Consider the following 144,179-nt stretch of genomic DNA (forward strand, 5'->3'; position numbering starts at 1 on the left):
CGCATCAACTGTCTGACTGCTCTGAGTCACCCTGCTTAGGAGCATCCTGTGTGCCTGTGTGTTCAGGGCCCTCATGTGTGGGGCCATGCCAGTCACAACTGCAGCCTCCACAGGCACCTTGTTGCACCCGGGGCACCCAAACTGCTGCAGTGAGGAAGTTCAACCAAGTCCACAATCAGGCTTGATAAATGAAAAGAGAGAGAGACACAAGAAGCTCATGAGACAAAAGATTTCTCATCCTTTACTCCACCCTTGACCCTTGGGCGAATATGGTTACTCTACCTGAGGCTGAATTCTCCTTCCTTGAAGGCATTGCTATGTTCATTTACCCACTCTTCATAGGATAAAAAAAATGCCTGGATGGCTAGGCCTAAAGAGTGGCGGTGAATGGAGTTAAATCCAGTTGGTGGCTTGTCACTAGTGATGTTTCCCAGGGCTCAGTACTGGGGCCAGTTCTGTTTAATATCTCTATCAACCATCTGGATGAGGAAATCAAGTGCACCCTCAGTAAGTTTACACATGACACCAAGTTGTGGGGGGAGTGTTGATATGCTTGAGGGTAGGAAGGGTCTGCAGCGGGATGTGGACAGGCTGGACTGATGGGCCAAGGCCAATTGTATGAAGTTGTCATGGTTTAACCCCATTTGGCAGCTTGGCCCCACATAGGTGCTCACTCACTATCCCTCTGGTGGGATGAGGAACACAACTGAAAAGGTAAAAGTGAGAAAACTCATGGGCTGAGATAAAGACAGTTGAATAGGTAAGGCAAAATCTGTGTGCACAAGCAAGGCAAAACAAGGAATTTATTCACCACTTTCCATCAGCAAGCAGTTCAGCCATCTCCAGGAAAGCCAGGCTCCATCACACGTAATTGTTACTTGGGAAGCCAAAGGCCATCACTCTGAACAGCCCCCTTCTTCTTCCACCACCTGTCTATGCTGAGCACAAGGTCATATGGTATGGAATATCCCTTTGGTCAGTTGGGGTCAGCTGTCCTGCCTGTGTCCCCTCCCAACTCCTTGTGCACCCCCAGCCTCTCTGTTGGCAGGTGTTGTGAGAAGCAGAACAGGCCTTGACGCTGTGTAAGCACTGCTCAGCAATAACGAAAACATCAACACTGCTTTCAGCATAAATCCAAAACATAGCCCCATACTAACTACTGTGGAGAAAATTAACCCTGTTCCAGCCAAAACCGGCATAGACATTCAAAAAGGCTAAGTACTGGGTCCTGCACTTGGGTTATAACAACCTTATTCAGCTGTACAGGCTTGGGGATGAGTGGCTGGAAAGCTGCCTGGAGGGAAAGGACCTGGGAGCGTTGGTTGACAGCCAGCAGTGTGCCCAGATGACCAAGAAGGCCAACAGCATCCTGGCTTGTATTAGAAATAGTGTGGCCAGCAGCGAAGAGATTGTGCCTCTGTACTTGGCACTGTTGAGGCCGCACCTCAAATACCGTGTTCAGTTTTGGACCCCTCACTACAAGAACAACATTGAGGTGCTGAGGTGTGTCCAAAGAAGGACAGAAAAGCTGGTGAAGGGTCTAGAGCACAAGTCTTGAGTTCCTTGATTCAATACCTTCTATGATTCATTTGGGCCATAGTTTCAGGGTGGTGAACTTTTGACCATGGCTCACAGCCAGGTAAGAGAGATTTCTGACAAGGGATATAGGTGGACAATGGATCACATTCAAGATGACTGACAATACTTGTAAAACACCAGGTTGAAAGGGATTACCCACAGCAACCTGACTGACTCCCTTCCTCTTTCTTCTTACAACTTTCTCCACAAGATGCGAGTTAATCGCAATCCAGAGAACTGACCTCTCAAATCTTGGGAAAAGAAACACTTAGTGAAATGCTTCTACTGGTCCTCTGGGTTAGGTATCTCTTTGATGAAATATACTCCAAAGCTTTCCTTATGCCATTTAGTGATTTTCCTTGTGATGTCTACACTTCCTTTCTACTGCAAAGCCTGAAGAAATCCTCTCTCTCTAGAAACACAGTTGGGCACAACAATTGACCAGGAGCAACTGAAACGTCAAGGACCTCTGAAAATTAATGGGGAAAAAAGAGAGAAGAAGAAAACTCAGTGGCCCAGAAGTGCTAAGCAAACCTATTACCTTTATCAGGTTTGTTTCAAAGCATGGCTTAACTAGGCTAAAATAAAAGATTAATGGAAACTGTATTTTGCAAAACAAGTTCCAAAAGTATTGTTTGGAAACAGATGGCACATCAGCTATTTCTGGTTGTTCAGGAGTCTGAGAGAAATGGCATTGCCTTGAAATGTACCCAGGTGACCAGCTCACAGATCACACTAATGGAGAAGAGAAGAAACATTTTGTCAGTTCCATGAAGTAAGGAGAAAGCTGGTCTTTTCTGCTGTGTGAGAGGCAACATGTTACATGTGGGGCTGGGAAGGGACCTGGCCATTAAGAAGAGCAGTCTGCAGTTTTTCAGATGTGCACTACACAACAGAGTCTTCATCTTACATATATTCCCTTAACTCTTCTCTAGACATATGATGTAGTGAGTAATTTATGAAATGAAAGGGCACTTTGCAGCCTGTCAGATATGGCTCATTGTTATGGGATGTCAAGGATGGCACAGAGCTGAATGTTCTGGTTAGAGGCTAGGTATGAAGGTTATGGATAGCTTAGCGACCTGCTCAGGTACCTTGGAGCAGCTAGCAAGATGGACACTGGCACAGTGTAGTTGCATCCATATTCCAATTACAGCGGGATGCCAATACCCATGTTCTGTTTCTCTGTATTCAGGCTTTATCAAGCAGAGAACCAAGTAACATGCCAAAGCGGAGCCAGAGAACACAGTGGTGTGGCTGATCGGGAATGAAGACCTAGACCTGAAGCTGAGAGTTCTCTACTGTAATAGTCCAGCTAGTCTCCAGTACCTCAGTCTCTGCAGTAACTGGAGGGACATTGGCACCTCTGAGTAATTGATAACAGAAACTCATGCACAGAGAATGGGGCAGATGCTTCAAAACAACTCAGTTGGAATGCCTGCCTTTAAGTGCCAACAGCATCATATGCTGTTCCAGCACCTCCAGTTCTAAACAGCTTTACAAGTGTTGAGTTAATTTCTGCTTTCCCTAGTGCAGAAGCCTATGGATATCCTTTCCTCAGGAGTGCAAGCCTCATTTCACAATCTCCTCCACACCAAAGAGAAACTCTAAGAGCCTGCAGGGGCAGCAAATGAGCCTTATCTTTCAAGTCTGTTGACATCTAGATTTGTGCGAACTCTGCTCACCGGGTTCTAGGATTTCCAGCTACTCTGCAGCCTAAGTAACTTCACCTGTGGTGGTGGTGCTTCTCTTAGTGTCTGCCCCTAACTCTGCAGCTACACATGGAAATAATCTAGTGAGTGCTAAGGTTCTGGGTATCCACAAAGTCCAGGAGATTATCCACAGAAAAGACCCACTCCTGCACACTCCTTCTCGAAAATGTTTCTAAAATATGTATGAAGGTCTGAAGACAGATTCAAAGCATGTTGTCATGAAGATCTGGTATGCACCTGGAAAGTTGTTTGGAAACTACTTTTATGGATGTAATTGGTATGTGGTGTCAGATGTCAGAAAATACCTGGCCTGAAACCGACAGGGAGCTGTTTTCTAGAGCAACATTCTGCCACCAGTTCGGAGTGATTTCTGAAACACACAAGTACAGAATATGGTGTAAGAGTGTAGTTTCAAGCAATTTTTTCTCTGGGAAAGCTGCACTAGGAGGGTCTCCTTGTTTTCACTGCTGGTCACACATTGCAACCCTTGCACCCCAGGTTACCCTTTGTTTTGGTGTGCCAATGCTTCTATGTATCAGGTGGCATTTTAGAATTAATTGCTGAAATTGTACATATTTTTTTTTAAGTCAGGATTATAAAGAGCCTTAGAAAAGTCCCACAGAGAGGCAGTCTATATGATAGGGATATGCAGTTCAGAGTAAGGAGATCTGAAGAAAATTAACATAGGGGCTAACCTAAAGAGGTTTCATTTACATTTCGTGTGGGACTATTGGATTTTTTTAAAAGAAGTTATGAATTTGGATGAACTACTCTTGCTGTGGCAAAACACCGGATAAACCCAACTATATCTGGAGAGCCTGGGTTGGGCCGTTACTTAATCAAATGCTTGCTAACATCTCATGAAGATGAAAAAGAAGGAAAGTTTACATGGCAAGGCATCTATGGATTGCTGTGCTTGCCTTGAAAAGCTGGTATCATGCAGCAGCAAAGCAGCAAGTGGGTAACAGTAACAGGTAGAGGAAAGAAGCAGTCAGCAGAAATAACTAGTGGAAAGAGCCTAACAAGAGGAACTAGCGACAGCAGTTGGGATGAGGACAGCTAGAAAGGCAAGGGAGCAATCAGAAAGAGTAAGCAGAGAAGATAGTTTCAGCTTAAGTATGGTCAAGTCCAGTTTAAGTCCAGTGAGACCTCCCTGCCCAGAAGCCCAAGCTGGTGTTAGCAGGTAGGCAGTACAGCTTCAGGATGAAATGTTTGGCCTAATGCACAGCAAATACACTTTCCTGTAACCAGAAAAGGAGATTAATTCCTATCTGTTCAGTTGAGAGGAGGACACTGGTTTTCCTGTTGGGGATTTTTCTCTCATTAAGTAGCAAAGCTCTGCTTCTGCCTGGTTAAGCCTATGTTACTCATTAGCTGGAAGGGATGCAGTGTAACTCATTGCCCACCTACACAGTCAGGCACTTCTAAAGACAAGACATTATTTTGCATTTTCCTGGAAAGATATTTTAGCATTACAGGGAAGACACACTGAAGCTGGACTCAATTCAGCCTAGACCTGGCAAAGGCTGCAGTTATTATTTAAGATGGAGCAACATGCTCATTAATGAGGCAGGCAGAGAAGCAAAGCTCTTTCATTTCAGTGTTTATGTGTCTGCATAATCTTAAGTAGCACTCCAAACTATACTGTAAACCTTCATCATACCAGTTAGACTTTCTACTCTGATTAGAGATATTTGTATTCTTCAAGACAGTGAATTCATGATGATCTTTACTGACTTTTCTTCATAAGTGGATTTTGTACGTTAACAGATCTATGCTTTTGCAAATTTGCCAAAGTACACTGAGTTTCTTACAGTTCTTTATCATGAAATGTAGTTCACCTTGCCTGTGGTGGCTGAGGCCCAGCCTAATTCCTCTCCCAGCTTCTGAAGAGGGCAGTGTTCTCATCCTACATAGTAGGATGTACACTATACAGCAAACCAAATATATTTCAGTTTCATCAAATTTGTAGTAAATCTTCCCTATGTGAAGGATTGCTACATAGACCCTTGAAGTGTTTACTCATTGTGCCAAAACTGATTAAATATATTAGTCATGGGATTTTGATTCTGATGATAAAAGAAGAAATAGGATCACATTCAGCAGTGGCAACAAACTGTCCCGACTGGGGTTAACTGTTATTTGAAGCAATTGTCTTTTTTTCTTTTGTGCTTTTATAGTGATTGCTGTTTACATGCTTGTGCTTCCAGGGTTTGTTTACATCTTGTAATGAAACTTTTTTATGAGTCCCTGTTCTCCTATTAATTTTCTGCAAATCATTTTATTTGGACTTTCTCAATCATAAAGATAAATAAATGAGGATTACAGTCCTCATAGGTGTATCCCCTAAACACCTGTGAGTCTGTTGTTGCACTTTATCACTTTGTCTTTTTCTTCCTCTGTTTTGCTATAACAAGACTGCTGATGGTAAGTGACCCACATTTCAAAAATCTATTTTAAACCAACTACAGATACACATTATTGACACAATACTGACTTTTTTTCAGTGTGTTGATGCAGCATTCAGTTTAATAACAAAAGTTGACTTCAGGTTATTTTTAACAGTGTTCAGAAGAAGATAATTAGCTAACACAGATTCTTTTTTATTTTTATATACTGTTAATTTCTCTAGCATTCTAAATAGAAGCGTTCTATATTTATTTGTTGTCATAGTAAATCCTGTTTTCAAAGGGATTTGGCAACTACAGAGTCTGTATGGTGTAGAAAGCTGTGTGGTTTTATACCAGGTTTAAATAGGTCTTCAGCCATTACTCTATAATTTCCATTATAACAAAGGTGTCCTGTATCAGGAACATATTTACATTTCATTCCTATTCATGTTGAAAATTAATTTATTGTCTTGTCATTTATTGTGAACTGGAGTAAAACTGAGAGTTTGCCTCAATAGGATTTCCTTACAAAATACTGGGAATAAATGTGAAAGAAAAATGGAATTGCTTGCACTTTTTCAGCAGTTTAACCTCAAGTAGTTATAATGTGATCTTTTATTTAGTTCAGTTATAAAATATTTATGCAGAAATACTCATGAAGAAGCAACATTTCATTCAAAGAATGGCTGGCAGTAAGGGGTAAGTAGCACATTAAAAATAAATTAGAACACAGTACTCATTATACAAACACTGGCAAAAATAGGAGTGCTTAGGACATAATTTTCTAAAAATGCGCATCTGCAACAATCTCCAGTGGTGCATATAGTAAGTGAAGTTTGTTATTTTTGTACAGCTGCTTATCTTTTATATGCCTTTTCTTGCTGTAAGGGGAGACAAGCTGCTAATTCATTTGAATCATCAGCAACAAATGCAGTCTTCTATGCATTTTTTCTTTGTTTAGGTTTGTTTTTTCAATTAGAAGCTATCTCTTCTGCTGTGACTCATACCACTGTTATTTATTTACCTTTTAGTATTACCAGGGAACAGTAGGCTAGTATGATATCCCTGTGCTAGCTACCTTTCCTACAAAAGGACAGCTTCTGATTCAAATGCGCTACAAAAAACTCTGATCGTGGAAAAGCTTAAAGCTGTATAATGAGACCACCCCACTCAGGTTAATGTGAGGCAAGTAAATATCTTCAATGGTTCAGGGCTTGCTGGGTAGATGAAGTAAACCAAAGGGAAGAGGAAAAAGTAATAACAAGTGAAAAATAAATACTAACAAGATTTAATCACGCTCCAACACCATCAGAAACCCAGAATGTCCCAGGGCTCAGCTGGAGATACAGGATTTCTTTATGAGGGTAAATTTTTTGTTATGACATACCGCCTAAGTGATCAGAGTGAATTTTATCCAGACTATTTTTTCCAAAAAAAAAAAAAAAACAATTTAAAACCACCCTTCATCTGACTGCATAACCTTTTTTTTCATAAATCATTTGGTGAACAAAGTAAATAAAATACACAAGTGTGCAAAGAAGAAAAGAAAGTGGAAAATAAGAAAGGAGCAGTTTCAGTCTGTAGTTCCCAAACATAGCACTGGCAGTTATCTGCATCCATTAGAAAAGAGCCAAGTGCATCTGCTAAACAAAGGGGGTGGGAGGCCTTTACCTTGGTAGTACCAAAAATAGATGCAGAACACAAGATTTTAGCAAGTCATGTTCAAAGCTGCATATCCTTCCATTACACTTGCTACAGAGGAGATTATCTGGGGATGGTTATAATTTACATAATTATGTATATAATTTAAATAGTCATTAATAACTATCTGTGTAGACTCAAGCAGATTGGACAAGGTGTTCTTTACACCTGAATTATAAGACTGGTCATTGTTTCCCATTTATTATTAATTTTCATTTGTAAAAACCTTCCAGTAGGTGGATACTGGGGAGGTAGACTATGTTACCTTTTGAGGTTGCTGCATGTGAGACTATATGCAATAGCAACAGTATCAGTTGGAGGAGAGGTGCTTCTCTGTCCCAGGCTACCAATTAAGTTGCCATAGTCCAGTATTTTGCATCTTTCCACACCAGAGGAGTGTAATCCATTCAGTTCTACCTGGTGATGACCCCTGCACTAAAGCACGCTGTCTTTTGCAACTCAGTTGCATGTACTGGTAGTATTGTATGATGCATTCATAATTCCTCCCACTCTTATTTTCTTAGAGTCTTCATTCTACACTTTTTAGATGTCATTGATTTTGTGTCACAGGATGTACTATATCAATTCAAGGGAAAAGAAAGGAGGCAAACAATAATCTTATTCTAATCTTGACAGACCTTATCTATCTGAAATTAAGCATAAGGTCATTCACCCTTTGTTGAAACTGCATCAAGAATTCTTTCTTGTGCAAAATGCAAAATATTCCAGGCATGGGACTTAGGCTATCCCTAGACCAATAATGATTTTCTTTTTCATATCTCTTATATTAAAATGCTCAGAATATCTTTTTTCCTGTAAGCTTATTGCTTAAGGGGAATTGGGAGCAGACAACAGCCTGTGATCATCTGCATTGCTGTTCAATTGGTGGTTATTTATTCACAAGGCAAATGGAGGAAAAGGTCACATGAGGTATTGTCAACTTGGCATTTCTAAATCTATATTCTTATTTAGTTGCAACACCTTATATGATCTTCTCTGTGGAAAGTGAACAATTTACTGTCACAATCACTTTGGAAGGTATATGGAGTGGTTAAATTAGGTACTGGAAAAGGTTTTAGCTGACCAGAGAGTTCTTTTGTTTAGAATAGTCAGTCTTCGCTCACGCTGCTAAGCTTACTACTTGAGTTACTGGAAATATTGGCAATTTTGTTCCTGTTTGAACAGAGTGCTTCTGACATGCATGTGCTGTTGACTTTCAGTTCTTGCCTGATCATTTTTTGATTTCACATAAGCCAGTTACTAACATTCACCCAACAAAATGATTCAAAAACTATTGCTGTCAAATCTTTGCACAATCCCCTTCCCCTCATAATGCCAACTAAAAAGGGTGAGGTACCAATAGTCCAGTGTGCAGTGCTTGCTCATGGTAGTCTGGAGGGTCTACTGTAGTACAGTTAGGATTTTGTAAGTCACTAACTGTTGTGGTAACTCAGCTTAGCCTACTTGCTCAGTTAGTTTGTAGGACTAGCAAATAGAATCTAGTTAGTTTATTAGCAATTAGGCTGGTACGGAGACTAGGAACCAGACAAGTCCATGTTGAGTCAATAGAAAACTAAGGACTAGTGTTTGGATGAGGTTTGGAGGGGAGGGGGGTATTCATAGGGAGGCCTCTATAAGACGGGGCAAATCAGCAGGCAGTGGGCAGCCCTGCAGCTGCCTATACAGACCAGCTACTCCAGCTTCATTAAGAAAGTCTCTGTACAGCAGTGGGAGTCCCTAGGGGGATCGCTCTAGGGCAGGTGCATCTCAAAGCCACCCTCAGCCACCATAGCACCTGGCCTTGCCAGACCATGGGTCATGCTGTGTCTTGCAGTGTAGATGATGGGCACTAGAACTAAAGGTACAACATAGGTGTCTTGCAGTTCTGTTGATACCTGTAAGGACTAGATATCCTAGATAGCTGAGGCACAAGTATAGATTTCCAGGCTCTTGAAGGAATGATTAAGATACATGGAGTAGTTGAAAGAATCAGTGGTAATATCAGGAAGCTATGAGGAAAAGTTCTTGGTCAGTGAAAACCAGAGGTGATGAGTAAAGGTTGTGGTTTGGTGGTTAATAGAGATGGTGGTAGCTGGTTCTTGTGTCTGGAACAATCAGTGGCAGCTGAAAGAGGTGGAGGCAGAGCACAAATACAGCTGAAGGTCACAGCTGAAAGTGATGGAGGTGACTGGAGCTACCAGAGGCACTGAACTGGATTGGAAGTGGCATTATCTGGTAGTTTTGGTTGTAACAGTGACAGGATGATTGTGTGTCAGTGTAATTTGTGAAAGTAGAGTTTGTTGTGGTGCAAGTAACGTGTTTATGTGGTTGAGAATTGGGTATTGTAAGAGTTGATGAATTTACTTACATTAGTGTACATTTCCTCCCTCTCTTGTAGACTGATACTTTGGCATCTAAGGAGAAAACAGATTCAGTCTTCATTTTTTTAATGGGGTTTTCTCTTGCACAACATCCAGAAGAGTTACTGAATTCTGTGCTCTCATACTGCTTTGTGCTTAAAGTTAGAGACAGCAAAGGCAATCAATTTTCTTGTTCTTTTGCTAGGCATGATTCAAATTCCCAGTCTCACTCTTCCTTGCTCACAGTCCAGCACAGATCCATTTCCCATGAATGCTATCGCTCAGAAACAAAACTGATAGATTTTGGCTAGTAATCATTTGTGCAGCAGCATATATCCCAGAAGTCCTCACAAACAGCTTGCAGGCAGCACTTTTTGTGCATCTGAGAAGAGAATCACATTTTAGATAGCTGCATCCCTGGAAAAAGCATGGGGAATATTGACTTGGCATGAGACCTGTAAGGCCACAGAGGAAGCTCTTTGCCAATTTTGCTGATGATGCCAGTCTAATGCAAAGATCTGACAGGCATGAGAGACTTGCAAGCAATATGGGCACAGAGAGAGACAGAATCTTCCTTGGTGAACTGATTACACGTGGATTTATGACACTGCATAGCCTGATAACTTTAGGAATCCAATACTGGTGCTTTGGCTTCAGGTCAGTGAAGGGGAGTGAAGGGGAGTCTCTTGTTTGACGATACAGTGATTCATGGCCAGTAAGATTCATGGCAGGAGGCTCTCTGTGAAGAGAGGCAGCCCTATTGGCACTCCAATTAGCTGTGTTTATAATTGATGGCATGGCTGAAAATCACTGTGATTCATGAGCAATAATATTCATGACAAGAGTGACTCTTTCATTTCAGGAAAAAAAGAGCAGGAACTGCTCTAAATTGCACATGATTGTGATTAATGGCTTGAGAAGATAAATGGTGAGTGGGTGCCTGAGACCAGTGCTGTGCTAAGAAATCTATTTAAGACACTTTCAGAGGAACAGGAAAGAAAGGAAGAAATAACTGTCTGAGCACCCTTGCTTATCAAATACCTCCCACAGACTCTAATGGGGCATTAAGGTCTGTGTGGGTAGTACAAAATTGCAGCAGTGAGTGTTGTTGGCCAAAATTTTGTTATATTGACTCTCCAACCTTTTGACTGATGTAAGTGCATTCCAGTATTTTCTGGTATATCCAAATTTTCCTTTGTGATCAAAGAATCCCAGATGAAAATTACAGGAGTGAGAGGAGGGAGGGAAAAAAGAATGCTTGTTAGGAAGGTGATAGAAAACATAGGATAAGAAATATGTCTAAGTAAGTTTCTACACCTTATTTCCTAGCAGAATTGGAAAAAGGAGAGGCTCTCCAGCTAAATGGATGGAGTGACAACCAGAACTGTGTAGTACAGAGCAGGACAGGGTCAGGGCTTCAGTGTACTCAAAGCAAAGAGCCACAGTCTACAGAGTTAGAAAACAGATCTGAGGAAAATGGGATGGATTTATTTGGGAAAGGGAAAAGCTGCATGAGAAAAATAACCTACTGGTTAACTCTACTGAGTTGAGAACAGTTTCATCAGCCCAAGAATTTGTGGGCTCCTTCCAGTCCTTTTCAAAAGATATCATCAAAGATATCATAATCTTCAGCTAGTTCTAGGCATTGTAGTAAAAATCCTTTTACCCTTCCTTCTTGTTATGTCCTCATAGCACAACTTATATCTAGTGAATAAACGATCTGTGCCGGTTTTGGCTGGAACAGGGTTAATTTTCTCCACAGTAGTTAGTATGGGGCTATGTTTTGGATTTATGCTGAAAGCAGTGTTGATGTTTTCGTTATTGCTGAGCAGTGCTTACACAGCGTCAAGGCCTGTTCTGCTTCTCACAACACCTGCCAACAGAGAGGCTGGGGGTGCACAAGGAGTTGGGAGGGGACACAGGCAGGACAGCTGACCCCAACTGACCAAAGGGATATTCCATACCATATGACCTTGTGCTCAGCATAGACAGGTGGTGGAAGAAGAAGGGGGCTGTTCAGAGTGATGGCCTTTGGCTTCCCAAGTAACAATTAGGTGTGATGGAGCCCGGCTTTCCTGGAGATGGCTGAACACCTGCCTGTCGATGTGAACTAACAAATTAATTCCTCGGTTTACTTTGCTTCTGAGTGGTAGCTTTTGTTTTAACTGTTAATTTTTTTTTTTTTTTTTTATCACAAGCAATGAGTTTTCTCACTTCTACTCCTCTGATTCTCCCCCCCATCCCACTGGGGAGCAGGGTGAGTGAGCAAGCAGCTGTGTGGGGCTGAGCTTCCAGCTGGGGTTAAACCACAACACAATCTACTGAAGATCCATTTTCAGTAACAAATACTTACATGCAACTTTTCTTCTCTTCATCCTCACAATAATCCTGTTCAGAAAAGTTTTCAAACTGTATTGGCTTTCTTACCAACAATATTTAAACTGAAACATTTTGTTGACTAAAATACTCTGCTGTACAGAAATAGCAGCTTAACGGATAATATATCATCAGCACCCAGTACCCAGGAGCCCAGGTCATGGGCTAAAACTCCATTAGGCTCAGAGTTGTCCAGACAGTGAGAGGAAAAAAAGCCTCTAATTCATTGAACAAATAGGATATATGAACAGTGAATGTAAGTGAGGCTATAGTAATGCTTAATTACTTCTGCTTCTCATGGAAAGAAATATCTTTGAAAGTTGTATTTAAGGTAAAACTAGTGGCCTGCATCCTTATTTTCCATTAAAGATAGAGAAAGTATTTCTGTGGCTTCAAAATCTGTTCCTCCTCAGCAGCTCTATTTTCCTTTGTAGAGCCAAATATAAAAACATCGCCTGCGTGTCTTGCTAAGAGATGTCTTGGAGATTCTCCCCGTGCTTAGCAAAATCACTGGTTGAACCTGAAGCTGTGAATATGGTTCTAGTTGAATCTGTAGTCTGGGGCAAGGGACTGTTATTTGAAAGCCATTCATGTTCCACTGGCTTTTAACATGAATACTGCCAGTAAAATCATTTGATGCAATTTTCTTTTCAAAAGAGATTCCTCTCTGAAGTACCCAGGCTGACCCCTATCACCTATGGGCTTCTGAGGAGCCAGTCGTGCTTTACATGGAGCAGCTGAGCTGTGAATAAGCTCTGCTGCTGAGGGAGGTGTGAGGAGAAAAGATGATTTGAAAGAAATAAGGGAATCGCCCTCACAAAATGCCAGCGGCTTTAATGAGTTGAAGGCACTGCACCTGCTAAGCTCAAGTCTCCCATTCTAAAATGGGATTTCTCTGATCTTAAGAGAAACTGAAACTGTTGTGTGTTACTTTCCATGAATAAAATTCCATTTGCTGTCTGGTGCCATCTTTCTCTCCTGTCTCTTCCAAGGGAGAACAGTAACGTAGCAGAAAGAAAGAAAGGTAAAGCTAGAAATAGCATTGTGTACACAGATGTCACTCAAGGTATATCTATAAGCATTTTGTAGACAGATAGGAGTTTTCTTTACTCATATTTTCAGCTGGACAGTGACAAGCCAGTTCCCAACCATGTAGCATGGCAATGTGTTTAAATTAATAAGCCTATAAAGAGCATGTCTATTTACAATCGTATCCTCCATCTCATATTTACACTCTCCTCTTTTTTAAAGTTAAATCTGTGGTACTGAAATGGAGTCTTTGGGAAAAGTCTCTGCTGAAGGCATATAAATGTTGGAAATCTTGTGAAAATATCTGCTCTACTGAGTTTTCAGAGAGGCAAGAAAAAATTGTTTCTGCAGCTGAGTAAAAATTCTAGGTCTTGTTTGATGAGGAGTTAAGACAAACACAAATGCTATTTGTCAAATTCAGAACAGTTTTCATCAGGGCAAACAGTAAATGCCCTAGTGTGGTGACCTTCATTAGTGGAAGTATCAGCAAAAGATGGATTTCAAAAAGAAAAATTTTGGAGAGTCCCACAATCCTGGTTACTGGACCTGCCAGCAAAGCCAGTCACTCCTCCCTCCAACCCTGTTCACTCTGTGTTTGCAATAGGTAGCCCTGCCCTCCTCATCTCACCATAGCTTTGACTTTCCTCCTTCAGTTGATTGTTACTCACCTGCCAAAATTAAAGACTCTTGCAGTGATAAATTGATGTTGAAATGGTTGTTCCTTTCCCCCGACTCATTGTCATTCAGTCACTCCTTTTTTCAAACCCCTCCTTTTATCCCCTCCATTTCTCCCCCAGTCACTGCTGTCAAATTCACATAGTCCCCAAGGTCTGATTAGTCCCCTCATTCTCTAGCTCAGTGTAAGAGCCATAAAACCAAAGCCATGTGCTGATGTTTATCAGATTTTGGTTTTATTTCATCAGATCTTCTGATAAGAGAAAAATCTCTTTACATAAATCAAGCAAGCCTTAACACGTTTAGTCTTGCGCCCAGCAAAACTAAGTGTACCTCGGATGATGTAGTTAATAAGGTATATTATTGTGGAGATGAGGACAAATGTTATCTGATAAATTTTCCATGCATGCATGTAGGTAATTTCTTTAAGTTTCTTTAATTTCTGGTACTTATGTATTTTAGTCAATTTGAATTAATCATTTGATCATGTATATTGTTTGGCTAATGCTTATGGGCATTAGTCGCTGTGAACTGAGCTTTTGCCTCAGTGATATATTTGCGTGGCTCCCTGTAATGCCATTACAGATATACTAAGACATGCTCAAAGTCTAACTAACCTTCTCAAAGTTTTGCATTCTGTCCCTTAAGTAAAAAAACAAAAAAACAAAAAAAAAACAAAAAAAACCCAAAAAAAGATTTCTAAGGCTTTAGAGATTGGTATGTTTGCTTCCTACTTCAAACTGTTTTAGAAAGAGGCTTTGTTTCCAAAAGATTCTCCCACATGGTAACAGGAGAGAAAAACTGTTTTGGACAAACTCAGAATCTGTCTGAACTAAAAGAGGAACCTCTGCACTTAGTGTGAATTTTTAATAATTTAGGGATAAGAGTTACGTTTCTTATGCTTCTTCAAAGGCAATAGGTTGATAGTTGTTAAAATCAACTCTTCTGTTTGTCTCCAATTAGAAGTATAGTACAGTAAGTTGTTTCAGATCTATGATAGCTGTTACACTCACAAGCTTGATAGCTCAGAATTTTTCAAACACAGTAATAAGCAATGCCTTCCCTACAGTGCTTACAATCAAAATAAAGACTATGTCCTCAAGATTATCAAGACTGGCAAGCCAGGTGCCAATTAATCCTCAGTTAAACTGAATGTTTCTTATCTTGTGAACAGGATCTGGACTGAAACCAGCTCATTATATATTGGCCACTATGCACCCTTAATTGGATGGCAAGATTTTTCTGTCATTATGTATTTGACCAGATCAAGTTAATGATGACATAGTGGTGAAAAGCTCTTTATATATTACTCACGTGCTTCATTTGCTAAGCTTGCAGAAGAACGTAATTGCTATTATCAATGCAACTGCTTTAAGAAGTGCTAACATAACTTAAAAATATCTCTGATAATTACATAATGTCGACATAATAGGTTGGAGAGGAAAGAGAGGTAGCTCAAGGTCAATATGATATTTTCAAGCAAGTCTATACAAATTCTCATTATGCAAGTAATTTATTTTCACCCATAAGTTTTCTTTTGCTCTAAACAAGTGCTTTCTGCTTCCATGTCTTCTGATTCCTGTAGGCATTCTTAGTTATAAGGCAAACTATCTGTTGTAGCTATAAGGTCCAAAAATAACACAATTTGGACTCTGGCAAAGCAATTAAAAAAAATGGACCGTCATGAAATTGACTTTCCATATGTTGCTTTTCTTAGAGGCAATCTCTTCATGCTAACCTTTCACTTTCATTTTCAGTCTTTCCAGGTCCATGAATATTCATGAGATGCTATTCAGCTCAACCTGGAATTTAATTTACTGGACTAACTTTATTGTACCTAATTTCCAACTTAACACAGGTTTGCTTCAATTTTCGCAGCTCTGAATAACCAACTAAGATTTCTTTGTCTTCCTTCTTGTCCTGGGGGATTCATGGCAAGGATAGACCTCTCGCATGAACAGGTAGGGCAAACTACAGAATGTGTCCTCAAAACTAGAAAGCAGTCATAGAGCTAAGTATTCTGTGGATTCTCTGAGCAGAGCTTAAGCAGTCTGAAAGGGAAGGATGCCACCACTACTGGTGAGAAGAAAAAATGGCAGGTGACTGTTTGAGAGGTCAGACAAGATCAGAACTGCCCTTTGGCCATAAAGTTGACTGTGAAATTTCAGCTAAACAAAAATCATTGTTTAAACTGCATGTCATGGACCACTGCTTCTCTGCAAGAGACATGGAGCAGATGCATTATGGCATATTTGAAAACAGTACAGAGCCTTGGAGAGTTAGACTCTAACAATGCTGAAAAAAGCATTGTCTGTTTCTATATCTGAGTAAACTAAATGCTATGGACAGTTTTAGAAAACTAGCAGTGATTGCAATGACTTCCATAAATGCTCTTTTAAAGAACCTATGTATTGTTGATAGATGTTCATTCAGTAGCTGTACAGACACAGTGCTTTAAGTTGTATTTTCACTCCCTTTTTTTGATCTCACCCATTTCATGGGGTTTTGATCACCCTGTAGCAGAGACGCATACCTACATACCTGTTCTTTTCACATCTACGTCAACCTTTATTCTGAACCTACTGACAATGATCGTGCTTGAATAAATAGGATCAACAATAATCTTGCAAACTCTATGGAAATCTCAGATTCATTTTTCTTTTTTTACAGTTCCTCTAAAGAAGAAAAAGAACCAGGAAAAAATGAAAACATTAAAAATTTACTTTCCAACAGGGAATTTTCCTTTCAAAACCAAAGGGCAGAAGGAGTCATGGTTGTAAACTATAAGTTGTGTGTAAACAATAAGTTTAGTGAAAATGTGCAATGTTGCTCAGTGTCATGAAACAAGGAAAAGACAGTTATCCTTTCAGATGGATTGAAATCACTCCAAAGAAAGCTGTTATCAGAGAACTGATCAATCCTATCCCTGTAAGTAGTGTTTCTTGAAAAGTAAAATGGCAAGGGAAAATTGGAAAATTATTTCAATGTTTCCGTTTTAGAAATTAAAAAAAAAAAAACACAATTAAAGACAAATGGAGATTAGTGAAACTGATAACACACAGAAGGGAATTTAGTATATAGTTTAGCAAACTCCATCGTTAATCTCAAATTGACTTCTTATTATTCAATTAGATGCCTTCACAATCCCAACAGAAATGGGCTGGGCCCTTAAGAAAGAATTTGTCTGTTAGGCAGTTTGGGGGTGTATATTGAAGGTGTTGAATATTCAATTTATTTGCATCCAGCTAAAAGAGAAGATATTAAAGAATATACTTTTTTCTGTCCAAAAAGTCATGTGATTTTAGAAGTACTAAACTTTTAAAAAAAACCCAACCTACAACAGTGGAGAAAAACCTCTACTTTGACCCCATCTTCACAATCTGCTAAGCTAAAAGAACACAGAAACCTAATTAATGCAAACGGGATGGCTCAAATAATACTATTCAGGAAGGAAAAAAGGTTAAGCTGGTACATAACAGATTTATATGAATTTCTGCTGATGTAAGGAGCAAGTGGAGCAAGCTAGAGGTGGGAAATACCATTTAACAATATCAGTGAAATACTTCTGAACATTGTGCTAGATGGAACTGTGTTGTAATTACTCTCACAGGCACTTGGATGCCATAGCAATGAGCACAAAATTGCAGTAAAATGGGAAAAACAGGTCTCTAAAAAGTGCAGTGACAATGCAGTTCAAACCATTGTTTCTAAGGCTATGCACCTTTATATTTTTACCAACATGAATACTGAAAAATATCCCACAACCCCATGGTGTGTCTACCACTTTTGTGCTACTCAGGTGAATTGGTTGTCTTGTAGGCACTATTTCCGAAAGAGTAAGTTTTAGGACTGAGAAAATATTACGGAGCTGGCAATATATTTAGTCAGTCAGGTTTATTTTTCTTTTTGTGAATGTTCTGCAAAACCATGCAACACCCCACAAATTCCTGATTCTGCTGCTGGTCTGACCTTCAGCATGGGCCTTTCCTGGCTTTTGGTGCATATTTCACTTGTGTCAGGTTCCCTCCTTCTGTGAAGCCAGGCACAGGGGAATGAGCACTCCTTCCAAAAGGGGTACTTGGGCTGGCAGCTGTCTTTCAAAGCAGCAGAGAGGATAGATTTGATTCTGGTCTCAGCTGAAAATATTTTTCTTTCCACCACCTAATGTCACTGCGTATCAGACTCCAGGTAGATTGGCCCACAGATGCCTTCTGAAAACAGTCCTGACAAAATGTGCTGTTAAACAAAGGGCATCCACAGCCAGTTTTCTGCTCTTCCTAGGCTGAGCTGTCAGTGAAGCATTTATGCAGCAGACCAGCCTGACCAGCCCCCACCACAGCAGGGACCCACTGCTCTCTCCTAGTCTGTTGTTATCCCTTTCTATCATTTCAGAGAAGTATTGAATCTTTCTTGTAGAGGGAATATCATTTATTCTGATCTCATTTCCCTTGCCATAAATTCCCATATTTCCTTTAGTTCGCCATTCATGTCTCAGAAATGGATACTTCTAGAGAAGGAAAACTGGGAAAACATGTGAATTATAAGCTTGGCCACAGGAGGTTACAGGTTCTGCAAGCACAAGGCTCTGCTGTACCTCCAGTGCAGTCCTCAGCAGAGGACCTGGCCTAAGAGATTCAGCTGGTGTGAAAGAGAAGCCGACAGAGAGAAGTAGCAGCTGTACTAAAGGCTCTTGGTCAGTAAGGGGGTCACAACTGATGTGGGAATATTCACTTTCTCTGGATAGCTTGCTTAAGGCTGTTTTAGGTACCAGGGTTTTTTAGTTACCAGATGCAACATGCAAACAATTATTTTGTAGGACTTTGATTTGTTTAGAGACAAGTGTATTGCTCTGAAGATGCTGTTAATTTGGAGGACTTGTCAGTTGCAAAACCTCTCGAATGTTGCCTGCCTCTCAGGAAGCCTTTGGCTCAGGGCCTGGCCAGCCAAATGATGAAGATTTCCCTGCTCTGGCCCATGTTCCTTTCTTCTTACTCATTATCCTTAAAAATGCTTGCTAAGTGAGGGAAAAAGGCACACTTTCTCTACGAGTTGGTGGGAGACTGGGTGTATTGGACACAGAGGTGGGTTCCTGTGAAGCCTTCCCAGGCCAACACCACTGGTGGGGTGAATGTCAAGGCTGGCTGTGTCCCATGCATCAACCTAAGCCAGTCTCAAGGAGAATTAAGTATTAGCAGTGTAGACGCACACAAGGATTTCCAGTCTGGTGTATCATCATATTAAAAAAGAAATGTTGATGTAGTTGGTTGGAGGTGACTTGTAGCGGGAGGAAGAGCAACCTTAAAAGGCAGTGACTTCTGTAAAAAGATGGTGACGAACTGCCTCTTGACTTTTTGATTCCTTTTTGTTGATAGAAGCAGAAGATTATTTGTATTATACATAGTATTCAATGGAAGAAATATCTGTCATCACTTCTCTCTATGGCAAAAACTGTGGAAATCCTAAGAACTTGTTAGTCACTCAGGTCAAAGGGGAAACACTATGGAAGACAGTAATAGTAATCTTTAATGAGGAGTCAATCATCAATGCAGTTAATAACCAGCTTTCTGAAGGGTTAACATCACTGGATTTTTCTCCTAACAAGCTTGTCATTGACTGCTAGCACACATTAATCTCTTTAATCCTGTTCAGTAGAAATGATCTATGGCCTGCAGCACATTAGAATGTTAAAGCCTAGCTCGGTGGATTTGGCTCTTGCATTTACTTCTTTCAATCAGCACCACACCCACCAAGGGGAAAAAAAAATTGTGCAGGTGTATGTATGCGTTTAAAATACTGAGTGCATAGAAGGCCATACAGGGCTTGGAAGGTTCAATAATATTCATTTTTAATCTTCGTGAGCCAGCAGAGCTCTTGACCAGCTTTAGTGCTAATTAAGTTAGGCAATGGCATGTTTATTTCTGGTATACTATGCTGTTGCTCACCTGCGTGTGGAACAGCAGCTTGCAGTGAGAACATGAGCTCTCAGATAGCTACATTGTTTAAAAAATATTAGTTGTGCACTGGTAGATTAAATCATGAACTCTGATACATTACAAACATATTGCAAGACTGTAATGCTTCAGTTACATCTGTATTGCAAAGGTTAAAGGATATACATCACATTACACCAGCTGGGCTTTTGGCATTGAGGATTTATGTCTATTGAGATTAGCATCAGAAAAGAATGCATGTATTGCAAGATCAGTAATTTAGTTGAACTCGGGTGGAACCAAGTGCCTGGTTTAGCTTTTCCATGAATTGGACATTATGAGCTTTAAAGTTTTCAAAGCAGAAAATTGATTATGAAAACAATCCTTAGTTCATAGATCTTGACCATCAGAATTAACATTTTGAATGCAATGGCTATTTTTGCTTAACACTCTTTACTTTGTTAAAATGCAAATGCAAGTATTGTTGGAAAATGATTAGTATGCTAAATTACATCTAATCTTTCACTGTATAACTAAGTCATAGGAGTAACTGGAAACAAACAGCCATTACAGTGCACTAAAAACCAAATGTTTCTTCTAACAGCAACATCCAGGGACAACTACTATAATATTTGATCTGTTGAAGATAGATAGTACTCTCAGATTGCCTATGGAAAACGAGGTCCTGAAATGCAAAAGGAAGAGGATGCATATAGGTCACATAGTATACCGATGTCTTAATCAAAAGGCAATAGACACACTAGTACAGCAAATCAGAATAAATCATTCAAGGATTTGGGAAGTGGACTGAACATTGTCAAATCAGATTAAATGCTCCTAAACCATGGCAAGGATAAAATTTCTTGTGGGAATTGGCCAGAGTGATGGTAAATGGGGCCAGGATTAACCACATGTGCTTGCATCATGCAAGCAGCAATAGGCAACTTTAGAATTTTCATTTCTGTTTGCATTGGATAAACAGCTGAAAGCTTAGATGACTGTGTGAAGACTATCCAAGTCATTTGAATCTGGAGGAATGAGCTGGAAAGCTTTCAGAAACAGATTTTTCACATGAGATTTCAAGCACTAGTAGCTCCATTCTTAGGAAAAATGTTTTTGAGAACACTGTTTCATAGTATTCTTGGTCCTAGTTGGAAAGTATATGGAGAGAAAGAAATGTGTATATCAAAATCCCAGTTTGGGTTCTACAGATCTGAAATACTTATGGAATATGATACCATTTGTTTCATTCTTACTAGGAAGGGTGCATTTGAGCTTCTGAGAAGAGACTTGGCTTGGTTTATGACTTCTGGTCAACCATTTCATTGCATAATCCACAGAAACATTTCCTACACTGCCTTATAGTATTAGTTGCAAAATGTGGGTGGCTAATCTTTGGTTTCCCTGTTTTAATTCTGTCTGTAGAAATTCTGTGGAAATGACGACTGACTTCCAGGTGGCTCAATGGTACTGTTGGGCCACAATAAATAGCTTGATTCTCAGCTTAGAAAAATGCGACTGCTGTAAAGGCCATTCTTATTTCACTTTCACAATTTTTCTTGTCCAGTACTTGTACTCACCCTTTACTAGTTCAATAGCATAAAGACTGTCAGGGAGACAGTGCTGCCAAGTAGCCGGTTCGGTTCCTGGGAGCCAAGTGCCTGGAGTTGTGCAGCTGGCTGGTCTGAAGGCTCAGCATCTCAGCCCAACAGCTCTTTGCTCTGTAACACTTTCTCTGTCTACACTATATCCATCTGTATAAATTGTAATTCCTAAAGCCAGGACATTACAGTCTTTAGTTAAATAGGGATGTTTGACCTTAGTCACTATCTGTAGGGAATCTATGGGACTCAAAATGGATGATTAGACAGCTGAACAAAGTTTGTTGGCTAGCTGAAAGACAAAAGAAAATGGGCGCTACCCTAATAAGAAAAAAGATTATTTTGTTAACATTGCAATTCCATAGAAAACCCTATTGCTCTTGCAGTACAATCAGATGCTGGTTTTGTACAAAATTACCTTCTCAGATCTATCTACACAATATACCTCTGCTCATACTAAATGTAGAGAGCTTCTCTTGACAATAATAGTTGTCCTTTGAACATAGGAAGACCATAGTATCAGAACAGTTTCCTTGGAGAGCTGCGGAAGTGAATCAGACTTTTGAATTCAAAAGCTATGTAGTCTCACCCTTTCAAAAATGTCCAGAAAGGTTAAAACCACTTCTTTTAATTTTAAATTTCACAAATGTCTTTGTATATATTTCCCTCCCCCTTTCACACTTCTCTCTCTGACTGTCTTTTCCTCTCTCTCTCTCTCCCCACCACCATCCCCCCATCTCCCACCCCCCACCCCTTTTTTAAGATTTCAGGGGCAATTCCTCTTCCAATTTTCCTTCATTAAAATGTCAGGATGAAGATTCCATGCTGTAAATTTTTACAATTCGTAATTTATTTCTGAATTTCCATAAATAGACCACACTTTTTTAAAAGATTACACCTATAATTTTTGGTAAATTCTTAAGCTTTTATCACCCCTATAGAAATTGCTGGCTATTTTTTGGACTACTGTTGCTTCTTTCTATCACTAATTTCAACATGAGGATGTCTCTATCAACAGCACACAAACTAATTGCATGGGGTTTCCTTTATTTTGTTTTCCTACTATACATTCTGGAACAGAACTTTCATTCCCTATACCTTCATGAAAATTATATATGTTTTGAAAACATGTGTTATACTTTTTGTTCTCCAACCCAAGTCCAACAGCATTTCATTTCTGTTGGCCTAAACGGATTGTTACAGAGACATGGCATTACCCTTAACATTATTTTTTTTCCCTAAGGGGAGCTTAAGGTCAGCAGTAATAATATTAACCTTCTTGCAAAATCTGTGCTTTGTATTATATTTTTGTCAAGCATCAGTATGTTTTCTCCATTTCATTTAGGCTCCTTAAATCCTGAACCAATGCCATGTCCAGAACCTATGCTCTATCCACTTCTCACATAGACCTTCACTAAAAACCTACATAAAGACAGACAAAATAGGCTTTTGCCCACCTGAGGGAGAAACAATGATTAGCAAAAACAAATCATTAAACATGAAACATGGGTAAGGACTTATCTTCTGCTAATGTGGGCAGTAATGATACAATTGAACTACATCAGGGAGACAGGAAATTCATAGAGGAGAGCATCAAAAGTACTCGTGCTGACACACTTCTAGCCAATTGCTTCTATTGACTGAAAAAGGAGGATTGATTTGGATTTTGCTTCTATAGGAAAAATATTTCACTGTAAATGTGACACTTTTTTGATTTGGAAGTGAATCTCAGAGTTTATAAAATCATAAAGAAACATATAGGGGAGGAGAAGCAGCACTTGGACTGGATGAGGAGGAAAAGTGAGAAGAAAAGTGAGGAAAAGTGTACGGTTCTTTGACACATGCTACCACTTACTTTTAGCATTTTAATCATATGCTTGCAGGAATATTTGCCAGATTCCTTCAAAGGGAGAAAAACTCTAATTTATTTGCTACATCCATCTTTTGCAAGACTTAGGAAACCTGAGGGTTTTTTTGTTTTGTTTTGTTCTTTTTTTAATAGATGCTGCAAACAAATGGTGTGACTTACATTATGATTTTATGATGCTCTAAAATTTCAGTGAAACAAGTAAAATCTTTAGGTTGCCACTATAACCACAAATAAATAGCAAGGTAAGTAAAAAAATACTAATTATGTTAGGTAGTACACATTTCTATTAATACAGAAGGCCTGATCAAAGTATTTAAAATTACACCTCTCATGTAGGAGTCAATTTTGAAAAGAATAGCTAACAACAACCTCTTCCATCAGAACAAACTGTTAAGATTTTGAGGTTTTTTAATGGTTATCTCTGCATACTCATGTAACTGTACTATGTAACTCTACTACCTGATTTTGTGGTAGTATTGCTGCATACTGTTTTCAGAATCTGCTTTTTAAGTTTAATATCTATGTCAATGGAACCAATGCTCTAGAAATAAAGCACAAATGTATCCCACATTTATCAAATATGTCTGGTTTTAATATTGATATGTGATGTTTCTTTTCCTAAGTGATTTTTTTTTTTTTTTTCAAGCATGTAGATTTCTTCCTTCATGATTCAGCCAGTCTGATCTTCTCCGGGATTTAAAACACAGAACAGGTACACCCCCCTCAACATCTCCAGGGAAGTGGAATTAGGAGCGGGGAAAGGTGCAGATGCAGAGTTATTGCTGGACCAGACAACACAGAAGGGATGGACAGAGACATGAAAGGTAGCACAGAGCAGGACAAAGATACAGTGCTAGCTTTTGTGCCCAATAATATTTTTTGTTACTTTGTCAATATAGTTTGTAAACACTTAAATGGTATCTATATATCTTTCACCATTAGCCAAATACCAAACATTACTTCTTCTAAATTTATTTTGTTACAGGGTAATTCTGTTGTTCTCAGTTTATCTACTTCATGCTGACACAGGGAGGGATCAGAGAACCATGACCCAAAGCTATCAAATATGTGCCTTGAAACAAAAATGTTACCAGGAATCACATTAGAAGGGGATTTAAAATTGGGCTTTTACACTACAATCTATTACCATTTTCATGGAAAATGCAAGTGATTGCAAATGCAGTACACAAGTACTGCATTTTTTTTTACAATTAAAAAAGGCAAGTGTGAGATGAAGAAAATAATTGAAAATATTGGTATGTCAATAAATTTTGCATAAGTAAGTGGTAAGTTGTTGCAATTTGAATTCAACAAGGATTCCGACAGAAGTGGCAAGTGCTGCCTTTGGCTAAAGAAGGAAGCACCAGGCTCAAAGGACCTCTGGCATGAATAGAAAAACATGGGATTAAATTTCCATTTCCTTGATAAGGCAAAAGGTTAAAAATAATAGGTGGATTTTGCTGATTCTTATAGGCAAAAGAAAGTTGAAAACTTATGTAGAACCAGTGTGATGGGCTGAAGAACAAAGAAGGAATGCCAGAAACAGACAAGACTTAAGAAAGACCATGAACTAATTTTTAAGTTCTTTTTTTTTTTTTTTTTTCTTAGTAAAAAAACCCTCTATGGGCTATGTAACGTGGATGGTATTTGTGGGTCAGGCTGATTAATGCATCTGTTCAGATATGTTACATATGTATAAAGTTTAACTAATGTAGAAATTATAATTATTTAGGATTCACAGAGGAAAACAGGTTATAGATCAACCTTCTGAAAAGAAATTCTGGGGAGGAGGGAGAGGAAAAGGTATAAAGCTACTGTAATATTGACATCCCAGCTTTGAAAAGGAACTAGGAAGTAGACCATCTGCCAACATGAACATCAGTAGAAACAGCAGATAGGGACCCAAGAGATGCTTTTTAAAACCCCTAAGAATTCTGTTCAAACTTGTATTTATCTCAATAAAGTGATTGAAAACATTACTACAAAGTTGCATGACACTTAACATTCCCCAAATACGTCATGAGTGAGGCCAAGTCCCTAGACAAATTGCTCGTATATACTGAAATAGAAAAGACTGTTCAGAGCTCAAGAGCTGGTCCAATGCCAGATGGCTTTATGATGATGCCTTCAGATTCTAAAAGAGGAGATCACTCTTGTTCTGAAAAGAGGACTCACAGATATGGATAAACGGGCAGTATTGGTCCCTAGTTGAAAAATGAGCTACCATAACTGTTGTAGTGCCTGAACCATGACTTATTTTGTCCATGGAGAGACTGTGGCTGGAGCAAGAGAGGTTTACTGTGTGATGCTAAAGAACTTCACACAAATGCAGTGTTTCTCAGTAACTTTGATGTTTATTGAGCATGATTTAGAACATATTAGAGGCTTTTGTCATACGATGCTGGAGGCAAGCTGACAGGCAAGCATGCAGAAGACAGTTTAAAACTAACACTGAAATGTACCTGCTTTATCTGGCCAACAGAACCACTGAAGTTTCTTCTGTCTCTTTTGATATTAATTTTTCTGAACAGACTATTTTATTTGATCAGCTGTGTAATTCTGATGCTATGTAAAAGGCAGAAGACACATTAGTTGTGATTTCCCTGTGTTTTTATGGTGGCCCTACAAAATTTACCACAGGAGTTTAGCTAAGATACTGTGTTTCTGTGCTGGTTAATATAACATCAATTCCATAATTAATAAATGGAAAAATTACTAAATTTGAAGCAGAGAGAACTTCTGTGGACAAGAAAAGGGAAAATATCAAGTAAACAAATAATTGAAAACTTGATATTAAGGTTTTTAATTATTGAATTCCTTTATTGGTTTTAAAGGATAAAGCAATGTTAGTTTTTGCAGTCATGCAGACAAGATATTGCTGGGAGACAGGAGGTCATATGCATGAACTAATCCTTTCATCCTCTCATTCAGGTCCCTCCTCAGTGCTGTTCAATACAGCCACAGCTGAGATGAATAGAGTTTCATTATAAATCTTATATTTGCTTTCCTTTTGAACTAGCTACAAAACCACAAAAAAATATTTTTCTCACAAGTATAGAAATATAAGTTTGAGAGTTTCTTGTCAAACATGAGACTGTTGATGCCTGAAAGTGGAAATTTTGAAGAATGTAGTTGTTTGGGGTCTTAGCAACAAGGACATATTCTCACTGTAACGCTGCAAAATGTACCAAGACAATGAACACTATTATTAAAAGAGGTACCTTAGTGTGTTTACTTCAGCTTTCCTCAAATCTGTTCTCTCAGGCAAGACTGCAACTGTTTCTTGTATGGATTACAAAGTTCCTCCCCACGCAGTACAATACGCACATGTGTGTGCTGTGCTGTCATGGGATTTACTGCGTTAGTCCATACACAACAGTCTTGGGTTCAAGCTGGCTTCCCTCTGGACAGCTGGGAGTAAAGCATATTCCAGCAGGCCCCTGCAAAGGTCTGTGCAGACAGACCCAGAGCCTCTTATTATAAATGCATAAATCCAACTATAAACTTCACAGAGATGCTTTAATATTCTGTGGTCTGTATTTGAAATGAAACAGTAGTTGAAAAATACTCCTGATTTACAATACAGAGAAAGCAACATGGGCCAAAGAGGATTTTGTAAAACATAGACAAGACCAAATAAATATTCCTTCATAATAGCTCTTTCTGCTCAAGTCCTTAAAATGGAAAAATTCAGAGAGAACCTTTCTTACACAGCATGGTCCTTAATTTGGGGAAAGATGAACTATTTCTTGAGAAAGTTTGAAATATATTACAATTTACAATAGCAAATCACATTTTAAAGTTTATGTCCAGCAGAATTAAGGGACTGGAAATGAAGGATTTTTTTTTTTTTACCTGAACTACTAAAACCATCTCGTGTTTCTTACATGTCTTGGCAGCATGTTTTGTAGAAGATAGGATATGTTGACACACAAAGTCACAAGACATTTTGGAGCCCAGATCTCAAGGGATTCAGTGAGGCTTAAGCTCCTAAAAGCCTTTTTGAATCTCAATCCTACACCAGATCTAACATAATACATTTATAATGTTTAATTCTTTTTTTTTTCCACTTTTAATCTTTGGATTATAGAATTGAGTGCTTACAGTAGTGGCAATTAAATTGGAAATATTTCTGCTTTTTTGACAATAAGAGAAAATTGCAAGTCGGAGATTTACATGGTTAAACAGGCTTAAAATTAAGACTTTTCAACCTTTGTTAACCTCACATATTATATAAGTATCTTAAGTGTACTTAGGACCTTAACTTCCAACATTTGAGTTTGGCAGTTTTCATCACTTTTGTCAAGAATTCCCCATATTTTGCAGGTGATGGATGAGAAACTTCAGCTCACAGATGCTGAGCATCTCTGGCTGTTCCCTTCTTTGATCTTTGGTTCTAATTTGTTCCTATATTACTTTTTTTAACCAGAGGTTTCTTTGGGTTTTTTAACAGATTTGTCTGGGATTATTCATCCTTTTTTGTTCATTTTTAGAAGAAAGAATCAGCTATTTGAGAGTCACATAGTGCTTGTAAAACACCTGTTGTCTACAGACATTTAGTTGATTATCCTGCAAATTATCCAGTCTTTTTTCCAGTTTTGTTTCAGTTTCAGAAAAAAATGTTGTCTTTGAAATAAGATACTGCTAAATCCCCAGGTAGCTTGCCGTATTGTTTTCTCATTGTCAGACTCAAAACCAAGCTTTGGTATATTTTTTCTTTTATGTGTGGCCATGCCTGAAGTCCCTGGGACTGTATCTCAACTGTTTGGGTAACACTGGATTATAGTCTTCAGTCCCCTCGGGTGCAGACTGCTAGCAGGCATTTGTTCAAATTTTTAGTTAAAGCACTTAAATTCAGAAACCCTCAATACTTGTATCATTAACTTCAGCCACTGGAAGCCAGAACGATGAAACATCTATGAGGAGGATCGCACAGCTCCTTCTGGGAGCCTGAAGCCAGTCGCTGTGGTACAGCTAAAACACAGGGGGAATTAGCTGAGCCAAGGTATGTATTTCAGCAGGGTCTCAAAATTTTACTACAGATTTAGCTCTCATTAGTTCATAGTTCTTTTTAATACAGTTTTTTGTTAACCTTCTTAATGTTTAAGGGCTCCTTTTATAATTCCAGACTTTATCTGATCTTCTAACCACTCAAATTTTCAGAAATAGCAGAGATCCAATCCCAATACTATTTCTCTGAGAAAGTAACGTGTCCTGTCCCAAAAGAGCTGTATTATTGTTATTCTCATCTAAAATTGGCTTAGGAGCATTGGAGTAGACTGTCCCAACTCTGTTACCAGTGAACCCAATGCTCTCCAGCACGCTGACACTGCTGAAGACAAGCCACCACCAGTGTCAGGAACAGCCTGTCCTTCCTGACCCTCACTGTGAATTCTCCCATGCTGTGGCTGAGCAAGATGCTACTCTCTCTTGTCGCTGCATCTGCTTGGATCATTCAGGCCCTACATTTTCACCTCCGTCTCTTACCTCATTTAGCACTGCCTGGGGTAATATAGCATTAAAACAAAAGAAAGCAATAACAACAACAGAGGATAATTTCTTGATCATATTAGATTTTTAGATATTTAAATCTACATATTTAGAACAATATTTAGATATTTAGCTGAAACATTTTCCTATTTTTTAGAAATAAAAACCCTCAGCCTTTTGACAAGAAGCAGGCCTTGATGGTTTTGGCACAACAGATGGAAGTTTGATGGGTGTAAACCCTTGGAAATACAAGCCTAGAATGAATATTTTGTATCATTATCACTGTATTTGCTAATGTGTAACCACATACAAACCTGTGCCAGTCACAAGGGAGATGCAGGATCTCAGTGCTTCAGATGTATTAGCTAGTATTAGAACACTACTCATACAGACTTTAAAAGCATTCTTCAAGTAAAGTCAAGATGTAAGACTGTCTACAACTTTCCACAGAAGGTGTAGAAAGTCCTCCCCAAATTCTTGGGGGAATCTATTAGTAAGGCACCCACAGAGCCCAAGGTGTAGACTTGGTACTGTTATCTAGTAAGTCATGTACATCTAGTCTTCCTCTCTGCTGTACTCCACACATACATCAGTGAAGTCACATTTCCAACTGAAAAATAAGGGGGTTGTCCCTATACAAGCCAAATCTTCTGTGTGACCACTGGCCATTAGTATAGCCTATGGATATCGCTCATGGTATTTTCTATTGCCTTTGTTCATGCTCAGGACAGTATTCTATTCTGAAAAATAAAACAGAAGTATATGTTTATAGCCTCTTTTGCCTTCATCTTCTCTAACAAAATTTTCAAATTGTGTAATAAACAAAAGTAGGAGTCCAAAAATTTTCCAGACAGTTTTCAGAAAATCAGTAGGTGATACTAATGACATTTGACAGTCTCTAACACTGTGTTAACATATCTTTCTAATTTAATTCAAGAACATAGTTTAACTGAGGGACTAGGATCTAAACAAACTCCTTTACATTCCTTTCTTCTGTATGGTGTTTCTGTATCACTGTTACCTCTCCAACGTAAGGAAAAAAAAAGCTTCCTCTTGTTATTCAAATTTTCTTATGTGTAGAACGTGGGTCTTATTATTCATCTAATCCCTTTCATAATAGAAGAATAGTGTAATGACCCTTGATGGTAAATTAAATTTCTTTTTTGGTGAGAATGATATATGTAGTCTTCTTTTAAAAATAGCAATTTTTGTTTCATTGGAGAACTTAATCCTGACTCTACAAAGCCCCAGAGTTGTTCAGGATCTCGAAGGCCACATTAACTCTAACAATATTTATGAATGCTCAAAAACACATGTAATAAGCCATTAAAAATTACTGATGTTTCCCTGTCACAAATTGCTTACTATCATTACTTCTCCACAATTACCTCCCATTTGCTTGCTGTGACTTACAGAAAATCTTTTCCTTTCTGTATATGTAGTTATGTGTAAAAGGGGAATTCTGATTATTACCATAATTTACATTCTAAAAAAAATCAGTTTAAATGTGTATATAGGCTGACTTTCTTGTGTTCTTAAGGTAGACATTTACCCCTGTGATCAAACACCAAATGAAAACTTCAAATAGCTATTCTGGGTGAAAAGTAATAGAAAATTAGACCCATACTTGCTTGTATTTTCAGGAACCAATGGTCTTGTAATACACTATTTTAAAGGTATAGGAACAGATTAGTTTTAGTATCAATAATTACTATAAATACCATAAATAACACTGGGAGCAACCGCTCAGACTAAGGTAGCATGACACAGTTCCAGAAGTTGCTTTTATATACACACTTAAGTCATTCCAACCTAAACATATGCCTGAAGCTGAACATGTAGATATGCTTTGTATAATTTATTTTAAAATGGGGATATTTGTGTGTATAGATATGCACACATATACAACAATATGCATGTGTATGTGCATATCTATATCCATGTATAGATAAAAACGTGGAGTTTCAGGGAAGTAAATCAGAGTACAAACTGGGTGCACATCATGTCATTGGTATTGAAAAACTATTTCAGTTTCTTGACAGGGCTTAATATATCACCTGGAGGGCTGCACCACATCCTCAGCTCTACCAGAACCTGAAAACCATTGACAAGAGGGTTTACCTGTACTAGGGCACTGTTTTTGCAAGGCTTGTTCTTCTGAGCCTAATGTCATACTCTGTGATTACTCAGTTATTTAGGGAGGACCCCAGAGCTCAAGGGCACTGCAAAGGGCAGGACTTATAATTTTCTGTCTGTTTAATCTTTATCAAGTCAGACTTTCAAAGTGAAGGAAGCACACGTAAGCCCCATTACCCTTAGTGTCCTCTTTGTCTCCTTTTGCCTCTGCACATATTGACCCAGTGCAATGACAGATTAATGGTGACATTAAATGAGGTATTAAATTTAATCTTCTTTACTTGATGTAGCAAAAGTTCCCTTTCCAAATTGCCTTTCTTTAATTTTTACTTCATGATTGCCATTTTTCATTTGCTGATTTTATTCATGCTAGACTAGTCCAGTGACCTAAAACTGCCAATTGAGTGAAATGCTAATCACATTTCTTCAACTGAAAGCATCAGTGTGAATACTTCCCATGCATTATTTACATTAATTATTTTGTGTCTCAGGGATTCTCCTGCTTCCTTCTAAATCAGTTCAAACAAAACAAACAAAATAGCTTATTTCAACCCTAAATGTTTATTACAGTCCTTCCAATTGACAAAATCCACCTATAATTGCATATTTCTGGTTGTCTTACCAAAATTCTGGCTTTAGGAGGCCACTTCGCTATCCAGTAGACTTATTATCCATTTATGAGCTCTTTCAAGAATTTTTTTTTTGCAGTCTTTTATTTCCTTAAAATGTACTAATAGGGTGTGGTGTTTCGGCTTTAGGTAAGAAAAGAGTATTAACAGTTTCACTATGGCTTACACAGGGGTAGAGTTGGTAAATGACTTCTAGCATGAAAAATGAGTCACCAGCAAAGAGTCATTAATACTATGCATAGTGCCACAGGCTACATTACTTGATTCCCCATTAGTTACTTTATACAAGACTTTACAACCTAGTTTTTAGTAAAATCAGTAGCTTTTGCTAAACTGTCATGGGTTTAGTGCAAGACTTCACTTTCTTTTTGTTTCAGAATAAAAAATAGCAAAAGGAATCAGGCATTGGTTGATGACTCTTTAAGAAAGCATTTTAAAATAACCCATATTGCTTAATTTAAATTATTTTCTCTTTTTGGGGAGAAATTACATCAGTTCCAATAAAAATTTTCCTAGAATAATTTCTCAGCTCTATTATTCTTGATGAATTACCCTTGTGATGGCATGATTCTAATTCTGTTGGATATTTTACCTCCTCAGTTCCTACCAATGGAAAAGTTCACTGAAAATATTGAATTTATCATAGCACATGTCAAAATCTCAAAGGCTCAAGTCTAGAGTATATACACTGTCCTTATCATGTGAGCTTTCTAACTCTGTACCCTCTGCTTTCAAACATGTTTCAATCCCAACACCACCTTGCAAATTTTAAGTGCTTCACTAGAGCATGAAACTTTATCTACAGGAACTCATTATGTCTAAGTAGACAGAGGTATTGGAATATTTTTATTTAACATATCACAGGTTGAATGCTGCTTGCTTCTTACTGTGATGCTAGCTTTTAGTCATCTCATCTCATTTTATGTAAAAGCATAGTGTCAAACCATTCTTTATGGAAGCACTCAGTGTATTTTAAATGAACCATATTTTAATAGATCTACATTTATTTTATTAAATACTAGTAAAAAAATTTAAATACTAGTAAAAAGCAGCAGATTATGTGCACCTAGCTGCTGAAAGAAATTAAAGGATTAAATAAAGGAAAGACGTTTCAAGGAGGATATTAAAACAGATTTCAGGAGCATCAATCATTCAGTGCTGTAAACATGAAAGGGCTTATTCTTTGATTGTGTATATCCAGAAATTATTATGATTCATTTGCTCTGTTTATTTTTACAGGGATCATTCACATATGCAGGAGTTTCCATATAGCATCACTGAACCCAGGGAGTAAACTCCAGGGAACGTTTCAATTAGAGAGAAGCAAACGTATCAGGGTTACCCCAGTTGTGCCCTGGCACAAGAAGCCACTGCCAGCTCTCTGGCCACATCGTCACTTTGCCAGCTTCCATCCTGCCAAAGGAGAGCAGGAAGTCTGCCACAGTGGCTCTCAGGATGTTAGGAAAAAACAGTGCATCCCAATCTCTCCTCAGGAAACAACAGTGACTACAAGAGGATTGCAGTATGTTAGAAGCTGGTTTCTGCTCCTCCCCTCCAAAGATAAATACAGATCCTGAGGCGAGGTGGAAAATGAAGGAATGGTGTTGGGCAGAAGGAGTTCCGTGGCTCTCTTAGGGACACTTAAGATCAGATGAGATATAAAAGCTTCAGTTTAAGAAGGAGACCTTTTTAAGTACTTGATGAGCTAAACAATGTAGCCTGTGGCACTAGAATATTTACTGCCATCCACAGCTCTCTTTGTGGAAGGAAGCTTTCCTGTCCCCTTCTCATTCCTCATTGCCATAGGATCTGAATCAGAAGTCTTTCATGACAGGTTTATCCTCATGGTACTGGGCTAAAATCCCTTTTTTTTCTGTCATAAACTGATATATGGGAGGCTGGATTAATGTTTTGAACATAAAAACTCATGTGTTGACAATGGTAACGGTTCTAGCATTCTCTCCTTGGTTGAACACAGTACCATACTAAATTTTATTGCTGCTCCTTTACAGCACCAATGTTAGCTTCTGTTTTTCAAACTTGACTATATGTAGAAGTCAGCAAGAGATGACAATATTCTATGTAATTAAATATTCTATTTTGAGTAGTTTGACTACATAAGGTTACTGACAGGTCACTTTGCAAGCACTCCCCTCCTCAGCCACATGATTGTCAGCTTACATATTCACTTTTCAGGCAATTTTCCAATACATGAGATCCATTCATGAACTGGATAAACTGTATGAAAACAATAAACCACAATTAATTAAGAACATGTACCAAGTGCAAAATGCCTAAATAAAAATAAGAGTTAGAATGAATAAGGTGGATCACAGACTGAGTAGTAATCAACAATGTCATGTTGCTTCCAAAAAAAAAATCTTAGGCTCGCTAAAGGTGTGTGAAGATCAGAGTATTTCCATTTTAATAAGGCTACAGCCAAATTATTGTGTTTGGGTTACCTGTGACCTTTTAAAGAATCCTGAGCAAACAACAAGAGTGGATCAAGAGTCTAAAATAAAAGGAGTATGAGGGAAGACAGAAAGACCTGCAGCTGCTTAATTTAGAGGACAATGCACAAACAAAAGTTGTAATAATAATATTCAATTATATAAAACCCTGTTGCTACAAGTTCAAGGGCAATAAACTTTTTCCAAAGTATAAGACAGGAAGTAACAAACTGAATTTGCAGCAAAAAAAAGATCTAGATTAGATGGTAAAGAAAAAAAAAAAAAAAGCGCTGACTAGAAGGACGAGGATAAATGGAATTAATTGCCTGGAAGATGACAGAGTCTACATCACTGGGTATATTACAGAAAAGATTAAAGAATTATCCATCAGAAATATCTGACATTTAGTTGGCTAAATTTTTTCTGAAGATCTTTCTGGGTTTACTCAGAGGTTCTGATTTGGAAATGTTGGATTCAGGGAGACAGTCTAGAAAAACATACACCACAGAAAAAGCAATGTGCTCTTCAACCTCAAATTTTGCCCTCTGTGATAACTGGAAAAAGAACAATCAATGGGCAACAGATTTTTCATCTGAACAGTACAGCAATAACGACTGCTCTATGAAGGGCAGTGACTGGGTTTCTTAGTGCAGCTGGTCTTAAGAATTTATTTCGTCAAAGCAGATGCAAAATATTAAGATAATCCCAATGTTCTGACAGAGAAAAAAACAGATCTTTAGGATTAATCCTTAAGATTAATTAAAACCAGGTTTACTCATGCATGAAAATTTTACACTGTGAGAAGAATGCTAATAGATGAGAAGAGATCCATCACGCTACTAGCTCCTCTTTGATAACATTTTTCTTTTAGCTGTTAAGTGTTAAAGAGCTCTTAAACAAAAGCTCTCACTACTTGGTCTCTCAAGCAGACCTTTAAAATTCCACCTACCCTCACTTTCAGGTGACTCTAACTAGAGACCCTCCTTTAGGTGCAGGGTGTAAGCTGCTAAGGTAAATTCTCCTCTTAGGAAATAAAAAGGTATGATTATGAAAATTTTAAAAAATAATAATAGTAAAAAAGCTCAACACAATCTTCACAATGTTTTTTTTCTCCCTGCATTGTGACATTGTGAGAATATTTTGCTGGTTTTGTGATTGTTTAGAATTGCTTTAAGGTATTCAGATAGAAATTGAAAAGAAAAGCTGCTACATACTCTATACACCTTTATCTGTTGTGTTCTAAAGCTCATTCTGATACTTTTTCACCCTCAGGATATTCTGCTACCTAAGTCTAATGCAATATTTATTATAGAAATAAAAGCTACATATTTTAGAATGTAAATTATGTAGTTTAATAAAATGAATTGTAACTCTAAAATGTCTGGAAACCAGGAATATTCCTAAAAAGGTTTGGGGGTAGAAGGAGATTCCCCTTTGTAGGTCCTGAACTAAAGTTTAACTGAAGAAAATAATCCTATCTTATTCTATGCAGAGTGAGAATAATTTCATTTTTATCTGTAAATTTAAAAAATATGGTATGCAAGGTACATGCCACAACACTGCATATTGTGTAGCTTAGACATGCTATTGTGAATGTGCAAAGATCACAGAGAACTTTAGGAGAATTTTCCCTCCATCAGGTGTATGTTGTATCCTTCTCTGAATGAAATAACATTTTTTTTTTGTTAGAAGTGTTGTTTGGTATGATGACACATCACCACAGGGGTCTGTCACAGAACTGGCCTCTATTATATAGGGTGTTGTTGTTTTTTTTTTAATAGAGGGGCAAGAAAACATTTTTCAGTCTTTTCCAGGTTTTTAAAGGTATAGTATTGACATGTGGTGTAGAAGAAGGTTTATCAGACAAAGCAGTGCATATTCACCCAGGATATTCCCTTTGGTTTCAAAAGCACACGGTTGTGCCAACACTCTGCCCGTTGCATGTTGTTCTGGTGGCTCTGATGAGCCTGGCTGCCTGGAGATGCTTGATGTGTATGGAAATTTCTGGTCTGGGACTTGCAGGGGCTCCCTCGTAAGAGGGTGTGGGCAGGGACATACCACTGTTTTCTGAGCTGTAAGCTTATCCCAAGGTAAAAACACTGCGGTGAAACTGAGAGGGGCTGCTTGCCTAGGCAGTGAATTGCTGAAATCCTTTAGAGGAGGCTCACTTACCCTTCGGACAGACTATGTGCTGTTGAAAAAGACATTGCTGGACAATCAACAGCTGATGTTTCTGCTCTAGGTCTTCACAGCCATTTATCAGCTCAGGGCCACCCAGAGCAAGTGCATTGTTCCTGCTAATGTGACAGATTTAGCGCCTTACTGACTCAGCTGAGGTGGGGAAGTGGCGGCACAGCATCAGGCCTTGGGGTGCTGTGGAAAGCAGCTACTCAAGGTGTCCTGGAAAACTCCATGAGACAGCCAGCTCCCATGCCTCAGGGAGTGCAGCCCAGGGCAGGGGAAGGGTCCTGCTCATGCAGCCCTCAGATAAGTGGTGGGGGTGGTAGGTCTGCTCTTCCTTCAAAGAGAAGAGCCTCTCCAAAGGGTCTGAAGAGCCCGCTTGCTTCTGACATCAAGAAATGTTCTTTCCTTATCTAAACTGCCTTATTTTCCTTTAATGTTATTCAAAATAAAAACCCATTTAAAAGAGGAAACTGCCAGTGCTGGAACAGTTCATTTACTTACCCAGGGGAATGAAGAGCCTGTAATATGTAATTCAATGTATTCTAGAGTCCCTTTTGCTGATAGAAAAAGTAAGATACTTATACCAATGGCTGCTTTTTCCCTATAGGTATGAGTGAATGAAATGAGAGGTTTAATGATACCATCTTGTTACTGTTGCCTATAGACTGTAAGCCTTGGACTCATAACTGCATTAAGAACCATAGCATACGCTGATCATTAACAAAGAAAACTTCACACTGGAGATTCATTGTACTAAAGATTAACTGAATTATAGTATGTGTATGCACTTTACAGATATGATGATTCATTTCTAGAAGGCTTTAAAATGCTGGAGTCAGAACAAATTATCTTGCATATTTCCGTGTAAAACTAAAGTCTGGAAAAGATTACTTAGTATTTGTAGTATTTGACTTCTTTCACTGTAAAAATCTATCTTTTTCCTGTCACTCCCAGCTCCAATTACTCTGCCAGTTTTCCAGTGACCAACAGTAAAAACATTATGGAGGTAGACTTATTAAATACATTTTTGCTCAGTGGAGCAGTATTCCTCCTTGGCTATTGGAGCAAAATAACAAGAACCAATGTCAAAAGTGGATACAGTGTCACTGAAGGTGCCTGGAAAAGAAAAAAAAAATTGGAAACAGGAAGGCACAATATTTTACTCTGGCCTGCTAAGCTGAACTGCTTTATTTAGCATTTCTATTCTAGAAAGCTTACAAAAGAAATACGAAGAAGAATAGAGGATAACAGTATGTGTGTAACTACATATACACCTCTGCCTTTTGGATATGAAATAGATTGAACCGTCGATAAGATGTAATTAGGAGCCCATCTTGCAATTATGTATTCATATGAGAGAGGACTGCAGATCAAAGGTCTACCAAATAATTAGTTTTTCTTAAACATGCCCCTAATTAAATTGCAAGATACAGCAACTCCAATTCTCTCCCTAATGCACTACTTAAAGGGTCAAGGAATAGGGCTTCAGATAGATCCTCCTTCTGGGAAATAAACGCATTCCTCTTTTCCTGAGCATTACACAACAAATTTACTTATTAGTCAGGACAGATAATTGCTCTTGTTCATTTTGAGGAGCCTGTTACTGCTGGTATTTTGGGTGTGGTATTGTTTTTCTTCTCTTTTGATTTCTAATACTTTATTATCCCCAATAATAAAGTCTTTGCCTGGGCAGTTGTTACCCTGGGCAGGAGCACTGCAGCAAAGCAACTGTAAACATAATCCATGGAGAATAAAGATGGTGTGGAATCCCAGCTTTCTGATAAAAAACTCTAAGTAATGTATAAAAAAAAAAATAATAATCGGTGGATGTTTCTGCAGAGTCAGAAAAATAGGTTTTGACAGAGAGAGAACCAGGAGAAAGCCCCAGCTTTGCCCCCTGGAATTTAGTCTCAAAACTAAAGGCAGGCTGAGATGAAGGCAGGGACAGAGCACTGGGCACTGTCTTAAGATGTAGGTATGGATTAAGGAAATCTTACAACCAAACAGACCTGAATTTCCTTATCGCAGAACTGGGTCAGCTTCAAATTGCCTTTAGGGGAACATATACCCTTACATCTTAAGAGTGTTTTAACACTCTATAACAATTTGCAGCAGTTCAGACAAGCATATAAAGCAGAATTAACATTGCTACCCAACTCCTATATTGATTTATGCTCATCAAATGAACAATCCTATTCAGCTGATCATGTGAATATAGTTTATCTTACTTTTCTTTTGTTTCACTAATGAAAATGTATATAAATTAGAGAAAAATAAAATCATCTTTACCTGTCCTTTATTACAAGAGGAAATCATGTGTCTCAAAGCTTCAGCAAACAGCAAAACGTTGGAAGCTGCTGATTCATAATCTTAGTACTGAATTTGTCTCCATCTAGGTATGTGGATAAAAAACTGATTGCTTCTGATGGTATATTTTGTGGGAGCCACCAGACTGAGGATAGAATTTGAAGTTCAGGTTTACAGTTCACACTCTGTTACTTTAGGTTTATGGTAATAAATGCAGATGTTTTGCTAGAATTTCCAATGCCCGTCTGAGTCAGTTCTTGTTTCAAAGGCAGTTTTAATAATTCGCCAAAATTCTGGGACATATCTTCAATTGCATTGGAAGGACAGATTCATTTTTATTATTTTTAATGGATGTCCCTCAGTAAGTATTATTGTTTTGACTGTGTTTTGGGGGATCCTGCAGGTCTTTCATTTGGTTACACTTTAGGATAAAATCCTGCCAGTAAGAATCTGTCTTGGATCACACAAACACACAACTGCATACCATGAGTGCGCCTCCACTCATTTTCTCTAGGTGGAGAGGATAGCATGGATCACAGCTATGTTTTAAGGACCAGTTTATAGTTTCATTTTGGACTTATTCTGGCTATTTCTGTGTCTTTCTGCAGGCTGATCAGCTCTTACTGGTGTCTTATGTCATCCCACTCATGACTACTGCAGCAGTTTAGTATCACCCTGTCACCTTGAGTCTAGTCAGCTGCATGGTCCATTTCTCTTTCCTCAAGAAATTTGGTGGTGTATAACATTGATTTATTTTTTTTTTAAACACATTTTTTCCACTTCTCCATGCTGAACTAACTCCTAAAGAACAAATAGACAAACTGCATGAAGACTCAGACTACTTTGCTGTTTTCTCTCTAGTAATTATTTATGAGCATATAGCTGCTATACTAGGTAAAATTCATAGCAAAACACAAAAGTTTAAGGTAGGCAAATGTGGGAAAAAATATATGCAAAATGTTATGAGATACTACCAATGCAAATAAGTTTTTCTGAGTTCCCCCTTCAATCTGTTCGTATTCAGACTGCTTGTACTTTTAAAGTCATCTAACTTTTCACAGTAATTTCATTACAATTTTCATTAAAATATATTTTCATTTAAATCTAAGTGGAGATTAGGGCTTGCTGTCATTTATTCTCTGAGTAAGAAACTGATTCTCTCAACATTTGCATATTTTTTCATCACTCAATTTAAATTACTAAAAATACTAGATCTTTTGAAGAAATTCAATATCTGGATTACTCATTTCTCTGACCTAACTGAGTAATTCTGACACTTCACACTTTTTGTGTAAAGAGAGTTAATTTAATCCTTTGGTAAAGGTTATTTGGATAAAAGTAGGATCCAATTAACCTACATTATTAACAATTGCATCTTGCTTTTTATATAGGATATGAATAGATCATTAACAAAACCTGATAAAACAGACATAGGATCACTGTGACTGACTATGCTCTACGCAACTCAAGTTACTGCTATTGGTTTTATACTCATTTACAGTTCTATTATGATAATAATTTGGTGGCTTGATGAAAAGTATGATATATACAGATACATACACACTAAGGTTCCCTGTTGGTGGCTTATCTGCTCAGCTCTCATTGCTGTGTGAAGGCTCTGCAAAAGCATTGCCTTCTGAAAGATTCCCACAGCTTTAATCTCTTGGTTCTCCCTTAAATGCAAAGGGAATGAGGGATAGTTGAGAAAGAGTGCAAGACGGAGACCCAAAGGCATACGGGCTCTGGCATTGCATCTTCTTTGAGGCAACTACTATATGTGATGCTGATCCTGTTAATACAGCACTCTAAATACGTGAGCTCATGCAGAACAGTGCAAATAACATTGCACTGTAACTCTCTAAATTTACACAAGCAAATCAAAGGATTTCCAAACTGTATTATTTCCTGGATTTCTCCAGCAACAGCTGCAGCTATAGTGTTCCACTGAATTTACCCTTAAAGCATATATGTTTATTGTATGCATGTGAGACTACTGCCAAATTGTTTCTAGCTGCCTGAAACTGTTGTGCAGTTGCACTTTATGAAAATCCCTTCTTCAGCATGGAACTTGCCATATGAAATGTATTTAAAAAGAACCCAAAAACAGCCTATGTGCATATTCATAGGACAAGGATGTTTTAATTATCTTCAAGTATTGTGGTTGTAAGAAATTTGAGTCAAAGTACAAAGTATGTCTGCGTTACCCAACTGGTATTCTGACCTATGGTAACGTTTTTTGGGAAGGAGGATGAGAGTGTCAGGATTTATCAGGATCGTACAATCAGATCATACTTACCCGATTACTGCACTAGTGCAAGCTCAAGCTCCTAATGAAAATGTATTCTGCCTTTGCAAAGCTTTAACCCCTCGCCCCCGAACAACAATAAAAAAATCTGTCTTTTATATGAACATATTTTCACAGTCCTGAAAAATGTATATTTCATGCTTCAGTGGAAGACTCACCAGAAGAGGGACAGCTGGACATGCTTTCAGGGATATTTACTAGAACCAGCTTTGCTGAACTCTGAACTAAACTTTAACAGGAGCTAACCATGTAGTACAACTACAAAAGAAATGGAATTGGGGTAATCAAGTACTATGTAAATAGTAGAACAGAGGAATAGAGTGTATTGAGAATATTTGTATCTGTACTGCATATTGTGTGGTTCTCTTTGGTGTATTAAATAGGTAGGATCTTCTATGATCTTCTGTGCTCTTCTAGAGAATCCAATGCAAAATTTCTGGAAGCAGGCTGGCAATTAATACAACCAAACTAGCAGAATCTGGACAAGTTATGAGATTAATTCTTCTGTCAGTCTTCTTCAGCTATAGGAGCAAAGTGAATTTCATACCAAATTTGGCTGTATGGATGTGGCACCACAGTCTACAGCTGTCTCCGAGTGCTTCATAAAATGAAGTCAGAAGGTAAATTCCTATCTTCTAGATCCCACTTACAGGCTTCTCCCCTTTCACACGCAACTAACCTCAGCAGTGAGACTTTTTTTCTAATATGAGATAGATTAATGCATTAATGCAGACTTTCTTTTCAATGGAATCAAAATTCCTTGAGACAACTTTACCAAAATTATGCCATCTTCACATTAAAAGAGAGATTGGTCTATTGAGGTCATTGTCAATGTGAACTAATACAGTAATGAAGCAGGAGGCTGATACATGCCTGACCTTTCCACAATATATTTTAGAGCTAAACCAGTCTTTTCTTTTTCCACCTCCTCCAATATTCTTGATTCATTCACTTTTTAAATGCAATATATCTGACTTTCCAATTCCATGAAAAAAACAAAGAAGCAGATTTATGCTTGGGCAAGCTACCAAAGCCGTGTTGCTCATCTTGTTTTTCATAGGACTTAAAGGTGACCTCTGAAACCACAACAGTTTAAGAAAACAAAACAAAGCAAAAATACATCATGCACATATGGGTGAGGTCTCTCTTTTTCTTTCCTTCTGTAACTCACAAGGAACCCTTGGCAGCATATTTGGGTGCCATCTCATGACTGCTCCTGTCAACACCAGCTGCTGGGCTCTGTGTCATGTTCTTTTGTTTAATTGTTGGAAAACTTGTAAGTCTAAGAGTAAAATTATGACCTTATAAAACAGTAGCGTTTTGTTTATTCAATAGCAAAGCGCTTTATCATTCTACCTAAATGGAAATGCTGTAGCATGCAAAAACTGGTCCACAGGGGGTTTGGGGAGGGATTTTTAGACTTGGATGGGGTATGTTTGGTTTTTAAGTTAGTGATCTTTTATTACATGAAAACTGAAAAAGCAATAAGAAGAACATAGACAAGGAACAGCTTGCACAGGATTTTGTACCTTTAAAATAGTTCTTCTTTGAAAGGATAAGTAGCCTTGCACAGTCTTCTATGGAACATGTAGAATTTAACAAGATTTATATATTTGGAAAGTAATGTATACAGCTTACTTTATGGCCAGTTAATACTTCTTCCTTTTGTAAGATGGGGAAAACAGATTTTTACACAATTCACTTCTGTTTTCAGTGCTAGAAAAAATGGAAATAAACTTGGATCGCAACAGCCAATTATGCTACCAGTGTTTCTTTACAAACACAATTTTCACCTGTTTTGAAGTCTGTCCAATTTAAATTGCTTTTTTCATCCTGAAAAGGCAATTTCACTACAGGAATCCCACATATGGCAGGCAAAGTCGTAGTAAAGAGAGTTAGTATTAGCCTTCGGTTTCTAAATACTGCACTCAATATTTAATATCCATCAAATGAAAATAAGCTGGAGGCTCTCATTCAAGCCCTGTTTCTGCATATTACAGAATCATTATATAGTTCAGCATTTTGGCAAAAGCAGAAGTGTCTGCTTAAAAGAAGCCCAGAGAATGAAATCAAATAGGTCCCCTTGCTTCAGGCAGAAATGTCTTGTAAGACCGTATAAAGGCATGTTTACTGGGGCTCGCCTGCCCTGCTGCTGCATGTGGCTGGGGGTCTGTGCAGCAGCGAGAAGGGTACCAGAGGTGGCTTAGCCCAGACAGAGCTTTCTGAAGGCCAGTTATATTCAGCTCCCCTTTCTTTCCCTCCAAAGTCGTGTTTAGTTGTTCCTATAGTGTTTATGATTCTTACTGTTGTGGCTCATATTACATCAAGGTGATTTTTGTAGTTACTTGAGTGGTAGAGAGTGGACATGTGAACGTTTGGTTCTGTTCGCCTTGTTTAGCAGTCTGCAAAACGAGACTGAGAAGGGATTTCTAATTTGCTTCTGAGTTGAGAGGAGGCTTGTTTAAGCCTAAATCTGTTTTGAATTGGTTTGCAGAATAGAAGCATACTGATGCGTTGCAAGCACATATGCTACAACTTTACTTCACAAGAGGTTTGTTATTTCACAGATGCATTTTGCGTATGAAGTTTGCATAGGGGAAAACAAAGACAAAGAAAAGGGCAAATAATTAACTCTGTTCTCTGCTCCTTCAAAAGGCCTGTTCTGAGGTAACTTGGGAAGTTCATTATAATCCTACCTTTTCCATCATTGTTATAGTAGCACTTTTCATGTAAGCAGACTGAGCTTGTAATTTGTGACAGTAGAACCATCTGCAACCTTTTCTGTGCCCTCTATTTTTCCCCTCAGCTTCACTAGCTCAAGTGGCGTCTACTTTCATTTCCATCACTACAGCACAACTATGATACAAAGTTTTTTCCCTAAGCCTGAGACTCTAAATTGAAAACATTTTGTTTATAACTCCTGACAGAGTATTCTTCTCAGGGAAGCAGATTATTATAGAGCAAAGTGTGATGGAGTGCATCACAGTTGATCCAAGCTATTGCTTCAGGCTGTCTGCAAACTCTGGAAGACAACAGTGAGTTGTCTCTTGTCAAGCTTTTCTTGATGTTCCTGAAGAATGGAAGACTACAGACTGATTAAAGCACAGACCATGGTGTTTTATTTATTTTAAAAGCACTTTTACAGCATGCAAACTTGCATGATACCCTGTGATACCTTCAGGTTGTCTCAATTTTTTTGGCATGGTACCAGCTGTTGGCTAGGAATCTATGAAGACCTGCAGTCAGCTAGTAATAAACACTGGAAATGCTGTCTCCCAGGGAGACTTAGGGAGAATTTAGACCTTTTGAATATGGCTACTAGTACTGGTACCATAATCCAGATTTTGCAGGCATGTACTATTTTTCAGGCTCTCCTTTTATTATTCTGTGTACTTCTAGAATATCTCAGAAAATCTCTTTCATCTCTTCTCTTTAAACCTCTTAAAAAGTAAAATGCTTTCCCTGTCAGCCCTCAGCCTTCTATTAGGAAATAAATCCTCTTAAATATGTGTCTGAGTTCAAGATTTGTTTTGTGCAAATTTTGAACTTTTAGTGCCAAGTTCAAAGGTGTCACTTGTGGACCCATTTTCATGTTTCTTCAGGCATGGAAATGGTCCTCTGCTATGTATGCAATAACAAAACATTTCAAGTGTAGAAAAGAAAGTATAGTGGAAAAGTGGTGACTGTTGATTCCTTTTCTGAATTAACACAATATATTAATTCTGATAGCCTTTCTGTGATATGTATACCAAATACATTTCACATTAAAAAATATTGTACAATTGCCTTCATCTATATTAATTATTTTTTTCTTTCCCTCTTTTTCCTGGAATTGTGACTTGTACCTAATAGTTAAATTTTGCCATTAGGTAGGCCATAACAACCTGCCATAAATATTTAGTGAGGTGCTTTAGATGTAACCATTCAATTAGAGCATATAGTGTGGCCAGTAGCACTAGGGAAGTGATTGTGCCCCTGTACTCAGCACGCATGAGACCGCACCTCAGATACTGTGCTCAGTTTTCAGTCCCTCACTGCAAGAGGGACATGGAGGTGCTGGAGTGTGCCCAGAGAAGGGCAGTGAAGCTGGTGAAGGGTCTGGAGCACAAGTCTTATGAGGAGCAGCTGAGGGAACTGGGGTTGTTTAGCCTGGAGAAAAGGAGGCTCAGGGGACACGTTCCCACCCTCTACAACTACCTGTAAGGAGGTTGTAGAGTGGTGGGTATTGGTCTCTTCTCCCAAGTAACAAGCAATAGCACAGGAAGAAATGGCCTAAAGCTGTGCCAGGGGAGGTTTAGATTGGCTATCAGGAAAATTTTCTTTGCTGAAAGAGTTGTCAAGCACTGGAACAGGCTGTCCAGGGAAGTGGTTGAGTCACCATTCCTGGAGGTATGTAAAAGACATGTAGATGTGGCATTTAAGGACATGGTTTAGTTGTGGACTTGGCAGCGCTAGGTTAATGGTTGGGCTTGGTGAACTTAAAGGTCTTTTCCAACCTAAATGATTCTATAGCAGTACTTACAGAACTGGCCTTGCAGCTTTTCTTTTTATTGTAATGGTGCCACAGATTAAAATTCAGATTACACTGATTCACTGTTAGGCACGTGAAAACTTCTGGATGGTCAGCATAGCACTGTGAACTTAACTTGGATGGGTTTGGGTTAGTACTGATATTAAGTTTTGCTCCTGCATTAAGGTAATTTAAGATACATAAAATTCTTCTGGGTTGTATAAGAAATATAATACTACACAAAGACTTCATTTAAACCAAGACCTCCAAAATCTGACCCCCAAGATTTCTGTTTATTATATGGATCTATTTTATTTTCAGTGTAATACTTGATAGGTTATTAACATTCTCTGGAAAGCTGAGTTGGAGACTGTCTTGTATTCTTTGACTTCAGTTACTTCTTTTGGTTGCCAAAGCATACAAACGAGAGAATTTTTAAAGGAGTTTTTCCTTTAGATATCTCTTAAAAAGAAAAGCTAATAAACAGCCAGAAAATACAGAAGGAAAAATGCTGCATTACATCAGGATTATGAGCATGGAAGAACTCACCTATTATGGATGCTTGCTGTACTATATTTTAGATCACGTGTTTTCTTAGTTGTGGGGTTTTTTTGGTTTTGTTTTACTGGTTTATTTAAGTGTTAACTAAAATGTCTGGAAAACAGGAAGAAATAGAAATTCCCAGTTCATTTTCCTTTTCTTTCAAGATACTAATACATGTCAGGGTGTTGTGGTTTAACCCTGGCCAGCAACCAAGCCCCATGCAGCTGCTCGCTCACTGCCCACCACCTGGAGGGGTGCAGAGGAGAATGGGAAAGGAATGTAAAACTCAAGGGTTGAGATAAGAACAATTTAATAGGTAAAGCAAAAGCCACACATGCAAGCAAAGCAAAAAAGGGAATTTACTAGCTACTTCCCATTGACAGGCTGGTGTTAGGCTGTCTCCAGGAAAGCTGGGCTCCATCATATGTAGCAGTTACTCGTGAATACAAATGCCAAAATGCCAAATATTCCCACCTTCCTTCTTCTTCCCCCAGTTTATATATTCAACATGACTTCATATGGTATGGAATATCCCTTTGGCTGATTTGGGTCACCTGTCCTGGCTATGTCCCCTCCCAGTTTCCCATGCCCCTCCAGTCCTCTCACTGGCAGGGCCCAAGGAACTGAAAAGTCCTTGACTCAGTATAAACATCACCCAGCAACAACCAAAAACATCCATGTGCTATCAACATTGTTCTCACATGAAATCCAAAACGGCACTGCACCAGCTACTAAGAAGAAAATTAACTCTATCCCAGCTGAAATGAGAACACAGGGTAAGAAAACCCAGAAAGTCTTCTTGTGCAGTTGGTGTACAGCCTTGCTTAAAGTAGATTCAGTGTGGATGAGGATCTTTCAGCCCAGTCAAAGAATCAATCCTTTTACCAATATTAAGCACTATTGGATAAATTGCTTCATCTTTAACTACCTCTGTTTTTAACTTCTCATACTTTTAGTCCATTTTCTGAAGGAAAGCAGAGTTAGACATTTACATTATTGGTCTCTGTCCTCCTCTTTCCTTGTTTTTCCCCAGTTTGCAACCACTGACAAATTTGCCTTTTGTTTGACCTGATGGTATAGGTTCCAAAGGTGCTACATTTTTATAGATGCTATGAGGGTCTAGTTAAAAAGGAGAGTGAGTACAAGACAGACATGATTAGCATCTTCTTTAAGGAAGTGGCTCCAGTGGGAGCTCACCTCCCTAAGACAGGGAAGTAGCCAGGCTCAGATGACTTTTATTTTTATTCAGTGAATCACATAAGGCAATGTTCTCTAATGATGATGAAATAGATGTGGAATTAGAAGATGGTTATGTAGTGTATGTGCCTACAACTCACTCAAGTTACTCAACTCTTCTGCTCATACCTTCCTTAACTCTCTGCCTTGCCTTTAGTACTACTGAGCTTTAGAAACCTGCCATATCAAATTCTACTAAGATGTGTTGGAACTGTGATTTTACTGAAATTGGCACATAATCAAATAATTTTTTTAGAGCTCAAACCTTACAGGTTGACATTTTTGTAGGCAGCACTTTTTGAAGTTGGTTAAAATGACAGGAGTTGATCACCAAACATTTACGAGTTGGAAGGTGGGTTGCTGGAAATCTGATACTTCACCTTTTTTAGTAGGCTGCAGCCTGGGTTTAGTCCATCAAGTTTATTGAGGAGATAGCTAAATTTTAAATATACAAATAGTGCTGTTAAATTTACCCTAGCTTTTCCAGTTGTTTAACATAGCAATCTTTCAGTGAGACCTATAAGCTCTGAAGCAAGAATCTTAGAGACAAGTGGTAGATAATTGTTTCCTTGAATCATAACTGTATATGATCAATCTTATCCAACACTGTTAGAAATCAGTTTTCATGATAAAAGATATGAACTGATTTCTTGGGCTACACAAGCTCATAAACTGCAATAATGTCTTGTTTACGTTTCACTTGTGTCTACTGGTACTCTTTCATTTAGTGATTAATTCCGATGTTGTGATGTACTACTCCATTACCTACTGTCATGCAGTGTATACCCAGATGTTAAGAAATATAATGGTGAATACTGAGAAAATAATTTCAGCAATTATTTAACTTTAAAAAAAAAAAAAGGCATGGTTTATTTTTTAAATTTCTGTGAATGCTTCAGTTGGATCAATCCTTAACTGGTCAGGCTTATCCCTACTAACTGAAATTGTATCACAGATTTTGGGACCACTTTAAAGGAGCTTGTTTGACTATCACAGCTTTAGATGTAGGTGAAACAAGCATTTTACTCAGTTGGGAACTTACAATAATAGTTCCATACTATTACTTGAACTGTTAAAGAAACTCAGCCACTCCAGACTTCAGGTAATGCTTGCAAGTTCTTCAGCTTAGATTGCTCTTTGAGAAAAATAGTTCATGTTTAATTCCCCATGAAATAAAATTTTACTATTATGGTTGGCTGTGATGAGATTACAAGGAGAAATAAGGGGTGAAAGGAATGAAATTCAATTTATTCCCCCTGGTGTTGCAATATATCATACCTTCTATCTGTTTTGCATGATCTAGAGGAAAATAATTTCATGTCAGTCAACCAGTTCAGGAGGACTCTGAAAAAGTTTTCACACCAAACAACTGGGGAAAACCAACTTAAGTGGGTAAGTAACAAATAGCTCAGAGTAGCTAATTCCCTTCACTGTGTCTGACAACAGACCCCTAAAAATTACAGTGCCCGTTGGGAAAGGGGGCTGGAGAAAATGCTGTGTCACAAAGTGCATCATGTATTGTCATGTGTAGCTATTGCAGAAAACTGGTAATATACTGAACATGCTGAGCTCTACAAAGTATACATGTAGCTGGAGTCATGTTTCATGTTCTGAAGGACATGCTGGTAACAAATACAGAGTATAGGCAGGGAGGGAGAAGTTTGGACTTAAACTCTAGAGAAACCCAAGTCATTAAAAATGTTTGCAATAGCCTGCATATTATATTCATCCAGCAGATTGAGTGCAATAAGAAGGACAGAAATTGCAGATTGGGCTGTAAAACAGTTGGAGAACTGCAGGGGCATTTACATTTGTAATTTAGTTTTTAATCACAAAGATATTTAAATAGTTCAGGGTGAATTAAAGTGCTGTAAAACTGAGGACATCATCCAGAAAGAGGTCAAACTGTGTAACCTGAATATTTCTCTGATGACTTTTCGTAGGTTGAGAGTACACAAAATATACTGTTAAATTGAGTTGAAAGTGCTTTTATATGTATCTTTGCTGGTAAACTTTTCTTCTCTAATCCTTAGCTAAATGTTTGACCTTAAGTTTTGTTGAACACACATTATTCTTCCCTTACCGGTAAGGCTTGGTGGGCTTTTGAAAAAGGTAGACTGTGATGTAGGAACACTTCTCTCGTCTGTCACCTGAGATGGACAGATTAAACAAAGCATTGTGTGCATTTTGGGAGGGTTCTTTATTGGAATATGTTAAGGTGTAGCAGGGGGTTAAAAATGTTTTCCAAAAAGGGCCCTTCTTGTGAAGGCTGGTGTCGGTGCTGGAGTTCCCTTTTCCTGTCTCAGATCAGGGCCACCACAAAAAGGCAAAATATATCACAACTTCCCATTGTCTTCTGCCTTTCCTATATTTTATTGCCTGTTTATACTGTTATCACGCGTAATGTAAAACATTTTGTGGTTGAGAGCTTAAACTGTTGCTTTTATTAGCCTTTTAAACAAAGAATGTCCTTGTTCTTTCCTGAAATTTATACATTCTACAGTCTTGATATTGTGGATTAGCTGAGTTTGCTTAAGTGGGTCTGTCCATAATCCTGTGCTACATTCTAGGAACCAGTTGAAGCTCTGGCATTGACTTCATCTTACAATTAGAGCAAATCTGTTCAGTAGCATTCACTTAAGAGGAACCACACTTGTATGTAAGCAGGTAAAACAAGAGCTTGGACTGACGATCTAAGAGAATTTCTGTTTTGGAGGAAATTTGGACTAGAAATTGTTACTTAAAAAAATGTGAAGCCTCATGAAGAAAGATGAATTTTGAATGCAGAGGGATGGTAAGAAATTTGAATCACTTAACTAATGCATTTAATAGCAATATGCTGCCCTAATGTAGTGTTATTAAAATTTCTAATCCAGCCTTTATTCATGGATATTTATTTAGATACATGATATTATCTTGTTTAAGAAAGAAAAAAGTTTTAAGAATATCTCATTTTGTAGACACATTGATATTTTTTATGGTTTATGTATAGATTGGTTCCATGCTGCGGACTACATCAGGGCAAGAATAAGAATTTTAGAAATATGGAATGTATTGTATGGAAATAAAGAATCAAGAATGAATTCTTCCCCCATCATCTTTATAACATCTTTATGACATAATATGAGCTGCATTTTAATATTAACTTCATTCTCAAACTACCTATTTTATGTGGTCATAGCTGCTGGACTGTAGAAACTGGAATTAGCAGTGGACAAATTGGCTACTGCTATAGAAGGAGATAATAACCTACTATAGCACCTCTTGGGAAACATAAAAATAAAATAAACATTGCTTGACACATCTCAGTAAGTAGAAAGCATTTTATGGTCCTGTAGTTCTTATAGATCATGATTAAAGGTCTGAGTACTACTGAAAATAATTTGAGGGGAGAAGTGTAATTAGTGTCTTACATTCCCAATTTGACTTTAAAAAAAAAGATTTGACTGCTGAGACTGGGGCTACTCATTGTAAGTGTACACTCAAACAAGCCATGTAGCAGAAGTAGTAGTGAACCCTGGCCATAACCCAGGCTTTCAACTCATCAGTTGATGACTGTTCACCTTATGCTGCTGCTTTTCTATCTGTGGGAAATTCAGCTTGGGTGCGCCTCCTCTGTTGAGCCCCCAGATTTCACAAAAGTGTAAGAAATTAAGTGGGATTAGTCTTCACTAACTTTAGACATCTATGGTGTTTTGTGTGCGTCTGAACACAGGTCATTCTTAGCTCCTTTAGTCAGCAATCCCCACGTTTAGGATGACATAAATCATGCCCAGAAAAGGTCCTCTTTCTCTCTATTGTCATGCTAGACAGCTTTTTGTGGTTAAAATCAGTTGCAGATGTCTGTATTTTGTCATCCTCGAACTCTTTCAAGAGCTGTGTCAGTCTGTAAAGACCAGACTCCAAACTCTGGAGAAGACAGTGAAAAGCTGCCAGGATTCATACATTGCCCTAAGAGGCTCCTGACATGCCTGGGATTTTTTATTATTTTTTTTTAAACTGACAGCTACAAGCTGCCATTTCTGTTCCCATGTCTGGGGGTATAGGACTTGAGACATTTCTGTTTCACAGGCACATGACCTTGTCCTTATGGCTTGGGGGTACCATCACAGCTTCACAAACTGCTAGAAAAAGGAGTAGGAGCCAAGCTGAGGACCAGTTCCTGTGACTAGATCAGCTCATCCCTCTGAGATATATCATGATGTAAAGAAAATGAATGTAGCAATGAAGTAGTTAAAGCAGTTTGCTTGTTGATGTAGCAGATGACCTATCTCCATGCAGAATCTGCTCACCTTTGTTTTCAGTAAAACAAACACATCTCCAGTTTGCACACCAATTCCATTTAACCAGAATTAGAGAGGAACTTGGAGAGAGCTGGAACAGATTTCCCTGTTCTTTTTAATACTTCCATCCAAGAAAGGAAGCCAATGGCCCTCCTCTGTGACACACAGCTGAGAAAAAACACAAATGTGAGAGGGAAAAGGTTATTTAAAGGATGTGGATGATCCCATGTGGGATATGGAGGAACTTACTCTCATTTCTGTTCAGCTTTCAGAATGGGTTTTTCTCCCCTGCAGTCAGATCAGGCTTGTCCCATGCTTGTGTAGGAATTTACTGCATCCAGTCTGACTGACTGCATTTAAGAAGTTGGAGCATGTTTATGTGAGTCAGGTGGATGCTTATATCAAAGTTTCCTATAGCTCTGTCTGTGTTACAGAGAGGGGAGGGATACATAAGCCCACTTCTCTCAATTCTGCTCTTTGCCAGACTCCCAAATAAAAAGAAATAATGAAATTAAATACCTAAACATCTTCAACATGTAATGCAATAACAAATGAAAATATGAGGTAATCCATTATAAAAGCATAGTTAAAGAAGACTTTAAATAATTGCACTTTTTTGTGAAGTACCTAGTAGACTCCTGCAAAAGCAACACTTTTAAAATCTGATTGGTAGAAATATTCTGTCAAAATTGCTCTTTTTAGAAAACTGAAATAAAGCTTAGTTGGTAATTTGAGAATTCGTATTTGCAGAATCCAGCAAATCAAGAACTGCATTCATTGTTTTGTGGCAAAGCAAACCATAGTCACAGCTGTTTCAGTGTCTCCCTTACAATGAACAGCTTAGGGGGGATGTAGATTGCTCATCACAATTATTTTCCTGCGGTATTTCGTAATGCTCAAGTTCATAAGCATTTCTTTTAAAACTGCTCTAACCTGGATGCCATCCTTATGAGAGACCTGTTCTGCCTTTGGAGTACTTGAAGTTCCCAGGAGGGCTCTAAAACATATTGCCAGACTGATGATCTAGAAAGGTTCTGTAATGTGCAGACTGTCTAGATGATTCTGTGCTGCTTTGTGGTTGCACTTTCACAATCTGCTTAATCATAGGGATACTGTCTGAAAGAAGTCAAAATAAAAGGCTAGTGTTCAAAAGCGTACTCGTTTTTTCTTGTGAAGACCTGTTCAGCTACTTCTATAGACTGTGCAGAAGTCTGCAGAAAAAAGGTCTACTACAGCACCTGCAGGGATTTAATCAGTGGCTTAGTTTTAAAGTATTTGTCTTAGTTTGTAGGCACACAAAACATCCTAATGATTATTAGAATGACAAGTCCCTAAGAGTTTGTCGTGCTCATATTCTTTGTTCTTTAACTAAGCAGAGGTCTGGACTCCTAAGTAAAAAAGTCACAGATCTTAAAACTGAGGGAATGCTTGTGCTCAAAGACCATAGCCTAATGTAAAAGTGTGAAATGCTGGAATGTGGCTCTATTTCTCAATTGCATAATATATAATGGTTTGAGTGCATAGTAACAGATGGAAATGTATCTTGTAGTACCACAGAAAGATTTTCCTTCACTTAAATGTGAGCAGACATGATGCACAAGTGCAAATAGACCTCTTTCAAAATGTGTTACGGAATCCTTAGAAAGCCCAAAATAATCTGCAGAGAGTTTATTACCATACGGCTGATTCCACAGACTCTATTTAAAAAGGACGTTTGGGCTTATTTAGAAACAGCATTCTCTTACAATAATATATTCACAGTAAATATATATATATATATATCTAGGTAGGGCTGTATAGTAAACCAGGTACAAAATTGATATGCCAGTTGATATACCAATAGACTTTGGTATAGTAATACCCATACATGAGAAATAATTTGCTACCCTTTCTAAAACCCACAATCAGGCCCATTGGATATATAAAGCTCTAAAGTTTCTAACACCAAGGAAGGACTTTAAAAACACCTGCAGGTGGTAAATGCAATCAGATGCTCTGTGTGGATTCATCACATAATTCCCCCAAGGAAACAGATGAAATCATTACACTGAGCGGCTGTATCCTTGGAAAGTACTGTTCGTAATTGAGCTATTCCAAACACTCTGCCACTAAAAATGCATCCTTCAGATGTCAAATTCTGCTCTGCTGAGCAGTGTACGTGAGCCACTGACACAAGTCACAGCAGAGTTTTGGTGTGGCTGAATAAGCTGTTTGATCTCACTGTTTTTCATTGAATAGTGTGTGAGCATTTATTTATTTATATTTATAGCTAGGCAACACTACTCAAAACCTTCAGAAATTCAATATTCCCTTTTACAAGGAACTTTTCATCTTTCTATTTCCAATGAGAAGAAAAGAAGTCAAAACGGCCCTGGAACCCTGTAACTTTTTAAGAGTGAAGGGGGCGGAAATGTTGTATGTAGTAAGAACAGTCCCTAACGTGAGCCCAATGCTTGTTTCCTATAAACGAGCAAAAATATTGGCTTGGTTTTTAGTAAGAGGATGTTTTGATAAGGCAGGACAGCTAGCTAAGAGGAGGGCATGGAAATGGAAATGATCAGCCTGAGGAAGAGGCAAAAGTCAGAGGTTCACATACTGCATTTAGTAGGGATGTATTGGGTAATGTCTACCACAGAAACCTGAAGGAGCTGGCACGCAAAGCTGGCAGGAGGGCTTTCAACAATCTGAGTCAGAGTGGTACTGTGCTGCTGTGTACAGCATGTACTACATAGCAAATGCAGTAGCTACCTTTAAGAAACGGTAAATAAGTCTGGCCAAATACCAAACTGTTATTCTGGCACCAATAATATACAGCACTTCTGGAGGAAAAAAGAGCTAACAAAAGAATTCCTTGGAAATGGGTTAATTAGAATGTTGGATTAACCAGAAGTAGGTTTTGTGCAACTAATTTCGATTGCCTATGATCCAGCAGTGACTGTTTCAAACAGTCCTTGCACTGTGTCAAAGACTACGGTAACGTGGAAAATTGTAACCAACTTGGAACTACTGGAGATTAGCAGAGAAATTGAGTAATGAACTTGTGCTAGGCAAAAAAGTAATGAGATTAGGCTAAAGGGAAGCTGTTTATCTAATGGCAAGTTATTAGCAGGTGTCCATGCTGGGGCAAGTTTGGTACGGGACACTGACTATACCGTGGCCATTCATAAGTTCAGTTTGAACATCAGAAAGATCTTTCCAGCCACAGCAAGCTTCTTTATGGGGTTTTGAAGAAGAATGTAAGCAGACCAGAAGAATGTAAGCAGACCAGAAGAATCTAGGTTTCTTCAGGAAGGAGCCAAGAAAGTTTGTGGAAGGGACTATATTTTAAGTGAATATATTAACCGCTGCCAAAAGCAATGGGTCTATGACCACAAAAGTAATTTGTGCAACACTCAGGAACTGAGGGGGGGTGTGTGTATCTAAATGTGGTTGATGACTGCCCATTATTTTGAGGGTTCACTTAGTAAAGAGATGCTGCTTATCAGCGCTGTTGGCTAACTGCAGTTCAGCTACCAAGCATTTTCCTTGGCTGAGAAGACCCAGTCCCTGTGTTTGCCCCTGAACAACACGGTGTGCTGGCAGCTCTGCTGTGGTGTGCCTGTGGATGCCCAGGCTGCCTTTGGGTCTTGAGCAGTCCATTTCCACAAACTGAAATGATGGCATTTTCCCAAAGCAAATATGTTTTGGTTGTTGAAGCTGAATTACGGAAAGGTGTAAGCAAACCTAAAACAAGTTTGGAAGCTGAAGTTTTTTCTAGCTTCTTTTCTTTCCTTGTAAAGGAAATACTGGCTATCTTCTCCAGTCTGGCAGTGGCTCTCTTGGCTCTCCCACAACAGTCATCACCCTTGACTCTCAGATTTTTCTCTCAGAAAATATTTCTGTCCTGACAGGTTATCCTCAGCCTCCTAATTGCTATGAATATGTAATTTGTGGGGTTTTGCTTTTCCAGCCCCAAAGTATACTGACTTCCTATAGTATATAGGTCTGTCACAGGAAGTTTCTTTATGGTAGGACAGATTAGAAGGGAAGACAACACTGGTGGTGAGGGGATAGTGCATTTTAAGGATGCAGAATGGGAAAACAGAGGTCTACTGAGTAGTCACAAGGTGAAATTGACTCCATGGAGAGAGCTTCGAAAAAGCTTTTTACCCAGCTGTATTCCATTTGACTCCAGTTTTTAATTAGACAAGTGTTCATGAATGAATTTTAATTTCTAGGTTTAGTGAAATCAGATTTTTTTTGCCTCCCCTCCCCCTCCCCCGCCGCCCCTTTCCCCAGCAGCAGCAGCCATTCAAGGCCGAGGCTTGAGAAAGACAGAAGATTCAGAAATGACAACAGAGATAGAAGTGAAACTTTAGCAAAATAACAAAGAATGAGCATGTGGCATCCTAACTAGTATTGTTAAACCTGCTGTATCACAAAATGGGCAAGGTTATATGAGGAAAAGTAAGTGGAGAATGAGGTTGAAGAATGACCGCATGAAAAAAATCCAACATTGATTGAGGTGGTGGGGATGAAGAACCAGATCCCTAACCCTCATCAGAAAATAACTAAAATAAGCTCCTCAATATTATTCCACAGCAAAAGTGGGAGAAATAGAAGTTCCACAGGTAAAATCTACATCAGAGTAAAATTATTTCTGCTGCCTTTGTGTTTGCTCCCATTAAAGTTACAAGCCAGCACAGGCCATACAGCTCCCTCGTGTGTTTATTCCGCTCTCACAAGCATCAGCCTGCACAGTATATTGAACAGCACATTTGCAGAATTTGCAGCTTTGAGTTATTCCACGTACAGTATTGCATAGTCAAACTGGGATTGCAACTTACTTATTTTTAATAAACAGTGAACACGAGTGGTGTTCAACAGTAGGGGCAAAGAGGACTTCTCTTAATGCAGGAGATTAATACTCAGGACCATTAAGACTGAGGATGTTTCAATGATACAAACATGAGACCGGTGACTGGCAGGCCCATACTGTCTGCTTTTCCATAATGAACTTTCTCTGTATCCTTTACCAAAAAACTCCCTCTATGTGTCTGTTCAGCAACTGTAATATGGGAATAAGTGTAACTCTGTACTTGTAGAGACAAAAGCTATATGGGTCTCAGGTATTATGGTTTTATGAACTGTACAAGTACCTAAAATGAAATACATATTCAAAAAGTAAAAGAAAAGTGAAGGAACAGAATTAATTCTGAGCTACTTGTTTTTATGCTTGTTGAGAGCTCTTCCTAAATACTAGAAGTATGAGCTATTGCTTTGGGCCACGTATACATGTAATAAGACATACTTTCAGTGTTATCACTCCATTCTTTTTTGTGTGGCTAATACAAACAGTGATGAACGAGCCATATTTTGAAGGAGTAAAGGTAAGCAGCTTTCTTCCTGGGCTGTTTTTACGTGCTTGCAGAACTGGATTCTGATACCACCTCTCCCTGCTGTACCAGATGCACATCACCCAGCGCTGCGCAGCCTGTACGTAGGGAAGCGCTGGCGTGAACAAGAAGGGTTTGGGGGACGGTCAATTGTGTGTTGAGAGCCCCATCCAGTGGCAAAGTAGAGCTTTTGCACGGAAGACCGGTATTTCATGCAAAAAGCAGCAGATCATTTTTACTGATAAACCTCAAGGCTGAGAAACAGCTGCAAGGGTGCACCAGGCAGCGCGGGGTTACAGCTCTCGCGGCAGGGGAGCCCACCAAAGGCAGCCAGTAATCAGTGAGGAAAGACTTAGGCCTACTCTTGGTTACTTTAAAAAAATTTTCAAACGGGAACCACATATCAAGCTTGACCTACGTGGCAGCCTGACCTGTATATAAATTGGAAAACATATAAAAATATTTCTAGTGGATAAGCATGATGAAAATAGGTATCACTTTATGAAAACACTTATTCGTTATACAGGAACAACTACTTCAGTATTTAATGATTCAGTTCCTATCCAAGTCTATTTCAGGTCTTACCACCTGAAGAACTGTATAATAAATGTTTAAGCAACCTAACATATAGCTGAATTCCAAATTTAAAATAATTACCAAGTAAATTCTGCTTTTGACATTAAGTCAATAGTACATCCAATTAAGAGTGGGTGTGCAGCCTTTTCTTAAGGAATCCTTGTTTCTACGATGTTTGTCAAATTAAATGTTGACACTTTCCAGCAAATTATACCAATATGACTATTGTCACCGTTGCAGTCAGCCATACCCCATTGCCTGCCACCGCCTTGCTCTCCCCATTCACAGACCTCTTTGCCTGCTTATGCTGCAGTAGCCATGCAAAGGGTGACTCCTTCTATCTTTCATCTTGGTGAGAACTGAACATTTGAATCTCATAGTTTTGACTATATTAGCCTAACTCTTTATAGTCATTACATTATCAAATAATACAGCATCAAATAAGCGTCGCAAATTGACAAGGAATGCAAAACACCTTCCCCTGTTTCTAGCAAGCAGGCTTTGGAGTGTCCTTGTCCAGATTCTTTTTGTCTCCTGTATTTGTTTGCCTGTAGAAATAACTTCTTAACAGAGTTATTGGTCAACTTTGCTTATTTTCTCTTATTCGTGCTACATAAAACTAATTATCACTGTACATGTTGCCTAATGCACAGTGAGGTTTAACTTAGAGTGCAGAAATCTGTCCCTTTTAACAGCTAGTTGGAAGAAGAATAATTATTGGGGGTAATTTGTTTACATAGCACCAGACCAAATACTGCAGCTGGCACTGTGCTTTTCACAGTTATGTTAAGAGTGTAGCTCAGTGCATTCTTCCCAGCAGTAAAATGCTGTTCTACAATCACAGAAGAGAGAAACAGTTGTGGATAGGCAGAAATGAGCAGCTACAGCAGAGGGACATGGAGGGGGCAGGAACATGGAAGCTGACTTTGCTGCTGGATAAAGGAGTGCTGCTGGAGCATCCACTGGTTCACTGTCAGGAAGGTGGAGAAGGATGAGCCCAATAATGAGCAAAGAGTATTCCCAAAGTATCTCTGGCACCATGTTTGACTTGGTTGCTTTGAGAGAACTCTGAGCCTGGAAACCAGGATCTGAGATGTGAACTGGTCCTCTGCTTGAAACTGTTTGGAGTATTGATATCCCTCTAGATAAATTAACACTCAACAGAAGACTTATTAAAGTGAATATAAGAGCAGATTTCACCCAAGTTATAATTCTAGTCAAGGAAGGCAAATTCCAAAGCTGTGACTTGTGAGACAATTGTATAGGCAGTATGAAAATGCTCCTCATTCAATTTGCCATGAAAAATCTCACTTTTGAATAGAATTAAGAACTTACATGAAGTCAAAAAATAGAGATCTCCAAGTTGGCTTGGTCTTACCCATTTATTTCAGTCTGACTAGTGTCCCAAAAGCTCTGCAATTTACCCTAAAACCACTCAGGTATCTTATTCCTATGTAAATATGTTGGTATGCTTTCACTGTGCTAAACATCCTACCACAAACTTGGACCCCAAAGATCTCAAGGATGAAGCTCTACTTAGTGGTGAGGAGTGGTTCAGACATTTATTATAAGAGAGAAGGGAGAAAAGTTTCTTTACTAGCAAGTGATAGACATCAGGACAGGGAAGGAAGAAGTGGAGGGGATTTTTGGAAGGGTGAAAATACTGTTCTGTTCCTATGAAAGGGAACAGGAAACCTTGTTTATATCACAGAAAAAAATACATCAAAAACATGTTTTGTTTTTCTTACATCCCATGCTAAAAATTATCCTGAGCAATTTGACAGTCACAGAACCTGGACTTACACAAGGTGGTCCTTAGATCTTAGTATGGAGCTCCAGGTTAATTTGAAGAGAGTAATTGCCCCTTAACTATGTTTTTACAGTGTTAGCATTCATATTATCCAAATATAGGTACCTAACAAGCCAGATAATGTAATCTGTCTTGTTTCCCTTGATTTCCACTGCAGTGAGTGGAAAGCAAGAGAGGGCAAGTGTTTGCATTAGGGTCTGACTCTGAGCCACCCTCTGGAAGGTCCCCTACTCTGTCACTGATGACCGGGGTACCCAGGTACAGTCTGCACCTAAAGTGCTGTGAAGTGCCTCCTGAAAAGAGTGCAGTTATGTCTTCCTACAGTGACTACCTGTCCTACATGGATACTACAGCTTTTTTCAAAAAAAGTAAAACCCCACTCCAAAATAGGAATGGTGTGAATTATGCTAAAGGGAGCACTACCAAGTCCTTCAACTTCCCTTGCACAGACTGTAGTATTAATAAGGGGGAACATTCAGCAACGGCTTCGCAGGAAAGAGAATTAACAATGGCTCAGCACTGCATGCCTTGCTTTTTAAGCCAACATGTACAGGGTCTGACAGAGCTATTTAAAAGCACCAACTGAAAACTCTGAAAGAATGGTATTTCACTAGAAAATGTCAGTTCAACAAAATCTAAATGGTGTATGAGAACACAAGGTTACTTTTAGACTATTGTCACAAAAGTTAATTATTAAACCTACTCAGGGAACAAGGATTTCTTAATATTGTTGTTCTAATAGGTAATTTAAATTGTCCAAAACCCCACTTGTTTTAATGGTTCTGTTCTTGGAAAACTATGACTTATTTTATTTATTTATTTACTTTTGATTTGAAGATGGAAGGATATTTCATCAAAGCTCCCCTTCAAGAAAAAACTTTTATGTTTTAATAAGCTCTGCTACCTGTAACATTGCCTCTAATATACTGTTCAAATCTACTAGAGATTTTTATCTGGAAAGTTTACTAGGTAAGGGTTTCTTTTCCTTGCATGGCCAGGGACTTAGCATAATAGCACTTTCACAATGCAACAAACGTGTTTTGAATATCTTGAAATAAAACTGGTGCACTTCACATTAAGACTATTTGCAGCTATTGCTTGTGGCAATATGGTTTGTTTCGATACTGAACTGATTTCTTTCAAAGTGAGAAGTACACTTAATATTTAAAAGGAGTCTTCATCTCAGGCCTGCTTCAGCGTTCCTTGCTGGGAAGTCTCTGGAGGATCTAGTCCGCTGCTGGTTTGGGTGCTGTGCTGATGCTGGTCTTAAAAACCAGCCACCTTCCCTTTATGTGCTGCCTATGGTAAAGGCTGATACAAGTGGTATTCTCACAGAGGAGAGAAATTTTTGCCAGTGTTATAACCTCTTTTGCACTCCTAGATGGTTAAACTCCTTATAGAAGTATTTTTGAGAGTCTTAAATAACCGGTAGCATTTTTGTCTTACCATGGAAGCACATGGGCCATATAGCACCCCTCCTTGGTGGGCAAGGTATGGTAGACAAAAGAGGGAAACCTGCACCCAGGATGACCTCATGAGATGCAGGAAACTCAGGTTCAGTGTATGCTGTGCCTGTTCAGACCACTTCACGTCCTTGAGCGTGTGCCTACATCTTTCACATTTATATCACCTAAGCCTTTGAAAAGTATAGCTTTTATCTGAAATTTACCCTAAAAAGCACACGAGCCAAAAACAGTTGTTCCAAGAAACCTGCTTGGAGTGGTGGATACATATGATGTGTTGGAAATTAGCAGCTGACATATTTTTGAGCTCCAAGGAGGGAAAACGTCCTGTAAGTTACATAAATCTAAAGGGGGTACTGCATTTGTGACAGTGTGGGCTTTTAATATAGATACAGTGCAGTTATGCCATAGCAAAATAAGGAGCCCAAATCAATAAGACAAAGTGTTAACCTTGTGGGACAAGAAAGCCATATAATAAAATGAGCTCCTGACAACCATGGCTGTACCTTCCTGGTGTCTGGTCTGTTCTGTTCAGAAAGATGTGCTTTGGCTCTGTTATTGTTTCTGCTGGCATCATCAGTGATGATGTGCTGGGACAAAAGGGAACTCAGGTGAGGACCTGTTAGGGCATACAGGCACAGTCCGACACATGCCTAGTCCAGGCAGGCAAAGGACTAAAACTCAGCAGCACACCACAGGGTGCTCTAGCGTACAAGTATAAATAAAGACTCAAGAAACTTCAATGGAGGCTATGATGTGGGTCAATGTCTCTCCAAATTCCTTCACAGTGTACATACAGATAAAATTGCATCCAGCTCCAAAGTCAGTGAGTGATAGATTAATTCCACAACATGCATCAAGAGAAGTCTTGCATCTTTAGTATTCCTCGCAGTACTTTTCAGCACCTTAGCTACAGCAAAAGAGGTACTTGGGACCGCTTGGTATTTCTGAATGCTGGTAAAGCTTTCCCTTATTTCTCCTAAGCTGTACAAAATGCATGGCCGGTTGCACTTTGTCACTTCTGAAGGCTAGATTTAAAAAAGTTTAATGCCATGCACTTCCAGCTTGATAATCTAGTTTGATTAAGTCTGTTTTTTATTTTTGATAATGGCGAAAATCAGAGAATAAAACTATTTTTACTGCTGCACTTCATAGACTTAAATTAATTCTGGTTTATGTGTACCTTTTTAATTTTTTTTATATCATAATAAAACCAAACTATCAGCTTTTTTTGAACTGCCATTGGAAATCATTTGGAACTTAATATTTTCCTTTTCACAGCAAAAGGTTACTTTGATTGTGTGTCCCCCAACTTTCTCATCAAAAAGGATTACACACCAAAAATTGAATTAGTAGAGAAAAATCTCTAATTTCATAAGCAGTATTGTCACGACCAGCTGGCATTATTTGGCAATAACAACAACAACAAAGTAAATTTTTTTCCATTCATCTTTGCTAATGAATTATTTGCCCTTCAGCTGCCAAACGTTGCTGCATGTGTTAGTTCAGCTGTTGTCAAATGTTCTATGCTGGCATGTAAATATATTCTCTTGAGCAAATAAAGCTAATCTGATTGTTGGTCTGAGAAGATACGAGGCTGTCTTTCACTACAGTGTGGCTGTTTCATAAAGGTTAAAAAAAAAAAAAAAAAAAAAAGTGCAAGAATTCACAGTTTTTCTGTCGGCTCTGTGAAGGCATTTAATCACCCAAACACTGCAGGTTGCATCTATTCTGCTTTTCCAACTTCTGTTTCTGTCAGTCAGTGGCTGTGATCTGAAGTCAGCATCGCTCTGTTTTAGCTGCCATCTGCTAATAAGACCACAAGGCTCCTCTTAGATTTACCAGTATATATACTGCAGGTATAAAGAGTAGCTCAGTTTACAGTCCTAGTCTTGCAGCAGTGAGAAGTGATAACAATTTTCACTGGTAAAATCAAGCAGAATTTTTTGCTTTTGTTTCTTCGTTACACTTCTTCCCATCCTCTCTGCCACAAGAATAACACAAATTCTTTGGTGCTGCACACACACAATTTCCCATGTTTTGGCAGCCAGTATTTGTGTTGTTTTTCCTAAGTTCTCATCAAATGACATCACACTGTCCTTTTCACTTTGTTTGCTGTTCTTGGCATGGTGATGAAGAGCAAAGACTAGAAAGATGTTTTGGCCATGCTCCCTGGAGCAGGTTGTTTCCAGCATGCTCCCCAGCACCTCACTGCATGCTGGAGGGCCTTCTTGGTTACCACCTGCAACTGGAAGTCCTCCCTCTTCCTTCTCCTCCTCCTGAGCCTTGTAAAATGATGTTCTGTGCAGGTTCTAAAGGAATCAGTTATGTGACTTTTGAGCACCCTGGAGAATGTGCTGAGGAACCAGAATACTTAAGGCATACCAGTGGTTGGTTTATGATGTCTTGGATGTGGGTATCTTGTTGCTATTCAGTTACATTGAGATTTCTCTTCTCTCAAGCCAGGCTAAGGTAAAATGCAAGCAGCATAATTTTACAGCATCCAAAACAGACACTAGTTCCAAATTTTTATAAAAGGTGATGTTGCATAATATAATTTCATTGAGAATTAAAATAATTGGAAATGTCCCTCTCTTTTAAGGCAACTTGTTAGTTACACAGGGACTGTATCTTTTAGCACCTATTAAAGAATGCCTCTCCATAGTGGAGCTTTTATAGATTTTTCACCTTGAAATGCATTTATTTTTCTCATGGAAGAGATAAAGTTATCATGCTTCTTAAATAAAAGAAAAAGTGCCATTTTGCCTTGGTAAGTTAGACTACATCTTGCGTTTGACTCCTTGTTACAGTAAGAGAGAAAAATTATTTCTTCTTCCCTCTTTGGTGAACATTCTTCAATGTGAAGTCTCAGGGTTCGGTATTGAGGGTGAAACCCTGAATCTTGTAGTTCATAAAAACCAATAGAAACATATAAATGGGAGAGCTCATTACTGGCTTTTGACTGAGGTGAGACACATTGGTAATTAGACTCTTCAAGAAGCTTGAAACTGCAGGAATCTGGCTAGCAATTTTCCTTCAGGTCCACTGGAAATACCTCTTCAAATATTTATGTAGATAGATTTTCAGTGACTAATTGGACACGAAGTTATCACAGAGTCATAGAATAATAGAACAGTTTGGATTGGAAGGGACCTTAAAGACCATCTAGTTCCACCCCCCTGCCTGGGGCAGGGACACCTTCCACCAGACCAGGTTGCTCAAAGCCCCATCCAACCTGCCTTGAACACTTCCAGATTATACTGAAACCATAATTATTAAGACAGTCTATAAAGCTTCACACTCAAATAAAAGAGGGGATTCAGTAAGTCAAATAACCAAATAACAGTTCATGGGGTTGACTGAGGTAAAAGTGAATTGATTACAAGGAAAATGGTCCAGGACTGTCCTCTTTTGTTTAAAAAGACTAGGAGCAGTGATTAAACAGTACAAGCTTCTGCTTTGAAAACAGAGGTGTCAATATTCTCTGTTCCTTGGGATGTGTGATAGATACCCACTACATGCCTCATGTAAAACACATCAAATACATATGTCGAGGTGGCAGAGAATGAATCAGGTGAACACGTAGGTGTTTCCCTACGTGTGTGCTAGACTTAGCACAGCTGCGCTATGGAAGAAATCATGGTGTGCTGTGTGAAACAGGGCTGCAAAAGACCTGACTAGCACAGTCAGCAAGGCCAAATGTACACATTTATACTTTACAGGGGGTTTTGTTGTTGCAAATGTGGACAGCACTACAATTATCTTACTAGTTTCTATTCAATTAATTTAGATTTTTCACTTACTCACAAAAGAGAGATTGTCCTCTGTGCTGCAACTGTTATGAGAGTGCTTGCAGTTCTCAGGCAATCTATTTTTCTGCCCATCCTAGTGGCAATAGTTTGCCCAGGAAATTAATGCATCCTTACTCATTGGAAAGCATTTGTTGGTATGGTCTAGTGAACACAAAATAAAAAAGCACAGCAGCTTATTCAGATTGGGTTTGGTCTCTTTCTTCCTCCCCTGCAAGGCCTCTAATACTTGTTTGTTGCCTTTATTTCATACTGGTCAACTCCAGATTTGTTCCACAGATAATTTTTTTTTCCTCTTCTCAACCCTTTTTTTGAATAAAACACTTCTTGTGAAGAGCAAGAGAGTGATAAACTGTTGTCACAGCCAACCATTAGGAAGGAATATGCAATATATTTAGGTTCTGTGTATGGAAGTAACTGAATGGTTTTAAGGGGTGCTAGTCCCCCCACTAAAAGCTCTTAAAAATCAAGAGAGGCAAGCATTACATAACTTTTATCAGAGGGGAATGGGAGGTTATCGGGCAGGGAATGCAGAGTTGTGAAGACTGAGTCTTGGAGAGGAAAGCTTCAGGTATGGGAGCTATAAGACCAGGTGAGGTGATACTGATAAGGGGAGTAAGGAAATAAAATGAAAAGATGGCCACTATTCAGACGTTGGTGGCTTGATGTGAGAAATAGGTGATGAATAAAATTACTTATTTGTCAGACATGTTCTGATTCACAGCCATGAAGGTAACAGAGGCAGTGCTGTCGGTCCCCTGAGAGGGTGCAGAGCATGTATGTGCACTCTGCCTGCCTGCAGCCTCCAGCACACACAGGCAGGTTCCCTGCAGCATTGTGAAGGAGGAAACTCACACCATCGTTGAAGGCCAGGACAACGACCGTGAATCACTTGTATCCCACTGCAACCTTGTATAGTTTTCTGCTGAGGTTTTTAAGGACTTCATTGCCACTTTAAAGCGTTTCGTGTCCCAGGTACATGATTTATTTGAAAGTGCTATAAAGAACAGGATCATCATTGAAAAGAGAATGATATTCTTGCCAAAGAGGAAAATGTGGTGGGGATTTTTTTCCACCGTAATCAAGACTGCTATATTAAATCACATGGAGGATAAAAGGAAAAGAAAAAAAATAAAAAAGACTCTGAAACTGCAGGTAAATATTATAGTCTTAAACATAAACCTAAAATTCAAGTAATAAACACTTTAACACACTATATTCCATATTATTGTTTGATGCCTGCTTTGGGAAAATAGCCCAAAAGAAAACATGTTTCAAGCTTGCAGTTTATGCGCTGTGTTCCCAGCGATTATTTTTCAGGCCATGACACTCATGTTTATTATGCACCCTCAAGCTTAAGCATACATATCAAGTGTTGCCTCTGCTGGTTCAGCAGCCCTCAGAGATGTTCTATGAACACCATTGCGTTGTCAGGCTGAAATTAAATGGCAACTTTTAAAAATAAGCCTTGATGCAATACCACTAGAAATTGTGATAAAGACATCAGGCCAAAAGAAAGTTGTCACATTCCTGTCATTAAATGTACATAGGAACTTGTTTAAAACCTTCAGTTACATGTAATTTGTCACCTAATATCAACAAAGATTTATCATTAACTGTATTGATTCAAGGCAGATGTTTTACACATGCAAGCAGATATCCAGGGTCTCAGAAGTATTCCATAATGCATGTTACTGTCTCTGAGGTGCAAATATAAATTCACCAGTGAAGAAGGTATTTTAAAGCTGTAAGAAAGATTGATTTTGCAGTAGTGCTCTTGTATGGTCACAAGTGAGCAGGTCTTTACAGCAAATGAAAGACAAATGAAGTGAAGACCTAGGCTGGAGCTCACCGTCTCTAAGCTCTCCCTCTCAAAACAGGCACTGAACTGTGTCTATGCCTCAGTTACAGACTTGTTATGATCTAAAGGGTAATTCAGAGTAGGATCTTCCCAGCATAAATATAAAATTATACACTAAGGGAATAACGACTTTTAACCAAAAACCATATCAAACTTTACTTCTTAATAATGTTTTGTACTTCAGCTGACAAAAATACCAATGAAGTACAGTGAATCCATTCTTCCATGACTACTATACTTTTCCCCTTGCTCTTGAAACATTGTGTTTTGGTTTGCTCTTAAAGAAATTAATAATAAAAGTATTTCAGTCAAAATGGACTTTGTTTTTAGCTTGGTTTACTGAGTATCAGTTAAAACTCAGTGTATATTTTGGTTTCTTGGAAGCGAAATGGTTCAGTTAACACAAAAATGGGGGAGGGGGGGTGTTCTTGCTACTAGAGCTAAACCAAATGTGTAAAACTGAAAATCATTTGCATACTACAACTTATGTTACCCTCCTAATTCTGCTTTTCATATAAGGCAGGTCCCTGTGATCTTTAAAAGGCTAAACCCCATTTGCCAGTTTTTATGTTCCTACCCCCTAAAAAAGCAAAAGCTCAATTCCCTATAAATTACAAATACCCTAAATATCAGAGCAGAAGGTTGCTTAGCTCTGCAGGCTGCAGGAGCATGCAAGCTGGTATACTGAAGACACCAGAGAAGAATGGAAAGAGCAGCCGTAGTGACCTGTGCCTTTGAAACACCTGGAAAGGCTTTAAATGAAAACAATGTTCTTGATCATCTCATGTCTTCTAAGTAGAAATATATGCATTTTTGAAATGCAGGGATAGGGTATTTGTCAGTAAAATACACTTTTTAATGGAATGACCATCAGGCAGATCCAGTGAAACATTCCCTCCCCGACACTCTTTGCTGCCATGGGGAGACAAATGCAATTTTCATTTAGTTTCCTTTATACCCCTGTAGGCGGCATTCATGTGAAACAACTTTTTCTTGTGATTAACTGAGGAGTAGATTAGCATGTTTCAGGGACTGGTTTTCTACTGCATGCTGAGAGCACCACCCAATGGTAACGCAGAATTTAAACAGAATATTAATGCAAAAGAACAGATTTTTTTTTCTACAAAAAATTACAGATTAAATAAAACTGTATGAAACTATTGGCTACATTATTCAACAAAGATTTAGTTGGCAATCAATCATCTGATTTTCAAGCCAAAACAGACCTATCAAAAGAGGAGTACAGAAACTGGTTTGCCTTCCAAAATAGTTTACAAGCAGACCTGCACATTGCCTTACTTGAAGAGTTCTGTACATATGTGTATATGTAACCTGGGCTGCCTGATAAGCCTTAGTGTTCTGGTAATATAGTCACCTCACTCAGTGTATTTTGCAAAAGGTATGTTACTATTTTTAAGAAAAAAGACACCTAACCTGTTCGCAGAAAACAGTGTAACTTATTTTAAAAAAATTAAAATAAAAGAAAAATTAAAAATATGGAGTGTTTCCAGCCAGGAGGGTGATGCAGGTAGAGTGTGAAGAGAATATGTAAAAGAGCTAAAGAATTGGTGCTCCAACACATACTGACCAAGAAACAAGTACATCAGCTACACCTAACAGTTGTATTTGTTGGTGCTGGTTTTGCATCCACTAGTTTCCCATCAAATAAATGTGTCTTTAGGAAAGGAATAGAAAGGAAACAAAGAAGTTTCAAATGCTGCTGTTTCATAAATAAACAAACAAAGGCAATGAAAGGAAATGCATTTTCATGTATTGGCAATTACTCAGGGCTAGAAGATTAAATCAGTGTGTGGGTACTGTGTGTAAGAGCCAAGAATGAAATGTAAGTTAGGGAATCCGTATGTGTTTGTTCAGTACTAAAAATCACTTGATCTAGGGACAAATTGTACGTTGCTTTGAAATAGCTCAGTGAGCATTTGGTGGCCAAATGTTAGCAGATACCCCGGGCAGACTTTACTCAACATCTTAATGTTAGATAGACTTTATGTTCATTTGGCCTTTGGACTCCAAATAGAATTCTGAGCAGAACTGGGATAAAGGACAGCAACCACCCACTAAATCAAGCATGAGACTCTCCTCTGCCTTAACATGGTTTCCTGCAGGCAATTTTCATTGGCTGACCCTTCTTAAATGGAGCAAGTACCCTCCAGTGCAGCCCAGTCTCACCCACAACCACAGTCTGAGAGGCCGTCATGGTGCTCAAATATCCCCCACGTTCAGTTGTCACTAAGGAGCTCTGAATTTCTGCAGTGATGCTTGTAGAACTCCTTCCTTTTCACCCTGGCCAAGGTCTGAAACTCAGAAGCTCCCAAATTAGTTATTTCTCAGGCTCCCCGCTCTGTACCCATTCATTATACTTAAGAGAGCTGGAGACATGAAAGCCCTAGAAACTGTGGCACCTGTAACTATTGGCTCAGTGTTGCTGAAAAATACATTTAATATTTGTTAAATACAGGTCTTTGGAATTTCCCTTTCAGAGGAGCTGCAAACTTTCTATAGGTTGTCCCAAAACAAACCAAAAAAAAAAAAAAAAAAGGTGATGAGGAAGGGATGTGATGCTGAATGCACACCTTTCACCTCAATTAATTAGGAGGGAAACAGCATGTCATTACCCTCGCAAGTACCTTGTGGTCATCTGTCTCTAAGCTGTAGCAAGCATGCAGGCTGTGAATATATCTAGCTCTACCTCTTCTGACTCAAACCACTAGCCAAATTTCAGTTCTTGTGCAGTTTCCATAAGGCAGATAAATTGATGTTGTAGAAGTTAGAAAGAAAGGAGGAAGAAGCAGCAAAACCAGAAGTTTATTTTTCCCCAATACAAGCTATTTTTCTTTTTAATAAAAATATTTTTTTACAGTCTTCTTTCTCAGGCTGAGTATGCTTTTCTGGACATCTTCATGTCTTTCTCACTGCTAGTTCTCCTTCTGTCCCCAGCTGGCTGATGCCTAGACACAATGGACTCAAAAGCCTGCCCTGGTGGTTTTTAACAGGCTCTTGGAAAGTCCCTTAAACTGCATGGACAAAAAATAGCTTCAAGAAATCCAATTAAATGGTGGCTTTCTATTGACTTAGCTATCATTGAAGTAACAACAAAGAGGGCTTTTAGCTGTTTCTTTATTTAGGTAGAATTAACTGAAAACAGTGACCAAAATATTCAGCCAGGTAATAGGGTTTGTGGTTTTGCCCACTAGCCTGTCAACTGCAGGACATTGTCATGGTAGATGGTAAAAAAAAATACATTTCTTTCCTGATAGAAAGCATGTAATATCAATGCTATGCTTTAAGTGTAGCTCTGTAGACGGGGCTTTCTCTTGATAAAAGGCTAGCTTAGCTTGCCATGAAATCTTTGCATAGATCAGGATTTTAGGTGTCATTAAATATTAAACTTCCTAAATTTATTCAGGTAGTAAATTAACTTTCATTTTTGCCTCCAAAGATGAAAGACTGAATTCCCATTTAAAATGAAGAAGGCTAGATAAAAAGGTAAATCACTACTGATTATAGTTTCTGACTTGAGCGTGGTTTGTTGTTTTTTTCTAAAATTAATGTCTGTCTTTAAAAAGCAAAGATCTAATTTTTAGTATTTAATGTCAGAGATCAGCACAAGCCCTGAAGAAACCAGAGCAAGTCCAAAACCTGCTTTGCTGTCAATGAAGCTCCAGTGACTAATCTCATATTTGCAGAATCCTGTTATCAAACCACAGCTTGATTGCCTCCACCATTATTTTGTACTGAGTTATCAGGTCTGTCTGCATGACAAATGATTGCCATGACAGACCTGTGAATAACCCTTCTTTATCCAAAGCATGCAAAGAAAATCGAGGAAAGAGGTAACATTTCTGTAAACTGTTACCTATAAACAAGTTTGCCACTTTATCAAGTGGCAGTTGTCCCTCTAAGTCAGGCCATTTCAGTAGAAAACATTAGAAAGCTGTCAAGTAGTGCAGCAGCAAGAATCTGAAAATTAATTACTTTGCATCAGAGGCTATTCTCAACCAAATTGTAATGAGACAGGGCCAAGTCCCTGCATCTTAGAACTGTGCTGCCTGTTCAGGTACTGTAATTGACTCATTAAGTATGACCACACAGGTCTTGTCATCAATTCCAGAAAGACATTAGCGAGTGCACCTGAATGATACTCCTCTCCCAAAACATGATGAAGGGCAATGCACTCGCCACCGTTGTTCACTACTTGGTGCTGCATCAGGCTGCAGACAGAATGGCAAAGTGTTCACCAGCTGAAGAAACCCAGTTCAAAAAAGACATTCCCTGTCCTCCCCAAGAAAAGACAGATGCTTAGATTAAAGCATTGCATAGGATATGTATTTGACTGTACCAAGGTACAGCTAGATGGAACACCTTACTAGGAAATTTGTTTATGATAGACATAGCTTAAAATATAACTCATTGGTGATACAACACTGATACCCTACAGGCTGTTGAAGCAAGAGAAAGCTTCCATGTCTGTACAGTGACACCAAAGACTGGTTACCATTGCAAACACTAAAAAGACCATGCAAACATTTACAAGAAAACAACAGTGGAGAATGAATTTTTATCAGGACTATATTATTACTTTTATTTGTAAGATACAGGGAGTAGGAACGTGAGTGTAGTCACACCATACCATTAGGGAATTTAAAGAGGCATGCTGCTGTAGCAGACTTTTACTTCCCTGTACAGAGAAAGGTGGGTAATGCTGTGCTGTGCTTCCCCAAGTTGAGCAGAGTCACTGATAAGCTAGCTCTGATTGCTACTGCAGAGAGAGACACAGCACTTTTCTCCATCCTTATTTCTCAGCTATGTTTGGTGCAGTTATTTTCATGCTAGATTTTCTACTGAACAATCCTACTATTCTTTCCTGGGTGTTTGGAAAGTGACTTCTTGTTAGCCTTGTTTGGAGGCTTGCATTTTCCCTCTTTCCTTTTTTTTCCAAAATAATCCCTGTTGGGAGTTCCAATTTGGTGAGGATGTACCTATCTAAATTAAAATAATTAATTTATACCTTCTGATCTGCCAGATCTCAAAATCCCTTCCACAGCACAGAAGATACTTTAAGGCATTGCATTCAAATTTGTTACTAGTTTAGTTTTCCATCCATTATGACCTTGCTGCAGTACAAAACATCAGGGAAGACACAGTCCTTTGTCTAAGGTATCTAACATGGACAGGTATGTGACAGACTGGGCATGTAACATCAGTCTTCCAGAAAGTGGTACAAGCATTCTCCATGGATTTTGTAATGCTAAGCAGATACAGTCCTCTTTCTGGAAGCAAAGGTGAAGGATGTTGCTATTGATAAAACCCAGGTTGTTATGGATTGTCTGCTACATTGGTGTTGACCAAATAGAAACTTCAGAGATTGCAACAGCCACTGTTCCTGTAATTTACCTCTCCCATGCTGCCCTCACATGTGGATCTTTGTTCCCCAGTGTGTCACAGTTTGGATACTTAGGTTTCTGAATCCATTTTGGTATATATAAAGTAGAATCAAACTGAAAGTTCCTTTAACTATGTATTAAACACATGACATGATTTGTGGTGTTATAGATATACCCAGATACATAGTACTGGCATAGCATATAAGGAATCGTGGCATTTTTTCCTTTGTTGCATGTAAAGGAATCTTGCATGCAAAACTTGTAAACCATCTCCTCTAATTTACTTCATTTTCCTCTATCTACAGCATAGCTGCTTACGTGCCACATGATGGGTGCAGGGTACCTACTTCTGCTCAGTCAGGCTTTGATGCAGTATCTTTCATTTTTCTGAACAAATGAGATAACTTTGATGCAAATGAGAGAATCAACTATCCAGCTGGGCCTTTGAGCACCATTAAAGCATTCTATGGTTTTGATAGTTCTGTACTGATATGTATTTTACACATGCTGATACAAAGTTGTGGTCTGATAAACTTGAAAAAAAATGAGATTTTTCTTTTTCTTTTGGGGTTCCCAGGCTGCTAGAAGCATATTACTCTGCTTGTATTCTGCTGGCACTTTAGAATATTTTTTTATTTATTTATTTTCATTGGTATAGATTTTATCATATGGCTTTCAGGCAGTTAGCAATAGCTAGGCATTGATGTTTGTACTCAAATGGCCAGAGAAAAGTTCTTTCTAATATTGCTTATCTTAATAAGGATGATGTTGTATTACCTGGTGGCTTTAAAGGGAGTGATGAAGAACATGGCATGGTACAGGAAAATCAAAGGATTCTTTTAAGAAAATGCTCATAAAAAAAAAAAGCAGGAAAGCAGTATTCTGGAAGAGAGAAGCAAGTTTTTGCAGCAGGTGAAAGAAGCATACTAATGTCCCTTGAAAGAGGTTGGCCATTTTATTTTTTATGAGAAAAGGAGAAAATATATATCTGCATGTCCTGATATGCATTTATTTTATTAAACAAAGAAACAAGATATTTTTTTTTCTAAATTGCTGAGCAATTGGATATGAAAAAGTTTCGAGCTTCCTGTTACGCAGTTACGCAAGCCCAGCAAGCTGACCGACTACAGGATATCTTACGGCACCCTCATCTGGTATCCTGAGCATGCAATAGATTATCAAACACCGGGAGTGATATTTTTCATCTCTTTGAATTACAGTGTTTTGTACTTACCTCTATGCCCAGTTACAAGGGATACAATTCTGCAACAGTCCTGCATATGCAACTTTACACTAGTAAAAGTTGTAGTAATTGTTGCTTTTAGCCTGCGTGTACCCTGGCTCTGTTCCCAGTATCTGGCAATACAGCAGATGTCACATCTGCACTTATCTCAGTTTCATGACCTCTTTAGATATGGAAATGCTTTGTCAGATATCGCTTTTCTTTGGAAAGAGTTTCTAGGAAGAATTAGATGCAAACAAATACAAAATCAGCTTCCTGAGAAGGGGCAAACAAAAAACTAAGAACATGCATTACTTCAGAAATACATTGTCAAATACACTATCCTGGTAAGTCTAGTATGTTGACAGATGGAAAATCCCTCTCAGTTATCAGACAATTGAACAGTTATTTTTAAAGAGCTGACAAACTAGTGAACTGTGTGTTATTCTGCAAGAAAAAGCAGCACTTAACCTGTGGATAATGTGTGAAAAAGTGGCTTTAAGTGAAAGAATCTGACAGACTATGGGAAAGTAAATACCAAGGTATGAAAGAAAATTTATGGATCACAAGTCCTTTAAGATACAAGAGGTAGGCATGATGCTGAAGCAATACATCAATCATTCAGGACACCCAACTCAACTCAGAATACTGAATATTTGGGTTCTGACTGGAAACTAGATTTTGTTGAGTCTTCTGAAAGATTTTTTTTTTTTATGGCAATAATTATCTTAAAACTGAAAGCATGATTTTTGCATCTGAATTTATTGACATCTGAGACTGAATGTTGAAACCCACAGCACCATACTGCAGAGGAGCTGGCCAGTAGGACAAAAAGCTTTTGGCTTCTGGCATGACAGACTATATCTATAGAAACAGTTATTAGCTAATGACTTATATTGCAAAACAATATTTTATTATACAGTTTTCCATATCTGTCCTAGCTGCAGGACCAGTTCAATTTCTAGCCTTTGTCAAAGTGTTTAGGAGCACTTTCTCTATCATCCAAGTCAAAATGAAAAGTCTTGCATTCTTGCCTGAGGCATTGCCACTCTTTCATGGGCCATGCTAGAATATGAGTCAGAGAAAAGGTCCAGGTTTAAAACAGCAATAAACAAATAAACAGCTACTGATTTTTTAAATGTGCTTTGCATGAAAGTCCAGCAGAGAATATTGCAGGGCCAATACAGATTTTTTTATGCCAAGAGCTAAGGGAAAGATATAACCAGTAAAACTAAGGTAAAAGTACCCTCTGGTAACTCCTTTAACATCAGTCTCTTGAAGTACATTTGAATCCAGAGAGCGTCTCTTGCATCCAGAGATGATGGGGTTAATGCCCAAAAAACCTAGAATACCATGTAGTATCAACAGGAAGGCTCATTATGTGGCAGCACACATTTCCATGTGAGGTCACCTTAATTCTCCCATTAGATACATGTGACATCTGGTTGGGAGTTAGATGTGCTGGCACTTTGGAAATTGAGAAGGATAAAAAAGATGGGCAAGTGAAGGAAAGGAAATATGTAAAAAGAAACTCAACCCAAAACACAGCTGATAAACAATAATCTTTGCAACTGAAATCTTATGTTTGAGGTATTGAAAAGGAAAAGCAGTAGCTCAAAACATTACTCTTTTACGGCTGTTTCTCCTAGTTTGTGTTTTAAAATGTCCTCAATCACATTTTTATTAATATCTTTCTACTCAAAGACTCTTAGTAGCTGTCAGTGCAGTGCTAGCTCGGGAGTTTGACATCTTTGGTGATAAGGATGAATATGAAAGCAGGGTCCTCACTACAGGCTACTTCTGCCTCTTAGCCAGATTTGTGAGGTTGAGAAGGGCTCCTAAAAGCATTAGGCATATGTGAGAGAAGAAAGACAGGGGATTAGCCAGAGAGAATTCAAGGCTAAGGTTTGTCAAGAAATGAAGCAGATGACTTGAGAAGACTGTGAAGCTAGGTATAATTCTGACAGAGAAGGGCAGAAGCAGGAGTTTAAGAAGTGAGTCACTGTTTTCCCCTTCCCAACCCAGCTGAAAAACCAAAAAATGAGCAGCTGTAAAATTAAAGTATGCTGCCAAAGACCTGAACTGGGAACAACTTGTAGGCTTTATATAAACCATCTTACGACCATAGGAGAGAGAACTTAAAAGGTTGGAAATATTATATGTGAGATTCTTTTTCCCCTGCTTGGATCCTGAGCTGCCTCAGGACTGAAAGATTTGACTGTTTAAGGAGACTATTGGGCAGGTAGAAAGGTATGAAAAGGATCATAATATCCAGTAACCTTTAAAAAAGAAGTAACTGAATTGCTCAGCATGCTTGGAGTAATGAATATACCTTCAGTTTTAGTGAGTTAGGGTATTTATTAGTTCATATGTCAGACATTTGTGCACTATACCTTGTTCCTGCCTTTTGTAATTCTGCTACATCAATTCTATGATGTCACAACCAAAGGCAGCAAGGTGTGAGAAAGAAGAGTTCCTTTTTGGTATAAAACCAGTAAACCAAGTGTGAAAGCCAAAGTAATTTCTAGAATAATTACCTTCAAATAATTCTTGCTCTTTGACATTAGGAAGGTAAGCCATGCTGTGATAGACCCACGTACTGTAAAGCTGAGACTGGCACCTCTTTGGATGCTTCTGGCTGAGAATTGCCTTCAGTAACCCCCTTCACACTCATCTGTGGCTGACCTGTGAGCCATTCCTCTGACTTCCTCTGACTAGTCTTTTTCTACTTATAGATCTGTTTTCCAGATACAGTAAGTTGTTATTAGTGTAAAACAGATAGTCTCTGCTATGATACTGCTGGTGCAGTAATACAAACATAATTCAATGGATTTTTTTGAAATTAATATTTAATGAATAATAATTGCGTTGTGTGTACACAGTGCAAGCAATATGCTGACATAAACTATACTAAAAGATTGGGGGAAGACACAGGTTCTTCTGTTAAAAAGAAATTAGAAAATATGTGTAACAAAACTGTGCTTGTACCATATTTGTTTTAGTTCTTCTGTCCTTTCTGTTTTGTATTTGATTCAACTACCACAAATCAACCATACTCATAATTCAGTATAACTCACATGCATCATCTGTTTGCAAGAAATGTAGACAATAAAACATATATTCAAACAAGTTTTATATCAAAATAAAAAGGAAGAATGGAAACGGAAATGCTGTTTTGCAGTAACAATGGGAAGGTAAGGAAAGGGCATGAAAATGAATTTACTGTCTGAGACTTCAAGTCATAATTCTTCCTAAACGCCTGAAAACCCACCCCAGACCTAACAGTGCACTTACTGGAAGTGGCCTAATACTTTCTAGGTCTGTTTTCCTAAAGTTAATTCCATAGGAGTATTAGGGCAATTAAGTACTGGTAACGACTGAAAGCTCAGAGTGAATTCAGACAAATGAGGAAAGAGATAGGTGAAGGAAAAACCGGCCTTCTAAAAATTCTCTTGAAGCACTACTTCTGTATGGCATTATTTTTACCTTTGATTCTCTGGAGCTTCAAGAAGCAAACACCATCTGCTAAGAGTATAAACAGAACAGGGAAATGAAACTATCTGGAAAACAAAGCCCTCTTCTGTAGTTGTGGATGCCTTCAAAGAGTTTCTTTGATGCTTTCAGCTTCCCCTTAACATAATTTCCATATTAATTCTACTCGACAAGTGACGGCTCAGTAGAGCTCACATTTATTTTTCTGCTACTTCTTACTTATCACTTAAAAAAAATGAACTGCTGTTTGGGTTGTTGTTTTTTTTTTTTCCAAGGAGTTATAAATCATCAAAGCGCTAGATAGCCTGTACTTGCCAGTTTTTGGATGCGTGCTTACCCTCTCTTCTGGAGAAAGGTCCTTGCTCAGGTAAAGCAGAAGTATATGGCTTACTGCTTGTATTTATTGACCTTGATGATGTGTATACTTACAGAAGTAAAATTTAACAGATGACAATTACAAGACATGTTTCTTACACCTACGGCAAATACTGGAGAAGTAGTCAGAGGATTAAATGTTTCCTCTATATTAAGAATAGAAAACTGGTAGTCAGTTATCTGTTGCTCACTGACCTGTGATAATTTAACTGGCGTATAGTGATACCTTTGCCTCAAAGGGTTTTTCTTGAATGCCATGTTAAATTGCTGTGGCGAACTATTGATAGCCTAGAAATGCCACAAAGCCTGCTGCATGCACCACTCCAAACACACACACACACTGTTATTCGCTCAAAGCTACATCAAACTCGAAAGGCCAATCCAATCCACTCTTTTCCTTCCCTTGCCCTTTATAGGAGTCTCTGTTGCTTTCTTAGCCTAATGTTTTCTTGACAGGCTTTATTTCTTGCCCTAGCCTGTTATTACTCTCCAATACTGTTTTCTTACTAGTAATACTTGAAGTTACACCGAGCAGTAGTGCTTAGGTAGTATGTGTTGTTTTTTCCTTAGTAGAGATTTTGAGATATTTTTTGCTTTTGTTTCATTCCTCTCCTCTCCCCCTTCACTGACCCTGTTTATCTACCTGTCACTGACTGCAGTTTGAGAAGGAAAACCATAAACTAGCATGATCTTCCATATTCTCTTCCTGAAACCTGCCTGAAACAGCAAGTCGTAGTGTAACACTGGCAAAACAACATTATAACCCCTTTTTTCTTGGTTTCTTTTTCTTTTGACTTTGCTATTTACAGAAGCCTGAGATATGCTCTAAACTAATCCTGCCATGGCATTGTCTCAGATTGGGTCTGGCGTCCTCCCAAGGAAGTGTGTGGGTACCTCTTTTTCCCAAAATTTAAAGAGGCACCACTGACATTTTTCTCCCTCACGGCCATTTCAGTTGAGTAGAAAAGAACAACCAAACCATCAAACAGATTTCATTGAGCAGGGGTCATTTCAACATCTGCCTCGTGTACATTGTGCCTGAATAAACACTGATATATTCTGATGCTGCCATTATCATTTCATATATTTTACAAAGAGCTCATAGATGAGAATCCAGGGATTAGCTGGGCATATGAATTTGTGGGGGTTTTTTTTCTTTTTGACGCAGGTGGTTAATCCTCCTGAAGATGGTTCCAAATTTTTTCTTTAGCTGATCTTTTTCACCTCTACTTAACTAACACACATTTTCACAAAAATATTGTTCACTATACCTACCCTGGGATTTTAGAATTTCTGCATATTTTTAGACATAATTATTTATCAAAATATTATATTAATGAAAATACTTTAACAGTTTATAGCATTCTTACAAAGTGCTTATTTTTTTGTAATATATTAAGTTCCCAAAAGCTGTTGTAAGCATTTTAATTTCATGACAAAACCCAAGATTTTCAGTCCTATTTTCTGAAAACAAGAGTTCTTCACTGCTATTTTTGATAAAACCGTGTTTTAATAGAAAAATCTCTAGGTTGTAGTGCTTGTTAATAATATATGTCAATAACAAAAACCTAGAAAAGACAAGATAATAACCAAACCTTTCCTGTACAATATTATCCATTCCCTTGTGGCGTGTGCATTAAAATATCTGCCTATTTTTGTTATTCAATCTAATTATGCAATAGCTTCCTAGGAAAGGTTTTTCACTGAGTAAATTGTTAGGGAAAACAATTGTTTGCTACCACCAGCATTTCTGTCTTCAGTGCTGTTTTATATTCTTGTCTACAAACAGAATTTATAACTGAAATAATGGAAGCATATCTTGCCATGAAAAAACATGTACTAATCCAAGAACTGATACTTCAATTTCAATTGCACGTGAAAAAAACAGCAGACCTCTGGTATTATATTTGACTTCTGCTGTTCTAACTTTTGACCCTTGTGTTTAAACATTAACTGTTTTACCTGACTATTGTGATCTCAGGCTTAGCAAAAAGAGTTAATAGTTTTAATAGGATATGAATGTTTTAACTTCTCTTTTAAATCTAGGTGTGTCTGCAAGAAAGGGAAAATGCGCTTATCATGTTAACAAAAGTAAAGATATAAAAGTTCTGAGGGCTGTAAACATGACTTTGAAAGCTTCTGGTAGGGAAGATGATGCAGTCACAAATCTCCCTGCATTTTTATTGATAAGAAGATAGATGAGAGTGAAACACGACAAATCTTACAGGCTTTTGATTATTTTCACTCATGCCAGAAGTTATGTTAATTTTACATTAGCTCACTTCTAATTTTTGTGCACTTCAGTATTATCACTGAACACTATTACTAGAGGTGACTGGCAGCAGACATGCTCTTACCTGTCTTCTTTCTCTGCCATAGTCCATCTCCTGTATAAGTTTTTTGTAATCATTTTGGCAAGTTAGCTAATTGAGGAGTACTCAGCAAGCCAAGTATTGTGCTAGGTATGAGCACTCAGAACTTAATTAAAGAGTTCCCAAATCATGCACCTTTAAAGGCAGGAGTTAATCCCAGAGAAGAGGGACTCATTTTGATTTTGCTGCAGTCCCCACTGGGTTAAACAGCCAGGTTCAACAGGAACTGCATTTCCCCAGGGAGAGAGGAATGCAACCCTCTGTGCAGCTCCTCTCAGAGTTTTTTTTGGCCATTCAAGATCCTGCATAAAGATAAAACAGAAATTGTGGCTGTTGTCTCTACACAGGGTAGAGAATTTCGGTGAGTTTTATAATGTTCAGATTCAGGGAGGAACAGTGATCGACAAAATGAGACAGAAACTTTGCAGAATGACTATTGAAAGAAAACAAAAGAAAATTTGCTCAATAGCTTATGGTGAAATGAAATCTAAAACCTGTTCATATGAACAAATGGCCTTGAAAACGGTTGGCTACTGATGGACATCTCTTCTTGCTTGGGGAATTCAGCATAAAAGTTTCAACTGCTTTATACATTCAATTTTTCAGGTGGCAAGTTTACAGAAATGAAACAAAACCAAAGGAATAATATAACCATGGAAAAGATTACATGACATTATTGAATTACTGATTGCTAGTTTTCCATCATCTTTTAATCACCCCTACAGCTTGCATTGCCTGATCACATAATGTTGTGATGCAAGAGCTGAAAATGTCTTCAGTAATTTTTAAAAGACATTGCTGTTTTACAAAGCAAAAATGCAGGAGTGTACTAGGTGTAGGTAGCCAGGTGCAGGCAGTGGGTGGGCTTCAGGTGTGACCTCTGTGAGAAGAGACCAGGGGCTGCTCTGTGCTGGACACAGCCAGCTCCAGTCGGCTCCAAAATGGAAGGAAACACATTTTACTTCTCATGGCATTATAATTAGAATTTGTTTAGAATCATAGTTTGCTAATGAGTCTATGACTTTAAAGGAAGTCACAACAAGAAGGCATCTGTGAGAGGTATTCAGGTTGTGATACAGGTTTTAAGGGGTCCTCAAGTGAAAGTGCATAGCATGTTGGTGTGGCTGTAGCTCTGTAACTTGTTCTTGCAACCTTTCATTTGGCAACAGAAAGAAAAAGTTTATTCTTAATTCTAATAATATAATTTACTTCCTTTGTGGTTTTTCAAAATTCAAATCTGATCAACTGAAAAGTATTGAAAAAGTGTGCATCTCATCATTCAGTTCAAATCACTGCTTTCTTCCTACCTCACTGGGTGATCTTCTGCAAAATTAATGATGCACATTAACATCTAAATAAAGAAACTTCTATCCACCTAGAAAAGACTCAAGAACTCCATTAGTCCCCAGAAATTATTACAAAAGCCAAGTCAAAGAATCAGATGTTCAATTCAAAGTGTTAGTACTTACCCTACTTCCAGTTGCTTAAGTCTACCCAAGACAATTCTAGCCCAATTTTGCAATCATTTGATTAATTCTGGTTCCAGGAATGATTATCTACAGTAATTAGTATTGTAACCTTAAACGCAGCTTTTCAAAACCCAAAGCATTTTTCCTGATTGCATTTTTATATTCAAAGCTCACAGATGCATTTTCATTTCTGTATGTCCAGTTTTAATTGCCTACATTGAGGTTTAATATTCAGTTCAGCAGACAAAACACCCACACTTAAAAATGAAAGCTGTTTCAAATTCTACCAAAAGAATAATTACAAACAAGCTTCAGAGCCCAACTCTATATTTTTTCACTCACACAAGCAGATTTGACTCATTTTAGTGATACTGCTCATAGAATTAAGAATCTCATGATTTGGATATTACTGGTCACAAAGATGTCAACTCATTTAAAATACAGGTTAGGAATCTGAAACATTTTCCAAAATACATTTCAGAAAGAAATATTTTCTAAAATGCATTTTAAGCTGTGTTATCTTTGTTACTTCTTGGAGTTAAAATGGTGTTAAAAATGTGACATCCCAAAAATACAAGTCCTTGTCACTTTCTATTATCCAGTAGTTTTAAGTATTTTTAATTAAAATATAATAATATTCATTACATCAGGAATAATTATGCTGAAGTTATAAATAGAAACCTGTTCTATAGTCCATAATGAAAAAAAAATTTGAAACTGTGTGAAATATGAGCATTGCACACTGCAGAACAAGGTGGCCTCAACTGCAGTGTTTAATCGTTTGGTCTTTCCAAAAGAAGAGTAAATGGACTATTTTGTTATACAGTTCTCTTTTTTCTTTCTTTTTTTTTCTGTTTCTTTCATAATGATGTATCTGCATCAGCAGTTGAGTTAAAGCTGGCATGGAATTATGTCTTTCATGTTGGGCTACAATTTTTGTGATGTTCCTTACTTTATGGGGGAGTTATTTCTGTGGTCTTTAGCTCTGTAATAAGATGTCTATCAGAAGCAATTCCAGTCCTATGCCTGCATATAGTTACACTCCTTGCCTTCTATCTCATCTGAAGCAACTACTTTCTGCTCCTCCACACACAAAAGCTTCTTTCCTATGGAAATATAGAGTGGTATGTGGGGCTTTCCACATGCCCTGGTCTTATCCCAGTATAGAGGCAGGATCTTATCAGGAACAGAAGCTCCCATGTGCTTTGTGCTCACCACTCTGGATATAGCTTTGGATATCTAAGCACTGCAGATAACAGTGCTGAGACCTTGAATATGATTTGATATTCTGTAGGAAGCAATTGTAAAGAGCAAAGGATGAACTTAATGTGCTCCTGGTAGCGGTGCTGCCAAGGAGACGTAAAGATGCATTCTCTATTAGCTGGAGTTTCCCAAGTGTTCTGCTCTTTGGGAGAAAAAAATTCAGGCCTCAAAGAAATAACATCCTTTTAGGAAATGTGTACACAGGCACAGAGCAGCTATACAGCCAGGAGACTTCGTCAGGGGGAAAATTCTCAGATTTTTCCACTAAGCACAATTTTTTTCTGCTGAAGCTTAATCTTTGTAATTTCATCCTGTATTATTTGACTTTTAAAAAAATGCAGTGAGTTCTCAGAGAGCTGGAAATGGAAATACACACACTGCCCAGCAGGATCACAAGGAATAAGGAATGAATCTTAGAGAGGCTGAATGAGGGCCCTTCACTGAGTCCATGATATATTAGGCAATTTCTCATTTTCAGTATTGTTTTCACAAATTCTTGACATAAAAACAAACAAATCCATAGAAGCAGCTACAAGACAGTTCTACCAAAGCCACTACAGTACCCAGTTTTTCCATTTGTGTTTTATTTCTCCTGACAGTAAATGAAAAAATAATCCCTAAACCCATTATGTCATAAGAATGCACTCAACCCTGTTACCAGTGTGGTGGTCAGACAAATGAAGGGAGTGCAGCAGAAAGTAAAGAAAATCGTAGGTGATTTGAAATAAAAAACTCTAGCATATTTAGCATGTATATGCAGAACAAATGACTTTTCTACATCTGAAAGCACAGAACACATTCTTTTTAAGTTACAGAAATATAAGCATTGAGTTATGGTACTTTTAAGTCTCCAACCAAGATGAGAAATGTGTTAGAGATAGAAGACAAGGTTTGATTAACAGTCGGGGGAAAAAAATATACCCTATTAACCAGTGTTACAGTTCTTACAGGCTAAAAATATCTGCATTTAGATTGATAATGTTTGCCTTTGGGTTAGAGAAATACAAACCAGCAATCCTTAGATAATATAATGTTGCTGTTCAGCCTGTTAAATTTCACTACATTGATCAAAAGACTATTTGGTATTAAGCCTGCAGCCTATCAAGCTCAGAAATCAAGAGTTTTGTCTACCAGGTGATAAATGGTAATAGAAAGGATTAGAGACAACCCTTGGAAGAAAAGTAGCTGACACGAAGAGCTGAGGCAGCACTGACATGTTGGCAAACATATGCTTGCAGCAAAAGCAAATTCAAGAACTTCACTGTAAAATTCTTCATTCATTCCTTCAAACATGTCATAGAAATATAATTCAGCTTAATAATGTGTAGATTTTTTCTGTTGCAGTTTCATCAGTCTATAGAGAACATATTTTAGAGAACCATCCTTTGTCTTATATTTTCTAATTTTGCTTTGTTTCTACCACCCACACTCTTTTGAAACATTGTGTACATCCATTAATCCTGATATCATGGTCACGTCTTAGTTTGTGTTTAGAAGGAAGCTATTAATACATTCACATTCCTCAAAAAAGCATATGTAGCTTACCTCCATTCTTCCTTTACACTTACCTATGCATTTTCTTTAAGTTCCTTCAAGTCTTACTAGCTTTTCACTGAGATCATCTAAAACAGAGATAGGGAGAGATAAAATATACCTTGTTATTAAATAATTCTTCATAATAAAATAATCTAGGATAGTGGTACAGAGGTTGACTTTTCCTGTCAGTCAGAAGATCATGAGGTGATTGAGAAATGAGAGGATACATGGTAAGAAGAAGGAAAAAAAAAAAAAGAAAAAAAGAAAAGAAAAAAAAAAAAGCCCAGAACTCTGAGGTAATGAAAACTTCCACACTGCTGGATTTTGGACCATGCTCATGCTGTTTGGTATTCACTGACTTCTCTCACACTTCTGCTCCATGCTGTCAGCCAGTAGCTTCTTTGCTCAAAGGTTTCTTTTTTTTTCCCCAGCTGTGCATCTGTGAAAAGTCCTCCACATTGTAGCATTCTCCTTATTCTCAGCACTAATTTCATAGCACTAAGAAGTTCATCATATGAAAAGGGAAGAATCTAGTAATGATGTTTTTCTAAAAATAAATTGAATATGGACAACGCTTAAACTACTCAATGACTAAAGTACTTTCTAAGAGAGTTATGTGAATACTTATCCATTTTTGCTGCAGATGTTGGGGAACATCTGCAGTTAGCACAATTCCTACATATTAAAAAAGAACCAAAATAAGTAAAAAGGTGTTGGTTTTGTATGGCTTTGATTGTGTCGTGTCATTGGTAGCTTCAAGAAATGACTGAGAGCATGTGATCCTGTCATGGTATGGGCATAATGATGATGTCATTACTTAGTAGTAGTTGGCCAAGTGAAAACTGAGTAAGATGTCATTCACTATTTGTAGAAATGTATACACAAAGACAGGTTAGGAAAAAATGTTTCCCACATTGTTTAAAAAACATAGCATTCTATAATTAAAAGCATAAGGCAATGTTTTGCGAACTCGCCTATGGTGCATGCATGTGAAGAAAAGTAAAACAAGAAGTAGCTTATCAGCAAAATAAAATGTGATTGCTGTTGATGACAAAAATTTTGGTTAAAATTATTGCAACCTGCCATGTTTCCACTTTAATGTTATAATTTAAGATATGACACTGAGGACAAAGAAACATGTTGACCTTAAACTGTTCCTTTGATTCACTTTCATTGCAATTCAATTTTCTCTGTGATAACCAATCAGACTTTAGAAGATATATTTTCTCCACTGTCATCTTTGCACAGAGTCTTAGGGAAAAATTTCTTTTTAAAAACAGGATGGAGAGACAGGCTGCAATTTTTGAGGTTTTTTTTCACTATGAAAACTATTAAATTTGTGATCCCTGTCCAGGAAATAATCTGTGTTATTTTAGAAAACACATTTAATGACAACACTGAAAAAAAAAAAAATGCACTCTTTCTCATTCAGCAAAACAAACACAAAATGGATTATTTTGTTGGAAGATGACATGGCATTTTTGCCCTTTTGTTTCTCTGTAAATATCGTGCTGAACTATTCAGGATTGTAAGGCAGCTGAGGTGATTGTAAGTGGATCTGATTGCATTATGAGAGGGGAAAGAAACCCACATAAATTCTAATCATCTCTGTGTTCAAGGATTTCAGAATTTCTCTTGGGGGGCTTTTTGTTTGTTTTTTGTTTTGTTGTGGTTTTTTTTAAGGTGTTTCTCTTCCTTGTCCCCATCCTTGTAGCCTTTTTAGCTAGGGCTAAGGAGCAACGGTACTACCCTATTAGCACAAACCAGAGCTCCTTCTGCGCTAGTATCTTGCTACACTGCTGTTTGTGCTGTTAATCAAAACCAAAAGCAGGCACTTTGTTGCCAGAGTTCAGGTTTTTATCGCAAGCCTTGTGACATTTGTTTTTACTACTTCAAAGCTCCACACCATCAAGAGGAAGCTCTGTGGGACAAGATCATGTTGATTTGTCTGGTGTGGGTGGTGGAACTGGAGGCTGGTGGCAGGGAGCAGTGCTGCCCTGCCGATGTACACAAGCCCCAGCAATTTCAGTCTCTGACCTATGGAATAGGGTTAGTCATTTTCCACTGCACAGCAATGCTGTAACTCCTTCCCCCAGGAGCATTTGTTGGCAGATACAACATAGCCATAAGGCTTTTCAAAACCTGAGCACTCCTCCCTTATTACTATGATTGAGATTCCCGGCTTTATTGGTGCCTGCAGGGTGCGAGGTGAAATCTCTCAAGCAGAGGTAGCTGCTCAGAGGCACTGACTGTAGTGTGATCAGCGGAGCCTTACAGGTTTTTCGTCTGGGTCGTTTGCTCATCTCCACCTAACAGACAAATATTTTTATTAATAAAGCTATGTGAATAGAGGAATGAGGAATGACACTGACATTAAAGTGAACAACATAGTATAAAGGCAACTTTTTCCAGCCCTCTAAGTAGAATTGTGTTAGTGAGGATTTATAGCAGTACGGATTTGTGTTTTATTGCCACAAGCATTAGTATGAATGCCTGCATGCTGAACATTTGTAAAATAACATCTTCAAGAGCGCACCATTATACTCTAAGTGCTAAGTATTATTTTAAAAGAAACTGTATTGCTTTTAACATTTTCATTATGTATAGAAGTCATAATGAGACAAAGCTACGTTTGCTAATTTGCCTCTTCTGTATTTTCATAGAGCAGAATTTTAAATATTTACAGCAATAAGTGGTTGTGTTCAAGAATTATGCTTTGACAATGCAAATTCCTTAAATAAGGTTGAAAGATGCTTTAATACTAAGCCCAGGAGTAAAATGCAGTTGTCTTACAGCCTGAGCTTTTGTTGCACCTTACATGAATCTACAAAATTATACCTGTTTTCGCCTTCCTGTGCTTGTTTCTTTGATCCCCGCCAAAAAAATGACTAACCCAACAAAGCACCTCACCAGTGTGGCAGTGAAATGATTGGTACCTATTCATGGAAAGTGCCTGAAAGCTGTAACTGTCCAAGAGTGTACTGAGTATCAGATTTGTAATCCCGCTTTACTGACAGGTTAACTGTTGCTTCTGAAAAGGAGTTTGCAGCACAGAGAGAAGGAAAAGGCCTTACAACGATCTGCACAATCCTACATTATTTACTACCTATCTGTATAGCACAGCTTCAGCTGGCAGGAAAAGTTACAGCTGAGAATGAGAGGTACGTACCGCTGCTGTGAGAAATGTAAATAAGATTAGAGTTGCCAGTCCCTGCTGAGAGGTAAATTTCTTTTCCAGAAGCTGAACACACCTTTTTTTTGAAACACCATCTTTATTTGTGGGAACTGCTAGTCTGCAACCATCTGCCACACTTAAACCCTGGACCTTGTAAATAATCTCTGCTCATTGAGCGCAGCTATGACACAAAATGTAATGTCTTCTTGTTCTACATGTCTAGAAACTAATCTTCCTTTGGCAGCGAACCTGTGGTCTGCCAGCTTGAGTTCCTTTTCATTTATACGCTTATTTTGCTCAGTGCAGATGAGGGTGAAGAGGGGAAGCACAAGGGGGAATTCACAGAGCAAACAAACCGTACCTAACAGGGTGATCAGCTTGCGAGTGTAGATGAAAGATGTCTTCTGCTGCAGCTCACCTGATGCACTGTTTGCTGTTCCTGCATTGCTGACGCGATTCATGAGCTAATGGGTGAACCGGGTGCTGGACATGCTAGTACAATCTGGGTGGGATGAATATTTGAGTTGGTAGAGCTCTCGTGGCTGGCTGATCACAGGAATTATCTATGTGAGGACATGATTTCAGATCTAAAATGTACTACAGTTACACATGGCCATACTCCAGTATGATCTGCAAGGACTTAATACTGAAGGCTACTCAGACTTCAGCTAAATCAGAAAATTATGTGCCAAAGGGCATATAATATAGTAGTTCTCTGGTAAATGTAAGTTTTTCTAGTTTGGGTTTTAACAGAGTGTACCTTCCTTTTCTCTGAAGAACAGCCTGTTTTCAAGCAATCTGAAAGATCGTCACTCTCCTAAAACACAACATCATGCTGAAGCTGTTATGCTGAATCTGAAATGTGTAGTAAATTGTCTTAGCTTGACGACATTTAAATGAAGGTAGAGTTAGTGTGTCTCTCTTCAGGCTTTTGGGGGAAAGAGGGTTTGCAATGGCCTCCCAGGATGCTTCTTCAGGAAAGTTTGTATTTAAGAGTCAGGCATCCCAAACATTTTTACACAGTTGAGACGAGTTACAGATACCTCAATTACCAGTCAACACTATGGGAATCTATGTTCTGTAGCCTGCCAAATAATATACCTTTACCACAGAAACAGGTATTGAAGGGATGGAGAGAAAATAGCTAATGGTTGTTACAAGTAATCTGTACTGGTAACACTTCTTTTTCCTCCATGAGCCCTTGGAGAAACTAACAAGCGGTGCAACTTTGCAGCTACTTCCACCCCTGCAGTGTTAAATATCTAGACCAGGGCTTGCTCCCTCTCCTGCCAAAGCTAGCCGTGCAGTTTGGCTATGAATCCATGGAAAGCCCTCTTCTTTCTATGTGTCTAAATGTATGCCCAGAATCTTTGTTGTGCAGTTCTGGCTGCATGCATTCACACCATTACATAGCTGGATATGCTCTTCTAATGTGGCCAGATGCAGATCTCTCTCCTCGTGCTCTGTTCCCAGTGTAATCCTTGGCTTTCATGTGCACCCCACCATCACTGCGTTAGCCCTGTCAAACCAGCTGCCTTCTCTCCGGCAAGGGGTCTGAGACCCTGGAGCCTCATCACAGCGACACATCCAAGATAGCTCAAAAAAGCCAGCAGGCTTCTAGGCTGTGAGCAACCAGAATGACCCGAATAGCCTGAAGCCTACATCCCACCTTGTCCGGACAGCTGTCCTAGGAGGATGTGTCACTTCAGCCACTCCTCCAGCCTACCTGGAGCCCTGGCTTCCCCTAGTTGGGCTTGGGGTGAGCCTCTTGCTGAGGTTGTTAAAGATGCGGAGCAGTGTGTTCCAGGGAAAGCCTGCTTTCTGCCCAAGGCCATGAAAACGTTGCCACCAATTTTTGCCTAAGTTTTGAATATTAATAAAAGATTAAAGATGTCATAACCGCTTCTGAGATGTATCGGGATGATCTACACTGGTCAAGCACTTCTTACCATAGATGTGCTGATTGTTCAGATCTCCACACACAGCGAGTGTCCCTGGCTAGGGCACCAATGTCACTGATCCGAAGCAAATATTTATTAATTTTTTTCCTTCTCGGGGTGACTGAGGCGTTACCACGAGATGTATTTTCCTTTTCTGAGAATTTCTGTGTATTCGTATGTGAGCTGCTCGCCCAACAGCTGTACAGCCTTGCCAGCTCGCGCATCAGCCCACCGCAGCGAGCGCGTTACCCCTTCTGCCGCTGTGAGCAGCGTCCCGCACCCTCAGGGAAGTCAAGCCCGCACGGCAGCGACGCGGGGCTGCCACACGCCCCCCCCCCCCCCCCCCCTCCCTCCTCGCCTGGCACCGGGCGGGGACTCGCACTCACCCCAGCGCGGAACGCGCCCCGCGCGCTGCTCCCGCCAGGTGGAGCAAGAAACAAAGAATAGCGCTTCCCCGAGCCCCGGGGTTCGTTCTTTTTTTTTGTTTCTTTTTTTTGTTTGTTTCTTTTTTTTTTTTTTTCGCCCCCGTGTGTGTGCCTTTGACAGACCTTAAATTTGCTTTTCCTCAAACCGAAGTTTCAAGACAGCAACGAGGCAAATGGGGAGGGCGGTGTTTCCTTCTCTCTCAGGTTGCTGCGAGAGAGGGTGACGTTCTCTGCCCTTCGCCGTCTGGTAAAGCTTTGGGAGGCGGGGGTGGGGGGTGGGACGGGACGGGAAGGTGTGGAATGAATGAGCTGCATAAATTCTCCTTTGTGTGCACACCAATTGTGGCAAGAAAATAAAATTTAAAACTTTTACAGGGCAGATCACTCTTTTAGCGTTAGTGGGGGGAAAGTTTGGAAAATCTGTATATACGCAGCAGCATAAAATTCACATTAACATCTCATTAAGTCTAAATCCACTTAGGGACTGATCCAAAGGCCATCAAACTCGATGGGAGGTTTTCCATTGCCTTCACATGGGATTTGGATCACGCTGTTAGTGATTGGCAAAAGCTTATATTAACAAAAAAAAAAAAAAAAAAAAAAATAAAAAAAACACCCCACCTGACCTGATAAAAGGCTATAAAAGCATTTCCATTCCTTCTTCTGGGAAATCCCTTTTACGGCTGATCAAATGTAATCGCAGCAGCCACCTCTGTGGTGAAAGCTTCCTGTTAGGCTAACAGCAAGGTAGTTGAGGTACGAATGCAAACGCCACCACTGTTCTACAAAAATTGGAATGGAAACCTCATTTTTTATGATAGTGAATTATCAATAATAGCAGAGGAAAACCTGAAGTGATCAGAAATTAACTTAAATGCTATGTAAACACTATCTAAAAATGGGGAGAGATAAAAGCAACTGAAATCTAGCTCAGAAAAAGCATATGCCTGGTATGATAGTATTTTACACAAGTCTGGTGTACTAACATGGACTAAAATGACTAAAAGTAACTAAATTAACTAAAGTAGACTTTGCATGGTCAAAAGCAAACCAGTTTGTTGTCCAAGTACCCTTTAGAGATCTCAGTACATGGTATCATCACTAATGGCTCTGGTTTCATATGTGGAGATGAATAGTAGTACATTTTAAAAATAAAATTTTCCTTGGGCACCTTCTAATTCCTTGATCTTCATTTACTTTTTAAAAATGCTCCTTCTAGCAGAAAGAGTCTAGAGCAGAGGCTCCAGCTCTGAAGAAGTTTCTTGTTCAGCTGGCCTTAGCTGGGACTTAGCTGATGGCAGAGGCGGGCCTGGAATTTCTTGTGTATTGTTGAAAAACAAATGAAGTGACAAGCCTCTGATTTTTTGTTCTAAGTATTTTAAATTTGAAACAGACATCATCAAGTTGATTGGGTAGAATGCTACTGAAGATTTGAAAGACTGTTCTTATTTTACTTCTACGGTGAGGTTTTAAATCTCCTTTTTCTCTTTGTTATCTCCCTTTACTAGTTTCATTGTGTTTAACAGCTTCTTCCCAGTGCTCAGCCCAAGTAGTGTGGTGAGAGACTGCATCATCAGGTATCTCCATGTCACTGGCAAACTGCCTTCTTATTACTCATGTCCATTAGGAGCTGAACTAAAAACTTCAGTTTGAACAGCCTCCTAATTTTTGAGTGCTAAAAACCCCTGGATCTACAATGGGGCAGTGATGTTCTTGTAGGAATTCCAGCTCTTAAAATATTAACAAGAATGAAACTTCACCAAAGGAGGAAAGAAGGTGTAGATACTGCCCAAAATTTAAAAAATGCATTTAATTACTACATACAACAGTTATGGCAGACCCTAATTTTAGCATGGTATTAAAGTTCATCAGTTAATGAGAAAGGAATTCCTGTAAAGAGTCACGTAGCTGATTCTCTTCATGGCAGCACTGATTTCATTTGTACTTTTGTTCTCCTGTCTCCCTCTGGCTTCTCTTTCCCTTTTCATCTTTTTGGTCTTCAAGACGTATATAGCCTTGCTGCCTTGCCCCTTTCCCTCGTTGGTGGTTTACATTCATGAAGAATGAAAAGGTCTTGTAACAAGAAACAATACATATTGAAAAGCATATTAAAATAACATTCACTGATTTGCAGCAATATCCCAACAGAGGTCAGAAATCTGGCCCTTGGCAAGTACTTTGGAGAAACTGCCAGGAACTGCTAATCTTGTACAACGTTCCCGCATTTTCAGGTAGAAAAGTGTTGCAGGGAAAAAAGTTCAAATTGGCATCTGGGGTTGGAATCATATTTTCACCTGACTTTCTGCTTCAGATTGCAAATCACCTCAGCTTTCTTACAGTTAATCTCATCCCACTCCTTAACTCAAGGGGAGTGTGCCATCGACTAGAGCAAGAGCAAAGTGTTTTGCAGATGTTTCTTCCTTCTGCTTCCTCCTTCGCTCCCCTCCTAATAGTCATTAAACACAATGAAGAAACTATCATAAACAATATTTTGTTGTTTTCAGATAAAACATTGATTTTGGTATTATAGTCCTGGAAATGTGCCAACTCTGAAAAACCAAGTGGGAAGTGCCTTAAGTCTAAAATACCTCTTTGAACCACAGCCTCCACACTGCTTTCTCGCTGCAACTACTGAGGGAGTGTGACTTCCCAGCTGGTACACCAGCACCGAACCACTGCTGAGATCACCTCCTGGGTCCCCAGCCCTGCCAGGTGCTTGCTGGAAGGAAACAGAGCCAAGGTCCTACCTCCACAGAGGATAAGCAGAGATACTGCTACTTTTATTTGTCATTACTCAAGGAAGCCCAAAGTTTAAGTGGAGATTTCTGTGGAGAACACTTGTGAATTTAGGTGCTGAGTGCTCGTGTGGTAGCTGAAGTCCTATTGTGGGTCAGGGCGTTGGTTAGAAGCCAGCTAAACTTTATACTCTGTTTTGAAACCAGTTATTGCACAGCTTTGTTTTCCATTAATCTGTGACCAGCTTACCTTTACTTTTGAAACTGCAGGGCAAATTGTTTAGACAAACTAGGCTTTTGTCTGGATTTTTAGTTCCCCTGACAAAGCGCTACATTTCAATTAAAAAAAAAAAAAAAAAAAAAAAAAAAAAAGAATGAAAATGAAACATCTAAAATCATCCTGTTAACAGAATAGAATGATTCTGTTGCCGGTTAGATAAATCAGAAAACTGGTCATTTGACAGCATCACTTACATTTTAAGCAACAAATAGAGTGAATCACAAAAACAAACAAACAAAAAATTTTTAAATGCTGCCATTGCTCCCTACTGTTGCCATCCAAGCACTTCTAGGCTATCACAACAACAGTAATATTAAATGAGAAACTAGTTGCTTAGCCAGGATGACAATTCCATCCTCTCACGTTGTGGCTTTGTTCTCTCACAGCATAATGGGCACGGGAATGTAGCACTGATAATGCTTGCTGGTGGTTTTCTTTAATGTGAAGCTGTATCAGTGAGTCATCCAAGTCTCTGGTAATTTTGTTCAGTTTCTGATTGTTCTGGCAAACATATGGGATATTCACATAACTTGTAGTGTCTAAATTTCACCCCTTGAGAAGTTAATTTATGCCTTCTATGGTTAAGTAGTAAGTATTGCTTACTTGTTTGAATGTTTTACACTTCTATACAGCCTTTGGATGTCAGATTATTGATAATTAAGTAGATCCTCAAACACTTCTTAGGGAGAGATAAACACCATTATTATCCACAGCAGTACAGAAAGGAGAGGTGATCTTTCTAAGTCCATTCATTGAGACAATTTAGCTTGAGAGGCCTGATAACACAGTTATAAACACCAAAAAGCAGCCTGGCCAACCTCCAGCATTGATTTTTTTTCTTTTTTTAAAAAAGAGCAATTTCAAAAGAAGATGACAGTGACAACAATAATCTTTTTTTCCACTTGGCTCATAGTTTCTGAGCATGGAGAATACTCATGCTTATTTGAGCTGAAGAGCTAGAAATTTCCTGTTTTAAATGTCTTTTGATAATCTAGCAGTTTGACAAACCGAGTCTAAGATTTGTAGAGATATCGGGAAGCATGGTGAAAAGTCAGTTTGTCAGGCTTGTAGAGGCTTTGAGCCTTTTTTCTTATAACAGAAACAGTTTGTGAATGAAATTATGTAGTGATGTATGCATTGCAACTAATCAGTGACCTTCAGATTTAATGCATGAGAAACTTTTAGTCTCAGATGGAAAAGGTAGAAGAATGTAGTGTGTGGGTGAAAAGTGCTGTGGGATGTCAGCAAGAAATCCTTAGTGCCTTTCTAAAAATCCCATTGCTTTAGCAATGGGGCAAATAATTGAATCACATATGATTCAACAGCACTTAAAACTACTCAAATCATAATTAATAGCTTTGTTCAATCTTGATTAAATATACAAATATAATTGTCTATATTAATACTAATTTATAATTAGGCATATGAAATATGAGATTATGTGAGCTAATCAATATAAATTTTATTATTAGAAAAAGAATGCAAATTACTTATATGAGGTTACATGCAGGCCCAAATGTTACTCTCATCAGTCAGACTGGTTACCTATGGATATATTTGTCTGGAGACAATTTACTGGTGGAACAATTTTCCTGTGTGTTTCAAGTATGCCATGTGTTGGACACATCACTTTAGTCTGGGCTTTTTGTACAGAAATACTTAAAGCCCCTGCCAATTTCTTTTTCTTGTCAGACTTTAATGGCTTTTGAAAATATGTCATATTTTCAAATACAGGTATTAAAATGAAGGCGTGGAGGAACCTTTAATGTTTCTGTTTGTTACATGATGAGATTATTCACTTTTATGTGGGTGAGGACTTAGGTAGCACTTATTTCCATGACCATCCTTCAGGTAATGTGGAGCTGCTCTAGACACAGGTAAAATATCTTGGGTAATGAAATGATTAATGACCCTTCTCTGCACTGGGCTTGCCAGAGAGTCCTGGGAGGCCCACTTGACTGCTGTCTGCCATACAGACAGGCACCATGGTGCCAAATGACTGGTATCACTGGGAGGAGGGTTAGACTGGGGATGGATCCCCCAGAATTAGTGGTTGCATCCCCTATCCCTCCCACTATCAATCAGAGGAACAAGCATCGCCTTTCTTCTGTCTTTCTTCCTCTTTTCTGGAATGAGACTAGGAGCCTTTGCTCCTACCTTCGTATTGCCCTAGCAAAACTGACTGCAGCCTAAGACCCTCGAGGCAGGTCTGATGTGCTTAGTACACACACAGCTCCACTTGCCTCAGTGAAGTGGAGGAATAGCTGCTCTCACTTTCTTCTGAGCAAAAGCACTGGTCATTCTCCAACAGCTTTGTTAATAATTGAGACATCCCTGTAGAGAAGATAGGTAGTTTTAAAATTTCAGCTAGTTGCATGGTCTGTCTGTGTTCACGCTTAGGAACACATTGAATGAGCTGACTAGAAGTATGAGGGCCAAGAGCACAGTGGGAGAAAGACTTACTGTATCTTTATAGTTATTTTATTCAAAAACTAAATATGATAAATTTGATATTTCTAATAGAAATAGTGGTAATAATTAGTTGATTAAAGAGATGTAGGATACTACCAAGGAAACATCCTGAATGTAGCTGGGCAGTTCATTGCCATCATGTCTATAGGCAGTACTAGCTTCCACCCTTCTCTGTTGCCAAAGCACATCCTTTCTCTGACACACAACTCATTTCCATTAAATGCAATTATTTCAAATAATTGTCACTGTTGCCATACTGCCACCATTTGGTCCCACTGTGGGAGAAGACCGCGTTAGTCACAGTTGTTCTGTGGACAGGAAGGCTGAAGCCTAGGACAAATTGTTAACAGAAAAAGAGCTAGACCCATTTTTATTACTGATTTCCTTTTGGGGTTTTTTTCTTGTTTTTTTTTTCGTTGTTGTTGTTTGCTTTTGTGGTGTGGTAGCAGAGGAAGGCAAAGAGCATTGCTGTTAAGAATAGATTTTCGTCATTATTTATCCAAGTATCTTCGAATATTCATTTAATATGTGGACATATAAGAGGCGAAATGGCCACCATTTCCATTAGAAAGAAACCAATATTATTTCTGACAAGTTCCTGAACTGAGCTGTTCTCACTGCAGGCAGGAATGTTTTCTTAATCCACATCTTCAATGGGGGCATGAGCTGGATGTTTCTGCTCTAAGAAAGTGATTAAGATGTTAACATGCTTGGACTTGATATTAAGGAATATTAATCCATGAATTTATGGTCTAATTGGATTGAGTGCTTGCAAATAAATGAGTGAAGCAACAGAATACACCAAAATCAAGATCCCTAAGAAATGCCATAAAATAATGCAAAATCAGTTTCTACAAAATGTATGCCTTCTTCTACTGATAACAAGATTTCATATCCTTTGTAGTTTCTTTTTCTCTCTGTTTCATCAGTCTGAAAGGACCTCAACTTTGAAGCTCTTGCAGCAGAGAGCATAACCAGATTGGGTTAATCTTTGTCGCAGTATTCTCAAGGAGCATCACTCATCATTAACAGAAACTAAGTGATCTGCAGTGATGTCAATACTGCAAATCAAAGTGCATTTTGTGGATTCTGGATGCTATGAATTTGTCTTTAATATCTGATTCTGGCCTTAGTAAATTAACAGTTGGGAAAATTATGCAAAAATAATCCCATGAAAGTTAATCAAGGCTGCAAAGAGGATGGTAATATTTTCCTGAGAACATAGCACAGTACACATACTTAAAGAAAAATTATTGTTGTTGAAAGAAATATTCCATAAATTATCTAGCACTGTGTTTACTGCAATGACTTTGGAAATAATTCGAGATTTCAGCTTGGGGGTATGTGTGGGGAGACTTGGAGTATGAATTCACACATGCATGATTATGGTACTTGAAGAAAGCTGTTAAAAGGGGACAAAGTTAGGAGTAAATCTGCTAAATGTGGTTGTTACTTTCCCCTAAAAACATAAATGTCATGCACACCTCTCCCTAACCTGAAAGGAAAGGCTGCTTGCACATGTAGTTAACGGTTTGTTCTCTGGACCAAATTGAGCCTCACATAATTGAGTTCAGTTCCATTAGCTCCTGAAGAGTTGCATTCACTCTGCCAGATTTGGATTTGGATTTCAAGTTCTGGCAGTCACCAACTTCTCTTCCATCATTTCCTGTGCTCACACTTGCATAAATGAAAGCACTGACAATGTTTGAATAGGTCCGCAAAGCTGCATATCACTAGCAAGGCATTTCTGTGATCGATTACAAACTTATTCATCTTTAATTACTTATTCATGTGGAAATTAATTTTCAAGACCAGAAGCTTCTAGATTTTAGGTTCATATAAATTGCAGGAAATATGAATTTTTAAGTGCACTTTTTCTAATATGTTACCTCATATTTTGAGTGGATAAACATGATATATTTAACTGGAATTTCTTCACAGAAGTATTGGAAGTTCCAAGCCAGCACACTGGCTTTGAAAGCATTGACCTAGGTTTATTCTACCATATCTGGTGTTCAACATGCTGTTTCATCCATTTTGTAGATGTATTTTGTTTTTCCCACAGAACTGAACAAAAGGGCAAGTCTTAATTTTTTTTATGATGCATGATTCTAATGATACAATTTGAAGCTAATGACAGGTTTTCCATTTATAAATATAGAAAACTTCACATATTCACCTGCAGAACATGAAGCAGAGATTGGTTCAGAATCTGAAGTCTATTTTTGTTTAAATATGGAAACTCTTCTTTAATAAAAAATAAATCCTTAAAAGCATGAGTGTTATGTGAGAGAAGAGTAGTAATAATTACCAGACTGCAGTTACTTTTTTTTGAAGACTCTTTCTCTTAATATTGTTGGCAGCCACCATTCAAAAAAGCAGACATTTGAGTTTTCCCTTACATGTAAACAGTAGTGTTAATAATATTATATTATTATATAATTATAATGCTATTATTATGATAGTAGTATTATAGTATAGTATATTGTATTCTATTATATAATATTAATAGTAATGATTCATGTTTTTAGTAGTGGTAAAAGTACACTAGTGGCCTAGCAGTTCTAAGAAATTCTCTCGTCATTCAGGAACTATGCAAAAACCACTATGAAGTGGGGCCTACATTTAGGGCTGAATGTAATTACTTAGATAAGATAAAGTACACTACCCTTTGCCCAGAAACACAGAAACTTTGCTTTTCATTACCAATTAGTTAGCTACTCAGCAAGCTATATCAATGACAGAAATGAGACAGACAGGAAATAAGAAATTAGGCATCTCATAGAAGCATCTTTCTCTCACTGCACTGAAACATTGTCACGTTAGAAATATGTTTTGGAAAATATACAATATTTAGAACATAGGTGAGCTCTATGTGCTATTTTTTTCCCTTCTGTGCATTTCAAAGAGTCAAGTCTAAATGTAGCATTAATAAAGAAGAAAAAAAAATCTACATTCTCTTGTACACATTCAAAGGGATCATAGACTGATTGAGTTCAATTGCATTAGGTTTTGAGTTTCCTGCACAGTCTTTTGAAGATCATGTCTCATTGAGATGTACAATGTAGGAAGTTCATCCCCCTTCCACTGCTGTTTTTGGCAGCCTTCAGATGAATCGGGCTAAACATCATGACATTGCATCATTTTAATATTAATCAGAGCACTATTTAAAAATATGAAAAATACTTAAGACTGACACTTATCTTCATATTTCTGTATCTTAATAAGTAGCCTGGTCTTAATCTTTCCAGCCTTCAGAGGGACATGAGATGATCAACACAGCTAAGAATCCATTAGATTAATTAAAAACTTTAATATGATGCTAAATACCTATCATCAGGGCCTCAAATTCAAAAATGTTGCCTTTTTTTTCCCAATCCAGACTGTACATTTGAGGGAAAATAGCAAACTTTTTGGAAAGATGCTGCGCAAACACAGTTCTCAAATCTTTGTTTCAAATTCAAATCAAGTGCAGAGTAGTGGGGGAAGTTTTTTGTACTTCATGCACAAAATATTTTCCCAGGGGTAGGGGGATAGTTTGTGATTATATTTACATCCAGGGATAATATGTGATTATATTTACACCAAGGATTTGCATCCTGTGGATCTATTTCATAAAGAGTAATAATGAACAGGCCACCTAACTTTATAGGTCAAAATCAAGATAAAATAATCTCTGCAGCAGTGACTTAAAAAAATGGACAGAGTGCATCTTCAGCAAGTTTGTAGGTGATACAAAACAGGGAGGAGTAGTCAACACACCACACAGGTGTGCTGCCATTCAGAGGGACCTTGGCAGGCTGGAGAAATGGGCAAACAAGATCCACAAGAAGCCCAGCCAAGGGAAGTGCCAAGTCCTGCACCTGGGAAGGAATAACCCCATGCACCAGTACATGGTGGCGGCAAGCAGCTCTGCAGAAAAGGCCCTGCCAGTCCTCGTGGGCACCTAGTTGGGCATAAGCCAGCAATGTGACCTTGCCACAAAGAAGGCCAACAGCACCTTGGGCTGCATAAGGCAAAGCAGCATCAGCAGGTCAAGAGAAGTGATCCTTCCTCTCTACTCAAACATGTTGAGACACATCTGGGGTGCCAGGTCCAGTGCTGGGCTCCCCAGCATAAGACAGTCATGGACATACTGGAGCAAATCCAGCCAAGTGCCGCAAAGAAGATTAAGGGACAGGAGCGCCTCTCATGTGAGGAGTGGCTGAGAGCTGGGAATACTCAGCTTGGAGTAGACAAGGCTTGGGGGATCTTCTAAATGTGTAGATTGATGGGGGAAGTAAATATGAATGAGCCAGACTCTTCTCAGGGGATGTCAGTGACAGCACAAGGGACAGTGGGTATAAACTGAAATACAGGAAATTCTGGCTGAACATAGAAAGACTTTTTCCTGAGAGGACCATTAAACACTGGATGCCCTGAAACGTTGTGGAGTCTCCACCACTGGACATGTTCAAAATCTGACTGACTGGTCACTTAGCAAATGGCTCTTGCTGACCCTGCTATAAGTAAGATCTAGCTTTGAATACTGGTATTCAGTATTCAGCCTGGGATACTTCTGAGTGTCTCCTGGGATACTTATGACTGAAATCTAAGGCAATTCGATATATTTGCATACTTAGACTCGTACAAAACTAGGTATATATGTGAATCCCTAGAAGAATGTATAATGCAGGTGTGGACCATAGCAGTTTTTGAAGGGTACTGAATATATTCTGACAGGTATAAGCAAATTTAGACAGATGAAAGGGATCAATGATGCAATTATTGATAGGTATGTATGTACACAAATCATCAGGAGGAACTTTAATCTCCCTTTACAGTTTTTGGATTATGAGAAATACTGGGTGAGAAGGCAATTTACTCCTGAAGGAGAAGTATAGAAATAGAAGTTCCTTTGTGGATCTCTTTCACAGGATTAACATTTAGATACGTATCCAACAAAGACATCATTTTTGAGCTTTCCAAAGTGATTTCAAAAGTCAAACAGAAAGGAAACATGCCTTGCTGGTAATAGCAAAGATTGCTTTGTCCAAACTCTTTTCAGCAGTAGGATTCTTTCAAATAGTTGTAGCTTTTATCAATATTAGTCCAAGGAAAATTAGGTTTTGTTCTTTACATATGGAATATGGTATCTGTGCTGGGAGGCTGTATAAATTCTTTCAAAAGCTGTATTCTTTGGGATTCTCGTGAGGAATCTTATGAAAGGCTGATGTGTATTGTCTTTATCACAGCATGCTTTGACAATAAAATTACTATCTGCCTCAGTTCATTTGCTGTCTCCAAAGGAAACTGATTTACAGATCTTCCTGCTAGCTCATCTCTTATTTAATCTACCTGCTTATAATTATTGTTGTAATTAACTTATAAATTATTATTAGTAGTTTATTCATATTTAGAGATGGGCATTCTGACAGTTGGTCTAATGACATCTGGCATATTCTTCATCCCAGCGTGATCTGTTTACTCAGTTTTAACATAGCTTTGCACTCCAAATTTATTGGTTTCTACAGCTGAATTTTTGGGAACCTTATTGCTATAGGATGCTATGAAATGTGGCTATTCTAATTCTGAGATCATGTGCCCACTCTGTTCATCCCCTGGGAGCACTGGTAATCAGACAGTGAAATAACCTCAGAAACATCTGCACTATGGGAAAAATCTTAGACATTGAGAATAGGACCAACCAATAAGATTTCTTTACAGCTGACTTTAGAAATACCTTTTCCTAATCCATTTTTAATGTTTCAAAATTTAAAGCAGACGTGGGGAATTTCTTCAGTAGCTGTATCACCTTAGGGAAGAGTCAAATAGGGAATCCCTTTGTTTTATTTCTTTGCATATCAGAAAGTGCTGACAGACAATGAGGTATTGCTTGGGTAAGGGATCAGTATTGCAGATTTTCACATGCACCGCTGAAGATTCCCAGCTGGCAACGTGTCTAGAAAACTGAAGAGGAGCAAATGAAGTCACAAGATTTCAGGCATATGCTATAGGAAGGGGTGGGTGTGTGTGGGTGGGTGGGTGTGTGTGTGACAGATACAGATCCTGTAAGAGGTCACAAGATTTTATTTCATGTAAGATGCAAGAGTGACCCTGGAGGGAGGCTCCAGCCCAGTGGGCAGCAAAAGGCAAAGGAAGAGCAAGGACACAGATACAATGCTGTCACTGCACAGTCAAAGGCAATCAGTGATATACTTGATATTTCATGGCCCTTTATGCCAATGTCAAAACAGCTCCTGTGTAGTTCCTGCAGATGAACACAAAGCACCAAGTCACATGCTGCCTTTGTCTCCTATTTTCCATACTGGCATAAAAGACTGTGGTCTGGAACCCCTCTCCTGAATCACTGGGTGTGACTGTGTCTTCTCCCATATCAAGAATTTAATGGAAATTAAACCAGTACATATTATATTAGTGATATATTCCCAAACATGTATACATGTATATTAAATAATTTGTAAATAATTATAATGTTTGCTTCTCTAACACTATGTTACTGATCTAACATGGTTCTTTTTAATAGTTTTTGTTAACTTACCAGAGAAAAATGTAGCAAAAGCTAGGATGGAAGGCAAATAATTGCAGAGGTGGTTAACTTTCACAAGAAGACTGAAGTGATTGAAGGCATGTAGTTTATAAAAGATATGAACAAGAGGTGACAGGATAGATGTCTTTAAAATACCAAGTGATATAAAAAAAGAAAACAAAAATAACTCCCTGCCTCCTTTCTCCCATTGGCTTTCTTTCACTTTCTCTGAGCAGCAGCCATGTGTCTTGCCCAGGATATGGACACTGTTAACTTCGAATAATCAGTCATACTGTCTCCTTTTTCCTCTCATTCTGATCTTTGAGGTTTTTGCACCATTGCTTGGTTTAAACCTTAAGCAGTTTTGGATTTAAATTCCAATGAAAGGTGCCTAAACTGCGTAAGAGGACAAGAAATAAATCGTTCCAGTAATGTATACATTTGAAAGTTTAAAGAATCCATTTTTTTCTTAAGTCATCTAGGCTTTTTATTTTGGGTTGTTTCAGACAGAAAGCAGAATCTGAACTGACGTTCTTGTGATCACCAGGACTTCTGAACATAAATTGCTACAGGACTGCTGAAACTAAAGCTGTGTGTGGCATTTGATTACCATAAGAACAAGTTAGGTTTTCATGACAGCATTTTCTATCTCCAAGCTATTTCCAGTGCTTTAATATAATCTACTGATGATGAAAACTAAAACCTCAAAATATTTGGGGGAAAAGCACTCAATGATCAAAATTCACAATAAACCCAAGAAAAGAAAGTAAATACTAACTATAAAAAAGTAAGATTTTCTTTAAGCTTCACACTATGTAAGGGTTTTTCCAAGGCTATTAATCTTAATCCTCAAGTTTTTAGTAAAGACACCAACGATCTCCATGACATTATAAATACCATTGGAGCTGCAAGAAAATGTAAGTTTATGGTCTTCCATTGGTGAAATCAGTTCTCTAATGTATTGTGGAGTCCTTTCTGTAAAGGTGATCTACAGAGCCACTCAAGAAATGTATTTTTTTAATCAATTTTTTTTCCACCAGCCTCCCTTAAAAAACTACTCTAAATACTTCAGATAACTTATTGTAATTTATTTTTCACTTCCTGCACATTTGTATGAAATAAATGTACAATGTAAGTTGCACAGTTATTTCCCAGTGATTTTCAGTGGGACTCTATGCACTAGCAAATGTTTTTGAATATGATTTTGGATCATTGAATTGAGTCTACATGCAGATTAGGTTTCATGTTGGATTGTAATGGCTTTAAGCCAATTGCAGAGGGAGTACAGCTCAACAGGGAGTAATAGCTCAATATATTTAGATAACCTTCATTTAAAAAAGCCAACCAACTTTATCATTCTTAGAGATTCCCTGGTAAGAACTGGCTCATTTGCTTTCCTATCATTTTTTTGCCTCTCAGCCATTCATTGAGAACTATGTACCTTTAGTGCAATTGTGTGTGTTCAGTCAACACCTGACTAGTGTGCATATCTTTACTTTGTAACGTGAAGGTATATGATAACACCAAATGTGTTTGATTTTTCATCAGTGAAAAGTGTTCCTGGTCTCTGCTGTATGCCGAGATAAGTTTTCAGCTGCTGTTTTCAGTCATGAAGTCATTTCAGCGATCAGTTTTCAGGCATGATGACTCCTGTTATTCATATTAGAGGTTAGTTGCTTCTTTAATCCTGTTCCACAGTAAACTTAATACTCCTGAGCAGATGAGCATTCTTTGGGCATGAAAGGTGTTTGCTGATTGAGAGCAGTTTTTGATCAATTCCTTTACAAAAAAAAAAAAGTAGTGCTTGGGAATGAGGTGCGGTTGCACTCTAAGGGTCATGGGCTGAGGGGACTTAGACACCAAGGTGTGAAAATGGGGGGAAGTGGGAGCAAATACCAGGCTTTCTTGGATGCTTACATTCTAGCTATAGCAAAGAAAAAGAAGAAAAAGAAAGTGGAAAATACATCTTCTGTTTCTCTCCAGTTTATATTTCTAAAGAAAACAACACAAGGTCTAACCCAGGAAGAAATGCTCAGGCAAACAATTTTTCTCTCTCTTGCTTTTCCTGTATGAGTGAGAATTTCTGTCTGAAGAAGAACGAGACAAATAGACCATTTAAGAAAAGATGAACTAGAAAAGATCAGTAATCTCCCAGAATATTTTCACAGAGACCCAGTACTTTATACTTTGTATAGAGTATATCGATACAATTTCTTTCAAATTCCTATTCGTTTCACTTCGGTGCATATGATATGCATCTATTTATTTATTTTTATCAATGCCTGAGATGTATTTATACACACCACCTTCAAATTAAAAAGATTTATGTTGTCATCTTATGCTTCTGACAATATTATGGCAATGCTAGCTTTTTTCCCTTGTCTAGCTTAAATGCCCCCAAAGTGTTCAGGCTTCTAACATATCCTTAAAGGGTCCATTTCCTGCAAATTTTTACGCTGTAGCGTAACTTGTTATTATTTTTAGTCTTGCTTTTTTGTTCCTGTTTTTTCCAGGAGGTGAAGATGATTATGCACTAAAAATTAAACTGCTTTCCTAGAATTTTCCCTTGTCATATTTCCCATTGGTTTGAGGCTTTTTTCCTTCCTGAATGACAGTGAGTATAGTTCAGCTACACAACTATCTATAATAACCTCTTCTGAACACCACAACAGCAAAGAGAACTATGTTCTTTTTGGGAATTAACATCCACAGGCAATAATTCTATTTCATAAAATAATAAGATAGAATGTGTGAGTTGAATTATAATGCTGGGTTTAGGAATTAAATATATCCTTTCTCATTCCTGTGGGTCCAAGGCACCAGAAGACATGCAATATAAACTCTGAGATGCATGTCTGTAATATTGATCATCTGAACTAAAGAAAACCAAAATATTAAGGGATATACAGATTAGGATACTCTTATACTATTTTTTTAACTTAGTCCAATATCTGCTTCAATTATTTCACGGAACTAATGGAGTGGGATGCCAGTAGATATATTGGTTCAGCAATCGTCTCTATTTAAAGCATTTTTCTTTCAGTGGGAGAAATGCATACAGCTCAGCTGTAAGAAAAGCCAAACAGAACAGGACTAAATTCTTTGGTGCTGCACCTAAGTGCTGAACCTTTCTGGGCCAGATCATGTGCAACTTGTTTTGCTACCCTTGGAGAACTTTGCATCGTAGAAACTGATATGAAGCATCCATTGCTCTCCCTCTTTCTCTCTTGCCATCTCAGGCCAATTGCAGCATACACTTGATTACCTGTGTTCTGATATTTGCAACTTCACATCTTGACAACAAAATTTAGTAATTGATTCTACAGGCAAAGAATTACTCTAAGTGAAGCAGTCACTCCCTTGCAGCTTTTGAAAAGATTAATATTCATTGTAGATGGCACAGATGGAGATTTATGAGACACATTCTTTCCCTCTCCTTTTTAGACCAAGCTTAAATTGTCATGGCATCCCCACTGAAGCCAGTACAACACCCGGTTCTGAGTTCTGCAAATGTCAGTGAGTCTATAATTTTGCAAAAGCAGTCTTTAGTGATAGTGAACAAAGACCGCATTAGATAAATAATTCTGCTAACCAGTATTTCTTTGAAGTAGACTTCTGGCCTGAAATGCTGTGCCAAGGAATTTGCTAAAATATTATGCACTTTGTTTAAAGGATATTGTTCACTTAAAATTTGACAATAAAGTACAAATCCTTAAGTGCTTAGAGATGCCATCTCTTCAATCTTTTTTGGCATTTCATGGATCATATTCCTTCACCATGTTGCCTTCTTCCTTTTTCTTTCCTGTCATGTCTCCTTTACCTCTATTGTTTCTCAAAAGCATGTTGATGTCAGAAAGCAGTTAGTTACTTATTTTCCTTCATATTTATCATCATGCTGAGTTTCTTCATGGACGTACTTGATATGGTTTCCAGACACCCAGTTTTTTTGCCACAGTTATACTGCTCATTCTAAAAGGTCCTGAGGAATGTAAATATTATGTGTTGTAAATTTTGTAGAGATGACCACTCTTTCTGCCTAGAAAATTGTTAACCTGTCTTTATAGTTAGGGTTTTTTTCTGACAAATGCTAAGATTATTCCTGTCTGCACCAACACTCAAAACTGTACCAACAGTAAAGAAATAAAGAGGTGGCTGCACCTACCACTGAGTGTTATGTTTTGTACAGCAGCAAAAGTTGTGCAGAAAACACGTTAGGCATGAGATGTGATAGCATGTTTTCAGAATTCATTGTTCAGCACACCAGGAACATGCAGAGGTCAGCTTGGAGAGCTCAGTAGGAGTGTAAGCCCAGGACACTGAAAGTAGCCTGGATCTTTAATAAATGTAAATTGTCAAAGTATCAGGTGTATATACAAATTGAATGATGGTTTTGTCATGGAACATAGCCCTCTATGCCATCTTGAGGCACTGCTGATCTGAAATGAGGAGCGTTGTTTCTAAGTCATTGAATGCTCATTTTCTCCAGTTCTGATCCATGCTGACTTTTCTTAGTTTATGAGATCACAACCCAGTGTGACCTGGCTGCAGGCCAGGGAGCAGAATAGAGTTCCAGGTCTTTCTGACTGCAAATTGAATTACTCCTCTTGACATTAAAGTCAAACCAAACTCTCATCAGTGCAGCACTGCCAAAGCAGTCTTAGTATGGCATGTTGACGTATGCCTGAAATTTGTGTTTCAAAAATTAATTATTTTGCTTTTGTTATGCAAATACAGTACACTAACAAGAACAAACAATTATGAATGCGTGCAGTATCAGAAGTGTCTTGGGATTAAAGACTTGTGAATTCCAGTTCTTTTATTAACTTTTATCTTCTTGAAAGTGTGTCCTTGTCAATACTAATTACAAGCTGCTTAGAAATGTATGTGCTGCACAGGCTATCCATTCTCTTGGATATCACACTGGGCCATCTTTTAATATTCACTATATAGTGTCCAGCTACAACTTATATAGAAATCTTCAGCCTTTCTGCCTATAGACACTATTTAATTATTTACAACTTAATATTGTGCTTTAGTTCACCATCTGTACTAAGGAATCTAAATAATAAAAAATACTTTTTTTTTTTTTTTTTTTTTTTGTGAGGATTGATTACTAATATTGGATCTTTATTTCAAAGATATAAGACATCAAGCTCATTTGAAATGAAACAATTAAACCAAATCCATGCCACTTTGGAAGACAGCCCTCCAAATCTGATCTGTCATTTACATGGTTGCCTAGCAAATAACATACCATGTGGAGTTTCTGGAGGGCACGTTGTTAGTGACTCTGAAATCCATACTTGCAGCCTGGGGTTAAAGATGACAGTCAAACTTGACCCTAAGAGTAATCAGAAGATCACCTGTAACAGGCAGTATAAATGTAATTTTCTCATCAGCCAACCAGTCTTCCCTTCAGTGCTAGTTACAGCAGAACATCAAGTACCACAAGAACAAAATATAAAATACGTCAAACAGCCTGAGAATCTGGGAGTAAATGTTTTTATGCAGTTAGCTGTTGTCTCTTGCTGAATGTTCAAAATATTTTTTTTAATTTTGAGGGTAAGAAGAATGCATAGAGGTTTTGTCATACTTTTATTTCCCCCTATAATGGCAAAAATAGCTGTAATATTATGATAATACTGTGTCAGAATCTATTGCTCCAGCACAGGGAATAATGTTTCTCAAATGCACTGCTAACAGAAAGAAGAAATACTTCATTCAAGTATTATTTGCCAAGCATTCAAGTAATGGTTTCCATTGCCATGTACCTTGGCTTTTTTAGATTGTTGTCTGAAACAGGATCTTCAGGGCTTTACATAAATCTTAGATATAATCTTTTTCAGATACTGACTCCACCCAAATTTACCTTCAGGCAGCCAATATACTTACCACCAAGGATATTTGCCTTCCCATCACACTTTTTTTACCACTAAAGGCAGTAGATTTGGGCTTAGTTCCATCTAGCCTTCTAGGAAACAAGAATTTGCCAATTGATGAAAGCTTTGCTGATGATGAACCCTTTTCTGTACTTTAGGGAACTATCACTCTCTTTCTCTTCTTTCTCTCTCCTTTACTTCATGGCATCATACAGCAAATATTCTTTCTAAACAAGCATGGGAAGAATGGAAACACTAAAAAAAAATACTGGCTTACGAAGTGAGCTGGATATGAACAGGCAACAATATTTCAGTAAATCAAAACCGAGGAAACTGGAATCGCACAGCTGTTCTGCGGTGCTGACACATCTGTTGGGCTCCACTCTGGCTGCTGACTACAGCACCTGGCTACTGAAATTTACCCAACAGTAGGCTCTAAGCTGTGCCAGATTTTCTTAGCAAACAGTGAGGTTTCCACATTAATGCTGTGCAGGCTGCAGTGTTGCACATCTGCCTGTTCAACATCACTCGCGGGCACACGAGGAGGTGGCCAAGGACCTTCTGCCTCCCACCACAGTGCCAGTAACCCCTAGTGTAGCAACCACCAGGAGCAACTGGAAGAGACTGCTGGGCAGCATAAAACCAAATGGATTTAGATGTTAGTGACAATGGCTGCTGGTTGCTGTCTCCATAGAACTCCGGTAATTCAGATCTGTTTACTGAAGGAGACACCTCTTGTGAGGTAGAAGTGTGTCTGAAAATGTCCAATAATCATGAGGTTGAGTAAGAAGAATGGGGCAAAAAGTCACAGAAATACTGCGATGAATATAAATGAGGGCTAGCCACGCTAGCTTAGGTAGTGAGTCACCCTAGTGAAAGCATGGCAAAAAAACAAATCAAAACCCACTTGATCTTGCATGCTCAAGTCTACATTTCCCATTATAATACTGCTGTTCTGTGGAGAAAGTCATATTTGTCAGCTTTCTTTTGAACATTGATGTTATTACAGGATTGAATGATTCCTGTGAGGACTTAGCAGCTTCATTTGGCAGCACTCAAGCAGTTAACAAAGCACAGTAAAATTAAGTAAAACAAACCCTTATATTCATTCCTCTGTGAGGATAGTCGAGCTTTCAGAATTCAGGCATGACATAACTGAGATACATATGGTGAGATAAATAGTCATATAAATTCGGTTTAAAAACTCACAAGGATCTTTAAAAAAAGATAAACATTAGCATTTTTATATGGCTACAGGAAATGAAGTAGATAATTAAGTTAAATAAAGTAAATTAAATTACAGTGGTTTCTGTTGTGTGGGATTTTATGTTGTATATACCAGGAACTATAGATTTAATTGCACAAATCAGTCTTTCACTAATGAATTCCCTACTCCTGTCCTCCAGCTGTAAAAGGCAAGCTTTAATATTTTTAGTATTTAATATGTTTCTTCCAAAATATATTTTAAGATATATTTTCATGTAATTCTTTTAATTTTTCAGATGAAGCTTACATTTTTTTCAAGTCAGCTTATACAAAACAGCAGAAGACAGTCTCAGAAGACTGTAGAGTTGAGGGTGATGTTTGAAACCTTGAAAAAGGATCTGTGACTATCTGCAGTTTTCACAGTTGAGACTGATAGGCTGCAGAACCTAAAAAGAATATCATCTCTGTTTAGTGACTTTTTAAAGAATTTAAGGTTATTGCTTGCACATGGTAAGAAGCCTAAGATGTAAACCTGTAACAAGTTGGACACTAGCTGTTCTGGAAAAACCCTGGGCCAAACTCAAGGGAAAGAGAGAAGAAGAAAAAGTTTGAACAAGATCGTAGTTCTGGGGTCTGTCTGATGCAGGCTGCAGAGGAGTTACAGAAGCTGAAAAGCAGACTGTGTGGGAAATGTGTGAGCTCTGTTGTGACCTCAAAGGTCAGCTAACTCCATATTTCATGTAAAGATTGAGCCTGTAATGAGAAACCTTTCTAACAAAACTTAGGCAGGGAAGCCACAAGCAGAGTGAGGAGATGGTGACACAGATGAGGGTCTTTACTTATTTAGTACTTCTGGTACTTCTCTAAACCTTTCTGGGGAATTCAGTGGCTTTGAGCAGGCTTTGTAACATGCAAAAGACATTTATAAGTAATTCTGTTAGACTGTTCAACTTGTGTTGTGCCCTATAGCACAAGGATCTGAACCCCATTCTACCTGGACAAGCTGAAATAATTTCTTTTGATGTGTTTTGAACAGTTCTTCAGAGTTTCATTTCCGAGTGTAAAAAGCACTCTACCCCACCCCACAAAAAAGAGTCAATTAACCAAAACTTTCTATCCATTTCAAAAGATCTTTCTTAATTCTGCAGTTGAAACAGAACCCATTATTTGCACTGCTATATCTTTAGTGATGTGTGTCACTTCAATCTCCAAGTAACCTTAGTTAGAAAGAAAATAGTGACTGACAACCAAGCTTTTAATTAAACGGGTTGATTCTATTGTACAAAATGCTATCTTTAAACTCATCTGTTTTACACAACTTTTCCAATTTGAGCTTCCTTCCAGTATCTGTGAATGAGGAACTAATTTCTGTTTCAAAGAACCAATTATTCCATTTGGTACGGAAGCATGCTAAAAGGCAGATAGCTATTTTCTCTTAAATTCAAGCAGTATGTCTAGCCAGTGGCGTCTTTATTGATAGCAAATCTTCAACAAGACAAAACACATCTGCCAATTCTATTCTGGGCCTCATATAATTTCAATTCACCTTCCAGTGCAGTTAGACTAATGAAAAGTCAAGTATCAAGCTGGAGATAAATGTCTGATCTAATTTACTTCTGTGCCCATTGTAACTTCTGCCATGCACTAGTATAGTTAATAGATGCATGGAAAGAACACTAGTCCTTTCACGGAAAGGCAGGTTTAGAGGAGATTCATAGGGAAGCAAAACCTTGAGGATATTCTTTTTTCAATTAGGCAGAGCAATTTGTCCTTCTTTGCAGAGACAGTAGTGTATTTAACACCCTGTCTCTGTTTATGTCTCTGAAGACAGAGCATCTACCACCATAAAAAACAGCTGCCTCATCTTCCCTCCTACCAGTGAAACTCTGTGAACTCCTCTCTGAGCAGTACTCATCCCATCACTGACCATATCATGGAAATTCTTTGGAGTGAGAAGCACAAAATGCAAGGTTAAAACATGGAGAATAGTAGCAAAAGTTGTTCTTGTAGTCTGGGACATCATCCTCTGGAAGTAAAAAAGGAAAGACCTACACTGAACTACCAGATCACAGTATGGACATGAGGATTTGCTGTGCAATGAAAATGACAAACGCAACTAAAAAGAAGATGTTTTTATTACAGGTAGGGAAGCAGAGGGAGGCATAGCAAGACTTGGTCTAGAATCTTCTGAAAATTCTGGTTGCTTTTGTTTAATTGTGATATAAATCTCAGTAGGAATAGGTTCAGAGAAAAGCTAGAACTATGACCACAATAACTGAATTCCCATCTCACGGGATCAGACCAAAATAATTTGATTTCATTTTACAAGACAGATCAATTCAAAGAGAGGTCTTGAGAATCACCAGAAGTAAGAAGACATTATTAAGCTGAAGGGAAATGTTGCACAAAGAGCAATGGGCCCATAAGCTGGTAAGAAACCCAGGCTGGAAATAGATAGGTGTTCTGTCATTAGAGGGTAAAGAACCTTTTATTTTCTGTATATAGTGAATAAACTCGTTTTAGAATGAGTCAGAGTTCTTTTATAAAAACAATTACATAATGTGACTGTCCACAGTGGTAAAGGAGATAGGAAGTTGTAAATCATGAGCTTCTGTTTAGGCTTAAATTCCTTTACTCCTTACTGACATCTCTATGTTATTTGTTCTCCAAAGTTAATCAAAGTATCTCAACTGCTAGGCTGTCATGTTGTAGGTACAGGAGATGTAGCAGACTATGTACGTTTCTCTGGCTTGGTCCTTTTGTCCTTTCTTCAGCAAGGGAGCCTAACTTTACACAGAAAGCCACATCAAGTTTGACTCCAGTTTAAAGAACATATAAATTTTTACGAAGAGAAAGGACAGGTGAATGCTATTGTGTTCTCTAAGAGGCATCTCTTTTCTGCAAGGCGTACAGAGTTGTCTGTTCACATGTGCAGCTAGTTGCTTGTAAGGAAACCCTCTCTGCTCCTCTAGGGGATGGACAACACTATGTCCCTCTCCAGAAACACACACTCTACTAATTTGAAACAAAGCCACGTGAGAAAAGGAAACCTTGAAAGACCCAAGACCTTCTAGACCAGGAAGAGTTTTCTTTGTAATTATTTCATTCTGGGCATTTAGATTTGTTAAATGTAGTGCCAAGTCCAAAAAAAGATACAGTGACTTGTTGATCATTAAAGAATACAATAGGTAGTATGAAAACCATGTGGAGTAAGCTAGAAAAGGGTAATCATATAAGCATACATAATCACTGCTTCTTCTTTCTATATATAGGTCTCCAAGAATGGAGTTTCTCCATCTCTCATTGCACGCAGGATTTGAGCTGTCACTGTACTGAATAGAAATTCTGAGGAAGGTGTCAAAGCACAGTATCAAAAAAAATATTTTGAAACTGAAAAGAAGGAATGATTTCTGTAAATGTAGAATATGAAGTTACTCCTCATTCAATTCACAGACAGCCTAGTTTCTGAAACGGTCAGTTTATAGTGAAAGGCATGTATGGTTACAGGTGAAGGAATTCCTGTTCTCTACCACAACTTTCCTTGGTTGAGTATTAATTGAAATAAATATGTACACATGTGGTTGTATACATGCATGCACACATAAAATAATCATTATAGCATCTTGGAACAGAGGTCAATTGCTGACTCAAATTATCTGAGCCACATGGGCAAAATTGGTTACATTCCATAGAAAATACTATGAAAAAATTCAGACTGTGGCTATGCAAAAAAAACCTTTTTCCCATCAGGAAAAAACATAAACCACTGCTGACAAAGCTCCGTGCCTGTACAATATACAGTGAAATATACGACAAGTCTTGTCCTGACTGGTTCACTGTCTGGAGCTTAGCTATAAGGCTATTGCCCAGGTAATACAGAAAGATCAAGGCTGTAATGTAGGGTATGACTGTTTTCTCCCTTTCCCAAGCCAGACAGAAAGATCAAAACCTCTTAATTTCCAAGAAATGAGGTCCAACACAAACTGTGCTTTATCTCTTTGTGCATAGATTTCTCTGCGTCAGTCACTGCCCAGAATGTAACAGGACTGAACACCTGAAAGAAAGGGATTTTTCAAGCTGTAGGAAAGAGTGTGTTGCTTTTACTGCCAGCAGTCTTTAATGACATACATCTCTGGCTTGACTGGTCAGGATTACTTTATATCCCAGTAGTTTTCAGGAAATACCAGGTCTGGCCTCACTGCAGCTCCCATTTGCACTGACAAACTCCTCACACAATGTAAACTGAGCTCTGCGTGACAAGAAATAAAGTACATCTGGACCAAGGTAGTAAGCGAGCTGTCAGTTTATTTAAAACTAACCTTTTGGCCCTTGGCAGGATTTTGTCAGGCTCTGAGGAGTTACCTCAGGAATGGGTGTCTATAAAGCAAAAGGGAAAGCAATTTAGAAACAAGGCAGCGTCATGATGCTGGCCAGGTCTTGAAGACACAACTGCAGTTGGAATAGTGTGCCCTGAATTAACAAACTAACTGGCAGTTGGGCTATTCAATGTGATTAACAGCTGTTTTATGGGTTGTTTGCCTCATTCAGTGCATATGTGTGCTGAGGGGCTGCTGTAGTGAAGCAGGAGAATAAATGAAGTCTCTGGGACTGTGGAGAAAAACTTCCTCCATTGTTTTTCAAGAGAAGCTGAAATACATGTAACATTTTGATCACTTCATTTAAACCCAGTTTAAAAGAACTAAAATGCCCACCCTTTATAGTAGTCTTCAGTATGATAAATAAGACAACATGGCAGTAAAACAGGCAATTGTGACTTTGTTCTGCTGTTTCATAGTCTGGCAAGGAAAGTGCTGATGAACACATGAATGCATAAAATAGAGTAGAGGATCTTGGCTAAGCTTTAATAAGGCTTTATTGAAATACAAATGCTACAAAAGTACAAAACTAGCTAAAACATCTCACAGCTAAATCAGGTAGACTAAGATAAAGCCATCCCACTGGGTGTTATCAACACTGGTAACTCACATCGGTAAAGAATTAGAGTTTCAGTTTGCTTGCACAGACTAGTAAGCTGTTTTCTTCCCTTAGTGGGGTTCTGTCAACCATACAATTGAAATTAATTGAAGTCCCAGGATTCCTAAAGATGGTTTCTTTGGTTTGTTCTTTCCAACACAAACTTACATTTCAACATAGGTAAGGCAGATTGGGGGCAGGTGGGAAGGCGGTGGCTAACAAATGGTTATTTATTCCAGAATTTATTTTTTATAAAGCAGATTTCTATATTTTTCCTACTTTCTTTTTTTTTAGTATGAGATGGCCATGTAAGTTATTGCTGTCTAACACTTTAAAAAAAAAAAAAAAAAAAAAGGAGGCTATTTCTTTGCTAAGAGTTTTCATTTTCTGTAATTGGCACTTAAGCATTCAGCTTCCTCTAGAAGACTGTTTTACTGTCATAAAGCTGAAATGATTCCTTTTTTTCTTGGAAACAGAGTTAGAATAAAAACTAAAGGTTTATTAAGGAAAATGCAGTCTCTTTCTTCTTTTGTCCAGTTTGATGTTGTGGGTCAGAAATGCTGTAAATTGTATTTTATATTTGAAAAATTTTTAGCATTTCTAAATGTAAAAATATGTACACATATCTGCAGTCCTTCAGAGAACTAGAATTAATGTAAATTCCATGATCTGTCCTATTTTGTTTACAAATCTAATCCAAAAATCCTCAATTCATTTACCTTTTCCATTGTATGTGAAATAAACTTCCGTGATTTCCACAGTCTCTAAACGAGAAGTCCCTTGTTACGGTATTTATTTATTTATTTGTTTTGTTCTTATTATGTTTCAGTAGAATAAGAAACCACTAGCATAGAAGACTTAAATAATTGTCCCTCATAGAGCTTCCTTGTGTGGGAGTCAAGGCATAACCAGAGTTCAGTCACAGCATAAAGTGAATTCTGTTTGACACCGAGCGTTTTCTGAACATCACATGGGACAGTACACAAACCAGACTCTGAAGACTGAGTGGAAGAACATAGTAGTGGGAAGCCTCATCAGGGCTTGTATTGTCCTTGGGAACTAGGAAACAGCAGGAGACGAGCGTGCTTCACTCTACAGATATGTCTATATGACAAAGTATCTGTGGCTCATTGTAGCTCAGCCTGAGGACTTGTGAGCTTCCCTTTTCCTGACTACGTGTTTGCTTCGTGGTTTTTTTATCACGATATACAGGTAATTCCTCTTCTTTGTGTGGCTGTTGGGACACCTTGTGAGGCAATGTAGCCTGCTGGAAACACACTGGGATTTCCTTTTGCCAAGGGAAACAGCCTTCCTGGGAACTGGCCTGGGGTGCATTACAGGGCAGCTTGCCTTCCTTTCACAGCCTAGAAAGCAGACCATTGCACAAGACTTCAGGGGCAGAAACTGATGCAGTTAGCCATCATGCATAATTAATTGACCCCATATGACATATAAATAAATGCATTTATGATAGTATGAAAGAGCTGTAGGCCCAATGGGCAAGCTCTTCTGATGGCAAAAATAGTGTAGGAGTAGCGCCTGTAGCTCACCCAAGGAGCTTAGGGACATGTAGAGAGCTGGAATAAGGTTCCACAAAAGCAACTCAAGGAAATATTCGCAGTGCTGGTGACAAGATCTTTCCTACTCCCTCTAAAGCTGCTTTCTGGATTGAGACCGCGCAGCAAATCATCCTGATTGACTTCTGGACTTGGCAATGTCTGCTGAGGTTGTTAACATGTAGTTTATTTTATGTCTGATACATCTAATGTTTTTGTGAGTACAGCTTTGTTAATTATAAGAGCTGTTAAAAAAGAAAATTACTGAACTGCAGAATTACACTGTTGCAGACTGGTTTTATTAGTTCAGTGAATGTAAATAATATGGTCCATTGCTTGTGACGGTGAAAAATTAGTTTGATTCATACCAAATAGTGCTCCATTCTCATATGTTATAATAATGCTGAAAAATTTTTAGTTTAGGAACACACAAGAAAGTCTTGATCCCACAGACCTTCTCTCAGACAATTTGTTCCACTTTTTTTTTTTGCACCACAGTATTTGAATTTCTTATGGATATTAGAGAACATCTTGATTTTAGTCTTTGTATGTGCATGTACAGGTATGTTTATTTTGGGAAACTTCTGGCTGATTAGAGGAAACTAATTTCTTCCTCTAAGAAAATAAGCATGGTCACAAAATTGCTCCAGAAACGTACTAATTGTTTAAGAAATTACAATCTTTGTTGTAATAATAAGCCAGCTGTTTATGTGAATATTCCTGACCTGTTTCACTGCAAAAACAGCCAAGTAAATCTAAGCATCTTGGTCTTCAAAGAGATCTTGTGACTATATTTTAAATCACACAAGTTTTTTCTTCTCTTGGGAAAACTCTGTAGGGTTTGGCCATAGCCCTAGAAAAGTCCTTCGTTGGTTTCAGGACTTGTTTCTCTCTGATAGCTATGGTCAATATACAGCTTTGATGATACATGCACACTCTCACACTCTAACTTTTTAATTCTAATAACTAGACTTAAGAGCTAAAAAAAATAATTATATCACAGGCTGTAATGGCTTTTTAAAGAATCCACATTATGTATACCTTGGTTGACTTCAGTGTTTTAAGCAAATGAGATATGCACGATAATATAGCAAAGGGCAAATTAAAACCCAGTCAAAGTTGGTTGGCATCTGTCTCTTTGCCTTCGAGACATGTAATGGTTTTCTAACTTGAGTGGTTTAAAATAGTCTTCAAACTTCAATAAAATTCCATAAGGTCATGAGAGATATAAAATATTTAGGTGGAAATGTACTTTCCTAACTGAGCTTCATTCCATGTATTTCAGCGTCCTTCACATTGTTTCCTTCAAAATGGAAGTTAGATTGAAGGCAAGACAACTGTCTTTGCGATGAAAATGTTACATACATGCTTTCAGAACATGCCCTAACCATGAGGTTAAAGTTTACCTCCTTCCAAGAATATGAAATTTTACCTCAAGTGTTATTAAATTAATTCGTGTAAAAACTTGGATAAGCCTGAAATTTAGCCTGAAGAGCAAACAGACAAAACAAAAAACAAAAAAACAACAACAAAAAAAAGCAAACAAAAATGTAGCTTTATGAAGTACTAATGTCTCTGAAAGGCATAAGCAAGACTCATACTTGATACTCCTCAAACTTACATTCAGATAGAGATAAAACTCTGTGGGAATAACCATTATTAGAGGATTCAGTGGGAGTACATGGAAGCTGAGAAGTGGAAGTGGAAGTACAAAAAGCTGAGAAGGGATGATCCTTGAAGCGTTGATCTTCTCCAGTGCAAACTAGGACTCAAAAATTGCTTTCCAATGGTGTTGCAGGTAGTGTGCAGCACTCTGATGTACTACCAGAAGAAAACTTAGTAGCAAATAGAGAAAGCTGGTGCTCTAGGATCTAAAGATTTCCCTGACAGGTAAATTTGAGGTAGTGCTCTATGGAATTGGTGCAATGCTTAGTTAATTAACTAAACTTGTCTTACTATCCTTGCTGTAATTATCCTGTTATAAATCCTGTCACAGTGCACCTGCTGGGTTGCAGCTCTGGTGAGCGGGTCTGAGAAGGGCAATCGAGTAATTTGTATTGCTTTGGTGGTTGTGGACTCTTGTGTAGCTGCACTAATTTATGCCATTGCCCTTGGAGAAAAGCAGAATAAGAAGAAACAGAAATGGTTTTGTTCCTTTGTCCTTTGGGCTTTCAGAAGCTTAATGCACACCGTGTGCAAGAATTATTTTATGGTGGCAAAGACATAGGAGGGAACTATCCCAATGGGACTGTGAATAACTGGGGGGGGGGGGGGGGGGGGGGGGGGCATGTTATTATAACACAGTGAAATATGTTAATGGCATGTTAAATAACCAGATGCAATTTATTTACATTTCATTATTTCAGCTGTTAGAGTGGCTTTTTCTAGGGAAGTGTGTTACATGCAACAATTTGGGTTTCCTTAAATTGGGATATGTTTACAAAGGCTGATCACAAATGTTACTTTTAACATGACTTTTTGCCTGTATATGCACGGTTTTAACAGGCTCAAAAGCTGAATTTAGGCTTTGTTCTTATACAAGTCTGAAGGCATTAGAAAGCAAGTTATATAGTAAGATGGTTTTGTTCCTGCAGAAAAGAAAAGTGATAATATTCTCCTCGACTGTGTCCAGCTCTGGTGACTTCAGCTCAGCAAACAAGTGGAATAACTACAGAAATGAGCAACCGAATATTCAAGGCAGGAAAATAATTCACATCACAACACTTAAAAGACTTGGATAATTTGGATAATAGGGTGAATAAAAAGGGACACTGGGAAGGCATATAAATGCTTTGAACAGGTTCCACGTAAATCATGACATGGGTTGGATCCTTTTGTGGATAATACAAACAATTATACTAGTATTTATAGCAGTTTCTTTGGAAGGGGTCAAAACCAGTTATATTTTGGGGAATAAACTAGTCTATATCTGAAAAGAGTTAAGGACAAACCTACCCTGGAAACAATTATCTTTTACCAAGTTCAGCCTCATAATTACAAAAGTATTCCCAAAATGGGGCAGAAGATATTTTGCTGATTACGTTTGTAAGATATTCTTTTTAACAGATGGGATATAGATCAATGCAGAGTTGCTGATTTAGATACTTAATGGCTTCCATTATCATTGAGTGCATTGGAATTCTTAATATTTATCCATATGAGAGGCAAGGAACTACTCCATTGTACAAACAGGAAATTAAGCTTTGAATAAATATTTAAGTGACTTGGCCAAAGTAATGTAAGAACTCTGGCAGACTTCGAACTCAATGTCAAACTCTTTTAACTCACCAACTTGTTTCTTTATCCAGCGAACTACCTGAAGCCGGTATGACAGACATTCTTAGAAGCATCCAATTTTTGCTGTCAGAAATTCAGGGGAAGTCACAACACTCAAAATCAGACCTTGTCGTGGACCTTTAGGAATGTCTAGAAGGCTTTCTTCAACCTTCCCTGGGGAACAAGAAGACTCTCAGGAAGCACATAAGCCCAGGTGGTGGACACCTCACACAGCTCCCTGCAGAATGCCTCCTATAGGGAGCCACTGTTGACTACAGTTTTTCTTATAAGCTCTGCCTGAAAAGCCAAATACATAAAGCTTTTTTTATCCTGCTCCTCTGTGCATGTATGACCTACAAATATGTCCCTGCATGCACAGGGGTGGGGACAGTGATTTAATTCATGATTGTAGATCTTAAATTTTGTGAAAGTGCATGGAACACTTTGGAAACATCTCTTATAAATACAAATAAATATTTTTACAGAACTTTAGGTTTTGATACAAGTAAAAGAAAAAGCAAGCAAACAAAAAACTATTAAAAGGACACACGCATCTATACATTTTGGAATTCGGTTTCAGAATGTAGTTATAAGTTGTCCAGACAAACCAATAGACTGAAGTTGTGTCTTTAAAACAACCAAACTAAGTTTTGAAGTGGTAAAGGAAGGCTGATAACTCAAAGAATTACCTAGTGTTAATTTAAGTGGTCTTTCATGAATTACAATGATGTTTGTCTCTAAAGACAGTTCTGCTCTCTGTATGCCCAGCATCAAGAACTTCGGAATACTTTTATTTTCCTTTGTATTTATTTTAGAGATGTAGGGCATTCTGTTTTCAGTAACTGCTGGGAAAATAAGATGAAAGTGACCTTTGGGGAAACAATTTTTTGTAGGCTTTTTGTTGGTCTTCAAAATTATATCTCTTTGGAATAGATATTCAAGAATTCTGTTTGTCAGTTAATTGAATTCAATATAATATTTTCAAAAGTTCTGTGCTCTGAAGTATTTCAGGGAGTTTTTTTTCTATTGATTCTAAATGTGTATGCAGTGTGCAAGAGTGTTGCAGTCACATGGACACAAAATAATGTTGATGGAGCATGAAAATGAAGTAGAGGTAAGAAAATTGAACAGGAAAAAACCACAAAACCTAAGAACAGAGAAGGCAAATGCAACCACGTTAAAGGTATATCTCAGGGAGTGTCTTGTGATCCTTATTGACATGTGTACCCCTTGCCTCTGTTGTGGGTCCATTTTGGGATGTTTTTACTATCTTTCTGCATACTTAGCTTTATTTAAGAGAAAAGTAGGCCATGCCAGCAGAGCAGGGGCTTTGATGCACCCTAATAAGTGCTCACCAATTTAGGATAATGTATAGCACACCACAAAGATACAAAGGATAGGACCCATTTGTGCTAGGGGCAATTTAGCTGTAGCATAAGTGTGTCCTGCAAATCTCACGTGCTGTTATTCACTAGAGTGGCTGTGTACCTGATGATTGTGCCTGAAGTCTTATTGCACTGATAGAAGAAAGTAGCAAGATGTAGGAAAGTACTTAATCACAATCAATGAACATATGATTAAATCCCACTAAAGGTAAGGGGAATTACATGATTAAGTGCTTTTCTGTTTCAGAAAGGAATTTAAGCACACTTTTATGTAGCTTCTAGAATAGTTTCAGTAGGCAACTGTTTTCCTTATAAATGCAAGGCACATAGTCTTTCTGTATTAGAATAGAGGCAATTTGCTTTATTTTATTTAATTTAGGTGCAGACTTGGGAACTTGGCACATTATCAATAAAGTCTTTGAGCAAGGTTTAAGAGTCTCTATATGATCAGAAGTTCGAATAGAACAAAGAATGGACAGAAAAGAATTTCAGACTTAAATATTTGAAGTAGAGAACAAATGGTAAAAAATTTTTCTCTGTGACAAGTCAGAGCCAAATGTTTTTATATTTAACACCTGTCTTTCCTCTGCTTTTCACAGCTAGAGGCAGAGAAGCGTAAAGACTGTGAATACATATGACTGAGAAAATATTTTAATATATTGAAAGAAAACTAGCCTGCCCCAGTTGCATAATTGCTGCAGTGTAGATTTACTAGATTGGGTAGTATTTGGTTTTTTGTAAAGAATGATGGCTAAGTGTCAGACTTTTCAAGTCTATTCTGTTCTGTTCTTTCCATTGCTTCCAAGTATCTCCAAAAGGCTTCTGTAATCTGAAACACTAGGAGATGTCTGTCTTTTTCTTCTAACACTGTTTTCTGTAAAATCCATGTCAACAGTTGCTCATGAAAAAAATAATTTTACAGCCTCTGAGAATGCCAGGCATAGTAAAGAAGGCATCCAAATTACTTTGTGTAGTAGTGTTTATATTATCTTTTAAAAGGCATGAAAAATGGTAATGGAATAGGCCTAATTTCTAGTTTTGTTTCCTTAAGCATACCCTCTTATCTTGTGCATACCCCTGATAGGAATTTTGAAGACTCTGGTAACAGGTTCACTTGAATTCAGTTAGAGGTGAATACTACAGTTGCTGCTTGCATGGGAACAGCCCTGTGGCATAACTCTGCCCTCCGCTTTCCACATTCATGAGAAGAGGTTTCAAAGCAGACACAAGGAATAAGGAATTTATATGCGAGAGACTTTAAATCCAAGAAATTGTCCCTCAGATACATTTCTGAAGCAGTCCTGATTTTCAGTGCTCCTGATAGTGGAGCTTTGGCAGCTCTATTGATTCAATCGCAGTGTTGAAAAATGGGATATTTGGAATTTTGTTCTTGTTTTCCTTCAAAAATAAGAAAAAATAATGCAAGATGATGAAGAAATTAAAATAAGTTTTTTGTGTTTTGGCAGTAGAACGTACAAGCACCTTGTACTATGTGTCTTGCCATGAAGCACTTCTGAGCAAGTGTCTCTCTTAACAGATCTTCACTTCCTCAATTAGGCTTTTTAGTTCTTGAACTGATCAATATATTCCTGATTAGAAGTGGTTGAAAGGGTAGTACATCAGTCTTTAGATTCATGCCTGCAAAAGCGAGAACACTTTTTTACCACACATACTCTATAGCAAATGTGAATTGGCTTATCTTCATTTCAGTGCATCCGGGCTCCTGTGGGTGGTTTTATTCCTCCCTCCCTCCCTCCCTTCCTCCCTCCCTTCCTTCCTCCCTCCCTCCCTCCCTTCCTCCTTTCCTTCCTCCCTTCCTCCCTCCCTCCCTCCCTCCCTTCCTCCCTCCCTTCCTCCCTTCCTCCCTCCCTTCCTCCCTCCCTCACTTCCTTCCTCCCTTCCCCCCTTCCTTCCTCCCTTCCCCCCTTCCTTCCTCCCTTCCACCCTTCCTCCCTTCCTTCCTTCCTTCCTCTGTTTTGCACTGCATTTGATTCCAAGTAAAAAACTTTTTATTATAAAAGGAAAGGGTGCTTAGAACTTCACAGACTAGAAGCATTAGTTAAGTTTTTGGGAGAGGACTTTCTCTTGCTTGTTTCTCTGCAACACCTTGCTTTCATAATCTGAACAGCACCATTGAAAATCTGCTGAAAGCTCTGAAAGACGAAAGAAAATAGTACAACGACTTTCTTGGTTTTCAGAATATCATCTTTAGGACAGCTTGTAGTGCTTAGATAACTGTTGCTTTCTATTCTTTTTAACCACTGTGGTGTCTAGCAGTGTTAAGGTATGTATAATTTCATGCAGAGACAGTCTTGAGCTTCTACACAACTTCTTAATATGTCAGCAATGTTTTTCTCCATTTTTATATTATTTTTTTTCAAGCTGAATTTCTTCAATATCTCCAACTCTTACCTTACAAGAATACATACTTGTACCACAAGCAGATCCAAATAATACTTGGCAATTTTGAAAACATCTGTACAACATATTAAAAATTACACCACAGAGACAGCAATATTAAGTAGGTCCCTTTCTTCTTCATTTAGGTGGAGAAAAAACTATAGTGTGAGGTAATTAAGATTTTAAGGCTTACTGCACATTTAAACTAATTTACATGTGTTCTTTATAGACTTGTTTCTTAATAATGTGAAACTTCTTTTTCTTAAATTTCTATTTGTCTATCCTTACCCTCCTGCAGGCAACATTGCTGAATAATTTCTACCAGATCTTACTGAAGCACGAGGTCTGAAAGGTGTTCAGTTTTGACAAGCTTAATGAAATTGTTGGCCAAAGAGAATGAAGAGACTATCCCTCAGTGAGGGAAAGGCAGAAATGCCAGCATATGCTTTACTAGACATCAGCGAATCGACACTGGAAAACATCATCATCACACGGATTCACAGAACAACTGGCTTCAGGATCAAAGCCTGATATGCTTTCTGAGAAACACTGTGGATGAAAGACAGAAAAGAGAAGCCTAGTTGTACAAAAAGGCTGTAGAGTTAGTGTAAAACATTTTCAACAATCAGTTTTCATAAGCCTGGAAGGAGCTTGTTTAATCAGGTTGCACCTTTTACTTGATGTAACTGTTGTTAAGATTACAGGCTTTTTACAAAAAAGCATGTAGAAACTGAAAAATGCAATTTTACAACTGAAAGAAACATTTCTCTTAAAAATCAGAGTATGTCTTTTATTGGTTCTGCCTTTTACATAATGAAATAAATTAGTTTCTTTTGTGACATACCTAAATACATAAAAGGAGTATGTTTTAAAAGATTTGGCTCATTTTTCACTTTACCCAGGAAATGAAATTTAAGATGCTAATAGTTTGGAATATATCACTTGGAGAACATATGACTTCAATCATTTCTGGTCTTGGCTTGTGCTTAGGGAATTTTAACTGAAAAGCTTTGCGTGTGTTCCTCCAGCAGATTTCTATGTTAATTTCTGGGGTTTCTGCATCAGTCATGTGGTTTTGATTTGCACATAGGTTTTCTGATTTATATGTGCTGGTGTCCAATCTAACTGCACTTACTTGTCAACTAACTTGTCCAAACTAACTGCACTTACTTACAGGACCTCCGAAGTAAGCAAAGCTAATCATCTGCCATCGCAGATGCTGCACAACGTAATGACTTTCTTAACCCTACAGAGGACACTATTAAAAATAATAATGGGTTTGGGTTCGTTTCTTTAAAATGTTCAGTGATAGGAACTGGAAAGTGGTTTTACATCCCAAATGTTCAAAGCTCTAAGAATTAGAAAACTTATAATTTCCATAAAATATACTTACACACATTTTGTATTTCTTTCAAATATGCAAATATTTTCCTTTGTTTTAAATAGCTCTTCTGTCTTGATGGTATTTTTTCTGAGATGCATTTTTACGGAGCAATCGTGGTCCACCTTCTCTTTTCTTTAGCAAAATAAATGCAAAAGTATTAAAAAAAATATGAAACAAATCTTTACTAATACCTCGTCTGATATTTCCCCTTCAGTCCTATTACAGTTACATGTTGTAGTCCTTCCCTTTAATACTTTCTTTTAATTCATAACTTGCATCTTCTTCAACTGAACCAATATTTCACAAATTTTCACAAGACAATATGCTGAAAGCACAGAGATGGAGGAATTGCTACATTTCTATCGTCTATAAAGCTTATTAAAGTCAGCTAAGCCAATTACTTTTTGGTAAACTATATTATATTTTTTCCTCATTGCCCTTTTATGTCTGAGTTTGTATTGTTTCTTTCAAAATTTGTTCCAAAAATTTGCATACTTTAGACATCATATTACCAGATGTGATAATTCCTCAATCAATCACCTTTGTCCTTTTTTTCTTGTTGAAAATTCTTTACCCTTTTATATTGACTATTCCCAGACTTGACAGAGTAAAGATTTTTGTTACCATTTGTTTTCCTGTCTTTCAGGTTTCTGCTGGGTTCCTTGAGTTTTTCTTTCCTTTCTGACATTGTCATTTAAACACCTCTGTTCGCATTATGTATCTTGCCTTTATGCCTTCAAAGCATTCATAAGGAAAACTAAGACTATTAATTTGATTTTGGAGACATGCTTAGATTACTCCTGCTAGTTCATTGCTTAGGAGCTCCACTTTTTATTGTCCATTTTTGTTTCTTTAACTGTTTCTTTTATTTCTTTGTAAGGTCTCAGCTCTCAGCTTGACTTCTGGCAATTCTTGCTTTAGCCCTACATTTCTTGATAGCTAAGATATAGCTTGCTAATTGGTGCTTTTCCTGTTCATAAACCCAAAGCTTATTCCTGATATTTTTATTGGAGTGATTAGGCTGGGTGTCCTTTCCTCCTCCTTTTCTTTTCTCCTTTTTATTCTCTCTCTTTTCTCCTTCCTTGACATACAGATTCTTGAGAGTCTTAGGTCTACAACTGATGGAGGTTTCAGGCTTCCATCATTCAAATCTTTGCACTTTTTGGCACAGTGCAATGCATCCATTCATTTTCTTAGTTCATAAAATTTAATCCTTTCAGAATGCCAGCTGTAGTACTGTTTATCTTCCTTTTTAATTCAAATTGAGTCAAGTCATAATTATTCTATCAAAGCTTAAAATCTGTACTGTGATTTTTGGAGTATCCTCCATATTTAAGAATTTAGAAGAAAATTACCTTTTATTTTTTCAGTAAGAATTTAGGGGAAAACCTTTTATTTCAGCCAGTGGATGATGGTACCTGATGTTAGATAAAATTCCAACAAGTGGGCAGCATGTTGCTCAAACTTCAACCTAATCTGAAGCAGGAGGGTAATAGCAGGGTATATCGCAGCATTCCTGCTTTGGAGACAATCAGTGACCAGCTAATATGGTTCTCCAGTTTCTTTACTATTATTCTTCTGTACAAAAGAGAGAGGAAGATAATGACAGCAAGCAAATGTCTAATACATATTCATTCAAACTGCTTTCCAGAAGATGTATAAAATGAATTTATGGATGTTAAGGAACAAAGAAAGTAGCTTCATCCTCATTAACAACCATCTCTTCTAAGATTTATTCTGCCAGATGTACTGTAATAACAACCTTTTAAGGTTGTATTTCCTTACACCTAGTTATCTACTCTCCACTTATAAAAATTCTTCTTTTTTCTTCATAATCTTATTCATAGTCTTCCAGAAAAAAAATATTATTCTATCTTCATCCACATCTTCAGATGCCTTGCAGAGTTTTAATAATCTCTTATCTTTATCTTTATCCTCTTTAATTAAACTCAGCACATATTGAAGTCAGCTTGTTTTGAAAACCTTCAGTTCCTTCATATTACAACAGTGCCAATTTCTTCCCTGTTCTTTTCTGTTTATTTCAAATCCAGATTAAAAGTTAGTTATACTTTCCTGGCTGGCAGTGTTCCAGAATACTAGTAATGTTCCAAAATTGATTGAATAGATCTGTCATTCTAGAGACCAAATTAAATCAGAAATGCATCTTTCTAACTGTTGCTCCCTTAATTTCCTTAATCTGCAACCATGCACAGGAAACAGTTCCCAGTGCAATTTTCTGGAACACCGAGATCTTTAAAAAATGCATAAGGAGCTCAAGGGACATGCAACATGTGGCACTGCAGAGTGACTCAAGCCAAAACTAACATCCCTGCAAGAAGTTTAATGCATGAGAAAACAAGTAGAATTTAAGTGAAAATTTAACATTCTGTTTTCAGTATTTTGATTAGGAAATTAACAAATTGTCTAACAGCACCTCTTGGAACTCCATGACGTGAATTTAAGAAGGGTAGGAAACATGGTATAAACCTCATGACATTGATTACAGGGCAATGGTATCATTAACAGTTATTTAATTATTGTAAGCTGCTAATCAGTAGTTCGTAATTTAGCAGATACACTGCTTTGCTATGTTCTGGGTGCTGGCCACTAGATAAGGCCCACCATGTACCAATAGATCCTTCCTACAGGGGAAAAGTGTGGGTGACACATCTCCAGATTCTCAGACTGCTGCTTTTCGTACCACCACGGGTGCCCACAGGCTGTCCCAGTGGGGCTGACTGCTTTCATTACCTCCGTGCTGTACACACCTACTTAGCCTCAAACGTTAGCAAGCAGGTTGTGTGTTAGGTTCCTGACATGTTTTGTAAGAAAGCCTTAAACAGAGCAATTCTGGTTTGTAAATCTCCGGGGATGATGTTTCTATATTTAGCCAAAGTACCTTTCTGAGCCACATAAATGAGACATAAAAGGAAAGATCCCAGACGGTGAGGAAGACTCTAAGAACCCCATGTGGAGAGCCCTTAACATTGATGTCTCCACAGCACTGTTCTACATTTTCCTCCACTTTTAAAATATGCTATTAGAATAAGTGCACAGTATCACACACTGGTTTAGTTTTTGGTTTAAAGGATGAATATACTTCTATCAGCACATATTAAAAGCTTGTTCTGCTTAAAGAACATTATTTTTCTGTTATGGTGTCTATTGAGTTCTCTTTTGCCTGTTTGAAGTCCGTGAGTCTCTGAGTCTGTTAGGGTTAGAACTTCTAGAGTGTTTCTTTTTCTTTTTCCTGCACTTCATATATGGATCTAATTGTCTTCTGATTAGAGATAATCCAGTCCCATTCTAGCTGGTAAATTGGACCAAGACATCTATTTCTGTTATCATCCAAGGAAAGTTTGGTAGCCTTACCCCATATTTTTTCTTTTGAATCATATGAACTTTGTGATATAAAAGCTATATTGTATTCATAGCATTTTATTTCATACCTCTAGCTTATTTCAAATGTAGTTTTGCTCCCCCCCACCCCCCACCCCTGCGATGATAAAATACTTTAGATGGATATATTTAAAGTACTTCAGAATACTGAGGTCAAAAGATCAGCAACTGTGCTGTATCTTAGGAAGGAAAAAGCACAATTATTCTGTAGCAATACTGGATCTTCAGTTTACCATGTATGTTTTCATATTATTGCTAGAAGTTAGTAATTATACTGATGCCTCTGAGTAGCGAACTTAAGAAAATTGAACCAAAACAACCATGCACTTAACAAGAGGAGTCCCGTTGCCTCCCAGGGAATTTAAATTTCATCTGCTTTGAAGAATGCTCTACTGTTCAGCAGTTTCAGCCAATCAGCCTAGATGGGTGATGGCGGGCGGCGGGGAATGTCATTTTTCTTGAACCAATCTATAAGATAGTCTTTGGACTGCCACACTTGAATAAAGTGGTAATACTTGCATACTTTCCAATTCACATCATGATTCAATCATCTCCATGTATTCTAGTCTAGGAATAAGTCATAGAGAAGAGACTGAAATAATTTGACCTACAATTCAACAGAAGAACTGGGGTATTGAATCTCTTTCCCAGGAAATCTGAGAAAATAATGAAATAGAAATACATGTAATACCAAAAATGTTACACAAAAATAATAACTAAAAATTATTCAGGATGGTTTCTGCAGTACAGAGTGTGATATTTTCCTTAAAAAGTATCAGACACTTAGCCTATACCTGTTAGTTGGTCAATAGTCCACCCTTTTGAATTTTTTTTTTCATAAATTAGGAAACCATACTAAAATATTCTGCAATCTGCTGCAGAATTGTAAGCTAACAGTTCCTGCATTTTAGGTCACATACAGCCATGAGAAATTTTGTTCTTTGAGTGAAAACTGTAATTTTTATATGTGAGCAAGTGTTATGTACAGGCAAAAATTTTACATTTCTTGCCTTTCAGATACGGGATTTTCAAAGAAAGCTTAGAAAAGGGCTTTAGGGTCATTCTGAGAAAAAGAATGCAGGAACTGTTACTCTGTTCCTGCTCAGAGACAATTTTTTCCATTACCACACAGTTCAGAATAGATTTGTTGCAACTTTTAAGAGAAAGGCTGAGTTTTTGCCAGTTCAGGTGAAGTAGTAAAGGGGAAGGCAACTCCAAGATGTCTTTCTGGGATTAATTATCCCTCTCATCTATGAAAAAATGTTTAATGTTCAAAGTGGTAGCAAAGAGCTTAAAAAAGAGAAGCTTCTTTGCAATGTATTCAGAAATCATCACCTGTTTGCCTGTTAATGTCTCTCCCTTTCTGTCGATGAATGAAGCTGGGTTAATTAGCATTGATAATATACAGCTGTGGGCTGGCTTCAGGTGCAGTGGGTTGGCTGATGTAGATAAGGTGCAGCTGTGGCTGGTTAAGTTAAGTGGTTGAGAGCCAATCAAGAGAGAGCAGCTAAGGAAGAAGCAGAGAGAAGCCACACCCTAGATGAGGCAAAGATAGTGGAGGGAACATATAAAGAGTATGCTGGTATGAGATGGTAAAAGACCTTGTTGCAGCTTGATAGACTGGAGGATGCTGTGACACCTTTTAGGTAGAATTTAGATAGCTGTGTAGCAAACTGTTTCTTAAGCCTGTCATCCAGCAACATGCTCTGTCACATGTGAGGTCATGCAGTGACACTTTTAACATTTTCTAAGGGAAAGAAAAGGAAAAGAATTGTAGTCAGCAGGGGGTATTTTTTCTTTTTACAGGCAAGTACTATACATTAAAAACATGTTTTTTCAATTCTTTTGAGAGCAAGGCATATTTGGGAACATCCACTGATGCTAACTTGTGTATCAGCTCCCAGTGGCCTTGGTGGAAATTGTACGTGCTGATCCGTGACAGCACATCTTTCAGAATTGCCTTTTAGAATTAAAGGGAAATAAATTATAAGGAGGTAAAATGTTTCACCTCATGTACAGCCCTTCTCACTACTTCAGAAAGTTCAAACGATTTTGGCAATGTTGGAGATCCAATCTCATTACGCTGCAATTCCTCACAGTTTAGGAAATTCCACATTTCTCCTGTCCTAAACCTGACATTTCATTAAATGAAGATAAACTACACACACATTAGCAGCTTGTATGTGTATTACTTTACCAGCCTGTTTCAATTAAAATGAAGGTTAGACACAAGACATTTCAGAGTTTTTATGCACCATACTATGATTCTCAGATTACAGCCAAAAATACTGTACTTGCTGTATTTTTACAGAAAAAAAAAATGATCATCTGTACACATGAAAAACAATGACAATTTAGTAAAGAGGAGATATTGCCCACTCTAATGAATTAGACTTCTAAGTTTGTTGCGCCACCTTTCATCATGCATTTTTGCTCATTTTCTTCAGCAATGTAGAACAGGGAGTGATTGCAGTAGAATCCATGCATACATGTAGGTACACAGTTTTGAAGTGTAAAATAATTTATGATTACACTTTTCTGCATTTTTAGTTTATGTGTTTCAAGGAAAAATTAAAAGGAAAGAAATAATTATTTATTTTGAAAATTGTTTTCTCATTTTAAATTTTGAAAATTATTAATTTAGAAAATGTATCATAGATTCATATTATGGTTCAGGTTGGAAGCAATCCTAAAGATCACCTAGTTCCACCCGCCCCCCCTGCCATGGGCAGGGTTACCTTCCACTAGACCAGACTGCTCAAAGTTTCATCCAGTCTGGCCTTGAGCAATTCCAGGGATGTGACATACTTTTGTGTAAGTATGTATATATTATTTCCTTCACACATATGCACAGACTGTAATGTATATTTTGAGAGAGAACATGTATGTGTGCATCTGCGAGTGACAGGGTGCCCATATGTACAAAGACTTTCTAAATTTTGACGACTCTGTTTTTCAATTTGTCTTTTGAAACTACAAAAGATTTTTAATGCTTCTCTTTGCTAAGTTCACAAAGCAGTAAGTAAATTTAGGTTTTGGATTTGAATCTAGAAAATGAAATGGAAATAAAACGCATTATGGAATGTCTTTACAACCTGTGCTTTATGTTGCATTACAAGCTCTCTGGTTTAGTTTGATGACTGTTTCCATAATGAAATTCTGGTATTTCTTTCCCCAAATAGGGTGTTTTCTCTACTTGGATAGCTTTAAGACTGTGGTGTCTCTTTTGATTAGAAGTTAATGTCTAATTTTGTGAAATGCATCCTTAAACACAGAATTTCTTTGCTCTGTAACCTTCATTTTTGAATCCAGACTTCTTCAGGAGCACTGCACTCTCCATTGTGCTCAGTATACACCTTACCAAGGCTGCAGATAGTATTGATTAGTTTTCCAGTTGATCAGCCAGATCAGAACGCTGTGGGGGGGGGTGGGGGGGTGGGGGGGAATGTCTTCAGGCTAAATCATGTTTTCATTCCTTTATTTTGATGATAAAAAATTTAATATAAAATGAAATATGTTCTTTTTAGGCATGTTTGAAAAGAGTAGAAGTCAAGGGCTGAATAGTCAAGCGTTGCCAATAAAGAGCTATATCATGTTCCTGTGTCAGTGGTTCAAGAATGAGGAGATCATGATTATGGCAGCTGACTTTCCTTCTTCACCTAACATACAGGCTACATGCAGTCCCACACTACTGTCCATCTGCCTGAAGCAGGTGATTGTAGTCATTTAGCAATCCCTTGAAAGGGTTTGAAAGAGGGAGAAAGGTAAGGAGAAAAACACTTGAGAGGAATAAATGACCTCAGTCTTCAGTATGATTGCTGAGAGCTGGGAACCAAGATTTATTTAGGGCAAAAGCCATCATACACTGTGGATGAGCTTGTACTCAAAATCCATGACTACTCAATTTAAAGTAAAAACCATGCAGACACAACTAAAACAATCGTTTTAGCAAATTTATTCACATATATGAAAGCAATGTATTATTACATATTTGTACAGCACATATATTACATATTATATAATACTGATGTATTGTATTACTGTATAATAATTGTTATATAATTATATAACATCTTTCTATAAAATAATGTACAGAATACTGTGTGATCATGTAATATAATTATGTAGTATTATACACACATGAAGAAAACTCAAAGCAAGTATAGTAGTTTTATGCGTGTTTGGATTGCTCTGAAACTAACTAGAAAAGAGTTCAGCTTTTAGAAATCCCTTCAGATGAAGGAGTGTGGAAGAGTTAACTGTGCCAAATCAGTTCTGATTCTGGTTTCTGGAAGTTTTGTCCTACCTAGTCTCCACACTTAAACCTGTTATTTTAATCCTGAAACATGTTAGGGAAGTACAATTTCTGTCTGCTTTCCGTAGTCTTCAGAATGGAGAATTCTCTTTTGTTGGCCATCAAGTCTTGTAAAATCCTAATAACTAGGAGACAAAAACTGTCTTCCCAAGAGTCTGTAGCAAAAGGAAGTCATTGGACATCCATCTAAGGACTCTGTGGGAGGAAAGGTATCCTCCCAAGCTTCCTCAGTATTTTCACCTTCTGTTGCCTGTTGCTGCCTCCCTACACCTCTCAAAGAGCCCCTGGGAATGCAGAGGATGTATTGTACAAAACACATTTCAAACCCAACAGATCAGGTTAAACCATGTATATATGACATACCTGAAGTACAGCTCTCAAAAATAAGAAAAAAGCTTTCTCAGTGTCATGGACTTTCCAAATACTGATTCTTTTACCAGTGCTACTTGACCCTGACAATTTTCTTCAAACTCACAGCAGCTTGTACAGCTTACAGCTGATTTCCTACATGTGAAACCCCTTCTACTACTTCAGCAAGACGTAATAGATTGCATGGGACATAGCTGAAAGTCAGCATGGAGCTAAATCTTTCCCCTGCAGGCAGTTAATCAATGGAGACCACTGGAGGACCTTCAAGGGAAGCAGTTCATGTTTTTTTCTCTCAGAAGAGTGGCTCCTGAAGTGAGGGGCACTAGAGCGGTGTGCAGGTTACAGGTCCCTGGGGACTACTGGTCCTCCTCACATCAACACCAGTTTCCCACTTTCCCTAACCTGCGGCTCCTTGGCAGTCCCTGCTGTCTTCAGCAGGATGACCCTGCCAGCATGTAGTATCTTTTTCTGGAAATGCATAGAAACCTAGGAGCCAAGTTAATTCTGTTTCAAAAGATATTTGAGATTGCAGAGAGGAGGAGAGATCTCTCCACACACCACAGAAAATATTTACTGTTCACTTTACACAGGTTTCTATTTCCCTGCTTACAAGAAGTGGAAGTGACATAAATTAAGACAGCTCATAAACTCATTCTGGCCTGAAGTCAACAGGCAAAGATTGGACTTTGAATGCTTGGTCTAAACAGTGATTTTTTTTTTTTTTTCCAGGTGAATGTAATCTGGTTTTAACATGCCCTTCTTTGTTATGCTGCCAGATGGTGTTTAGGTGTAGTAGATGAAGTCAGACTACCCATGTCATCCTTCCTTTTTAGTCTGGCATGAATATATTGAACACCAGTTCTTGATAACACTCAGCTGCTGGATTAAAGATGCCTTTGACATTTACTTTCTCTCAGAGGCCTGAAAAGCCAGCATAATCGCACCAGACAAATAGCTGATAGTTATTCACCATATCATCAGCTGAGTCATTTTGTGCTGTGACTCCTTCTGACCTCATAAGGTAACTGAAGCTGGTATTTGTATTACTTGAAGAGAAACTTCTAGTGAACACCCTGAACACTTCCAGAGCGGCACAATTTAGCACATCGTTGTGGTTATCAGCCCACTCCATAACTGCGCTTTGGAGATCAATGTTCCTGAGCTACCCGGGAGGTATAAAACCAGGTTTATATGAAGCTAGTCTGCAGCTAGCCACAAGTAAGAAATAATATCTTAAGAGTAGGTCAATTTTTTTAGGGGATTAAACACAGTCAGGATCCCAAGAGAATGCAAGAATTACAAAATAGCAGATTCTTAAAGGGTCTCATCCACTGCCATCTGCAGTAAAAGGAAACATATACTCAACTTGCATCACTTCCTTTTCTGTTAAAAAAAAAAAAGACTAATTTTCATTCCCTTCTTGGTGGACCAAGGTCCGTCTTGCCCTGGTATTGCCACACTTCTCTATCTGCATCAGCAAATCTTGTAACACAGTAAGATTGGATCTATAAAGCCAAAGAGTGCCGAGGCAGGTTTACTTTCAGTCACTCTGGTGTCCACCCACAGACTGAAACCATACTACCAGTTGGACCACATTAGGTACACCTTCAGGACAGAATTTCTGGTTTAGTTTCATCCAAAAGGAGTGCTGGCAGCGGGCTCCAACAGCCCTGCCTGCTGAGAACCAGCCTGCAGTAGGTGGGCATGACACACTGCAAAAGTCCTCCCTTGATCCAAAAAGGGCAACTCAGATGCCAGCAGTGGGAAGGACCACAGCAGAGCCACCTGTTCGGTCCTGTGCAGCTGGGTTATGCAGGACAGGTGGTGGTGATGGTCACTCCTTGCTCCCTTGGGGAGCGGGAGCAAAGGCTGGGCCCCAGGGTCCCACAGGCAGGGCAGGTGGGCAGCTCCCCCACCATGGGCAGGGTGGCTGATTTCTTTTGTGGTCTCTCAACCCCAAGGCACACATCTGATCTCTCATCTGATTGCTTTGAAAGGATCCCAAGGCACTTACAAAACTAAAGGCTGTAAATTGCCAGAGTTTTTCTCCAGCTGAAGTGATAAGTACACTCTGTCCAAATAATTTTGCCGTAAGGTTGTATCTGAGCACACTGTTCTCCCCTTCTTGCCTTTGATTGCTGCACAGCACTGCAGTGAAATGTAAACACTTGCTCCATTTTTTTGCTAAGTGCAAACCAGACTTTACTAATACTGTTTTTAAATGTGGAAAGTACTTTAGGGCTTTCAAGGGAAATACAGTTGGGCCAAGCTATGACGCCTTAGTTGAGCAATGCATGACCTGACTGACGAACGCAGATCTCTTGCTATTTTTATGTATTCTGTGGAGGCTATTTTTTGCTACACATATGTTTTGTGACATGCTGTTGCATTCTGAAGTAATTATTTACTAGAAAGTTAAAAATATTCCTGCAGAGTATAATCATACAGGTGGGGATGACCACTACAAATCTTCCTACAGAAGCTTCTGGAGAAAGCCAAAGATTACCTCGGAGACCATATTTCCTTTCAGATTGCAAAGCTGTACTAGACCTGCCTGGAAAGTAACACTAAAAGCTGCTTCCACTGCCTACCTCCAGATGTATCTGAAGCCAGGGAGCAAAGTAAGAGCAATTAAAGCCAATGTTTTCTCTCAAAATATATGCCAATGCAGGATTACTCAGGAAATTGGGTGATCTTGGCAGAGGGTCTTTATATAGTATTGTTTTGGGCAAAGCAGCGTGAGATGCCTGAGGCTGAGAAAACTTGAGGAAAACTGGCACGTGGCCCTGAAAGAAATCTTAAGTTGCTTTGGGGTCACAACACAGACTGAAAGTTAGAGCTGGGAGAATCACCTAAACTCTCAAAAGGTGCTCAGCTTGAAAAGACCAATCTATTGTCACTATAATGGTAAATGGTAACCTGAGTTAATATTATCAGTTATCTGTTAGAATCATAAAATTCCTCTAACTAGTCAAAGTCATAGCTAGGGATGCTTTTCTTATCATATATTGCACTGCTTCCTACTACAAATAACAAATCACTTTGTTGAATGGCATTTTGTGGATTTTTGTGGATAAAACTGTAGCCCATACATTTGATATAAAATCTCTTTGATTTACACAAGGCTTGTTTTTTATTTTGACTAAGGTGAAGCTGTCCTGTATTTTTCATTTAGAATTTTAATTGGACTTCATTTGAACAAAATTTTAAGGTTCCACACTAAAGATTTTAATACAAAATGTACCTGCATGTGTATCAGAAATCAAGTGATATAATTTGCCATTTCTTAAGCAATCCAATGTTATCAATATGTGTATATGCATCCACATATATATAGGAGTAATTACTAAAAAATATGAGGGTTTTTTGTATATATAATCAGGGTCATTTTATGGAAAATAACTTAAGAGTTACATTGAAAGAATAATTTAATCCTTACTTTCCTTTTATGGTTGATAACATCATAACATGAAAGGGAACCTAAGATCTTTTTCAAAGCAACATTATTAGCAATAACACTACATGACAATGCTGGTTGTATTAGCAGTAAATCTGTATGAAAACCCAACTTTTTACTGTCCTGTTCTGAATACTGTACCTAAATTCTTATTCTGCTCACCTATACAGCACTTTATATTATTACATTGTGCTTGCCAGTAATGCATTAAGTAAGTGTTTACTGGTTTCCCACACATTGCTCACATTTTCATAATCTTATTTCTCATGGCTCCTCGGAGTATGCAAAGAATGCCTTATTTTGGTAAGCAGGTACTTTTCAGTGTACTTGATGCTCTTTCTTTATATATGTTGGACAACATCACAAACCTTTACTCACTACTACTTCAATTTTACAGTTCCTACAGGAATTGATTTGGCAGTCTCAGACTCTACTCTCCACCTTCAGATCAACTCCGGCATATTACTTAATAATAAAATGTTCAGTTATGCCAGTATAAGATTATTAAAGGGATTATTCAACTTGAACCTTCAGGTGTATCCTAGACCACTGTACATTTAAACACTGCCTAGTGCTAGCTAATGAGAAGATAATTAGGACAAGCTTTGTATATTCATGTTCATGCAATCTCCTAATGCACTCATGGTCAGGTTTATCATTTAAATGTGATAATGAAAGGCATGAATAAAGCCATTTGTGTTTGTTTGGATGGCAAGGTGCTTTGCAACCATGCCAGCATGTGGCATTAGTGAGAAATCCTATACAATTTTTTCCTAACTGCAGAAAAATTGACTAAATATGTCATGTCTTTCAAACAAGAAGCATTATGCCTTCTTTAAAATGTTTCCCTTGAGTTTATCAATCTTTTTTCTCATGTCCCGCCTCAGCAACCTGGTTTTCATTCATGAACTCACCATATAAAGAAACAGGTATTCTTGGTAACAGTGGGATGATTTTACATGGTGATGCATTGGCAGAGCTGTATAATATCCAGCAGATGCTTATGTTAATTCCTTTTTCTGACCAGGCTTACACAGTGGCATCAGTTCTTCCCTTCTCCAGAGGGACTACTTTTATACAGCATACAGTAATGCTAGCTCCTGAGATACCGCTAGCTGTGACTGCTTTTGTATGTTCCTGGAAAAATATTCTGATTCATTATGCGTGGATTTTTTTTTTTCTTTATGACAGATAGCACTAGATGACCATGAAATAGTCTTTCTATCTAAACGCTGCAGAAATGTCCAACAGTATAAAAAATATCCACTGCTATTCAGGAACAGGAGGAAATTATCAACATCATTATTTTTACTTTCCGAAGACTGAATGCAAATTGTTCTCAGCCTAGAAGAATGGCATGAACTTAAAGTTTGCCTTGTGAATATATTCATCAGTACTCTTTTACCTAAAAATTGTAACTGGATAATATCCAGATATTGGCTAGAACCGACAGAACTCCAGTAAGTAGAACAAGTATTGCTGCATATGGGAAGAACTATTGGGTATGACTTTCTCAGTGTGAATTTGCAGTGCTCACAGGTCTCTTTTCCAGTCCAGAAGACTGGGCTTTGTGCTTTAAACTTTTCATTTTGAAATTACCAGAAAGTTTTGATACCTGAGCTCCAGGAGAACAGAGGAGCTATTAATGAAAGCCTCTGGGTGAGATGCGTGCCTGATGGTTGTATGGACCATACCATGAGTGTGGGGGACTATGTTTCACCCTTCTTCCTAGGTTTCACCCTCTACCATATTTCTATCTCCTTAGTTTTTCATCTGGTATTGAAAGCCAAGCAGAGTCATGTGGGTAATGAGGAGGAAGAAGCTGTTGATAGGATAGTTGGTTGGACTATGCAAAGGTGGGCATCAATACTAATGACTCATTTTAGAAATGCTAAAATGCCTTCTTTCAGCCTTTTGTAAAAACACTTTTTACTGGTGTTTTTGAATAGCATATTCTGTTTACCTTTTAGTAGTCAACTTCAAAGGTTTATACAACCTTAAAAAAAAAATCCTGTTTCTAGATTATTGAACTGTTTTGATGATCAAATATTTTTCAACTATTTTAAACATTCTTCATAATTAAAAAAAAAAAAACAACAAACCAAACTCAAACAAAACAAACATTACAGACTGTGTTATGACTGGTCTTGGATTATCTTTTGAAGTGCATAAATAGTGGTTTCGCTTCCCTATTTGCTTACATTATTTTTTAATATATGAAAGTAAATGACTGATTTTTAGCACATATGACTTGAATATGAAATTAATCACTTGATCTTTGTGCAACCTGCTCTTGGTGAACCTATTTTAGCAGGGAGCTTGGACTCGGTGATCTCCAGAGGTCCCTTCCAACCCTGATCATTCTGTGATTCTGTGACTATCTAAACAGGAATTATAATTTGATTCTTCTTTCAAAAATTGTTATATTTATTATCAGTATTTAGATTGCAGGTTTTTACAGATGTTATAGCCTTGAATTAGAATAACTAAAGCTGCCTTCTCTGATCTTCCACCCTGGGTAAAAATAAGAATGCACTAGTTTTCTACATGCTTTTTCATCTCACCCATTTATGCATAGTTTCGAATCCATCATAAAGTTTTGCTCATTTAAATTCCTTACAATAAAAAAAATGTATTTCCCCCTATCAGGGTTGTGAAGAGAGATGCAATCTATAAATCATCTTTGGGTGTTTTTTTGTATTTGAGTATTTTCTGGTCTCTCCTCTGAGGATTAAAAATCACGTTTCAGGGCAGGCCATTAAGTATCATCTATCTATCTGAGAGATTTGTAGGTGCAAGAAAAATGGTGGTTAGACTCGATCAAGGAAAGAACTACAGAAAGAAGAAACTCAAATTCTCTGTTACTTCTGTTCTGCTGGAAGTTAGGGACGGCTGTAGCTTTCATTTAAACTTAAATACATTGCATTTCACTATATGAATCATAACATCCAGTACATTTTTATGATAAATTGGGAAGGAAAGAAGAGCTTGATATTGTGCTTTCACAACTTGCACATTATTTCCTTTTTTTGACTGGCTTAAAGTAGAAGATGGGAAGCAAGGCTTCTCTAGGTTAGCAAAGTTTTGTTGGTAAGGCAGACCTAATAATAGAATTAAGGCTGTCAAAGCTAGTATTTCTAGATGTTAAGAAGTATTTGATGTGAACACTACTAGTACCTAAACAAACATTTTCTAAACTTTAGTAGGAATGAATAAGAAATGATAGGTCCCTCGGGGGGGACCTTAATGTTCTTTACAACTACCTGAAAGGAGGTTGCACACAGGTAGGGGTAGGTCTCTTCTCCCAGGTAACAACCAATAGGACAAGAAAAAACAGCCTCAAGTTGCGCCAAGGGAGGTTTAATTGTATATTAGGAAACATTTCTTCACTGAAAGGGTGGCCAGGCATTGGAACATGCTGCCCAGGAAAGTGGTAGAATCACCATCTCTGGAGGTGTTTAAATAATATGCAGTGTTTAGTGACATGGTTTAGTGGTAGACTTGACAGTCCTGGGTTAATGGTTGGACTTGATGTTGAAAGTCTTTTCCAACCTAAATGATTCTATCATTCTATAAATGCAGCAGAAGATAACAACATGGAAAAACAAATTAGGGTTTGTTTTTGTCAATAAAGTCTCAGTGCTCTATCAGAATTATTAAATATTTGTCTCCATTGTTTGTTATATACCTGAGAATAAAAGACAGCAATAGGACTTTTATCTTCTGCTGCACAATCTTTGGAAGCGGGATGATGCAAAGCAAAAGACTGGGTCCAAAATCTATGCAGTTAAAGTGACAGCTCAGAGTCACAGCTGATTCAGAAATACAAGTAGGTTTTTAAAATATTTTTTATTTAACATACTAAAGGCAGACACAGTGCATGAAACAAGTACTATGCATAATCAATTATTATTTTACAAACTTCTGCTTTATTAAGGTACATGTACAGTTATTAAGTTCCCCTATTAAAATGAATTCTCACAGCATTGCTAGATATCAACAGTATTATCAAACATTGTGTTTGTGTACCAAGCATCATTATGAACTCAATATTCACTCCCTTCCTGATACCTAAAATAGCTGACAGCTTCTGACATTCTAGTCTCTACTGAATAACAAATATGGAGTTTTTCATATGCATCGTTCTCAGTACTGTCCTAATTGTATTTTAGCCATATCAACATAAAAAAATATGATTTTACTATGAGTTCACTGTGTAGCTTTATAGAGTCAAGGAGAATGAGCTGAAAAATGAGCCTCTGGGCTTGAAGCGAGGCTTAGTGGTCTATTTGACAAGTGAATTTGGAGAAGCTGTCAGAGCCAGAGTACTGCTGAGTTATTGGTACTTACCAGACCTGCTCTATGTTTTTTCCTGGGGACAGTAGAGTGCAAGTTCAGCAGAACTTGGTGAGAATAAAGGGGATGTTATGATGCTTTTTTTTTCTGCTCAACTAGCAGGCACTTGGGGATGACACCTTTATTCAAGAACAGTACACACTGTATTGCAGCTGCAGCCTAATATCTGCAGTGACCATCCAAAAATCGGGATACCGCAGAGGCTATGGCAGTTTGATCTTTGGTCTTACCTGGCAAGCCTGATTCTTTACAGGGCACCATGCAGAGCAGGCTGTGGCTCTGAGACCTGCAAAACCTCCCCAGACTTCAGTTGTGTGTGCATCCACAGAACGTGGGAGGAAGAGAAGCTAGCATGGGACTGCTGGATGTGGGGATCAGATATGTCTTAGACATAGGCTGTGTGACTCCTTCCACTCTTAACATTAGTTTTCAGCAGCTCCAAACCTGTGCTGGCCCACAAGCAAGGAGCAGGATGGCAGAGTGCTTTGGACAACACCATACTTTGCCTTTCTTGGGAGGCACTAGATCATCAAGCAGCTTCCAAGGGACGTGCAAGTGGTGAACTGCTAACTGGCTGGGGACTACTGCTTCAGAAAAAGAAACATTACAAGGAAGTGTCCTTGCTTGCTTTATATTAACTGAAAACTTGTGGGCTAATTTAATTTCAAGGAAACTATCTCCTTAAAAATGCAATTTGGATTTCCCTTTAACAGAAAGACAGAAAAATAATTTGCCTGTTGGATACTGACCTCTCAGGCTAGTGCCAGGTTATCCCTCTTGGTTTCTTTCAGAAACAATAATCAGCAAGATCAGGCTTTGACTGGAAAAGAAACACAGGTCTTCCTGTGAGGCATAGTAAGAAGTGCTTAAGTAGCCATGTGGCATACGGAACTGACCTTTCTTGCTGTCTTTTTCTTTCTTTCAAAGATGTACAGCGGAGTATGGAAAGCAAACGAATAATTAAATTGCATTGGTTCTGTGCATTTCTGAGTGTTAATGTGTCTGTTTGTTGGTTGAGTTCATTAAACTGCAAGCTTAATACCATCTAGATTAGAATCAGAAGTAGGCATGACACCTCTTAAAGTTAACAAAAGGTTTCATTTCCGTTCTTGTACAATTCACAATCAGTAATAGTTATCTACTAACACATACTTTGTCCTGACATATGTCAACTCGGGTGTTTTTAATTATGTTTATTTTGCTGTAATTATTTTTGGAATAGATTAGGTTGCAGACTTATTACATTGACTAATAACTTGTATGAATATATTCATTTAACACTGCTCCAATTTTGCTTTGCTGATCTTTCTTAATAATAGAAGAATTTTAATATTTTTGTCACTCCCTGGTGATCACTGATGTATTTGAACTGTTGGTAGGCCAGCTTGGAGTTTGATAGTTAGGATGTGGAGGGAGAAGAGGTTTCCAGTCCAGAGTCATCAGACCTACATAGATTGCTGAGACCACAATTTCATATGTTGATTAAAATTATCCAACTTGGTTTGCTAGCAGAAGACCAGCAAAGTAAACTTATTCTGCCTTAATCCATCTGTTACCTCTTGCCGTCTCTTGGGGAAAGTGACTGTCTTTCTGTTCTATGACTACATGTTGGTTTAGTGCAGTGAGGTCCTGATCTATGAAAAGGTCTGCAAGATACTTAGTAACACAGAGGAGTAAAAACACTGTTACCACCTTCTCACTGAAAACAGCGTAGACATATGTCTCGCACTGCTTGCTTTTTTCTCCTTGGACATAAAAAAAAGGCTGCAAGTGTGCTGTGCCCGTGGTACCTACCGCAGGTGGCCACTCATTCTGCACAAAGCCTTCAGTTTCACTCTTATCATCACACAGAGGAGCAGCAGTGGGCAGAGGCACGGTTCTTCAGCCTATAAATCGTCTATTAGACACAAGGATAGATTGCATGAGGGACCAACCATGAGAAGCACTTTGTCCTGTGAGGAGTTACTCTAGGAGTATCTAGCCAATCCTTTCTACTTCCTCCTGCTACTGTACAATATACCTTTCCCCCCCTGTTTCTGAATAGCACAGTTGCCAATCTCACCTTTAGTCTTGCACTTGTGCTTAGCCATGGCTGTCCCTCCGCTGAAATGGACAGAGCATGCAAACAGTTCAGTTGCATCTGCAGACAGGTCCAGAAGCAGCGCTACCTGTAAGTCACGTTTATGCATCTATCAGTCTCGCTGTTAGAGGAATCATTTCCTCAGCTTGGCCTCCATTTTATATGAATTTAAATGAAAGCAGAGAAGTTGCTAAGATGCTAACTTTTCTCTTTTACTGTGCTGTAGGGAGTACAATGCAAGGAAATACTCAGATTATCCTTTACTAGATATGACTGGCGAGACCCATTAATATTTAATGGGAATCAGATTGTTGGATAGTCTCATGCAGATGTGCAATGGTTCTCCAGAGCATTGTAAATTGCTTTAAATCCTGGATTCTTCCAAGTTCAGCAGTCTTTCTGCAGGACACCATAATGATTGAAATCGATGGAGGCACTCACCCTAATGGCTTCCTAATCAAATTGGGAAAGACTATTTTCAAAGGTGGAAGATCATCTCTGAAACTTGGTTCCTTCCCTTTGGACTATCACTGTCAAAAATAGTTGGCCTTCTGGTTGCTCAGCAAATTTAATTTGTTGTTCCAAACTTCCCTAATGGCAATGGAAGTGGTGAATTGATTGGAGTGAAAATCTTCTGATTAGAGTACTAGGAAGATTTAATGTCATATATATATATTTATGTATGTATGTGTGTGTGTTCATATAGGTATGTGTGTGTGCATTTTGTCCTCTGCCTAGTAGGTTTTATAAAAATATATACCGTGATTTTATGTCTCAGGAGCCTTTGGCTAGATATATCTTTAAGTCACAATGAATTAATAAAAATAAATCTCCTCTGGATAAACTGTACTTCTGAAGTCAAGATTATATTGCTACTTGAAAAATGTTATTTTTCAGAGAAGAAAAACTGAAAAGGTTTATTAGAATTTGAAGTCAGTTAATAAAAGACAGAAAATGTTAGACTTGGCTTCCTGTTTTGATTGCTTTCTCAGCATTGCAGTAATGCCCTTCAGCTAATTCCATCACAGTCATTAGGTAGTTTCTTGACTGTCCTGTGCCTTAGTCTCTCTTTTTAACACCTGTGCTGTGGGACCAAAAGAACTGTCACAGGACTGGGGGGCAAGATACATAGCATTCTGGCATAGCGGTCTGAAGAGTCTTCCTAGACCTGTTGTTGCTTTACAACAGGAACGTAGAAGCAAAGTGATGGTGTCCAGCCACTGCAGCCAGCATGGCTTAGCATTTAGGTGTCATACAAGCCTGTGTCCCTGGCTTGTCAGTGATGATCAATGAAGATCACTAAACAGGTTAACTACTGTAGAGTCTGAGGTAGCTGAACCTGGAGAACTGCAGGCCCAGGAGGTCCCCCCTTCCTGCGCCAGAGCTGAGGTCACTCCTTTCATCCCATATCCCAGCTCCAGCCACTCCTGAGCTTGATCCTCATCCTCAAGGAAGGGAAAGTGACTTTAACTGCTCTTCTTTTTCCTGCTCACCTGCTACTCTGACCTGAAGTTTGCTAGTTGTTCACACCTGTGCACGTATTTTACGTGGTTGCAAGAGCTGGCCCTGGCCTATGCCCCCCCGCCCCCGGCATGCTTTCCCTGAGGTGAGGGCACTGCTGCCATGTCCCACCGCTGGCCTGCCCCGCAGCAAGGTCCCTGGCAGTCTGCACCTGCAGCTGCTCAGAATGAGGGGCACGCTCACCCAATACTGACTTAGAAGTAGGATTTAATAAGAAAATAGAACACACTGCAGCCATCAGGCATAGCACTCTGATAAATGTATTCATTGGCTGCCTACTTAGATGTGACTGGACCCTTTTATCCTCCTTCCTCTTTCCCCCTCCCTTTACCATCCTGCCTTCCCTCCCCTAAACATCTAATAGCTATTGTATGATCCTAAGTGTCTCATCTGCTCCATCCCAAATTCCCTTTCCCCTGCATCCCACCATTGATCCTATACCCCTTTAAAAGGAACCACCTTAGTTTGTCAGGCAGAGAGTTTCTTTGGTGTGTTTCACACCAAGGACAGTGGCCTAACCATTCCTTGCTGTGCGAAAACTTGGCGTTTTCTGTGCTTCACTGGTCTGATCATTTGGGTTCCTTTTCCGGTCAATAATCCTCTTCTCACTGCTGACTAGCAATTTTATTAGTCTCTAGTCATATAAACGAGTAGAGTTATCCTCCGACCACAGAGATTTTTCTCTATCAATGGCTATTCCCTGGAATAATTTAGTCAATAAGCTAGAAAAACAATGGAATTGAAAGAAAAAGCCCTGAGTGAGGCACAAAACATAGACACACTTAAACAAAGAAATGGACAAATGTGTTTGTGCATTAAGAGACATGTGTGGATGGAGGAGTACCTACTCCATAGAAAATACTTTCACTGCAGGGAATTAGACATGCAATTTGGGAGGAGCTGTGCCTTGTCCTTCTCTAATAACACCATGTGATTAGCAAGTGAAAACTCATTCTGAGACATTCTCAGTATCTTTCTGGATATAGCTTCTCCACTATCCTTGACATTAAATCAAGGAAGCACAGACATCTTACTGACCTCAAAAGATAGCAAAACTTCAGCTCTGAACAAAGATTGCACTTGTTGGAAGTAGGTAAACTGCAAAAGACTATGGTCCCAAATGCTGATCTTAAAAGAGAAAGTCTGCACTTCAGAAAGGTGGGACTGCACTCTATTGATGTTTGGGGAGTAAAAGTATGTAGGTTCCCAAACCATACCCATTTGCAAGTTGTTTTGTTTTCAGCATTATTTATATTACCATTTTCAAATATAATTTCAGGTAGCATTAAGAGGAAAGATAGATATGAAGTTAGGGGGACAGTGGCTAGGGAAAGGGTTGTGCATGTGCAATAGCCTGGGAAGTATACGTGTTTTCTTGGCTGTCTGGTTTCTAACAGATTGGTGGTTTGCTCTTGGCTTTTTATTTTTTTTTTACTGCACTATAAATCTGCTAAAATCCGATGTGATGCAGAAGTTTAAGCACCTATGAATTTGCACAATTTGGAATGGAATTTGCAATGCATGGGGGGGTATGCATATATAAAAGGCAGAATTTTATTTATGGATACCCATAATAATGTACTGTAGGTTACTAAAGTATGTAGGATGAACAACTGTTGTAATAATGACATCATAAATTTCTAAATTGTTATTAGGGAGTAAGGCTTGGGGAGGCTGGTAGCAAAGGTACAAGCATTTTCCTGTAATTGCTCTATAGTCATGTAAGTCAGACCCTTTTCTTGTTTT

General features: G+C 38.2%; 1 long non-coding RNA gene across 1 annotated transcript; it reads left to right on the plus strand.

Moving 5' to 3' along the window:
* The first annotated feature begins 29,060 nt into the window (after nucleotides 1-29,060).
* Nucleotides 29,061-116,180, plus strand: LOC308059816. The gene is made up of 3 exons (XR_013926414.1): nucleotides 29,061-49,806; nucleotides 100,195-102,544; nucleotides 109,789-116,180. It is a non-coding gene; the product is annotated as an uncharacterized lncRNA (long non-coding RNA).
* The last annotated feature ends 27,999 nt before the right edge of the window (nucleotides 116,181-144,179 follow it).

This window comes from Falco punctatus (assembly GCF_963210335.1).
Source record: "Falco punctatus genome assembly, chromosome: 2".
Lineage (NCBI taxonomy): Eukaryota > Metazoa > Chordata > Aves > Falconiformes > Falconidae > Falco > Falco punctatus.